This window comes from Macaca fascicularis, chromosome 15, assembly GCF_037993035.2.
Source record: "Macaca fascicularis isolate 582-1 chromosome 15, T2T-MFA8v1.1".
Classification (NCBI taxonomy): Eukaryota; Metazoa; Chordata; class Mammalia; order Primates; family Cercopithecidae; genus Macaca; species Macaca fascicularis.
This window is the reverse complement of record NC_088389.1, coordinates 43,102,056-43,246,234: the sequence shown is the minus strand read 5'-3', so window position 1 is coordinate 43,246,234 and position 144,179 is coordinate 43,102,056. Positions and strand designations below refer to the sequence as shown.

The following is a 144,179-nucleotide window of genomic DNA, read 5'->3' as shown; positions in this document are numbered from 1 at the left end:
TGGGTAAGAGATAGGGGTGACTGCCAGCTAATCAGGGGGAAGAGGGGCAGGGCTCTCTGAGTGAGAACCATATCCTGAACAAAGGTTCAGAGGAAGTAGATGCCTGGTCCCTTCAGGAAAATACCAATTGCTCAGTCAGACCAGAAAACAGATTGGAATGGAGGAGGGGGGGTAGCAGAGGTGGGGAGGTGATAACTATCCTAGATCTGCCACTCACTAGCCTTGAATAAACTGGGATTAATGTTTCCCAGCTTCAGATTTTCTTAAATCTTAAAGTAGGGACAATAATAATAGACCCTGATGCATGCATTGTTGTGAGGATTAAATGAGATAAACTTGTAGACCACCCAGCACCATGCTTGGTATATAGTAAGAGCTGAGTAAAGGGTAGATTTGATTATCATGCATCACTTTTGAATCGTTAATGTGCTGGTTAGTAACCTAACCACTGTTTGCAGCTGGAGGCTTTGGAAATTCTTCTCTGAATTTTCCCAGAGTCCTTACTGGAGAGATCCTTGGCTGGACACAGTGCCTGGCACATAATTGACAGTCAAAGGATAGATGCAGAAGGGCAAGGGAGGTTATTCTTTGGGTTCTGACCACAGGGATGAACCTCAAGAGAAACAGACGGGAAGAATCTGCAGATGTTTGGTCCTTATTGGGAGATGCTTCTCCCTCTTGATTGAGAAATTTCAGACATTTCTTCTCGCAGCCCACTTTCATTTCTTGTTCCAATTTTAATCTCCCCACTCCCCCCGACCTTCTCGCCCGTCAAAGTAAAAATGTGTATTTGTGTAAGGAGGGAGGGTAAGGAAGGAGTGTTGTGCAACAGTTCTTCATTCAATGCAATACTGCTCTGCCAAAAATTCTACTTGTGGTTTTTTTCTTTTCAGCTGAGTGGCTGACACTGGGGTGTGTACAATGTTTAACAAGAGAGAAAGTTTTATGCCTTTAACCTTTACAAGAAAGAAGGAACCCCTGGGGACAACTGGCCCATCCAGTTCCTACTGAAATTCAGACCTCTTAGGCTTCCTGGCTCTTTTGTGGAAGTCATTGTGGCCATCAGCTCAGGGCAGAGGGGCCAGTCTACTATATTTAGAACGATCAGGGTCACCCTATCATCAAATATGAATGGGGTGGCAAGAACTCTGCATGGCTTCCTTACTTCTTTTTTTGCAAATTAAGAAAAATGCCAAACCAGATCTTGACCAAACCAGCTTTCTTTAGCTATTCCCTTAAAGTCACCCCATGTCCTGGCCATGTCAATTAACATGTGCCTGTACTTTCAAGTCGTCTTGCTTTTGTCCAAGCTGGGCCCTCTGCCTGGACTGCCCTCTGCTACCTGCTCTTCTCCACCAGTCTGGCTCCTACACTGGCTGTTCCTTGTAATAGGCTCAGGCTGGGCTGTTCTCTGTGGTCTTCCCCATATGCTCACCTTTTTCCTCCCAGCAGTTGACTTTCTTTGATTCTGCCTGCCTCTATTGTCCTGAGTTCTCAGATTTGCACTAACCTGGGAGCTCACTGGGACAGAAATCCCACTGGAATTGTGTCTGTAATCCAGTCACTATGGTTGTGTAGAGATTGGAAGAATAAATAAATGAATTAGTGAATAAAATAACGGAGAGTAGGCTGAGAAGGCCCACTAGAATAATTTTTTTTAGTTTCTTAGACTACTTTAGAGAAAATTTTCTTGATAGATTTTCAGTCTTCATAATAGGGTAATAAAATTGCATTAAAAAGTTTATTGTTTAAACAATCACGTCAAAAGTAATTCATGTTTATTGTAGATACTTTAGAATTTACAGATAAGTAAGGAGCAAAGTACAACCTCCTGTAAATTTGCACCTAGAGACAACCTACACTGAATATTTTGACATATTTGCTTACATTTCATCAAACAAATATGAATATATGCAATTTCAAATACTGTACAAACTATTTTATAACCTCCCTTAATCACCTATTATATCATGAAAATCTTTCCTGTCATTAAATATTTTTGTTTTCATAGCTGCATGATATTCTACTAAAGATAAAACATATTCTATTTAATGATTTCCCTGGATATAGGGTTTTTAGATGGCTTCCAATTTTTTTCCTTTTGTTGGTATGAGTAATGCCATAAGGAGCATCTTTGCAGCTAATATTTGTGCAAATTTATGTTTTTCTTCTGCTTTTTAGGATGTATTCCTAGAAATAAAATAGTGAGGTCAAAGGACATACATATAGTTTTCATGACTTTTGATACAAATGGCCTCTTTGCCATTAAGGAAGTATACCATTTACGCTCCCATTGAAGTGACTCCTTGTTGGCACCTGGCATTGCCATTATTTTTAATATTTGGCAATTATTAGATGAGTAGAAAATGGTATCTAACTTTAAGATGCAGTTCTTTAATGATTGATGACATTGAACATCCTAGCTGCTGTTTGATCATTTGCTTTTCTTCTATTGTGAATTACCTATTAATCATCTTTGTTCGTGTTCCAATTGGTGGTTTTTTTTTTTTCCTAGTAGCAATGATAATACTAATACTGGGGCCCATTGTTTGCTAAATCCTGTTATCTTATCCTTATAGTAACTGTGTGAAAAAGTAGGAGGGGTCTTACTTCCTCCTGACACTATGTATGTGGTGTCTTTTCCAACACCACTTCTACTCTCTGACACCACCTGGGAGTCCTATGATCCTATTTAATTCTGACACTAACTCCCGGAAGTTAGTGTCAGACTCTAAGGTTTAAGAGCTCAGTCCCATAAGACTGCCTCCATTTTAGATGGCAGTTGCAAGTACTGGGCCATCTGTACTTCTGACCAATGGCTATAAACTGGGGTTCCCATGACCCCTCTCCTCAGGTTTGGTTATCTGCTAGAATGACTCACAGAACTCAGGAAAGCACTTTATTATTTTAAAACTTTTTTTTTCTCTCCTATACTTTTGTAACAGTGTATTGTAGTTTTTTTTCCTTCTATATTCCCCCTAAGAAAACACATTATTTACTGTTACTGGTTTATTTAATTTTAATTTTTTTTGAGACAGAGTCTCACTTTGTCACCCAGGCTGGAGTGCAGTGACAGGATCATGGCTCACTGTAGCCTCAGCTTCCTGGGCTCAAGGAGGATCAAGCGATCCTCCCATTTCAGTTCCCCAGGTAGCTGGGACTATAGGTGCACACCACCATGCACAGCTAATTTTTTGTGGAGGGCTTTGCCATGTTGCCCAGGCTGGTCTCCAACTCCTGAGCTCAAGCGATCCACATGCCTTGGCCTCCCAAAGTGCTAGGATTACAGGCATGAGCCACCATGCCTGGCCTGTTACTCATTTATTTTAAGGACACAATTCAGCAGCCAAACCTTCATAGAATGAGGTTTGGAAGGGTCCAGATGGCAGGAGCCTCTGTCCACGTGAGTTGTGGGGTGCCACTTCCCTGAAATGTGGATGTGTTCACCAACTTGGAAGCTCTCAGAACCCCACTGTTTATGAGTTTTTACGGAGGTTTTTATTATGTACTCATGATTGATTAAATCATTATGTATTGGCCGTTGATTCAATCCCCGGCTCCTCTCCCCTCCCTGGAGGCTGGGTTGAAAATTCCAATCTTTTAATCAAGGGTGAGTCTCCCTGGTGAACATCCCCCATCCCAAAGCTATCTAGGAGCCCACCAAGGGTCACCTTATAGAACAGAAACTGCTCCAACCACCTTCATCACTAAAGAAATTCCCAGGATTCTAAGGATCTCTGTGCCAGCAACTGGGACAAAGACCAGTTATTTTTCTTATTATACCATGGAGGACATTTCCCTCATTTTGCAGAGAAGGAAGGAGGCAAGGAAAGAACATGGCCCAAGTCATACAGTTGGCAAGAAGGAGCACTGGGGCTGACTTGATTTGTCTGTCTGCCAAGACCATTTCTGAACACAAGGTTACATGGCATTGTTAATATTTATTAGCTCCTCACATATTAAATGTAGTAACCTATGTCTATGATAGATGTTGCATTTTCCTTTTTACTCTATTATTTGTCTTTTATTGTTTTGACTATGGAAGTTTACATTTTTCACATGATTATTTCATTTGAAAATAATTTCAAATTTAAAAAATTGTGGATTTGAAATCCATAGTCACAAAAGCAGTACGAAAAGGTGCATAATGACAAGTTGATCACCTCCTCACTTCTGACCCCCAGTCTTCAGTTTTTCACTCCAGAAGTTTAATTTTTTTTTATAGCTGAATCCATTCATTTTTTTTTCCTGTATGGCTTCTACCTTTAGTGCCATATTTAGAAGTTACAACACTACTATAAGGTGTTATGAATACTCATTTATACTTTTCTTACTGCTTTTGTGGCTTATTTTTTAACCCTAAATTTTTAATCTCATAGGATTTATATTGACTTATGACACAAGGTAAGATCCTTTTTTTTTTTTTCTCAGTAGTTAGCTAACACATGAATTTTAAATTTGGCAGTAAGAAAGAGAATATTTCATGTCAAGTTGCAGAATCCAAGAGGAGTAATTATGCAGTAATGACAACAGAAAAGATGCTTCATCTGGCGAGAATGCTGAGGATGACACAAGAAAAAGTTTCTTCTGGGAGGAGAAAATGAATGTGCTCATGATCTCACCAGTGGAATCCACAGCTTTTAACAAATTGGTGTGAACAAATAACTTATACAATGAAAGAAGAAACCCTGAGGGCCACTTCTACTGGACACTCCCAGCTGGATTTCTGTCACCTCGTTCTGCTGCAACAATCAGGGAAGAACACAGCAGGAGATTCTCTTGAGGACCTGCTCAATTTTCTTGGGTGGAGGTCCGTTTTCTCTTCAGTGTCTTTGAGGCAAGTCGCCAATCTTGGGACCCATGGGGAAATATCATGACTGCAAATTTTTGTAGCTCAGCTGGTGCCAAATGGAAACTAGGACCTCTGGAGCAACTAACTTGGAGGAAAGTAGGGTGGGGAGTTTGTGGAGACCGGTCTGGGGAAGTCCAAAATCTGCTCAAGTTTCCATTTTTTCATTGTTTCCTTTTGTAAACTTGAATATACTCCAACTCTATACTATCCCCCAGATTCTTTCCAACCCAAAGTCTATAATCCTTCTAGGCATTGTCATCCTTTTAGGCCTCAGCCATTCATTCTTTAATTGATTCATTAATTCAACAAATACTTATTAAGTAGTCCTGCATAGGTAGAAATTTTTCTCACAACTAGTCCACATGCTCCGCATCACTAATCACTAGAGAAACGCAAACCAAAACCACAATGAGATACTACTTGAAACCAGTCAGAATGGCTATTATTAAAAAGTCAAAAAATAGCAGATGCTGGCAAGGTTGCAGAGAAAAGGAAACACTTATACATTGCTGGTAGGAAGGTAAATTAGTTCAGGGAAGCAGTTTGGAGATCTCTCAAAGAACTTAAAACAAAACTACCATTTGATACAGCAAACCCATTACTGAGTATATACCCAAAGGAATATAAATAGTTCTACTAAAAAGACATGTGCACCCATATGTTCATTGCAGCACTTTTCACAATAACAAAGACATGGACTCACTCTAGATGCCTATCAGTGGCAGACTGGACAAAGAAAACGTAGTACATATATATCATGAAATACTATACAGCCATAAAAAAACAAAATCATGATTTTTGCAACAACATGGATGCAGCTGGAGGCTATTATCCATTAACACAGAACCAGTAAACGAAATACTGCATGTTGCCATTTATAAGTGGGAGCTAAGCATTGAATATACGTGGACACAAAGAAGGTAACAATAGACACTGGGGCCTACTTGAGGGGAGATACTACCTGTCAGGTACTATGCTCACCACCTGGGTGATGAAATCATTTGTACACGAAACCCCATCAACATGCAATTTACCCATGTAACAAACCTATATGTGTATTCCCTGATCCTAAAATAATAAGAAAAGAAACTAAGAATCCAAATTTAAAAGTAGCTTAAATAATAAGACTTAAAAAAATCCTTATATAACAAGGTATCCCAAGACAGGGAGATTCCAGAATAGGTTAATTCAACTAGTGAATCATATAAAATACCAGATTCTTTCTACTTTTCTTTTCTGTAGTTTTCAGCAGTTGGGTATCCTCATGTTCTCAATAGAGCTGCAGCAGCTCCAGGCCTTGCACCCTCATGCATCAATATCTAGGGTCAAATAAAGTGGGTATTGCAATACCTAGAGTTCTTCTTATAAAACCTAAGAACTGTTCCTCAAACCTTCTTTATCTTTCTCCAGGGAGGCTTTCTCTTACATATCTTAGCCAGAATTGGAACATATCCCCTTTCCCAAGTCAATCACTGATAAGAAGAATGGAATCACCAATTTTGGTTCAGACTAATCAAGATTCTTCCCTACTGGGCTGGGGCTAGGCTGGCGCCTAGAAAAACAAAGCAAACTAAAAAAGCCTGGATAACCAAATTTAGGGCTTTGTTGGCAAGGAAGGATACTGATGGATAGGCAACTGACATTGTCTGCCTCACCAATCTTTATATATTTTTTGCCAATCTTACAGGCAAAAGTGAGATCTTATATTTTTAATTTTTTGCTTTATAATTCAGCTGGGCATTTTTTCCCATGTTGCTTGGCCATTTCTAGTTCTTCTTTTGTGAGTTGGCAGCTCGTGTCCATGGCTGATTTGTCAATTGGTATGCTTATTTTTCTTGTTGGTTTGCAAGAGCCCTTATTATTTTTCTAGTGGGATTGTTTTTTCTTTCTTCATTCCTTTACTCTGAATAAGGTAATCCTGGGTTCTTTATTTTTCTCACACCTACTTTCCGAATTTACCTTCTTGGACATGTCTGAAAAACTTTCTCTAAAAACACACACAGCCTTGGTCCAACACAGAATAGTTACTCACTGACTAAATAGTCATCCTCCAATCTTCTGGATTATTCTTTTAAAATAAATGTCTCATTCTTTTTTCTTATCTCCATTGCAAATGCCCCCATCACTTCGCCCTTTGGACTGTTGCCATGGCCTCCTCCTCACTGATTTTCTTACCTTAGTGCCTTCCTTTTCATTCTTCCTGCAGACCCTAGGTGACGTTAATGTTACCAAAACACCAAACTGTGGATGACACAGTTTTGTACCCATTGTTGCTCAGGCTGCCCTCTTGCTTGCTAAATCAAGTCTGAACTTCTTATCCTATCATGTAAGCCCATTTCATTCATTTCCAAACAACTCTTTTCACTGTTGCCTTTTATTCTCATTATATCAAATGACCATGCCCAATCCTGCTTTCTGCTAGTTCTATTTTCCTTCCTCCCAAGTCCCCTTGGTGAAATCCCACCCATTTTTCAATGGTCAGTTCAAAAACTACCATGTTGGCAAAGTCTTCCTAGATGCCTCAAGTCAGAATGACCTTCTTTTTTCCCTCTGTCAACCTTTTTTCCTGTTTGTGTTTGTGTATTTGAGACATCTTGCCTGTATCACTATTCCATATATGTGGAGCTCTCTGTCATGCCCTGAGGACAGGACTTTTGTTTATGCTTGCATCCTCCTCCCTCCTGGGGTTCATATGTAGTGAATGTTCAGTGTGTGCTTGTTGAATCTATTAGTACTCAGTAAATGTTTAACATTAACAATTCCTCCTGGTGTACAATTAACCCAGGGGGCAACTTAAATTTAATTGCCATTTAGCAGTTTCTAGAGCAAGCCTGATTGCCACTATATGCACAAAAGCTTTGGGGGAAAGAAGTGTTCTCCATCGTCTGTTTGCAGTATGGATTTTCAAGCCTTAGTTTTGATTTGTCAGAAGACAACTCTGTAATGATACCTCAATTAATCGGTCCTTTTGTGGGAGGACTATTTTAAATGAATTCAGCCTTAAAATTACTACTACAAACAAGTCTGTATAAATCATACTAAATTATGGGGAATGAAGTCAAACATAGAAATTTACTTTTTTAGTTGCTTTTAAGAAACTTTAAAAGACATATAATATAATAACCAAGACAATTTGCTCTGTGTCAGGTACTATTCTAAACACTTTATATGCATTTATTTAATCCTCATAACACCTCTAAGAGATAGGAACAATGATCATTTTCTACCATCATGTGTCACTAGTAGTCTCTTTGCTAGAATACCTGCTGATCTGAAAGGCACAGCCAAAGATCCAGAAAAATGATAAGATACAAATTAGAAGGAGCATTACAGAGTCTAAGGTTTTGTGCTGCTACTATAAATATTCTGTTTCATGAAGATAAATGATTTGTGAATTTTAGCATCCATGATGTCATTTCATGAGGATATACATTCTAATTTCTCTGCCGTAACATTCTAACATCCAAGGATTTATCCTAGTCTGATAAACCCTTATATATCTCTTTCAAAGCAGAAAACCAAAGACTTTGATTAATTTTACCTACCCCATCTAGAACTTGTATTCTGAAATGTGTAGAACAACAGTTCTCAAAGTGTGTCTGTGCATCCCTGGGGATCCCTAAGACCCATTTAGGGAGTCCATGTGGCCAAGACTACTTTCATAATAACCCAAAGATTTTGTCTGGCTTTTTCACTCTCATTCTTTCACAAGTATACAGTGGAGTTTCCCAGAGGCCACCTAAAGTATAATACAGTTAACATGTTAAATGCTGCAGCAGATCTGAGAATCCAGCTGACTTCTATGAAGCCAAACATTAAAGAGGTTTGCAAAAATGTAAAATAGTGCCAGTTTTCTTACTAAATTATTTTGTTTTGGAAAGAGAGTTATTCTTCGTAAAAGTACATTGTTTGCATTACCCATTAACATATGATGAGTTTACTATAGTTATTTAAAATTGGAATTTTCAATTCTTAATATAGTCAATATTGATAGACATAACCCTCATAAACAAAGTTCTTTAAGATACTCAATAATTTGCAAGAATGTGAAGGAGCCAAAAAGTTTGAGAACTGCACGTCAGAGAAACTAGGACAAATCCAAGTCATGAGTTGTATCTAGATTAGTTTCTGAAATCATAATTTCAATTCTGTATATGTGCTGAAATATTTATAGCTTGAAATGTAGTTTACCTAGTTAGTTCATATAGCTTGACATTTTATTCATGTACTTGATGGATATTTGTTAAGCACTTGTGCACCAGATGCTGGACTAAGCATTGGAATTACCATGGGAAGAAAGTCCGCTCTCATGGAGCTTGGCTGTGACATTCACTCCTGCAGCTCTCCCTTCAGTGGTTGTATTGCCCCAAGGAGTTCTGAATCTAGGGAGGCAAGACACTGGTGTGGAATCTTTAAACAAATCAGAAGAATGAATATAGCTCAGATATTACTGTGCACAGCTCTCAGGATGAAGGAGTTCAGAGGATGGAGAAGTCAGCATAGGCCAGTATGAGAAGGGTTTCTGGGACTGGAATTAAACTCAGAAGGACAGACAAGTTTAAGAGAGTTGAGTTGAGTAGAAGAGGCCAGGCTAGGTGTGGGAAGAGATGAGAAAGCTGGTAGAAATGAGATCTTTGCTCACTGTGTAGGGATCTAGGGGCCTGCCTGTATAGAGAAGGAGGATTCTGGTGAGGAACTTGTAGTCTAAGGCTGAGTTTTCTTCTGTAACTGATGAAACATTCATTACGTCTTCTAAGCTACCGGAAAGCAGCTCTCTTGGGTGTGCTTAGAAGTCTATGCTATCACCCAGTGTTTTCCGAACTTGCCAGATCCTCAACTTTCCCAAATAACAAGAATTATCTGGAAGTACTTCTTAGAGACACAGATTCCAGGGCCCCAGATTCCAGAAACAGTGATCAGGGGAGAGGCCTGGGTTTCTGTATATTTATCAAGCACTCTAGGTAATTTTCTTTTTTAAAAATTACAGGCAAGTTGGGAAATACTATTGCAACCCATTACCCGCCCTGAGGCTGCACTCTGGGAAACTTTAAAAAATACCATTGCTTAGGCTCTACCCACAGTGACCTAATTTAACAACAACAGAATGATAGAAATGAAGATAAACTCTCAATAATCAAAATTAAATTATAAAAGTTTTTGATCTATAATTGTTCCTTTAGTGGCCCTATGTTCTCCATACCCCCAGAATCATTACTTAGCTAGGAAAATCACATCTGGCCTTATTAATGGTGTTTTTCTAGTTTTTAGATACCAAGAATACAACACTGTGAACTAGGGCTGTGATTACTAGCGGTGGGGGAAGCAGCAGAGTGACTACTTGCTTTGGAAATAAAACAGGAAACATTCATAGTTGCTTTGGGCTGTAAACGTGTGTCCAGGTCACAGCAAAGGCTAAGAATAGCCCACAAAGGACACGTGGGAAATAGCCCTCATGGATCCACTGAACTGGAAACTTGGAGAGGAAGCAGAGAAACAAAATCACACCAGGGCTTTCATTGTTCCGGATAACTTTCTGAGTAAATGCAAAGTATGTACTGTTTGATCCCACAGGAAAACCAACTAAATTCTTTTCTTTTTTGAGATGGAGTTTCACTCTCGTTGCCCAGGCTGGGGTGCAATGGCACAATCTCGGCTCACCACAACCTCCACCTCCCTGGTTCAAGTGATTCTCTTGCCTCAGCCTCTCCAGTAGCTGGGATTACAGGCATGCGCCACCACGCCCGGCTAATTTTGTACTTTTAATAGAGATGAAGTTTCTCCCTGTTGGTCAGGCTGGTCTCAAACTCCCGACCTCAGGTGATCCTCCTGCCTTGGCCTCCCAAAGTGTTGGGATTACAGGCGTGAGCCACTGCGCCCGGCCATCAACTAAATTTTCACTGAAGAAAGTGTTTGTATTTTTCAATTTATGAAATCTTGGACTCCAACTTTGGGGGAGGTGACAGAGCCAGAAGACAATTGAGAGGTCAGTTGGCTCTACTGCCTGCTTTCTCTGTCTCTTTCTCTTTATTCTTCCTGATGCAATCTGGACAAGACACTAGGAGACATGAAATTTGGGCTGCCTCTGTCACTGGCTGGCTCTGTGCCATGCACAAGTCACCTGCTCTCTCTGGGACTCAGCTTCCTTATCTGCTTAAAGAAAGGCATGCTTTAGTCTGTTGAGCCCTTTCCACCTAGATCATTGCAAAAATACAAGACTCTGTCATAACATTGTTCTGGCATCTTCCTAAACAGAGGACACCTAGCGTATAAGGGTGAATGGTTGAACTCCAGCTTAAAAAACAAAAAAAAGAACAAACTATACTTACTATGTGGCCAAACTGAACAGGATCTGCTTAGGGACTTAGAAAACAGCCCTTAGCATTCAGGAAACCATAACTGATATACTGAAAAAGAGGAAGGGTCTGAAGCTTGACCATTGTTTATTTATTTGCCTGTTTAAGTGTTTACTTTTTAAAATTTAAAATATTTTTTCCCAACTTTATTGAGGTACGATTGACAAATGTGTTTTATATGATCTTTCTTTTCTTTTCTTTTCTCTTTTCTTTTCTTTTCTTTTCCTTTTCTTTTCTTTTCTTTCGAGATGGAGTCTCCCTCTGTCACCCAGTCTGTAGGACATTGGCTTGATCTCGGCTCACTGCAACCTTTGCCTCCTGGGTTCAAGCAATTTTCCTGCCTCAGCCTCCCAAGTAGCTGGGATTACAGGCATCTGCCACAGTGCCTGGCTACTTTTTTTGTGTTTTTAGTAGAGATGGGTTTTCGCCATGTTGGCCAGGCTGGTCTTGAACTCCTGGTCTCAGGTGATCCACCTGGCTCAGCCTCCCAAAGTGCTGGGATTACATGCATAAGCCACCACACCCGGCTGATGTTTTGATATATGAATACATTGTGAAATGATTACCATAATCAAGCCAATTAACATACATCACCTCACATGGTTACCATTTTATTTTTGGTATGGTGAGAACACTTAAGATCTGATCTCTTAGCAAATTTCAAGTATACAATACAGTATTATAACTATAGTTGCTGTGCTGTACATTAGGTCTCCAGAACTTATTCATCTTAAAACTGAAAGTTTGTATACTTTGACCAGTATTTCCCTTTTTCTCCCATCTCCCAGGTCCTGGCAATCACCCTTTTACTCTTTGTTACTATGAGTTTGCTGGTTTTTTTTTTTTTTAGATTTCACATATAAGTAAGGTCATGAAGCATTTGTCTTTCTGTGTCTGGCTTACTTCACTTTTGATATCCTCAAGGTACATCCATGTTGTGGCAAATGGCAGGATTTCTTTCTTTTTTAGGTTAAAAATATTCCGTTATGTGAATATATATTCCTTCATTGATGGACGCTTACTTTTTGTTTTTGTTTTTTTTGAGACAAGTTTCGCTCTTGTTGCCCAGGTTGGAGTGCAATGGCGTGATCTCAGCTCACTGCAGCCTCCACCTCTTGGGTTCCAGTGATTCTCCCACCTCAGCCTCCCGAGTAGCTGGGATTACAGGCATGTGCCACCATGCCCACCTACTTTTTGTATTTTTAGTAGTGATGAGGTTTCTCTGTGTTGGTCAGGCTGGTCTCGGACTCCTGATCTCAGGTGATCCACCCGCCTCGGCCTCCCAAAGTGCTGGGATTACAGGCGTGAGCCACCGTGCCCAGCCAGTTGTTTTTGTATCTTGACTATTGTGAGTAATGCTGCAGTGAACGTGGGAATGCCTGATTCAGCTCCTTGCTGGGTGGTATGGTCTTGGGTTCATGAAATATTCCCTAAGATCATTTTCTTTATCTAGGTCTCTGGATGAGGGATTACACTCCCCCACCCCCCAGTGCTATGCTTTATGATCTACATTTCCTGAACAAGAACATTTTGTGCAAACCCTTGGCCTCAATCATTCAGGTTCAAGAACATTTGGGCTCTCTCTGAGGCAAGTTTCCCAGAGAAGACAACAGCTGGGCCTTTTCTTCCCTCTTCCTCCATCTTCCCAGTCCCAGTCCCTTGGAATTGAGCAGTGACAGTGAGGAGTCCAGAGCTGCCACATAGCTACCATATGTCAGGCCTGGGAGTCAGGGCTTGGGGTCTGGTGCTTGTTCTTCAGCCTCTTATTCTCCCTAGGTCCTTGAGCGGGTCACTTGCCTCATCAAACCCAGACCTTTGAGTCAACAGGTTAGAATGGATGTGTAGTTCCATACATTAGGACTTCTTAAGGGTATTTTATTAAAAATATACAGGTCCAGACCTCACTGTCAGAGATTCTAGGTCAGATAAATCCAAAATGAGTTGTGAATCACTGTTCTTGACCTGAGGCAACTGCGCAGATAATTCTAGATGTCTTCCATGTGTGCTGTGTGGCACCATTCACCCACCTATTGGAGCGTGAGAGGATTTAAGCAAGTTTCTTCTTGCACAGAATTGTTGTCCAGGCCCACGGTTCTGCCTATAGGTCTCCAGTGGGCCATGAAGATCTGCCTGAAGGCTTCAGATGGAACCAAAAGTGAGCTCTTTCTGCACTGTTAGGAGGTTAATGACATCCATTTCCATCAATTGGTATATTTGCATGTGATTAAGAGCTGCTTGCTAATATCTACTATCTGAATTTAGGGTCCCCTGGAAACAAAGCCTAAGGCAAGACTTAGATGAGATGTTTCCTTAAGAGGTAACCCAGGGAGTAGAAGAGGGGGAAGGGAAAAAGCCAATAAAGGATGTCTTACTCCGTTTTGCATTGCTATAAAGGAATACCTTAGGCTGGGAAACTTATAAAGAAAAGAAGTTTATTTGGCTCATGGTTCTGCAGGCTGTACAAGAAGCATGGCTCCAGCATCCCCTTCTGGTGAGGACCTCAGGAAGCTGCCATTCGTGGCAGAAGGGAAAGTACAGCCAGCATTATATAGCCAGAGAGGAAGGGAAGGGAAGAGAGGGAAGGGAGGGGAGGGGAGGAGAGGGTGAGGGGAGGGGAGGGAAGGGAAGGGAAGGGAGGGGAGGGAAGGGAAGGGAAGGGAAGGGAAAGGACTTTTTAATGATCGACCTCATGGGAATGCATCATGAGAACTCCCTCATTTCTGTGGAAATGGCACCAGGCACCATACTGTTCATGAAGAATCTGCCCCCATGACTCAAACAAACACCACTCACCAGGCCCTACCTCCAATATTAAGAGTGTGTCACTGAATTGACCACTATTATGAGAAGCTGGAGCTCAATCCCTTTGGGGACCCTCTGTCAATCTGTATTGTTCAGTGGCTCTTAAGTGGGAGTGGTTTTTCTTTCCTGATGGCATTGACAATGCGTGGGGGGCATTTTGGGTTGTCATAACTGGGAGATGCTACAGCATCCAGGGATACTGCTAAACATCCTATGATGCACAGGACAGCCCCCACCCCTACAACAACAACAAAAATCCAGCTCCAAATATCAATGTTGCCAAGGTTGAGAAAACTGTAGCCCATGCCTCAGAATTGTCTCTCTGAAGAACGATGAGCCTGGAGCATTTATCCATCAACTGCCATCCATCTCTGGGTCAGGTTTGACTCTGGAAATGTCACTATTTTCAAACTTCCAGGCTACACTTGCATTAGGGCTGAGCAGACTTCCATGGTTTTGGAGAAATCCTTGAGGCAGAAAAGCAGAGGCACCATGACACACATAAGTAAGAACCTGTCCACATGTGTGAAATAGCCTAATGTGTGCTGAAATCAGGGCAATGCCCAGGGGCTGTGGCAAGGTATAATTTTCCCAGCTGAGTAATGATTCTAGGGCTGTAGAGAATATGGTGTAACTGCAAAAAAATATGGACACAAAGAGTCATAATTCAGTTCTAGACAGAGACAAAGGCTGGAAATCCAGGATGGTACAAAGTGGCTCTATGGTGAAATTGTTAAGAACATGATCTCTGGTACAAACCAAAAACCAACATTTGTTGTATTTGTGACTTTGGGCAAGTTAACTAACTTTTCTGTCTCTCAGCTTCCTCACCTAGACAATAAATTGGGGTTGATAATGGTTCCCACTTCATAAAGTTGTTGTGAGGACTAAATTGTGTGTGTGTGTGTGTGTGTGTGCATGTGATTATATACATTTGATGTCACACTAACAGTGTCTGACATTTGGTGAACACTGGTTGACGGTTTACATCATCCCAGGGCTGAGATTCTGGGCTTGGGAGTTACAACATCAGCCTATCTTGGCCTTTTGCCATTGGTAGTACACATAGGAGCTTAGTTAAATGGAAAAATTCATTGAGCTCCTATTGGAAGCCAGCCACTGTGCTAGGCTCTTGGCCAAGCCCTCAGTAATAAGAATAGGACTCTCTCTTTTTCCTCTTCTGCTCTTTACCTATGAACTGCTTTCCTTCCTTTGATTTTATGAAGTGGAGGTGAAGAGGAAGGAGCATAGGACTGGGAGAAATGAATTGCAATTCCTGACTATACTTTATCAATCACTGGTTGTGATTTGGGAAACCACTTTGCTTTAGAATTCTCACATTTATAAAGTGAATATAATCTAATCTTGCTTCACTGTGTTGCTATGAGAATTAAATGAGATGACATAAGCAAAATATTATAAAAATTGATACATATGCCAAAAATTTTGTTTTACTGTTAGGCTGGTACAAAAGTAATTGTGGTTTTACCATTACTTTCAGTGGCAAAAACCACAATTAATTTTTCACCAACTTAATAGAATGTCAGTGTTCTCAATTCATCTGGGCCTGTAGAGTTTTAAAACATACAATTTTTGCATTTTAATCCCAAGATTGTTGAGTGTACTTGGAAGGGGACCAAAAGGAACCATAATTAAAAAAAAATTCTAGTCAATTTTTATGATCAGCCAGATTTGAGAACCATTGAACTATTATGTGCTATGAAACAGGGATTATGCCTTATGCCTTATTCAACTTTGTATTCTCACTGGTTAACATAGTTTAGTATCTAGTATAATCCAGTAATGGGATGGCTGGGTCAAATTGTATTTCTAGTTCTAGATCCTTGAGGAATCGCCACACTGTCTTCCACAATCGTTGAACTAGTTTACAGTCCCACCAACAGTGTAAAAGTGTTCCTATTTCTCTACATCCTCTCCAGCACCTGTTGTTTCCTGACTTTTTAATAATCACCATTCTAACTGGTGTGAGATGGTATCTATTGTGGTTTTGATTTGCATTTCTCTGATGGCTAGTGATGATGAGCATTTTTTCATGTATCTGTTGGCTGCATAAATGTCTTCTTTTGAGAAGTGTCTGTTCATATCTTTTGCGTACTGGGTATATACCCAAAGGATTATAAATCATGCTGCTATAAAGACACATGCACATGTATGTTTACTGCGGCACTATTCACAATAGCAAAGACTCGGAACCAACCCAAATGTCCATCAATGACAGACTGGATTAAGAAAATGTGGCACATATACACCATGGAATATTATGCAGCCATAAAAAAGGATAAGTTCATGTCCTTTGTAGGGACATGGATGCGTCTGGAACCATCATTCTCAGCAAACTATTGCAAGAACAGAAAACGAAACACCACATGTTCTCGCTCATAGGTGGGAATTGAACAATGAGAACACTTGGACACAGGAAGGGGAACATCACACACTGGGGCCTGTTGTGGGGTGCAGGGAGTGGGGAGGGAGAGCATTAGGAGATATACCTAATGTAAATGAGTTAATGGGTGCAGCACACCAACATGGCACATGTATACATATGTAACAAACCTGCACTTCGAGCCCATGTACCCTAGAACTTAAAGTATAATAAAAAAGAAAAAATTTTAAAAAAGCATATAGTATAATCAATGAAAGCTTTTTTATTTTAAAATAAAAGGCCAAATTTTGTTACTTAGAAAAACAGAAGAAAGTACAGCACTCCAGGGGTTGCTCCACTCTCCCAAACTGCATATTTGTCCTGAACCACCTTCCTTACATTGAATTGTTGGTTTGTCCCTTAACTACCTGAGCTAATTTATACCTATGACTGTAATACTTGAGCAGATTACACTACCTTATGCTCAGAATCAGGATGAATGACAATCTTTGCCCTTTCTACTTCAAAGGTGGCTGCAAAAATCAAGGAGACAATAGATAAGAAAGTGATTTTCAGGCTACAGAATGCTATAAATATATAGGGAATTGATGTTATTAAAAAGGAATATACACTAAGTAAACATGTAGTTCTCTAAGACTCAATTATATTGTGACTGTTGAAGAGAGAAAATTCTTTTTTTTTTTTAAGATGGAGTCTTGCTGTTGTCAGCCCAGGCTGAAGTGCCATGGCATGATCTTGGCTCACTGCAAGTGACTCCCAGATTCCAGCAATTCTCCTGCCTCAGCATCTCAAGTAGCTGGGATTACAGGCGCATGCCACCACACCTGGATAATTTTAGTATTTTTAGTACAGACAGGGTTTCACCATGTTGGCCAGGCTGTTCTTGAACTGCTGACCTCAGGTGATCTGCTTGCCTTGGCCTCCTACAGGTGTGAGCCACAGTGCCCTTCTGAGAGAATATTCTTTAGTCAGATTCTTTATACTCACAGATTCAAAACTGAGTTCAGTAAAGTGATTCAGAGACATGAAATTCTTTAAAATAAAGAAACATGGGAAGTTGAAATTATAAGATGGGGCAGAGGCATACGGGCTAAGACAACCCAAGAGAGAATATAGAAAGATCACAGTATTAATATCAGGAAAGTAAAATTCAAGGCAAATGTGTTGAATAGGTCAAAAAGAAATGCTGTATAGTGATAGAGCTTGTGACTCATAATGGAATATAACTGTCACGAATAGTTATGCACCAATGAATATAGCACAAAAATATTAGAAGTAAAATCTTCAGAAAATATAAGAAAAATTTGACAGAATCAATATTGTAGTGGAAACATTTATTACAGCTTTTTGGAACTTTGGCAAATCCAGTGGATACCAAGATAAAGAGAAAGTGAATATATAATTTAGAAGATATTTTTATAGAAATAAATTGAACCCTAAAAACAGAGAATAAACTTTTGATAATTTTGGTGATTTCTGCATTTCCAAATGAGGTACCCAGTTCATCTCACTGGGACTGGTTGGACAGTGGGTGCAGCCCATGGAGGGCAAGCTGAAGCAGGGTGGGGTGTCGCTTCACCGGGGAAGTGCAAGAGGCTGGGGAATTCTCTCCTTTACCCAAGGGAAGCCATGAGGGACTGAGCCTGGGGAACCGTGCACTCTGGCCCAGGTACTGTGATTTCCCCATGGTCTTTGCAACCCACAGACCGGGGGATTCCTTCCAGTGCCTATACCACCTGGGCCCTGGGTTTCAAGCACAAAACTGGGCAACCGTTTGGGCAGACACTGAACTAGCTGCAGAAGTTTTTTTTTTTTTTCCCCATACCTCAGTGGCGCCTGGAACGGCAGCAAGACAACCATTCACTCCCCTGCAAAGGGGGCTGAAGCCAGGGAGCCAAGTGGTCTGGCTCGGTGGGTCCCACCCTCATGGAGCCCAGCAAACTAAGATCCACTGGCTTGAAATTCTTGCTGCCAGCACAGCAGCAGTCTGAGATTGACCTGGGACTCTCGAGCTTGGCTGGGGGAGCGGCATCCACCATTGCTGAGGTTTGAGTAGGTGGTTTTACCCTCACAGTGTAAACAAAGCCTCCAGGAAGTTTGAACTGGGTGGAACCCACTGCAGCTCACCAAGGCCACTGTGGCCAGACTGCCTCTCTAGATTTCTCCTCTCTGGGCAGGGCATCTCTGAAAAAAGGCAACAGCCCCAGTGGGACTTATAGATAAAACCCCCATCTCCCTGGGACAGAGCCCCTGGGGGAAGGGGCAGTTGTGGGTGCAGCTTCAGCAGACTTAAACGTCTCTTCCTGATGGCTCTGAAGAGAGCAGCAGACCTCCCAGTACAGTGTTTGAGCTCTGCTAAGGATCAGGCTGCCTCCTCAAGTGAGTCTTTGACCCCCATGTATCCTGACTGGGAGACACCTCCCAGTAGGGGCCAACAGGCACCTCATACAGGAGAGCTCTGGCTGGCATCTGGCAAGTGCCCCTCTGGGATGAAGCTTCTAGAGGAAAGAACAGGCAGCAATCTTTGCTGTTCTGCAGCCTCCGCTAGTGATACCCAGGCAAACAGGGTCTGGAGTGAGCCTCCAGCAAACTCTAGCAGACCTGCAACAGAGGGGCCTGACAGAAGAAAAACTAGCAAACAGAAAGGAAAAGCACATCCGCTCAGAGACCCCATCCGAAGGTCACCAACATCAAAGACCAAAGGTAGATAAATTTATGACACTGGGGAGAAACCATCACAAAAAGGCTGAAAATTCCAAAAACCAGAATGCGTCTTCTTCTCCAAAGGATCACAACTTCTTGCCAGCAAGGGAACAAAACTGGACAGAGAATGAATCTGACAAATTGACAGAAGTAGAATTCAGAAGGTGGGTAATAACAAACTCCTCCGAGCTAAAGGAGCATGTTCTAACCCAATGCAAAGAAGCTAAGAACCTGGAAAAATGGTTAGACGAATTGCTAACTAGAATAACCAGTTTAGAGAAGAACATAAATGACCTGATGGAGCTGAAAAACACGGTGCAAGAACTTTGTGAACCATACACAAGTATCAATAGCCAAATCGATCAAGAGGAAGAAAGGATATCAGAGATTGAAGATCAACTTAATGAAATAAAGCGAGAAGACAAGATTAGAGAAAAAAGAATGAAAGGAATGAACAAAGCCTCAAAGACATATGGGATTATGTGAAAAGACCAAATCGACATTTCATTGGTGTACTTGAAAGTGATGGGGAGAAGGGAACCAAGTTGTAAAACATTCTTCAGGATATTATTCAGGAGAACTTCCCCAACCTAGTGAGATAGGCAACATTCAAACTCAGAAAATACAGAGAACACCACAAAGATACTCCTTGAGAAGAGCAACCCCAAGACACATAATCATCAGATTCACCAAGGTTGAAATGAAGGAAAAAAATGTTAAGGGCAGACAGAGAGAAAGGTCAGGTTACCCACAAAGGGAAGCCCATCAGACTAACAGCAGATCTCTTGGTAGAAACTCTACAAGCCAGAAGAGAGTGGGGGCCAATATTCAACATTCTTAAAGAAAAGAATTTTCAACCCGGAATTTCATATCCAGACAAATTAAGCTTCATAAGTGAAGGAGAAATAAAATCCTTTACAGGCAAGCAAATGCTGAGAGATTTTGTCACCACCAGGCCTGCCTTACAAGAGCCCCTGAAGGAAGCACTAAACATGAAAAGGAACAACTGGTACCAGCCACTGCAAAAAGATACCAAATTGTAAAGACCATCAACACTATGAAGAAACTGCGTCAACTAATGGGCAAAATAACCAGCTAGCATCATAATGACAGGATCAAATTTACACATAACAATATTAACCTTAAATGTAAATGGGCTAAATGCCGCAATTAAAAGACACAGGCTGGCAAATGGGATAAAGAGTCAAGACGCATCCGTGTGCTGTATTCAGGAGATCCTCACATGCAAAGACACACATAGGCTCAAAATAAAGGGATGGAGGAATATTTACCAAGAAAATAGAAAGCAAAAAAAGCAGGAGTTGCAATCCTAATTTCTGATAAAACAGACTTTAAACCAACAAAGATCAAAAGAGACAAAGAAGGGCATTACATAATGGTAAAGGGATCAATGCAACAAGAAGAGCTAACTATCCTAAATATATATGTACCCAATACAGGAGCACCCAGATTCATAAAGCAAGTTCTTAGAGACCTGCAAAGAGACTTAGACTCCCACACATTAATAGTGGGAGACTTTAACACCCCACTGTCAATATTAGATCAACGAGACAGAAAATTAACAAGGATATTCAGGTCTTGAAGTCAGCTGTGGACCAAGCAGACATAATAGACATCTACAGAACTCTCCACCTCAAATCAACAGAATATACATTCTTCTCAGCACCTCATTGCACTTATTCTAAAATTGACCACATAGTTGGAAGTAAAACACTCCTCAGCAAATGCAAAAGAATGAAAATCATAACAGTCTCTCAGACCACAGTGCAATGAAATTAGAGCTGAGGATTAAGAAACTCACTCAAAACTGCACAACTGCATGGACACTGAACAACCTGCTCCTGAATGACTACTTAGTAAATTACGAAATGAAGGCAGAAATATAGATGTTCTTTGAAACCAATGAGAACAAAGACACAATGTACCAGAATTTCTGGGACACATTTAAAGCAGTGTGTAGAGGGAAAGTTGTAGCACTAACTGCCCACAAGAGAAAGCAGGAAAGATCTAAAATTGATACCTGAACATCAAAATTAAAAGAACTGGAGAACAAGAGCAAACAAAATCAAAAGCTAGCAGAAGACAAGACATAATGAAGATCAGAGCAGAACTGAAGGAGATAGAGACACAAAAAACCCTTCAAAAAATCAATGAATCCAGGAGCTATTTTTTTGAAAATATAACAAAATAGATCACTAACCAGACTAATAAAGAAGAAAGGAGAGAAGAATAAAATAGATGCAATAAAAAATGATAAAGGGGATATCACCGTTGATCCCACAGAAATACAAACTACCATCAGAGAATACTATAAGCACCTTTATACGAATTAACTGGAAAATCTAGAAGAAATTGATAAATTCCTGCACACATACACCTTCCCAAGTCTAAACCAGGAAGAAGTCGAATCCCTGAATAGACTAATAAGTTCTGAAATTGAGACAGTAATTAACAGCCTACCAACCAAAATAAGTCCAGGACCAGATGGATTCACAGCCGAATTATACCAGAGGTACAAAGAGGAGCTGGTACCATTCCTTCTGAGACTACTCTAAACAATAGAAAAGGAGGGAATCCTCCCTAACTCATTTTGTGAGGCCAGCATCATCCTGATACCAAAACCTGGCAGACACACACACACACACACACACACACACACACACACACACACACAAAGAAAATTTCAGGCCAATATCCCTGATGAACATTGATGCAAAAATCCTCAATAAAATACTGGCAAACTGAATCCAGCAGCACATCAAAAAGCTTATACCACAATCAAGTCAGCTTCATCCCTGGGAAGCAAGGCTGGTTCAACATAGGCAAATCAATAAACATAATCCATTACATAAACAGAACCGATGACAAAAACCACACAATTATCTCAATAGATGCAGAAAATGCCTTCGACAAAATTCAACACCCTTCATGCTAAAAACTCTCAATAAACTAGGTATTGATGGAACGTATCCCAAAATAATAGAACTATTTATGACAAACCCACAGCCAACATCATACTGAATGGGCAAAAACTGGAAGCATTCCTTTTGAAAACCGGCACAAGGATGCCCTCTCTTACCACTCCTATTCAACATAGTATTGGAAGTTCTGGCCAGGGCAATCGGGCAAGATAAAGAAATAAAGGGTATTTAAATAGGAAAAGAGGATGTTAAATGGTCTCTGTTTGCAGATGACATGACGGTATATTTAGAAAACCCCACCATCTTAGCCCCAAATCTCCTTAAGCTGATAAGCAACTTCAGCAAAGTCTCAGGATACAAAATCAATGTGCAAAAATCACAAGCATTCCTATACACAAATAACAGAGAAACAGAGAACCAAATCATGAGTGAACTCCCATTCACAACTGCTACAAAGAGAATAAAATACCTAGGAATACAACTTACAAGGGGTGTGAAGGACCTTTTCAAGGAGAACTACAAATCACTGCTCAAGGAAATAAGGGAGGACACAAACAAATGGAAAAACATTCCATGCTCATGGATAGGAAGAATCGATATTGTGAAAATGGACATACTGCCCAAAGTAATTTACAAATTCAATGCTATCCCCATCAAGCTACCTTCGACTTTCTTCACAGAATTGGAAAAAGCAACTTTAAACTTCATATGGAACCAAAAAGAGCCCACACAGTCAAGACAGTCCTAAGCAAAAAGAACAAAGCTGGAAGCATCATGCTACCTAACTTCAAACTATACTATAAGGCTATAGTAACCAAAACAGCATTGTACTGGTACCAAAACAGATACATAGACCAATGGAGCCGGAGGCCTCAGAAATAATACCACACATCTACAACCATCTGATCTTTGACAAACTTGACACAAGCAAGCAATGGGGAAAGGATTCCCTATTTAATAAATGGTGTTGGGGGCTGGGCGAGGTGGCTCATGCCTGTAATCCCAGCACTGTGGGAGGCCAAGATGGGCGGATCACCTGAGGTTGGGAGTTCAAGACCAGCCTGACCAACACAGAGAAACTCCATCTCTACTAAAAATTCAAAATTAGCTGGGCATGGTGGCACATGCCTGTAATCCTAGCTACTCGGGAAGCTGAGGCAGGAGAATAGTTTGAACCTGGAAGGCGGAGGTTGCGGTGAGCCGAGATTGAGCCATTGCACTCCAGCCTGGGCAACAAAAGCGAAATTCCATCTGAAAATAAATAAATAAATAAATAAATAAATAAATAAATAAATAGATAGATAAATAATAAAATAAATGGTGTTGGGAAAAGTGGCTAACCATATGCAGAAAACTGAAACTGGACCCCTTCCTTACACCTTATACAAAAATTAACTCAAGATGGATTAAAGACTTAAACATAAGACCTAAAACCATAAAAATCCTAGAAGAAAACACAGGCAATACCACTCAGGACATAGGCATGGGCAAAAACTTCATGTCTAAACACCAAAAGCTATGGCAACAAAAGCCAAAATTGACAAATGGGATCTAATTAAACAAAAGGGCTTTTGCACAGCAAAAGAAACTATCATCAGAGTGAACAGGCAACCTACAGAATGGGAGAAAATTTTTGCAATCTATCCACTGACAAACAGTTAATACCAAAATCTACAAAGAACTTAAACAAATTTACAAGGAAAAAAAGAAAAGCATCAAAAAGTGGGCAAAGTATATGAACAGACCCTTCTCAAAAGAAGACATTTATGGCCAGGCGCAGTGGCTCACGCCGGTAATCTCAGCACTTTGGGAGGCCAAGGTGGGCGGATGACGAGGTCAGGAGGTTGAGACCATCCTGGCTAACATGGTGAAACCCCGTCTCTGCTAAAAATATAAAAAATTAGCCGGGCGTGTAGGCGGGCGCCTGTAGTCCCAGCTACTCAGGAGGCTGAGGCAGGAGAATGGCGTGAACCCGGGAGGCGGAGCTTGCAGTGAGTCGAGATCTCGCCACTGCACTCCAGCCTGGGCGACAGAGCGAGACTCTATCCCCTCCCCCCACCAAGAAAAAGAAGACATTTATGCAGCCAACAGATATGAAAAAAAGCTCATCATCACTGGTCGTTAGAGAAATGCAAATCAAAACCACAATGAGATACCATCTCACACCAGTTAGAATGGCTATCATTAAAACGTCAGGGAACAACAGATGCTGGAGAGGATGTGGAGAAATAGGAAAGCTTTTACACTGTTAGTGGGATTGTAAATTCTGTCAACAATTATGGAAGACAGTGTGGCAATTCCTCAAGGATCTAGAACTAGAAATATCATTTGACCCCAGCAATCCTATTACTGGGTATATACCCGAAGGATTATAAATCATTCTACTATAAAGACTCATGCACATGTGTGTTTATTGCAGCACTATTCACAATGGCAAAGACTTGGAACCAACCCAAATGTCCATCAATAAATGATAGATTGGATAAAGAAAATGTGGCACATATACACCATGGAATACTATGTAGCCATAAAAAAGGATGAGTTCATGTCATTTGCAGGGACATGGATGAAACTGGAAACCATCATTCTCAACAAAATAACACAAGAACAGAAAAACACTGCATGTTCTCACTCATAAGTGGGAGTTGAATAAGGAGAACACATGGACATAGGGAGGGGAACATCACACACCAGGGCCTGTGGGGGTGTGGGGGGCAAGGAGAGGGATAGCATTAGGAGAAATACCTAATATAGGTGACAGGTAGATGGTTGCAGCAAACCACCATGGCACATGTATACCTATGTAACAAAACTTCATGTTCTGCACATGTACCCCAGAACTTAAAGTATAATAATAATAATAAAAAAAAACTTGGTACAGAAAAAGTAAAATATCTCATTAATATTTTAATGTTCAAATGACATTTTGGCATGTTAGATTGTATAAAAATATGACATTTGATTTTGTCTGTTTCTTTTGCTTTTTAAGTGTGACTACTAGAATATTTAATATTATATGTGTGGCTCACATTTGTGGCTTACATTATATTTCTATTGGATAACATTTTAAAGGGTCATATTTCTTTTCTACAATGTAATAAAGCATAAGGTATAATAGCAAAATCTCAAGTCTCTTAGAAATTAAAAAACAAAAATGTGAATTATAAACTCTTATTTAAAAATCTTTTTGTGTCATCCGGGTGCAGTGGCTCACGCCTGTAATCCCAGCACTTTGGGAGGCCAAGGCGAGTGGATCACCTGAGGTCAGGAGTTTGAGACCAGCCTGACCAACATGGAGAAACCCTGTCGCTACTAAAAATACAAAGATTAGCTGGGCATGGTGGCACATGCCTGTAATCCCAGCTACTTGGGAGGCTGAGGCAGGAGAATCACTTGAACCTGGGAGGCAGAGGTTGCAGTGAGCCGAGAGCTGAGATAGTGCCATTCCACTGCAGCCTGGGCATCAAGAACAAAACTCCGTCTCAAACAAAACAAAACAAAACAAAATCTTTCTGTGTCAAAGAGGATGCAAAGCAAAACTGGCAATGTCATAATATCTGGGAAGTAAATATGGTTGAAATAATAAATAGTTATGCATTGCTTAACAACAAGGATATGTTCTGAGAAATGTGTGCTTATGTGATTTTGTCATTGTGTAAACATCAAAGAGTGCACTTACACAAACCCAGATGGTGTAGCCTACTATTCACCTAGGCTATGTAGTATAGCCTCTTGCTCTAGGCTACAAACCTGTGCAGCATGTTACTGTGCTGAATACAGTAGACCTTGTAATACAATGGTAAATATTTGTATCTAAACATACCTAAGTGTAAAAAGTACAGTAAAAACATGGTGCTAAGGACATGAACAGACAATTCTGAAAAGAAGCTACATAAATGGTCAACAAACATATAAAAAAAATGCTCAACATCACTAATGATCAGGGAAATGCAAATCAAAACCACAGTGCTATACCACCTTACCCCTGCAAGAATGGCCATAACAGGGAAAGAGCAGAGCAAGATGGCCGAATAGGAACAGCTCCAGTCTCCAACTCCCAGCGCGAGCGACACAGAAGACCGGTGATTTCTGCATTTTCAACTGAGGCAAACAGGGTCTGGAGTGGACCTCAAGCAATCTCCAACAGACCTACAGCTGAGGGTCCTGACTGTTAGAAGGAAAACTATCAAACAGGAAGGACACCTACACCAAAACCCCATCAGTACATCACCATCATCAAAGACCAGAGGCAGATAAAACCACAAAGATGGGGAAAAAGCAGGGCAGAAAAGCTGGAAATTCAAAAAATAAGAGCGCATCTCCCCCGGCAAAGGAGCGCAGCTCATCGCCAGCAACGGATCAAAGCTGGACGGAGAATGACTTTGACGAGATGAGAGAAGAAGGCTTCAGTCCATCAAACTTCTCAGAGCTAAAGGAGGAATTACGTACCCAGCGCAAAGAAACTAAAAATCTTGAAAAAAAAGTGGAAGAATTGATGTCTAGAGTAATTAATGCAGAGAAGGTCATAAACGAAATGAAAGAGATGAAAACCATGACACGAGAAATACATGACAAATGCACAAGCTTCAGTAACCGACTCGATCAACTGGAAGAAAGAGTATCAGCGATTGAGGATCAAATGAATGAAATGAAGTGAGAAGAGAAACCAAAAGAAAAAAGAAGAAAAAGAAATGAACAAAGCCTGCAAGAAATATGGGACTATGTAAAAAGACCAAATCTACGTCTGATTGGGGTGCCTGAAAGTGAGGGGGAAGATGGAACCAAGTTGGAAAACACTCTTCAGGATATCATCCAGGAGAACTTCCCCAACCTAGTAGGGCAGGCCAACATTCAAATGCAGGAAATACAGAGAATGCCACAAAGATACTCCTCGAGAAGAGCAACTCCAAGACACATAATTGCCAGATTCACCAAAGTTGAAATGAAGGAAAAAATCTTAAGGGCAGCCAGAGAGAAAGGTCGGGTTACCCACAAAGGGAAGCCCATCAGACTGACAGCAGATCTCTCGGCAGAAACTCTACAAGCCAGAAGAGAGTGGGGGCCAATATTCAACATTCTTAAAGAAAAGAATTTTAAACCCAGAATTTCATATCCAGCCAAACTAAGTTTCATAAGTGAAGGAGAAATAAAATCCTTTACAGATAAGCAAATGCTTAGAGATTTTTGTCACCACCAGGCCTGCCTTACAAGAGACCCTGAAGGAAGCACTAAACATGGAAAGGAACAACTGGTACCAGCCATGGCAAAAACATGCCAAAATGTAAAGACCATCGAGGCTAGGAAGAAACTGCATCAACTAATGAGCAAAATAACCAGTTAATATCATAATGGCAGGATCAAGTTCACACATAACAATATTAACCTTAAATGTAAATGGACTAAATGCTCCAATTAAAAGACATAGACTGGCAAACTGGATAAAAAGTCAAGACCCATCAGTCTGCTGTATTCAGGAGACCCATCTCACACGCAGAGACATACATAGGCTCAAAATAAAGGGATGGAGGAAGATTTACCAAGCGAATGGAGAACAAAAAAAAGCAGGGGTTGCAATACTAGTCTCTGATAAAACAGACTTTAAACCATCAAAGATCAAAAGAGACAAAGAAGGGCATTACATAATGGTAAAGGGATCAATTCAACAGGAAGAGCTAACTATCCTAAATATATATGCACCCAATACAGGAGCACCCAGATTCATAAAGCAAGTCCTTAGAGACCTACAAAGAGACTTAGACTCCCATACAATAATAATGGGAGACTTCAACACTCCACTGTCAACATTAGACAGATCAACGAGACAGAAAGTTAACAAGGATATCCAGGAATTGAACTCATCTCTGCAGCAAGCAGACCTAATAGACATCTATAGAACTCTCCACCCCAAATCAACAGAATATACATTCTTCTCAGCACCACATTGTACTTACTCCAAAATTGACCACGTAATTGGAAGTAAAGCACTCCTCAGCAAATGTACAAGAACAGAAATTATAACAAACTGTCTCTCAGACCACAGTGCAATCAAACTAGAACTCAGGACTAAGAAACTCAATCCAAACCGCTCAACTACATGGAAACTGAACAACCTGCTCCTGAATGACTACTGGGTACATAACGAAATGAAGGCAGAAATAAAGATGTTCTTTGAAACCAATGAGAACAAAGATACAACATACCAGAATCTCTGGGACACATTTAAAGCAGTGTGTAGAGGGAAATTTATAGCACTAAAGGCACACAAGAGAAAGCAGGAAAGATCTAAAATTGACACTCTAACATCGCAATTAAAAGAACTAGAGAAGCAAGAGCAAACACATTCGAAAGCTAGCAGAAGGCTAGAAATAACTAAGATCAGAGCAGAACTGGAGGAGATAGAGACACAAAAAACCCTCCAAAAAATCAATGAATCCAGGAGTTGGTTTTTTGAAAAGATCAACAAAATTGACAGACCACTAGCAAGACTAATAAAGAAGAAAAGAGAGAAGAATCAAATTGACGCAATTAAAAATGATAAAGGGGATATCACCACTGACCCCACAGAAATACAAACTACCATCAGAGAATACTATAAACACCTCTACGCAAATAAACTGGAAAATCTAGAAGAAATGGGTAATTTCCTGGACACTTACACTCTTCCAAGACTAAACCAGGAAGAAGTTGAATCCCTGAATAGACCAATAGCAGGCTCTGAAATTGAGGCAATAATTAATAGCCTACCAACCAAAAAAAGTCCAGGACCAGATGGATTCACAGCTGAATTCTACCAGAGGTACAAGGAGGAGTTGGTACCATTCCTTCTGAAACTATTCCAATCAATAGAAAAAGAGGGAATCCTCTCAAACTCATTTTATGAGGCCAACATCATCCTGATACCAAAGCCTGGCAGAGACACAACAAAAAAAGAGAATTTTAGACCAATATCCCTGATGAACATCGACGCAAAAATCCTCAATAAAATACTGGCAAACCAGATTCAGCAACACATCAAAAAGCTTATCCACCATGATCAAGTGGGCTTCATCCCTGGGATGCAAGGCTGGTTCAACATTTGCAAATCAATAAACATAATTCAGCATATAAACAGAACCAAAGACAAGAACCACATGATTATCTCAATAGATGCAGAAAAGGCTTTTGACAAAATTCAACAGCCCTTCATGCTAAAAACGCTCAATAAATTCGGTATTGATGGAACATACCTCAAAATAGAGCTATTTATGACAAACCCACAGCCAATATCATACTGAATGGGCAAAAACTGGAAACATTCCCTTTGAAAACTGGCACAAGACAGGGATGCCCTCTCTCACCACTCCTATTCAACATAGTGTTGGAAGTTCTGGCTAGGGCAATCAGGCAAGAGAAAGAAATCAAGGGTATTCAGTTAGGAAAAGAAGAAGTCAAATTGTCCCTGTTTGCAGATGACATGATTGTATATTTAGAAAACCCCATTGTCTCAGCCCAAAATCTCCTTAAGCTGATAAGCAACTTCAGCAAAGTCTCAGGATACAAAATTAATGTGCAAAAATCACAAGCATTCTTATACACCAGTAACAGACAAACAGAGAGCCAAATCATGAATGAACTTCCATTCACAATTGCTTCAAAGAGAATAAAATACCTAGGAATCCAACTTACAAGGGATGTAAAGGACCTCTTCAAGGAGAACTACAAACCACTGCTCAGTGAAATCAAAGAGGACACAAACAAATGGAAGAATATACCATGCTCATGGATAGGAAGAATCAATATCGTGAAAATGGCCATACTGCCCAAGGTAATTTATAGATTCAATGCCATCCCCATCAAGCTACCAATGAGTTTCTTCACAGAATTGGAAAAAACTGCTTTAAAGTTCATATGGAACCAAAAAAGAGCCCGCATCTCCAAGACAATCCTAAGTCAAAAGAACAAAGCTGGAGGCATCACGCTACCTGACTTCAAACTATACTACAAGGCTACAGTAACCAAAACAGCATGGTACTGGTACCAAAACAGAGATATAGAGCAATGGAACAGAACAGAGTCCTCAGAAATAATACCACACATCTACAGCCATGTGATCTTTGACAAACCTGAGAGAAACAAGAAATGGGGAAAGGATTCCCTATTTAATAAATGGTGCTGGGAAAATTGGCTAGCCATAAGTAGAAAGCTGAAACTGGATCCTTTCCTTACTCCTTATATGAAAATTAATTCAAGATGGATTAGAGACTTAAATGTTAGACCTAATACCATAAAAATCCTAGAGGAAAACCTAGGTAGTACTATTCAGGACATAGGCATGGGAAAAGACTTCATGTCTAAAACACCAAAAGCAACGGCAACAAAAGCCAAAATTGACAAATGGGATCTAATTAAACTAAAGAGCTTCTGCACAGCAAAAGAAACTACCATCAGAGTGAACAGGCAACCTACAGAATGGGAGAAAATTTTTGCAATCTACTCATCTGACAAAGGGCTAATATCCAGAACCTACAAAGAACTCAAACAAATTTACAAGGAAAAAACAAACAACCCCATCAAAAAGTGGGCAAAGGATATGAACAGACAGTTCTCAAAAGAAGACATTCATACAGCCAACAGACACATGAAAAAATGCTCATCATCACTGGCCATCAGAGAAATGCAAATCAAAACCACAATGAGATACCATCTCACACCAGTTAGAATGGTGATCATTAAAAAGTCAGGAAACAACAGGTGCTGGAGAGGATGTGGAGAAATAGGAACACTTTTACACTGTTGGTGGGATTGTAAACTAGTTCAACCATTATGGAAAACAGTATGGCGATTCCTCAAGGATCTAGAACTAGATGTACCATATGACCCAGCCATCCCATTACTGGGTATATACCCAAAGGATTATAAATTATGCTGCTATAAAGACACATGCACACGTATGTTTATTGCGGCACTATTCACAATAGCAAAGACTTGGAATCAACCCAAATGTCCATCAGTGACAGATTGGATTAAGAAAATGTGGCACATATACACCATGGAATACTATGCAGCCATCAAAAAGGATGAGTTTGTGTCCTTTGTAGGGACATGGATGCAGCTGGAAACCATCATTCTTAGCAAACTATCACAAGAACAGAAAACCAAACACCGCATGCTTTCACTCATAGGTGGGAACTGAACAATGAGATCACTTGGACTCGGGAAGGGGAACATCACACACCGGGGCCTATCATGGGGAGGGGGGAGCGGGGAGGGATTGCATTGGGAGTTATACCTGATGTAAATGACGAGTTGATGGGTGCTGACGAGTTGATGGGTGCAGCACACCAACATGGCACAAGTATACATATGTAACAAACCTGCACGTTATGCACATGTACCCTAGAACTTAAAGTATAATAATAATAAATAAATTAAAAAAAAAAAGAATGGCCATAACAAAAAAATTAAAAAAAAATAGATGTTGGCATGGATGCGGTGAAAAGGAACACTTCTATACTGCTGGTGGGAATGTAAACTAGTACAACCATTATGGAAAACAGTGTGGAGACTCTTTAAATAACTAAAAGTAGAACTACCATTTGATCCAGCAATCCCACTACTGGGTATCTACCCAGAGGAAAAGAAGTCATTATACAAAAAAAGATAGTTGCACACGCATATTTACAACAGCAGAATTCACAATTGCAGCAATATGGGACCAGCCCAAATGCCCATCAATAAATGAGTGGATAAAGAACATGTGGGGTGTGTGTGTATATATATATTAGAATACTACATATATATAAAATATGTATGTGTATATATAAATTATAATACTATATATATTATAATATATATACATTAGAATACTGTGTGTGTGTGTGTGTGTATATATATATTAGAATACTACTCAGCCATTAAAAGGAATTAATTAGTGGCATTTGCAGCAACTTGGATGGAATTGGAGAGTATCATTCTAAGTGAAGAAACTCGGGAATGGAAAACCAGACTTCTTATATGCTCACTCATAAGTGGGAGCTAAGCTATGGGATGCAAAGCCATAAAAATGATACAATGGACTTTGGGAACTTGGGGGGAAAATCTGGGAGGGGGGGTTAGGTATAAAAGACTACACATTGGTTTCAGTGTATACTGCTTGGTTGATGGGTGAATGAAAATCTCACAAATCCCACTGAAGGACTTACTCATGTAACCAAATACCACCTGTTCCCCAAAAACCTATGGAAATAAAAACATTTTTAAAAAATTGTGTACCTGTCTAGGGCACTTACCATGAATGGCATTTGCAAGACTGGGAATTGCTCTGGGTGTCTCAGTGACAGAGTGGTAAGTGAATGTGGAGGCCTAGGATATTACTGTGCACTGCTATACACTTTATAAACATTGTGCACTTTGGCTACGTTAATTTTATAAAAAATGTTTTTTCTTTCTTCAATAACAAATTAATCTTAGCTTATTGCAACTTTTAAAATTTATACACTTTTTAATTTTTTAAAACTTTTTTACTCTTTTGTAATAACACTTAGCTTAAAATACACGTTGTATAGCTGTTCAAAAATATTTCCTTTCTTTATATCCTTATTCTATAAGCTTTTTTTCTGTTTTTTTTTTTTTTAACTTTTAAAACTTTTTTGTTAGAAACCAAAACACAAATATACACAGTCTAAGCCTTCACAGAGTCAGGATAATCAACAGCCCTGTCTTCCACCTCCACATCTTGTCCCACTGGTAGGTCTGCATGGGGCAATGATACGCATAGAACTGCCTTGACTTGTGATAACAATGCCTTCTTCTGGAATACCTCCTGAAGGATCTTCCTAACACTGTTTTACAGTTAACTTTTTTTTTTTTTTAAATAAATAGAAGGAGCACACTCTGAAATAATGATAAGAGTATAGTATAGTAAATACATCAATCAGTAACTTAGTTGTTTATTATAATTATCAAGTATTATGTACTTTATATCATTGTGTGTGCTATACTTTTATACGACTGGCAGCACAGTAGGTTTGCTTATGCCAGCATCACCACAAACAAGTGAGTAATATGTTGAGTTTTATAACAGGTACAATGTCACTAGGCAATATGAAATTTTCAGCTCCACTATAATCTTATGGGACCACCATTGTATATGCGGTTCATCATTGAGCAAAATGTCATTATGTGATGCATGACTGTATATCAAAATATATGGCATTTACCCAAAAGAAAATTAAGAGCTCTAATTACTTTCATTACTAAACTTTTAAAAACAGAAATAAATGTACGAAACCTGGATAAACTAAAGTCTACTCAAGAAATCAGAAAAACAAAAAGTATATTATTCTCAGAGGTCTTATAGTCAAGTTTAGGGAAGTAGTCTCCAGTATACAATGGATTCCCAACTGTCTCAGTACCAAGCGTCTGCTGTCAGCCAAGCAGCAGGATTACCCGTATTATGATTAATCCTTCCAAATAAAATTCAAAGTCGCACATTATTGCCTACTTACTCCCATTTTACAGATGAGAAAATGGACACAGCAAGGTTAAGTGACTTGTTCAAGACCTTAAAACAAAATAAAAGATGTGTGATTAGAATTTTAGCTCTCATGCTCATGGGGTTTCCGATTCATCACACTGGTGCTGAAATATTCAGCTATAGGACTGAGAGTCCATGGGTTATAGAATAGGAATGAAAGAATGGAAAAGCCTAAACAATTACATTTAACTTGATTTGATTGGCATCACTTGGTTTAGTTTTAGGAATGCTAGTCCCCTCCTGTATAAGACAAGGGAACAACAATAGGTGATTGTTTAAGACCGTTTTTGGAAAGTAGCATTGAGAGGTGCTTTGGACAGGTTAGTTTTCCTGGTGTATGACAGTTGTTACTTGTTTCTGGTAGAAAAGGCCTCCTTCCATCATGGTACTGTTGCACTAACGTGCATAGGGTACTCTGGACACATGCCCCATTAAGACATCTCTGGAGCTTGGGTTGTTTATCCAAGCAATACGCTGTATTAGTCCATTCTCATGCGGCTAGAAAGAACTACCCAAGACTGGGTAATTTATAAAGGAAAGAGGTTTAATTGACTCATAGTTCTGCAGGACTGGGGAGGTCTCAGAAAACTTACAATCATGGTGGAAGGGGAAGCAAACATGTCCTTCTTCACATGGCAGCAGGATAGAAAAGTGAGTGTCCAGCAAAGAGGGAAGCCCCTTATAAAACTGTTAGCTCTTGTGAGAACTCACTCACTATCATGAGATCATGAGAACAGAATGGGGGAAACCACCTCAATGATTCAATTATTTCTACCTGGTCCCTCCCATGACACATGGGGATGATGGGAACTATAATTCAAGATGAGATTTGGTTGGGGACACAGACAAACTATATCATTCTACCTCTGACTTCTCCCAAATTCCATGTCCTCACAATTAAAAACACAATCATGCTCTTCCAACAGTCCCCCAAAGTCTTAACTCATTCTGGCATTAACTCAAAAGTCCAAGTCCAAAGTCTCATCTGAGACAATGCAAGTCCCTTCCACCTATGAGCCTGTAAAATCAAAAGCGAGACAGTTACTTCCCAGATACGATGGGTGTACAGGCATTGAGTAAATACACCCATTCCAAATGGGAGAAATTGGCCAAAAAATGGAGGCATGGGCCCTATACAAGTCCAAAATCCAATAGGGAAGTCACTAAATCTTAAAGTTCCAAAATGATCTCCTTTGACTTCATGTCTCACATCAAGGTTATGCTGATGCAAGAGGTAGGCTCCTCTGGTCTTGGGCAGCTCCACCCCTGTGTCTTTGCAGTGTACAACCCCCTCCCAGCTGCTTTCATGGGCTAGCATTGAGTGTCTGTGACTTTTCCAGGTGCATGTTCCAAGCTATCAGTGGATCTACCATTCTGGGGTCTGGAGGATGGTGGCCCTCTTCTTATAACTCCACCAGGCAGTGCCCCAGTGGGGACTCTGTGAGGGATCTCTGACCACATATTTCCCTTTTACACTGCCCTAGCAGAGGTTCTCCATGAGGGCTCTGCCCCTGCATCAAACTTCTGTCTGGACATCCAAGTACTTCCATACATCCTCTGAAATCTGGGTGGAGGTTCCCAAATCTCAGTTCTTGACTTCTGTGCACCTACAGGCTCAACACCACATAGAAGCTGCCGAGGCTCGGGGCTTGCACCTTATGAAGCCATGGTCTGAGCTGTACCATGGCCCCGTTTGATTATGGCTGCAGTGGCTAGGACACAGGGCACCAAGTCCCTAGGCTGCACACAGCAGTAGGGCCCTGGGCCTGGCCCACAGAACCATTTTTACCTCCTAGACCTCTGGACCTGTGATGGGAGGGGTTGCTGTGAAGGTCTCTGACATGGCCAGGAGACATTTTCCCCATTGTCTTGGTGACTAACATTTGGCTCCTCGTTGCTTATGCAAATTTCTGCAGCAGGCTTGAATTTATCCCCAGAAAATGGGGTTTTCTTTTCTATTGCATTGCCAGGCTGCAAATTTTCCAAACTTTTATGCTCTGCTTCCTCTTGAATGCTTTGCTGCTTAAAACTTTCTTCTGTGAGATACCTGAAATCATTTATCTCAAGTTCAAAGTTTTACAGATTTCTGGGGTAGTGGCAAAATGTTGCCAGTCTCTTTGCATAGCAAGAGTGACATTTACTCCAGTTCCTAACAAGTTCCTCATCTCTCTATGAGACCACCTCAGCCTGGACTTCATTGTCTATATCATTATCAGCATTTAGGTTAAAGCCATTCAACAAGTCTCTAGGAAGTCCCAAACTTTCCTTTATCTTCCTGTCTTCTGAGCCCTCCAAGTCTCCAGGAAGTTCCAAACTTTCTCACATTTTCCTGTCTTCTTTTGAGCCCTCCAAACTGTTCCACCCTCTGCCTGTTACCCAGTTCCAAGGTCACTTCCACATTTTTGGGTATCTTTACAGCAATGCCCCATTACCCAGTACCAATTTACTGTATTAGTTCATTCTCCTGCTTCTATAAAGAGCTGCCTGAGACTGGGTAATTTATAAAGGAAAGAGATTTAATTGACTCACAGTTCTAAGAGGCTATAGGGAGACCTCAGGAAACTTATAATCATGGTGGAAGGGGAAGCAAACAAGTCCTTCCTCACATGGCAGCAGGAGAGAAAAGTGAGTGCCCAGCGAAGGGTGAAGCCCCTTATAAAACCATCAGATCTTGTGAGAACTAACTATCATGAGAACCGGATGAGGAAAACTGCCCCCATGATTCAATTATCTCCAACTGGTCTCTCCCATGACACATGGGGATGATGGGAAATACAATTCAAGATGATATTTGGGTGAGGACACAGCCAAACCATATCAGACTCTAATACTGTCTTCACACTTGGACACATTGCAGCTAAATCTTCATTAGCCATGAAATGGACTTCACTAGAATTGATCCTCTTTTTCTGCTAAAAGAAAGGAGAAGGCCATAAAAAGTCCAGAAAATTTTCAATTCACTGGAGAGTTCTGATTTGTTGAATTCATTTCAACACACATTTTTCAGGTTCTTAGTGTGTGCCAGCACCAGATACAGAGTTATGATGAGCAAGACAGAATACCAGCCCTGAGAGGGATGACAGACTCTTAATATGTCATTTTTTCCAGTTGTAAGAACAGAGACCCTCCCAGTCAACTCAGGAGATAATCAACATTAGAGTATTGTTTGGGTAGACAACTGATATACCAAGGAACTCAGAAGATCCTTCAGCCTTCTGTAAAGATAAACAAAGGAATAAGGAGGAATAGAATCTCAAACAACTATACCTCAAAAGACTGGATCATATGGGGGCACTGGAAGCTTCAAGGCCTTTCCAGAACACTACATGACTACTGCAACTGTGTCAGCTACCAGCAACAATTTCTCTTAAGGCTCAGACATTATGTCAAACACTTTTCAACTCTAATAATTTTCTCTATTTTTCATATTTTCTACTCCTCCTTGGCTGTTATTTTAGCTTTCTTTACTCATGTGCATTGGTTTCTGGCTCTTACTGATTTCTTAGCCCTTTGTGTCCGGATTTTAAATGATCATAGGATACCCTAATTTGTCCACTTCATTGATTCATTTAACTAATATTTAAAGTCCTCCTCTTAAGTGTCAATGTTGAGCTAGGTTCTGGGGATTCCACATATAGTGAGAGAATTGTCGGTCCTAGAGTATGTAAGAGATAACAGAGAAGAGAAAAAAGAGAAGAGAACGAGAGAGAGAGAGAGAGAGAGAGAGAGAGAGAGAGACCAACCAATAAACCAACGTAATTCAGTTTTTTGTTTTAAGAAGATTCTTCTTGGTGTATGAAAAATACACCAGGAGTCAGACAGGAGGCAGCAAGAAAGAGATGAGAACAGGTAGGAAACTATTCCAGCAGTGCAGGTGAGAATGGTGGTGTGGATTACAGTGCCAGCAGTAGAGATGATGAAGAGAGGAAAAATGAGAGAGCACATTAGGAGGTAGTACAAGTCACTTACTGGTTGCTTAGATGCTGGATATTAGTAAAAGGGAGATTTCTGGTTTGATCAACTGAATCGATGGTGATAAAAGTTACTGCAGAAACCCAGAGGAAGCGAGGTAAGTGGGAGAAGATGTTAAAATAATGAGTTTTGGGTATTTAAAATTGGCAATATCAGAAAGAAAATGTTAAGTAGTTTTTTTGTTTTTTGTTTTTGGTTTTGTTTTTGACAGAGTCTCGCTCTGTCGCCCAGGCTGGAGTGCAGCGGTGCAAACTTGGCTGACTGCAACATCTGCCTCCTGCGTTCAAGCAATCCTCATGACTTCGCCTCCTGAGTAGCTGGGACCACAGGTGCACACCAACATACCTGGCAAATTTTTGTATTTTTAGTAGAGACAGGGTTTCACTATGTTGGCTAGGCTGGTCTCAAACTCCTCACCTCAAGTGATCCTCCCACCTCAGCCTCCCAAAGTGCTGGGATTACAGGCATAAGCCACTGTGCCCCACCAGAAAATGTTAAATAGTTGAATTAGGCAGATTGGAGCTCAGAGTAGTTATCTGGACTGGAGATGTAAGTTTGGCAGTTGATATGGCTAGGCTTTGTGTCCCTTCCCAAATCTCATCTTGAATTGTAGTTCCCATAGTCCCTACATGTCATGGGAGGGACCTGGTGGGAGCTAATTGAATCATGGGGGAGTTTACCCCCACACTGCTGTTCTCATGATAGAGTGTGAGTTTTCACTAGACTTGGTGGTTTTATAAGGCTCTTTTCCCCCTTTTGCTCATTCTTCTCTTCCTGCCACCATGTGAAGAAAGATATGTTTGCTTACCCTTCCACCATGGTTGTGTTTCCTGAGGCCTCCCCAGCCATGCTGAACTGTGAGTCAATCAAATGTCTGTCCTTTATAAATTACCCAGTTGTGGATATGTCTTTATTAGCAGTGTTATAATGGACTAATGCAGCAGTTATAACAGGTAGATGGCACTGGAAGCCATGATCATAGAAGAGACAATGGAAGGAAAAATCCTCCGAAGAACACTAAGTTCAGGCAGATGAAGAGGAAATGGCCAAGTGACTGAGAAAGGTGTCCCAGTGAGGTGGTATATGGAAGCCCAGAGAAAAGCATGTGCTAGGCACTGTGACAGACACTGGGATGCTGAGTAAAACAAAGACCAAGTGATGTCCATTGGATTTGAAAACATGAGGTTTGTTGATGGATAATTGTAACAAGAGCAGTTTCCATTGGGTGTGGAGGTGGAAGGCAGAGCAGAGAGCATCACCAAGAATGAAAGGATGATGTCGAAGTTCTCTTCTGTGTCATGCTTCTAGTTTTATTCTGCTGTGCCTATCATAGTGGCAACCTCTGTTGAGCATTTTGTGTGTCTTTTTAAAATTTATCAAAAAATACACAGATAAATACCCAATTCCTTCTGTATTTTTAAATTTTCTAGAATAACATAGTAAGCCAAAGAGGAATAAGGTGAAGTGAGAATTTACCTATATTATGTAGATACATCTCTTGGTAAGTTTGGCTGTGAGTAAGGGATAGAGAAATGATACAGAAACTGGAGGGGTGAAGATTTGCCTTTTCAAAGAGTTAGGCAGTAGAGCATGTTTGCTTGCTGATGGGAGTGGTTTAGTAGGGAGAAAGGAAGGACTGACTCTATTCCAGGAGAGAACATAACTAAGGAGGTACAGTCTTTTAGAAGGCAGGGTTGAATTCATGGGATGGAATTCAGAGCCCAAGAGGAGAGTTGGCCTTCATTAGGCCTGGGGACACTTCCTCCATCACAACAGGTTAAAAAGAAGAGAAGGTGAGTACAGATATTGTAAGCATGAGCATGGGTGGTGAGAAGCTCAGAATTTGCTTCTGGTGACTTCTGTTTCTTCTCAAGTATGAGGAAAGAAATGATATATGTAGGAGGAGGTGTGGGAGAGAGAAGTTACTCACCTTGGGGAGTGGGAAGGTGAGCCTGTCAGAGAAAGATGATCAGCTCTTGGGCAGATCCCTACTAATTCTTGGGATCACCACATTAACATGAAACCCATCATCTCAGTTGTGCAGTTGTGTCCTCTAGCAACCTACAGCTGCTTGAGGACAGCCTCAAGGAGGAAGATGTCTGGTGTTTGCAGGAAAGTATGATGGAGGAGGATATAAGTGAATGAGTTGGCAGGATTTGCCAGGAAGTAACTGAAATGATTATTCATGAAATCTAGGATGGACAAGAGGAAAGGGAAGTCAGGAGAGCCATGAGAAAAATGTGGGGATGGGAGGATGACGTCAAAGACTTGTGGTGGGAGTGGTGGGGCTGTTCTGGAGCATGTGATCTGGACTGACGGAAGGTGGTGGTCAGGGAGTGGGGTGTTTAAGCTGACATTTCACAGATGATATTGTTTCTGTTGATGAGAAAATTCAAGGTGTGACTGTGGGAGTGGGCAGATGCGATAGAGTGGAGGAAAAGGTGAAGTGGCAGTGGCAACACCAGGGTGCTGGATGTTGAGACTAGTGATGATGATGACAGGAGTTGGGGTGGACAGAAAACTGAGCCAAGAGTTCAGGTTGTCAGGATTAGGGGTTGTGGTCAGGAGGTCAGTAGTTTATAGAAACAAGGAGAGGCTGTGAGTTTGTAAGAGCTTGTGTGTTTTATAAGAGCAAGGGGGAGAGATAGCATGGAAGAAGAAATGGAGAGCACAGACAGCGACTCCATCTCAAGACTATGAGGTTGTGTTATGAGAGAACAAACCACCTTCCTTTTGAAAGGGCTGTAGGAGAAATGCTGTCTCAGAGAACAGCCAGATTTCAACTAAGGCAAAATATGTAAAAATAACTTATTAAGAAAAGGTTGGAAATTTAGGGTGTTTGCCGACCCCAGAGCAGGCATCCAGAGGGTTACAGTGGAAGGATTTGTGGGGGAGGAATTGGGTTAGGTTAGAATTAGGTCAGAGGATGTTACAAAGCAGCATGAAGATATGAGTCCACTTACTCATTGTTTTCACTGTGGAACCAAGCTTACAAACTAGACTAACTCATGGGCAACTGGCCATTCTGTAAGATTGGTTAGGAGTAATCTGTCTCTGGTCAAATTCTCTAAAAGTCAGGCAGTAATGATGTGAATATAGAGTGTGGCTTTCTAAACTTTGGAAGTTGCCCAGAACTATTTCCCTCAGCAAGGGTTGTGGACAGGGCAGGTACTCCTAGGGCAAATGAATTCCTGTGCAAAATGTAACCAGTTCCAACCCCTTTTCAAAGCAGAAGTTTTCTCTATAGCATGGTCAGTATCTTGTGTTTAAACATATTTAATTAATGTGACATTATTAGTAGAGTGTAGTTCATATTAGCATTGGCAATTTCCAGCATAAATATATTATTACGTTATCTTTAAAAGGCCAAATAAAATGTCAATGGAACACCATTTCTCCCTTTAGATTAGAAAAGTAATAAAGATTGGTAGCATCCATTGCTGATAAAGGTGTGGGAAATGGATTCCACTATATACTACTGGATTTGTAGTGAATTGTTTCAAAGTCGTGGAAGATAATTTGTGACATCTGTTACAATTTTAAAGGCCCATATCCATTGACACTGAATTCCACTTTCAGAAATCTAATCTACAAAAAAATTCTTATTGTATTTTAGGTGCATAAAGCTATATTTTGGGGAATGTTGCTTATAGTACTGTTGAAATAGCGAAAAATTGAGAATAGCCTGCGTGTCTATCAATGGAGGAATGGTTTTAGAATTATGTCTTTACCGAGAAATGCTAGATAGACAAGAATTTGATGCACGACAATTATGGTAAAAGAACATTTGCTTGGTCTACAGAAGATCATTAATGTTTTGTGACCATATAAGTTGTAACAGTGGATTGTTTTTATGTTTAGGTATTATTGTTAAATACAGGGACTGTTTCCAGGTCCAGAATATGAATCATAAGTTTGGATGGGCCAGGTGTGGTGGCTCGCTCCTGTAATCCCACCACTTTGGGAGGCTGAGGTGGGTGTATCACAAGGTCAGGAGATTGAGACCATCCTGGCTAACATGGTGAAACCTCATCTCTATTAAAAATACAAAAAAATTAGCCAGGCATGGTGGCGGGCACCTGTAGTCCCAGCTACTCGGGAGGCTGAGGTAGGAGAATGGCACAAACCTGGGAGACAGAGCTTTCAGTGAGCCGAGATGGCACCACTGCACTCTAGCCTGGGTGACAGAGCAAGATTCCATCTCAAAAAAAAAAAAAAAAAAAGTTAGGATGGACGTTAGATGTGATCATGATGAAGGTCTGTGGTCCTAGATCTACAGATGCATGGTAAGAAATTAGAACAAACTGGAGATGGGCCATGGACTCTGCCTAGGCGTGTTAGGAAAATACTTTGACTCCAAGCCTTAAAATACTCACATGGAGTAGGTGCTCACCTCATTCACACAATCACAGCTCCCTGGACACTGAACCTCTAAAGGGAAAAGGTCTACCTTGGAGCAGGAGTACCAAGGTTTGCTTGGGAGCATGAGGGTCGAGCTCGGGGCTAGGCCTGGGCCAGGCCCCAGCAGCAGTGCTACTTGGGAGGAGCCACTTCACCTTTGTATTCGTTATTAAAAACAGAATTTGGACCGGGCGCTGTGGCTCACACGCATAATCCCAGCACTTTTGGGAGTCCGAGGCAGGTGGATCACTTGAGGTCAGGTGTTTGAGACCACCCTGGCCAATATGGTAAAACCCTATCTCTACTAAAAATACAACAAAATTAGCCAGGCATGGTGGCAGGTGCCTGTAATCCCAGCTACCTGGGGGGCTGAGGCAGGAGAATCGCTTGAACCCGGGAGGCAGAGGTTGCAGTGAGCCCAGATCGCGCCACTGCACTCCAGCCTGGGCAACAAGATGAGACTCCATCTCAGGAAACAACAACAACAACATAGAATTTGGATCCTTTGGTCAGGTTCTCTGAAATTCTTTTGAGGTGTCTATGGTCAACTGCTTCAGCTTTGTTTTGGTAACCCCCTGTCCGAAGTTACATATAGGCTGTTCTTCACCTTGTTTCCAAAGCTGAGGAACAGAAAGTAGCCTCTCTTTTGAGGAGGTGGAAGTTATGTATATATTTATTTTTTACTGTGACTTGTTCAGGACCACATTTTCCAAAATGCCTTGTTTCCTTTATTGTTTCTGCAAAGGAAAGTTCTATTAATATTGTTTTACTTTGAATATATATAGAATATATATGGAATAGTCTTTTAAATTAGGGCTGATTTTGAAAAATTCTGAGTTTAATTGACATGTATGCCAACACCTTCCAAAATAAGATAATATTCAGAGACAGTTGTTCTGCTCAGATGACTTACAAAAATTTCTGGAATATTCACATTCGAAGATTCCTTATTAATGAATGTCTTTGACTTAAATCTAACCAAGAACTGCAACATTATTCTTTGTACATTTTCGTTTATATAGTGTTAACAAGCTTAGTTGCAAACAAATAGAATACTTAAGCTATTTGCTTACCTTGCCTTCTTAAAAAAAATAACGAAAAGAAATGCTAGACAGCCATTTGAAAGAATGAGAAACAAAGACAGATCTGTACATATTGACATGAAAGGATGTCTTTGCTATATAACTGAGCAAATAAAATCACAGACTAATATATATAACATGATTGAATTTTTATTGAAGAAAATACATATGTATATTATTATATGTGTATATATAAATCTGTATATTATATATCTATATCAAGGTCCATATCTGTATCTATATATAAAGAGATACCATACTTCATCAATTCTAGGACATACTTTTGTCATATGTTCATGTCTCTGAAATCTGAAAGTATCTTACAATGTGTGATGTGTAATAGTTTAATTGATAATAGTTTTTTTCTTTATTTCTTGATGGTACAGAAATTTATGGTGTATTTTAGGATTGAAAGAGGCTTAGGTGTGTTGAAATATGGTAGGTAAATAGATGAATAGAGACAAAGAAAAAAGTATTAAAATGTATGAGCATAGGAACAAGGATACCCATTAAATAGTTACTAGAAGTTGTCTTTGGGGTTAAGATCGAAATTACAGTGAGTGCTCTTTTTGCCTTCTTTAAAATATTCTAAAATTTAATTTAGTGTTTTAATTGAGGTAAAAATATCAAAATATTGAGTGAAGAGCTAGATTAATTTTTATGGTTACATATAAAATTCAATGAAAATCAGTTTTATGGATGTAAATGCCCTTGGTATCTGTGGGGGATTGGTTCCAGCTCTTCACCTCCTGCCCCCAGCCGATACCAAAACCCATGGATGCTCAAGTACCTTATGTAAAATAGTGTAGTATTTGCATATAACCCATGTACATCCTCCTGTATAGTTTAAATTATCTTTAGATTACTTATAATACCTAGTACAGTGTAAATGCTATGCAAATAGTTATTGTTCTCTACTGTTTAGGAGGTAATGACAAGAAAAACATCTGTATATGTTCAGTACAGATACAACCATTCATTTTTTTCTGAATATTTTTGATTTGTGGTTCGTTGCGGAACCCATAGATATGAAGGGCCAACTGTACTTGTATAACCACCACCCCGAACAAATTTAAGACATTTCCATCACCCGAAAGTTTCCTTCATATCCCTTTCCAGTCAATATTCATCTCCCCAATATAAATTTTATTCTGACTTTTATCAACACAGATTAGTTTGCCTGTTTTAAACATTATATAATCATACATTAATTCCTTTTATCAAATGGAATGTATTTTTTTTCTGGCTTCTTTCACTTAACACAATGTTTTTGAGATTCATTTATATTATTGTGTGTAAAAGTAGCTTTTTTCCCTTTGTTGCTACCTAATATTATATTGTATGAATATACCACTATTTCTTTATTCATTTTTCTGTTGATAGTCATTAGGGTTGTTTTAATTTTGGGAGTATTATGAATAAAGAAGCTACAAATATTCTTCTACCCACGTTTTTTGTTGACATATGACCTCACTTCTTCTACAAATATGCCTAGGAGTAGCATGGTTGGATCATAAGGCAAGCATATGTTTAGCTTTAGTAGGTATTGCCAAACAGGTTTCCAAAATGACTGTACCACTTTCACTTCCTCCAGCAATATATGAGGTTTCCAGTTGCTTCACTTCCTCACCAACACTTGATATTGTCGGTTATCTCAATTTTAGCAATTTGGTGGGTGTGTAGTAGTTTTAATTTGGTGGTTATATGGCTTTAATTTGCATTTCCCTGATGACTAATGATACTATCAGGGAATCATTAGCTACTGGACATACGGATAGTGTCTTTTTTGAAGACCTCTTCAATTGTTTTGCTCATTTTAAAATTAGGTTGATTTGTCTTTTTAATTGATTTATAGGAATTTTTATACATAGTATTGTGAATATGACTCCTTTGTCACAGAACAAAGATTTTTCCAATCTGTGGCTTTTCTACTCACTTTCATAATGGTGTCTTTTGATGAGCAGAAGGTCTTAATTGTAGTAAATAGCAATTCATTACTTTTATGGTTTGTGTCTTTCATATTCTGTATATTGTATCTATTTCAATATTATGAAAACACTTTCCTATACTTTATCTCAGAAGCTTTATTGTCATGCTGTTTGTATTTATGTCTATAATCTATCTCAAATAAATTTTTATGTATGGTGTAAGGTGGGGGAGTCAAAGTTGATTTTTTTTTTACAGATACAATTATTCTAGCATCATTTATTTAAAAGGGCATTGTTTCTACACTGAGACTTTTGTCACAATTCAGATGATAATACTTGTGTTGATTTATTCCATTGACTATATTTTCTATTCTTATGTTAACAGTCACAGTACTTTGATTATCTTTGCTGTATAGTTAAGTTGACATCTGATAGTAATGTTACTGGCAGTGAACCCATGTGGGTCTATAGCATCCTCAATTCTTGCCTCTTCAAAAGAAAGAATTCAACTGAGGAGCATAAAGCAGGAAAGCAAGTTTTAGAGCAAGAGTACAAGTTTATTAAGAAACTTTAGAGCAGGAATGAAACGAAGGAAAAAAGTACACTTGGAAGAGGACTAAGCTGGCAACTTGAAAGACAAGCGCATGGTTTGACCTTTTGAAGTTGTTTTGCTTTGGCATACTTTGGTTTTATGTTTAACTTTGGCTTTATATGTTGGCATACTTCCAGGGTCTTGCATCACTTCTCCTTTGATTCTTCCGTTGGGTTGGGCTCTCTGCATGCACATGCCTGAGTACACCTTCCCGACTCCAGGAAGCTGCTGATCACTAGTTTCAGGTGTTTTCTATGTATCAGGAGATGGCCTTTCCCTGGCACCGGCTGTGACCAATTATTATTTCAGAGAGACAATTAATAACAACCTGACCATTATTGACCATTACCCGATTGTCACCTGACATTCCTGATGTGTGTGGCAGGGGATGGGGGGTAGTGTGAAGTTGGGGAGAGCCCTCTTCTACCCTGCTCATGCCCGATGAGCTACCTACTATAACAGTAAGACTTGCAATTTGCTCATTTTCTTCAAACCTATTTTGGCTATCCTAGGTTCTTTTTATTTCCAAATAGACTTTAAAAACGTTTTGTCAATTTCCATACAAAAAAACCTGTAGTGATTTTAACCGTGATAACATTGATTCCATGGATCAATTTGGGGAGGGTTTACATTATTTTTTATTTAATCTCCCAATTCACGTGTGTGCCATCTCTCTCCACTAGGTCTCTACTTTCTCTCAGCAATATTGTATAAATTTTAGTGTAGAGCGTTTTACATTTTTCATTAGATTTATTCCTAGGTATGTGATATTTTTGAATGCTATTGTAAATAGTTTATTTTTCTAAGTTTTATTTTCTAGTTCTTTGTTGATAGTATAAGAAATAGAATTAAGCAAATAATGCAGGAGCAGAAAACCAAATACTACAAGTTTTCATTTATAAGTGGGAGCTAAACACTGAGTCCACATTGACACAATAAAGGAAACAATGGGCATTGGAGCCTACTTGAGCGTGGAGGGTGGAAGGAGGGTAAGGATCTAAAAGCTACCTTTGCCTATTACCTGGGTGATAAAACCATCTGTGCATCAAACCCTCATGACATGCAATTTACCTACATAAAAAACCTGCACATGTACCTCTGAAATGAAAATAAAAGTGAAAAAAGAAATAGAATTGATTTTTGTATATTTACTTTGTACCTAGCAACTTTGCTAAATTCATTTGTTTATAAATCTTTTGTATTATAATTTTTTAACTATAATATTTGTATCATCTGTTAATATAAAAGTGTTAATTCTTTTGTCTTTATATAATTTATTTCTTTTTCTTACTTTATTTCTCTGGCTAGGACCTCCAGTTCAATGTTGAATAGGATTGATGCTAACGGACATTTTTGTCTTATTCCTAACCAGAGGGAAAGTGTACTATATTTCACCCCTGAGTGTGATTTTAGTGTAAGTTTTTAATAAATATGGTTCTTTTGTTTCTTAGTATAAAATATTTAAAGAGGGATGACCGTTGATGAGAAACACTTCTTCTGTTTTCTAGCAGTTTCTTTCACATGAAGGAAGCTCAGTTCGTTTAACTCTATGTCTTTCTTTGCTTTTGTTCACTCTGTCACAGGGATGGTGGAATAACTTATCTGTTTCAAGAATCTGGGAGGAAAAAAGGAGGCATGTTCCTTTCAACTGCTCTCTTTATCTTCCTCTTAGGAATCCCCTGTACTTGCCCAGGATCTGAGATTCAGCTAGCAAAGCTGGTCTTGCTGGCTATGAAGCTAAGCTGCATCCTCCAACTTAATCTTTCATAGTCATGAAGTTGATATTTTAATTTCCTATCTGCCTTAATATTTGTTTTACTCTTCAGTTCGTTCAAGAGCCTGAATGCAGAAAGAGTTAACTTTCACCACTTCTGAAATTTTAATAGTGGTATTAAGAGATACTTTTACCCTTTTTAGTTGCATTATATTCAGTATTTTAAAATAAAACAAATATTAAATAAAACAAACTAGTCACAAAGAATTTTTAACATCTGTCAAGGAAATATATTTTTAAAGTATGATCTTCATGGGCCATCTAAGCCTCCTTCCTCTTCTGCTTATCCAGCTCTCTTTCCATTACCCTTTCCTTCTCCATGTTCTTCCTGCTGTACCTTAGCCAAGCTTCATCCTTGACAGAAAGCTGTGCAGTACTCTTCCCTCTTTGAAGTCCTAGACTTTTTTCTCAGCACCATCAGGTGGGCATGGCTAATTTCTCCTATAGATCTTTCTTCCCTGGCTGACCACAGGTGAAGCCCTCCAAAGCCAAACCCCACAGGATTGCTCCTTGGACTTACCACAGGAGTTCTACCACTTACACATTCCCATTACATTCCTTGAATTAAATTAGCCCCTCAGGTCCTCTTTACCTTATCTTTGCATTGGGAATAATAATAGGATCAATCTCATAGAATACCTGTGAATGTTGAGAGAGTTATTTGAACGTAAAAGCACTTAGACCAGTGCCATATACCAGTAAACTCCTACTACATGTTAGCTATTCTTATTAGCTCATATTATTGCATTTATTGGGCTTTTAAATATGTTATTTTATACTTTAATCAGGATGTTTTGTGATAAAACATGACTTATTTTCTAACTTAGTTTTTAAGCTTCATTAAAAATACACCTGGGTCTTGCGCTTTTGTTGCATTTCCTTTGTGCTAGTTGAATTTGCTATGGGCAATACCACAGCAAAACAATAATACTGAAATTTCAGTGTTTTCTTTAACCTGTGTTTCTGAAATACTACTAGTCTGATGCTTTTTGAAGTGCTGATATTCTAGATATAATAGATCTATCTTTATCCTACAGAGATTTTACTTGAGTATTTGGAGAAAGATAAAGAAAGCTTCCCTCGAAAAAATAGAATGTAACTAATTTGGTCTCTGAAAATCTGGGTTAGTGTCCTGGTTACTGCAGTTATTTATCAGGTAGGTGATTTTCATCTCTGATTCTGTTTCCCTACATCAATGAAATGGAAACAATAATGTCTCATTTTTAATGCAGCATTTAGTTTTCTCCTGCATTTCAATATTCAGATTCAAATACCAAAACAATTGTATTTACTTAATAAAAATACTATTTAAAAATAGACCACTGTTACACTATACATTGACTTTGTAATTACTGGTGTGTATGTGCTTGTATATGTGTGTGTATATGACATTGTTGAGTTAGTAACTGCACAAAACAGTGTGGACCAAAAGAAGGTTCTCTATAGATAGTAATAGATGCTGCTGGGTGGAATAGGGGTTATCAATAGACAGAAACTTGCAAAACTGGTCAATATGTACAGAGTGATAATCAGTTGCATCACATGGGACACAAGTTGCATTTTTACGGACAAGGATTATTTGCATTACTATCAATTTTCTGCAACTTTCTGGGCTGTAAAACAAATCCCAGAGCCAATGAAAGCATAAAATAACCAAAATTTATGAGCTAGTCAGTACTCTCACTAAATTTCAAAGTCTCAAATTTTTCCCTATACTACATGTTTTCTCAGCTAGAACACTATTCTTGTTAATCCTTTATTTAAAAGAGGGCTTGAGTTACTTAAAAATGTATAACTACATAGAGCATTTAAAGAGTATTTGGGTACAATATTTTTGCTTGGAAAAGAGCTTGAACCAAGAGGACAAAATTTCAGACAGAATTTTTTTTAAAGGTAATTGCTGCTTCTATTCAAATCAAGGGAGGTGGAACAAGATGGCAGAATAGGAGGCTCCACTGGTTGTCCTCCCCACAAGGACACCAATTTAACAACTATCTACACACCAAAAAATACCTTCGTTAGAGCCAAAAATCAGGTGAGCGCTCACAGTACCTGGTTCTAACTTCAAATTGCTGAAAGAGGCACTGAGGAGATAGAAAAAACAGCTCTGAATTGCTGATGCCACCCCTCCCCCACCCTCCAGCAGCGATGGTGTGGAGAGTGTCACTGGGTGCTGGGGTAGGGAGAGCACAGCAATTGTGAGGCAATTGAACTCAGCACTGTCTTCTTAGAGCAGAAAGGAAAACTGGACAAAACTCAGCTGATGCCCACCCACCGAGGAAGCATTTAAACCAGCCCTAGCCAGAGTGGAATCACGAATCCCAGAATTCCAAACTTGAGTTCCTGCAAACCTCACCATTGAGGGCTACAGTGCTCTGTGTCTCCAAATAAACTTGAAAGGCAGTCTAGGCCATAAGGGCCACAACTCTTAGGTGAGTCCTAGTGCCGAACTGGGGCCAGGGACAGTGGACTGGGTGGCATGTGACATACTGAGACATCAGCTGCATCAGCCAAGAGACTGCTGGCATCACCCTTCCCCTAGACCCAGGCTGCACAGCTCCTGGCTCCAGAAGAGACCCCTTCCTTCTGCTTGAGGAGAGGAGAGGAAAGAATAAGGAGGACTTTGTCTTGCATATTGGATAGCAGCTCAGTCACAGCAGGAGAGGGCACCAGACAGAGTTGTGAGGTCCTTGTCCCACGCCCTAGCTCTCAGATGACATTTAGAGGCATACCCTGGGCCAGAAGGGAACCCAGTGCCTTGAAGGAAAGGACACAGTCCTGGCAGCATTCATCATCTGCTAACTGAAGAGCTCTTGGGCCCTGAATAACCACCAGTGATGTCCAGGTACTACTTTGAGGGCCTTGGGTAAGCCTCTGGGACTTGCTGGCTTCAGGTGAGCCTCAGCACATTACCAGCTGAGGTGGATATGGGGCAAAACTCCTTCTGCTTGAGAAAAGCAGAGGGAAAAGTAAAGGGGACTTTGTCTTGCACCTTAGATACCAGCAGTTGGGTAGAACACCAAGTGGGCTCCTGGGGTCCCTGATTCCAGGAGTTGATTCTTGGATGGTGTTTATGGACCTGCCCTGGGTCAGAGGAGAGCCCACTGCCCTGATGAGTGAGTCCCAGGCCAGGCAGCATGCACCACAAGCTGACTTAAGAAACACTTCGGCAGTAGTCTGGCAGTACTCCTCGTGGCCTGGGGTGCGGCTCTCCTATCTTTGGAAAGGGATTTCTGTCCATCCACAGATGAATGGATAAAGAAAATGTGGTATACATATTCAGCAATAAAAAGGAATGAGATTTTGTCATTTGTAACAACATGGATGGAACTGAAGATCATTATGTTAAATGAAATAAGCCAGGCACAGAAAGACAAACATCACATGTTATCACTTATTTGTGGGGTCTAAAAATCAAGACAATTGAACTCACAGACATAGAGAGTATAAGGATGGTTACCAGCAGCTGGGAAGGGTAGTGAGGGGTTGAAAGGGAGGTGGGGAATAGTTAATGAGTAAAAAAAAGAAAAAATAGAAAGAATGAATAAGAACTACTATTCGATAGTACAACAGGGTGACTTTAGTCAATAATAACTTACCTGTACATTTAAAAATAAACAGTATAATTGAATTGTTTGTAACTCAAAGGCTATATGCTTGAGGGGCTGGATACCCCATTTCCCATAAGATTATTTCACCTGCATGCCTGTGTCAAAACTTCTCATGTACTTTATAAATACATACACCTATGTACATACACTATGTACCCACAACAACTAAAAATTTTAAAAAGAGAAAACAAATATATAAACAAAATCTGTTAAAAAGTAAATATTTCATAAGTATCCACCATGTTAGATGAATAATAATGATACCTTGCCTTATCGGGCATATCCCATACTTATCCACTCACAGTGTTGTATAAGTTATAGTGTTGTGGTTTGGCCCTATGTCTGAGCAGGGACCAAACTCATAGGATACCTGTGAATATTAAAATTATGTCTGATAGTATATTTTCAGAAGTCTGGGTAATTCAGTCTGGAGAATAGCCATATATGAGGTTCTGTGATTCATTAGAATCCACTTAAGTTCCCTTTTTTCATATCCTTCTTTTTCTTCTTATTATTTTTTATTTTAGATGGAGTTTCGCTCTTGTTTTCTGGGCTGGAGTGCAATGGCACAATCTTGGCTTGCTTCACTGCAACCTCCACCTCCTGGGTTCAAGTGATTCTCCTGCCTCAGCCTCCCAAGTAGCTGGGATTACAGGCGTGTGCCACCATGCTCTGCTAATTTTGTATTTTTTTTTTTTTTTTTTAGTAGAGATGGGGTTTCACCATGTTGGTCAGGCTGGTCTCAAACTCCTGACCTCAAGTGATCCACCTGCCTCGGCCTCCTAAAGTGCTGGGATTACAGATGGGAGCCACAGTGCCTGGCCTCATATCCTTCTAAGGCACTGTCTGATCTCTTCTAAACTCCGTTGAGTGGTTGATTGAAGAAAAGCATCTAAGAACAAATAATTTTCCTAGAACAGTACATTCTAAATCTATATTTTAGAAAGAGACATTTTGATTAAAATTATTTTCATTATTATGAAGACATTCAAATCCTCAAATGTCTCTGGTTTACTGGTTGTAAAGAAAAAAATCCTCACATCTCTAACCTCCTTATTTTAAAACATGATCTTTTTGGAAGCTATTCCTTTCTCATTGCTTTTGGTGGACTTGCCTCTGAGTCCTTTTCTTTTTTAAGTTTACTACTTCTTCATATTGTTAGGATAGATGTTATTAATTCCATGATCAAAAATCATGCATTAGCCCATGGAATCTCTTAGCACTCAGAGGCAGGTTCTATACATGATTCCAACAAAGTTTGTACTCCCCTCTCACAGCTGACAATATTGAAAAGTTCAGATAGAGACAGTAATCATATGGTTCTTTTTGTGGGAGAATTTATGATGTATGTGTGTGTGAGTGTGTGTTGTAAGTGTGTATGTCTAAACATACCTGGAGTCACCAGCAATATATAGTAGGTCCATCAGACATTTTATGTAAACAGCTCCTGGATTCTGGGGCAGTTACTCAACTCTGCCATTATAGCATAAAACCAGCCATAGACTGTACATAAATGAACGAATGTGGCTGTGTTCCAATAAAACTCTATTTAAAAAGTATGTAGAGTCCTCTGAGGTTGTAGTTTAGTGATCTCAGAATATAGTGTAGTTCTAGACAAGAAATCAGAATAGCAGGGGCTCCCGCTGTCAGTTCTGCTTCTTCCCAGTTGAGTGTACAGCTTAGTTCTCTCTCGTACTATTTGAAAGAATAGTGGTGTAAACTTTAAAGCACTATGCAGACGTCTAAGATGGTATTCATTTAACTTTTCATTTAATCAAGAAATATATACCAAACGCCTGCTGTGTCAAAAACTTTCCTGGAACAACAAAGTGATTGTAGATGAGAATGAGTCACCTAAACTTTGGAAAAGGTACCAATACTGGGCTGTTGCATGATTGTCAGGTTGGGGTCATAGGGTAAGATGACAGCCTGAAAGGTGGGAGTGGGGTTTTCCCCTGAAGGGAATTGATGTTCACACAGTCACACATTTTGGGAAGTGATTAATTCTGGGAAGGAAATGAGTTGGCACTTTGAGTAGCGGGTGGTCAGACTTCTCTCTCTGGGGCCAGGAAGTGTTGGGCCACAATTTCAAATCATGGACAGGTCCAGATGATTCTGTTTGTTTCCTGGCTATGTCGGTTTAGACCCAGAGTGACTGGTACCATCAAGTTCATGACTTTCCACTTAGCAGTGACAGTGACCCAGGGTAGAAGCAGTTCGTGTCTGCAGCAACCAGCATCAAGGTTCAGGGTTGTAGAGTCTCAAGGCAGCAGTGTCCCTTCCCAGAGGCCAGGGTAGAGTGTGAATGGTGGAGGATCATGCCACAATAATCTGGAAGAAAGAATAACTTTACTTTTTAGATACCGGCAGGAGAGATGTAACACATTTTGACATTGTTCTTACTCAGAAGCCCACAGTCTAGCAGGGAGGCAAACATACAATCGTGCCATCATAGTCAGTGTAATAGGTTTTTAGACAGAAGGAGAATATCAAGGTCCAGGGTGGATGTCTAATTCAGTCTGGGAGTGGTTCTTGAGCAATAATGTCCGAGTTGAGATTTTATGAATGAGGTCAAATTAACAAGCTGTGAATGAAGGCCAAGGACCTTTTGAACAAAGGAATCAGCAGGGACCGTGTGAAGTAGCCTCAGGGTAGTGCAGTGTAGTGTGGTTAGAAATATAGCTCTGGAGCCAGACTGTAGTGGTTACATCTTAGCTCTTCAGCTCATGAGCTGCTGAAACTTAGAGATACTTAAGCATTTCTTCCAGCCTCTGTTTCCTCATCTGCAACATGGGAATGTTCATCTCTATCTCATAAGGGTCAGGATGAAGTAGACTACAGTATTTGAAAACTTCCATGTGGCGCCTGAAACCTGGTGAGCCAGCATTCAGTAAGTGTTAGTAATTATATCTATTTACGTAATATAAAGCGGTTTAAGTAAACACATCATGAGGAGAATGAAAAGACCAGATGCAATTGAGGACTGTGTGAGTGTATGAATGTAATGTTGGTGGTGGAAATGAAACCTCCTTCAGTGTTTTCTTGCTGTTTACTCATCCCATTGTATTGATCCTGTGATGGATTGTAGCCTTTCTTCCCTTGAGTACTGTGGCGTATGCTGACTGCATCCGGCCAGCTGGTAAAATGAGACTCATTGTGAGAATGGAAGGCATAGTCAGAATGTCAAGGAGATTAGGTCATCTGCGTTGCTAGCAATGGAAATGAAATGATGAAATACTTCAGCTGGTTTTTGCTTGGAGTCTCCTGGTTGTGAAGGAGGATCAGCCTTGAAATCAGCATGTTCTCGACACACACAGTTCTTCACTGTGTGTGTAGGACACTGATCTGGGTGCTGGGATTTGGAGATGGATTCTTCTTGTCTTCTAAGTGCTCATTTCTAAGTGGGAAAAGTGTTCATTGTCAGAGCAATCAGTGCTGCTTCTAGAGAGGCACAGGGAGAGGACCCCGATACTGCATCTCCCAAACAGTCAGTTGGTTATCTAGTCCAGTTTTCCCTGCAGGATGAAACTATCCTTTGAGAGTTGGCCTCATAGAGACCTTTGTTGATCCAATGACTGGCTTTTCTGAATGCAGTTGGGCATAGGCTTCAATGAATTTGAGGAAGTTTCACTTTTCTCAAACTTGCATTGACTCATTTTTTCCTACTCCTCTCTCCAAGGTCTAACTCCTTCACAGATACTGAATATGATAAAATACCACAAGAGTTAAACACTTTCCAAGCTTATTCTATGTGTTTGTTCTCCCAACAGTTTTGGGAAGAATTATGCATCCCATTGTACAGCTGAGAAAATTTAAGTTTAGAAAGTCCCTGTGACTTGCCAAGGTCATAGAGTTAGTAATTGCTTGAGCTCAGATTCAAATTGGTTTCCAACTGCCAAGGCCACTGTTCTTTCCCATCTGCCACCCTCAGACTTGCTTTTTCCTCTTTCCTTGGCTATAGGGAAAGTACAGCCCCCATAGAAGTTTCTAAACTGCATCCAAAGCTTTCAACATATTGTCCAGAATCTTCCTAGTGCTTGCCCAATATTCCCAAGGGAGAGAGCTGAACCACAAGCAGTTGTTAAAAATTCACTGGTGATCATTACAAATGAATACCATCATGTTGACTTGACGGTTTTGTGGTGTTTAGACCCTCACGTTTGCATAAGCTGCAGACAAGGAAGACAAGGTCAATTCGTGAAAGTCCACTTGGGGAAACAGAGAAACATACCAGATTATCAGCAATCTTCTCCACTTACCAGAAAAAGTCATCCAACTAGTGTTCTTCAGATTGTAAGGTGCACCTGAATCTCTTGGATCATATTAAAATGCAGATTCTGTTCCAGTTTTTAGGTATGTATGAGATGCCTGCATTTTTAACAAGCTCTCTGGTGATACCAGGCACCAGGACATAACTTAGACAGCAAAGATTTAAACCACTGACTCTTATACTTGGCTTAAGTTTGGGAGCTCAAAATAATCCTGATACCTGGGTTCTAAATCCAGAGATTCTAATTTAATTGCTCTAGGAAGTGGCCTGGGATTTCAGGATTCTCAGGTATACCGAGGTTTGTTTTAAACTTTCTGGTGTATTTCAAAATATCTAGAAGAGAGGATTTTGAATGTTCTCACCTCAAAGAAATAACTGTTTAAAGTAAGGGATATGTTCAATAAAGTAAGGGATATATTCACTATTGCACAATGTATACATGAATTGAAATATCATATTGTGCTACCTAAATATGTACACTATTTTTGTGTCAATCAAAAATAAAATAAAACTTAAAAAACGTTCTAAGGTTAATCTCACTATTTCTAACCACAAAATGACTAGAATAGCATATAGATATCTCAGAGGTAGGAAGGGAAATGGATTCTACAGCAAATATACCACAGTTTGCTCAGAAAATTTTTTTTCCTTCCGTGTTCTCAGATGGCGCAGGTAGATTCTGCTTTCTAAAAATTTCACCTTTCTCTAATAGGCATTCTAATCTCCTGAGTGTTGAAAATTCTTTCTTTCTTTTTCTTCTTTCCTTCCTTCCCTCCCTCCCTCCCTCCCTCCCTCCCTCCCTCCCTCCCTCCCTCCCTCCCTCCCTCCCTCCCTCCCTCCCTTCCTTCCTTCCTTCCTTCCTTCCTTCCTTCCTTCCTTCCTTCCTTCCTTCCTTCCTCTCTCTCTCTCTTTCTTTCTTTCTTTCTTTCTCTTTCTTTCTTTCTTTCTCTCTTTCTTTCTTTTTCTCTCTCTCTTTCTCTCTTTCTTTCTTTTTTTTTTGAGATGGAGTTTTTCACTCTTGTTGCCCAGATTGGAGTTGCAGTGATGCAATCTCGGCTCACTGCGGCCTCCTCCTCCTGGGTTCAAGCAAGTCTCCTGTCTCAGTCTCCCAAGTAGCTGGGATTAGAGGCATGTGCCACCATGCCTGGCTAATTTTGTATTTTTAGTAGAGACGGGATTTCTCCATGTTGGTCAGGCTGGTCTTGAACTCCTGACCTCAAGTGATCCACCTGCCTCGGCCTCCCAAAGTGCTAGGATTACAGGCATGAGCCACCATCCCCAGCCTGAAAATTATTTCTAAGAAAAATAGGAGCTTTCAATGAACATTTCCATATTTTGAAAATATCTGTTTTTTCTTTTTTCTTTTGGTATGGCTTATTTGATATCTTTTCCTTAAAATGGACTTATGTTGAAAGTGGTTTTCTTTGATAATTCATTTAAGAAATATTTATTGAATGGCCATCTACTATGTCCTAGGAATTGGGCTGGGCTGTGTGTACCCAGTGCTGAATAAGATTGATAGGGTACCTGCCTTCTGGGAATTTGAATGTTGGAGAGGAATGATAGAAAGAACCAGGGGTGAAGGGCAAAGTGTCATGCAATTAAGGATGGGGAAATATGGAAGGAGACAGTAAAGCATTAGGTGAAGCTGGCAGAGTCAGGAAGACTTCTCTGACGAGGTGACATTGAAATGGAAATCAGAACAATGATAGGAGTTAATCAGACAGTATCCTAGGAAGAAGAAAAATTATCTGCAAGCTTCTGGTGGCCAGGCAGAGCATGGAAGATTGGAGGAACTGGAAGGAGTGCAATGTGATTTGATAATAGAGCACAAGGAGGTGGGGCTGAGCACAAAACTAGAGAGACATTCAGGAGATAGATAGGGAGAGGCATGGCAGAAAGAGCTTAGAGTTTAGGAAGGCTATGTTCATAGTGACTGGAGCATGGGGTGTGGAGTTAGGCAAACTCGGTCTTAAATCCTAACTCTACCATCCACTGGCTGTGGGACATTGGCCATGCTCCTCAATGTCTCAGACTCTCAATGTCCTTATATGAAGAATGGGGATAATGATGCCTATTTCTTTTTTTCTTTTTCTTTTTCTTTTGAGATGGAGTCTTGTTCTGTTGCCTAGGCTGGAGGGCAGTGACGTGATCTCGGCTCACTGCAACCTCCGCCTCCTGGGTTCATGCGATTCTCCTGCCTCAGCCTCCCGAGTAGCTGGGATTACAGGCACATACCACCACGCTCAGCTAATTTTTTGTATTTTTAGTAGAGATGGGGTTTCACTATTTTGGCCAGACTCGTCTTAAACTCCTGACCTCATGATCCGCCCGCCACTGCCTCCCAAAGTGCTGGAATTACAGGTGTGAGCCACTGCGCCCGGCTCAATGATGCCTATTTCATTGGGTTGCTTTGAAGATTAAATAAGTGAGTGCAGGAAAAGTCATAACATGTAAAAGCTTGATAAATGGTCATTATCACTATCAATTCCAAGAACAATGGGGAGATACTATTGCTGTCTGGAGATGGGATTTTTAAGGAGTAAGACTGGAGGCAATGCTGTGGCTTAGGAGGTATCCAGAGTGGTGGCTGGAACTAGGAAACTGGAGGAATTAGTTGGATGTTAATTAAGTAGGACATGAGAAGAAGGATCTTCACAGACTGAGATAGTCCTTGATATTTGGAATGTAGCAATAGTGTTAAGTTCAGGATGAGTATGGTGGGGTTGGTTTGTACATAATGGTGAGGTCAGTTTGTACATGTTGTTATTGTATTCATGAGGAATCAGTTGCAGAGAAGAGACTTCACTTTAGCTTATTTGGCAGGAAGGGGTTTATCACAGGATATTAAATGGCTTGTAGAATTGTCAGGAGGTCTGAGGAAACAGAATCGAGATTGAGCTTTTAGGAGCAACCTATAATGTGACACCTAGGAACTGGGCTGCTATAGTAGCTGCTGTCTCTTCAATAATCTTGCAATCAGGAAGTTTGCCCCTCTACAACCACAAAACTGCTGCCGCCAACAGGAAACCACTACAATCAGGAAGCTGCTACTGTTGCCGGCTCCAGAACCAGTGCACATCTGCAACAGACTACATTAGCAGAATGGATGCTTCTCCCCCACCACCTAGGCTCACCCCAACTACTAAGCTCGTATTTGAACATTAAAACCTCTGCAAATGAAGCTGCAGAAAAACCAATCACCTTCACAGATGTGCTTGCTGGCTGGATGGACAAACATTCCAAAATTCTGTCCATTTCAGACTAAATAGTACTAGAGCCTGAGCTGCAAAAGAATAAGGAAAGTATATTTTTAGCATTCCAACATGTGGAGCAGGAGAAGGCACACTAGAACAGTGTTTTGGAAACTGAGGGTTGTAACTTAAGAGAGCATCATAAAATCAATTTAGATGGTTACAGTAAGTTTTTTCTTTTCTTTTTTTTCCTTAGTCCTTGTTGGCAACATGACATTTCTTCTGGGTCATGGTAGAAAAAAAACCTGGGAAGTCATTATACTAGACATTGAGTGACAATCTTCCATTGCAGAGTTTCAGGAGAGAACTGTGAGAGGAGCCCATGAGGAATATGGACATTTGATCTTGGGGGAGAAATCTTCTGGAGCTGTGCTTGTCCTTCATGCTTTCTGGTGTTTGTTTACTCTCCAGGAAGAGAGCTAGATCCAGGGAAGCCCCAGAGTGCACTGAAAGGCATATTTCAAACCCATGCTAATGAGGGCTGATTTTTCAGTGGCTTGGCAGAGCTGTAGCACACACCACGTTGGGTTGTAAACTGACCTGGCACTCACTGGCACTTGGGACATGTGTGTTGAATGAATGTACAGAGCAGAGAAGTACTTAGAAAGGATGGAAGGAGCCATTCAGACTCCAGAGACTAAGCTCCAGGTCATGAGCTCTGATCATAGAGGGGTCTAAACCGTCACGAGCCATGGTTAACTCAGTGTCTTTGTGACACCATTTATAATTTTCCAAGAATATTTTTGCTGTATAGAAAAATGGCAGCCAGGGGTGGGAGGTGTGCAAGAAGAAGATGTGCTTATTGTAGCTTTGTGTGTAACAGCAAAAACCTAAAAGCAAATTAAATGTTCTAGCATAGAAGAATGGACAAACTATGGTATATTCAAACAATTAAATATATAGCAGTTACTCTACCATAACTCTACTATCTAATTCCTTCTCAGAATCCCCAGTCACATAAAGGATGGCTCAGAGACTAGCCTAGTGCCCTAAGAGGTTTCGATGTGAACAAGTACTAAAGGAGGAAGTGCTGAGGGAAGGTGGCAGAATCTGCTGAACAAGGGAGCCTCCCACAATCCCAGGAATACCACTTACTCTGGGATGGAAGGGACAAACCCCTTAAATTAAAAGGATGGAGAAGTCAGCCTGTATCATCTCTAGAACACTCCTGAGAGATCTGCCAGACTTGATGGAAGTCCCATTGGATGGAAGCCCAGCAGGGAGCAGACACTTGTGAAGTCCTCGAGTGTGGTTAGTGAGAGAGCTGGTATTTGAGCCCAGTCTCCTATGCCAATCTCCATTATTTCCCACCAGCCTTGATAGGGCCTCCTGTAGCCTTTCTGCAAAACCTCAGGTCACGTCTTCCCAGCCTTACATTGGACAGTCCCCCACATTCAGAGGTTTCCTCTGCTTTTCCCTGGTCTCACCCTGGTGACTCCAGGATGGTGATTTGAGTGTGAGACACAGGTGGTCTCTATCCTCTATAGACTCAGTACATGGTCAATATATGATTCAGAAAAGGGTTAGAGGCCAGGTGTGGTAGCTCACGTCTGTAATCCCAGCACTTTGAAAGGCCAGGGTGGGCAGATTGCTTGAGGTCAGGAGTTCGAGATCAGCCTGACCAACATGGTGAAAACCTGTCTCTACTAAAAATGCAAAAATCAGCTGGGCGTGGTGGTGTGTGCCTGTAGTCCCAGCTACTCAGGAGGCTGCGGTAGGAGGATCACTTGAACCCAAGAAGAGGAGGCTGCAGAGAGCCGAGATCGCACCACTGCACTCCAGTTTGGATGAATCTACTTTGACTTGTTATTTTTTTATCAGCTCACTCACCATCTTCCTCTACAAGTTCTGCAAGTACACTGAGTGTCTGTGTGTGGTGAGGAGGTGGGGTTCAGAGGGTAGGAGGAAGGGAAGGAGCTCAAGTTGAGTTTTTACCAAAGAGGCATATGTGTTAGGTAGCTTGGGTTCCCAGTTAAATAAATTATTTATTTTACTTGCATAGATATCATTTTACTCGCAGAGTATCATTTGCTCATAACATTCCCAGGGGCTGGTTAACCCTCAAGAGTAACAGAATCTAGTTTTAAACTTCCTGGGTTGCCCACTTCCTACATATCTATCAGTTGATTTATGAATGATTATTCTCTTTTTTTTTGTTTGTTTGGTTACATTATTCATTTAAATGATGTACCCCTTGTGTCTTTAGGTGTTGGCTTTCTAAGCATTGCTTGACAGAGACTGCGATTAGAAACTGCTCACAGTGCAAAAGTCAGAGACCTCTGCTTAGAGAACAGTTGGTGAAAAATGAAAATGCAATCTTTCTCGAGTTAGAATGTGAGATGGCAGAAAATTTGCTTCGTTAACACACAGTTGGGTTGCATATACCTTTTCAAGAATGCATGAGTTGTTTAAGCAAGATTCACTTGTCCTACGCAGTTAGTGTGTAACTCAAATGCCAGCCGTTTCCCTGTTTTTCTTAGCTTTGAGTCTCAATGTCTGTTTTTTACCACAGACCACTTGGCTTGCTGAATTCAACACCTCTTCCAATGCCTGCTTCTCCCAAAGAATCTACTCACAGAAAGAGTTAAAGAGAAATGTAGACTTTACTGAATATTTCAAAGAGGAGACCTAGGAGGAGGTTGACATAGCACACTGCTCAGCAGATGACTTAAATTTTTCCCTTAGCCATTTTTGTTCTCTCAAGTCCCTCTCATCCATAACACCGCTGCTGATTTGTTCTTTCTTTCTTTCTTGTAAATCTTTTCTAGCTTTTCTTCTGACAAACTTTGCTGGAGTCCTACTCCTTTTCTCTCCTTCTTGAGAAAAATGCGAATTTTGCTCCATGTTTTAGTATAGCAGGGAAGCTTCCATCTTTTTTTTACTGAAGCATAACCTCAGGGCCTACATTCCATCTCAAACGGCTTGTCAAGGTCCTTCCATGAATAAGATGTTCCTCCAAAGATGATGTACAGATGCCAAGTTGGATATAGCTGGAGAAATCTCATGGCTACCCCAATCAGGAGAGAGGTTGCTGTTTCTCAGAAGTCCTCCTCCCCAATTCCAGGGTCATCATTATCTGTCAACAACTTTGTGGGGATTTAAAAACCCTCACGGAACTGGTTTTCTGAGAGGTGTTTGAAGCAGGAATATAATCTGCAGGAGATGCAGCAGCCATTCCCCGGCTGTTGCACACTGATTGTTTGCTAAAGGCACAACGCTATCCTGACCAGAAATGAAAAATGCCTGCTGCTCAATTATTGTCAGCCTAACTGGAATAGAGTCAGGCCTCGTCAGATGGTTTCCCAAACACCCAGATGGTCTCTTAGATTCTGGATGGTCAGCATGGTAGTTCTTTCCATTACATCCTTGAGATCCTGCTGTTGACACCATTCAGCAGGGCACCCTGAACTTTGTTCCCATATTCTGGCTTTGCTGAGATGAGATGCAGTCAGGTGCTACTAGTGTCTTCAATTGTATACTGGGGTAGGGTGGCCTTATCTTGGTTGAAGAGCTTCCAAAATTGTGTCAGAATCTCAGTTCCCAGGGGCTGCTCTTCTGAGATGGAAGAGGTTTTGAAGCAATTCAAACCCATTCCTTTCATTTTCTAGACTTGGATCCTGAGTTCCAGGGAGGGGAAGGTATAGTGAATTCTTATAATTTTTGTTGCCTTGGCAACCATTTTGTATACAAGTTTAATTTTCTCATACCAGAAGCTGGGCTTAGTCACCCTTGATATGGGTTTCCAGTTCTATACCAGACCTCTAGCCAAGACAAGAACTAGAGGCATCTCTCCTCCCTAGCAGACTGGATTCCCCACTTTTCTGTTACTTCCTTCAGACCATTCAGGCATTTGCCAGTGAATTGAGAGTGACCACACCCTATTTATTTACCTACATTGGTAACTCCCTTGCTCTCTCTCTCTGACTTCTCATTCCTGTCTCATGTAACCCAGAGAAGGAGGACTGCCCTTCAGACTCATTATGCCCTTTCTGTCCAGGATCTGTAAGTAAAAGTCTTCAAACTTGTTTTCCATTGTGATGGTGTATTAAATTTGTGCTTTCCATCTCAGGAATGGGGGGCTGTCCCAGGCCTGGTTTTCCCTGGGGGTTCCTAGGGGCAGGGTCATGTGGAGCACAAGGTCAGCTTCCCAGTCCCAAAGTGATAGTCAGATAGGCATAAACTGGGCATGGTTCAGTCACAAGGGTATCTGCCAGTATAGGGAAGTTTCCTGTGTGAAAGAGTCCTTGATCGCAACGTGGACAACTAAGCATTAGGCCATCTGCAGATAAAAGAAGTATCCCATGAAGGGCACAGTGTAAACACTCACACCCAGCTCCCCTTCATTTCCCATTAGGGCAGAGTTGCTAGCTGCTCTGATACTGGAGCCCCATTTTATCTGGAGGCTCTCAAAACAGAAGAAATAGATCAAGACCATACAGTGAATTAGTGGTTGGGCTGGGACATCCATTCATCCCTTCTGATTCCCATGTGGGGCTCTGCCCACCACACTACATTGCTTCCCTGCCTGCTATCTGAAAGATACTTCACTCAGAACTCTCTTTTTAACCCTGGAGCTATATCTTTCCAAGAGACAGAAGGCAAGGTATACTATTTAATACCCTGTGCAGTTTGTCTTGGTCTAAAGTTTTCTTTTTGCCCAAGTGTTTGGAGGGATGAAATACTGTATGGTAGAGAGGCGCTTTCTTCCTGAAGGCCAAGAGAAACTGTTCAGTCTGAATTACTGTATAAGAACACGGACAACACATTCTCAAGAGGAAAAGTGCTTGTATCTATGTACTGGAATGTATCCACATTGACTGATACGGTGGTGTTGACCTGCAGGTAATCCAGCAAGAATTGAGAGAGATTCTGGTACACGTGTTTGGTTTGCATTCCAGACTCACACACTGTCACCAGGGCCTGTTTTTTGATATGCTTGTTGATGAGAAGCTCCAACTTCAGATCGACAGAATTATTTGGGCATTGTACGAGAAACTGCAGTTGGCAAATGATGAAGTACAAACCAGGGAACTGGATCACCAGATTCCCATCCTGATATCTGACTCCATGGAGAATGCCATCTTTGTTCCAAGACAATTTGGTTTTGTTTAGATGCTTTGCCACTAGAAAGAGAAGTACAGAAAACAGAATTATTGAGAAGATTGTAGGTATGCATTGCAAAACTCTAAGTCTTTATTCAAAGTTTCCCATTCAAGACCCATGTTTTCTGTAATGTTCCAATCATCTGAATATCTTCCATGTTACTCCCTCTAGAGTCTACTTACTACTCAAGGCACAGGTATAAAACCACCCCACTTCCTTTTCTTCAACACTCAAAGCTGGAGGGTCAGAACACACATGATACTTTACTTCTACCTCCTATAGAATGGTTTTCCATGGAATCATTATCATATTATACTATTCTATGATGATGATGATGATCTTTCCCTTTTCAGAATATAAGCTCCTGGACTCTGTTCTCCACAAAGTCGGAACTATCCTGTTCATTTATCATGAATGGGCATTGCAGAAGGTATCAGAGATAGGAAATTCAATAATATTGAGTTTGATAGGCATTGTAGAAAGTGCAAGGTAAGACATTCAATAATATGATTCAGTTAATAACTAATTTAGGTATGAAGATTTCCAGGAGAATCGCCATGAATTTTCACATTAAGATGTATCCTCTAATGGTTCATTGTCTGAATTTTTGAATGCCTTCTTTCCTTCAAAGAGCAGCCAAAAATAATCGTGTAGGTCCCCCATGTGCCTATTAAGGGGCTCTTGCCATCTGGGATTTATTGAAAAGCAGAGAATTAGCAGACCCTCTAAACTGACAAGTTTGTGTTGGAGGGTGAGTCTCCAAGTCCTAACACATGAAAATTAGCACTGACTGGTAAGGGTGACTTTCAGGGCCGGGAAGCTGGCATGCTAGTTTTAATTGCTTCCATGCTTTCCCTTTAAACCTTGTTGCAATTCAACCGAAGAGTGAGAACTAATCTAACTACAAAATTGAATTTTTAAAATGAGCAGGATGGCTATTCAGAGAATCTTGGCCATCTCTCTCTCATCTTGCAGTCTAAAGTGCCTCTTATTGCTTCATTTGTAAGGGATCTCTTACCTGAAGCACACTGCAATATGCAAATTGTCCCTGTGCTGACATGTTCATTAAGTTGTCAATCTGTGGACAAGGCAATTTTATGGTTCCCTTGTGAATAACTTCATAGAGGCAGAGATTAAGTGCCTGTCTCCCTTGCATTAGGAAAAGGACTGTGTACTCTGCTGAAACTGGTAGGTAGCTGAATAAGAAGGGGTGAGGGGTGAGGGGTGGGGCTGGTGGTGGCAGTGATGGTGGGGACCATGAATGCCCACAGAGGCCAGGTAGGCAACATAAAGGAGTGAATGGGGCGAGGAAAGAGAAGACTTGTAGCTTTGGAGAATAACACTCTCCCCGCTAAGACATTCAAATTCAAATTACAAAAAAATATCCTGCAGACTAAACAGTACACATCTGCAGGTCACATTTGACCATGGGACTCTAATTGTGACTTCTGTTGCTGAAAAGCCACAGAAGCGGTTTTCATATGTTTAGGTTTCCCGGGTTTGGTTACTGACCTTGGAGGTAGGCCCATGACTTCTTGAATGGAGCCCTTTTCAGGATACATAAGAGGTCTTCTGAGCAATTTCCTAAAAATAAGGAGATGATATATTAAAATGTCTTTTGCTGTTCTGGGATCTGGAGATACCAGATCTTTTTCTATGACCCTTTGATGGAGACAATTACCATTCTGTTTTCCATTTTGAGAATACGGAGAAATGCTCTTTATTTCTCATTTTGCCATCAGGTATTTTAGGATTTTAATTTTTTAAATTCTTTTTTATTGATTGCTACCACTTGGGCTTTTATGGAAGACTGTGGACATCGGGGAAGGAAACAAATATGACATCCATTCCTACAATGTGTCAGGTGCCATTTTTTGCCACTATACGTATTTCATCTCCTTAATCTTTGCAGCAACTCTATGACAGGGGTATTATTAAGTCCCTTTTACAGATGGGAAAAAAATCTGGGGACCAGGCAGGTGAAATACATTGTTTCATGGCGCCTTGCCAGGCAGTGGCAGTGAGAATGATAATACTGATAGTAAATACTGTCAACTTACCCACCACACGCCAGAAACTAGTCTGGGTACTTTTACAGCTGGGTAATGTATCAGCTAATCTAGTTCTCAGACTAATCCTACAGGGTTAACTTTGATGCCTAGAGATGGTCAATACCATCACTTAAGTTCAGGCAAGTTTGTGTAAATGCTGGAATTGCCCATGGCTAATTCCAGAGGCCAGGTTTCCTGTTCTAGGCTATTTTGCTAGACAACAAAGATAAAAACATCTTGGTGTTCAATTTTAAGAGGACACAGGGTTAAATAAATCTTAGCAGAAGTCCTACTATTTGGAGCTTCCTTGGCAGAGGCAAATATAATATTATGTTATTATTTATTATTGTATTTAAGAAATAAAAATATTTTTCGTATATTCACTAGTGATGGTGGCTTAGCTTTTTAAAAATCATAGTAACTACTTAATATTTTGTATTCCAAGATTCAAATTATACATTTCCTGCAATGACTCTTGAATTCAACTTATTCAGAGTGAATCTCTTCTTTGATCCTTGGTTTCCCCAAGTGTAAAACTGGGCAATCTTTGACCTGACATGGACATCTTTTCAAAGATGTCATCAGAGATGACCATTCAGTCCATCCATTAGAGACTAGGCAACCAAAGGCCCATTCAACGGAGCAGCCACACCCTGGGATGTTTGCTCACTACATTGCCAAGTAGTACCTGCTGGGCTCACAACCTCTCCCATTGCAATCTCTGCCCAGCCCTGAGAAAGTCCCTCCTGGCCACCTTCATAGCTTCATGGGGGCTTTGGAGTGGTTCAAAGTTAAATGAAGAGTTCCCTCTGCTGTCTGAACAAGCTCACTGCGAGAGGCATCCCCGGCAGAAGCAGGGGCAGTTTTCCTCCTTATCTGCTGCATCCACATAGAGCTTCTGGTCCAAAGCTCTCTTTGTGGTGAGGGCCAGTGGGTCAGCTGTCATTCTCTTGGTTTCATCCTCATGCATCCTCTGATCAGTGCTCTGGTCCTGCCTGTTGCAGCCCACAGCCCATGCTCTTGGGGTGTGTAGTCAGAACCCCAACACTGATGGCTGCTTATGCTCCTAATGGATTGTGACTACGGTTAGAGAGTCCTCCTGGCCTAACCTCCTACTCTAAGCTGCAGAACATTAAGTCAGGGAGACAGATCTGGCTGAGTCTGTTTGCATGGAAGCCCATTCTGACTCTTTTTGCCTGCAGGATCAGGCCCAAATTCCTCAGCATGGCTTTCATGGTCCCTCACTCTGAACCTACTACACTCTCTGGTCTCACCCCTCACCTTCCCTCCTCCCCTTTCCCTTTATGTTCCAATAGTAATAATAATGAGGAGGAGCAGTGATAATAATATGAATGATCATAACTAATGCATGTTGAGTGACAGCCATTTTCCAGGTACTCTGCTAAGCATGCGTTATTTCATTTAATTCTCACAACCACACCATGAGAGAGATACCATAATTAATTCTATCGTGTACATAAGGAAATGGACTCTTTTAAAGGTTAAGTGACTTGTTCACATTCACACAGGTAGTCAGGGGTGGAGTAGAGATCCAAACTCAGGCTGCCTGACCACTGCCTGAGTGGATTCCTGACCGCTGTCCTGGAGTTTGGGGCTTTGCAGTCCCCCTAAACATACCATTTAGGAATGTTGATTTATCATTACACCTTGGCACCTGCTGGGCTCTCTACCTGGACTGCCTCCTTCACCAGACAAGTTATTCCTCGTTTGAAACACAGCCTAGCAGTCAACTCCTCTAGGATACTTCCCTTTGCCTATTTGCCTCTTCTATTAGAAAGTGAACCCTCAGGGCAGAGACTTCTGTTTATAAACCCCCACTGCCCAGCCTAGCAGATGCTCTGTAAATGTTTGTTGAATTGAATCACCTAGTTCATCTTTCTTGTTTCCCTCTGTGGATACTGAGTAAGTACTTAGGGCAACAGGCAGGTGAACCAGGATGCTTGACTTGCCTTTTGCCTGAGGGCTAGAATAACACGGGGCCTCATTCTCCCACTGGCTTTGCAGGTCAGGCTAGATTAGATGGGAAGATAAGACTCATGCCTTGGGCTGAGGCCAGCACATAACATCAAGAACAGGCTCTGTTCATTGGCCGAAGGCCCCCTCACACTGTGCCCCTTACTCCTTATGGCAGGTGAGCTGTAAACAGGTGGCTGGAGAAGTGCAAACCCAGGCTTGCCTCTCACACATTCTGGTTCTTTTGTTGTTTTTTTCCCCTTTGGTCTTCAAATGTTTAGTGGGGTGACCTCAGTTGTAATTCTGAGAAACCCGAGGATGGAAAAAAAAAAAAAAGAAAAAAAAGCACCTTATTTTGAAACATTTGCATTTCCTGAAGTCAAATGGCATGGTATATTTTAGTTTTTCTTTAAAAATCATTTAGATGGTTTCTAGCTAAAGGGAAAAACACAGGCAGCCCCTTTTAGGAATGATGTTGCCAGAGCTGGTTCAGAAAGGAGCTAAAAGCAGGAAGCTAGAGGAGCTATTGAGGGAATGGGCTGTTAAATTTGGAGAAGACCCCAGAAGACGGCACAACCTCTGTCCTTTAATGCTTGAAGAAGTTGTCAGCACGCCGCGGGGCCCAAGCACTAAACCTCCAAGTGGAAGAGGAAGGAGATGAAGCCCTCAGCTAACAGCTAACACTGCTAATCCCCATTTCTCAGATGCAGCAATGGAAAGACCTACACCAAAAACACCTATGTCACACTGTGAGTCACAGTGCCAGCAGCTCACAGAGTTGACCAGTCAGTGCTACTCAAAAAAGAGGTAGGCTGCTTTGGAGGTCATGAGGCTCTTGTCAAGAGCTAGATGAACATTTCACGGGTCATCAGCCATGTGGTCTGAGTCTTCTCATCACCCTGTGAGTCTATGATGTAACTTTCTTTTCTGGTTATGAAGACTGAAAAACGTGACTTATAAATGGTGGCATTACATGCAGCTGAAATCCTGCAATGTCCCTGGAATTCTGAAGACTGGGAGCAGAGGGAGCAAAAAGTGATGTCTGGAGAGGTTTAGTTTGAAGAACAGAGCATCAGAGTGGGGGAAATGAGAACTGTCTGCAAGTCACAGCTGAGCTGATGACCTAGGAGTTAGAATTCTGGGATTTCTCCTCTCTGGGCTCTAGTGTCCCTATTAGGTTTGTGCAAAAGTAATAGTGGTTTTGGTATTAAAAGTAATAACAAAAACGGCAATTACTTCTGCACCAATCTAATAGATGAAGGGCAGTGTGGATTTGACGATCTATCTAAAAGGGCCTACCTAGCTTATTTCAGCAGGCTGTACAGACTCAGCCATCCTCTGCCAGATCTGCTGGTGGTGGGGGTGGGAAGGTTTGGGATGGGGAGTCAGTCCCAGCTGCACCTGTCTATCTTTGTGGGCATGTTGCATTACTCAAGGTAGGAAACTATGTCTTCACACATTCAGGTTTTCAGACACCTGCAGTACTAGAACAGAACATTTTAGCTCTGAGGACAATCTAAGTTATGAATAGTCTGGTTCTGTAAGGACTTGCATAGTTTGGAGAAATGAAAGTTCCCTGAGATCTCCTGGTTCAGGCTTGGTAAACACATAACTCATGTGCTCCTCAGTGTTGCCCCTATGGCAGGCTGGCCCTAGGTCATCCAGAGAGTTAGTGAGAGAGAGGACCAGAGACCAGGACTCCTTACTCCTTCTGTAGGGCAGTCTATCTTTCAGACAACCCTAGCACTGCGTGAACTTCCCTGAGGACCAAAGCCTTCATATGCATCGGCTTTGTAAATCATCTTTCCAAGCTTTAGCCTCTTCTAGGAAGATCATGGGACTTTCTGTGGTTTTGTTTGAGAGGGTGAAGAGAAAGATGTGCCAACAAAACCCTCCTGGCCAGTTTCACACAGAGGAAAGAGAGAGAAAGAGAGGTTGCTCGAGGCGGTTGAAAGGACCATATTCTAGAAGGTCAAGATTATGGCAACCTTAAGACTAGCTTTCACCTTGAGATTTCACAGCGTTGGATAGAAAGGGTCATTAAATGCCATGCTAACAGAGATCTTAGTTTTAGGAGTGGTGAGACTGAACCCAGAGAGACTAGAGTCTGGCCCAAGACCCCACAGTAAGTAAATGGTGGAGCTGGCTTCAGAACACAGGGCTTCTGACTCCTAATCCAGAACTCTTCTCTGACTTTCAGTCTTCCTGTGGAATAGGAAGGGCTAAATGCAGGAAGAAGTGGGTTTGCAGCCACTACAGACACTGGAGCTGAAAACTGACAAGACAGCTGGAGGTGCTGAGAAAACAAGTACTAATGAGCTCCTGGGTTCCATCTTGTGGCAGAATGCCAGCAGATAACTTCAGGTCCATGTACTGAACACTGCCAAGTTACAACATGGGCATGTAAAGAAGCAAGTATGCTCAAGGCGGCTCTACCATAGCAAAACAAACCAAGCCAACCATCCTGGCCAGATGGTATGTGGTTTGAGTGCCAGGTACCTTCCAGATGTACAGCACCTTAGATATAAGAACAAGGAAGACACGATGCATCGCAAAAAGAGTACCTGAGTTCTGGTCAGAGCTTTTAGCTCTGGGTCTGTCATTTCCCCTTACTGAGCCTCAGTTGCCATATCCATTAAGTGAGAATTAAAACAATCAACCTAAATGTATGGATGTCATGAAGATGCAATGAGACTGTGGATATCAAGTGATCAGTGTGGCCTGTGGCTAGAAGAGACACTCAGTAAAGTAGATTCTTTCTGCCTTACTCCTCTTTTCTTTGTTGTTATAGTGGCACAGTTTAGCAATGCCACTTAGCAGAGTGAATTGGCAGATGAAATGTTCATTAAAATGACGCTCATGACATTATCTGATGGATGCGAGCTTCTCAATTAAGTACCTAAGTGTTTAAGTCTATCTGATGCTTCCAGGAATGTGTGCTGAATCCTCTTTACATTTGTTGAAAAATGTTTTAATCCTTCCAAGAAGGAAAGGGATTATCCTAATGACTCTGCATCTGCCATGCCCTGGCTTCTTTGTTTGTGGCTTCAGGGAGAATATCTAGGAGAGTCCCAACAGTGACATCTAGAGGACAGTCTCTCCTCTCTGGATAAAATTTGGATTCAAAGTGAGTCCTTAACCTGAGCAAGGGTAATTTCAACTATTAGGTTGGTACAAAAGTAATTGAGGCTTTTGACCATTTCCTTGATATCACTAAGCCAACTGGTAATGGAGAGATAAACTGCAGGACGGACCTTTTGTTAAACAAAGGATGACTAGGTGATCCTGATTTCCAAAAGGATTTGAGGAATGCCTATATAAGCAGGCTTAGTGCTGACTGAGCACATAGGAAGTGATCAGTAAATAAAATTAAGATCAAGTTGGAATTAATTTAAATAATTTAAATCCTGCCTTCCCCCTTCCACCTCCACCCCACCTAGTTTCCTTGGGATGTTAAGGTCTTTTCAGTCCTGACTTGTTTCAGTGTATCTGCAACAGTCAGTAAACCTATCTGACTCTATGGGCATTTCCTTGGAATTCATTTATACTAAACACAGGTTGAATTGACATTACGGTGGGTAAGTAAGAAGCACCTTTAAAGTCTATAATTTAAAGGGAAAGCTGAATCTGGAGACATAGGATAAAATCCACTAACATTTTAATAATCTTAAAAAAAAAAACACTCCCTAGTTGTTCAAAATGCAAAAGTATGGCAGCAATTTTAGAAAGTTAGTTTTGGGTTCAAATCAAGTTTACAAAGTTAGACAGACTTGGCCGGGCGCAGTGGCTCACACCTGTAATCCCAGCACTTTGGGAGGCCAAGGCAGGTGGATCACGAGGTCAGGAGATTGAGACCATCCTGGCTAACACGGTGAAACCCCATCTCTACTAAAAATACAAAAAAAAAAAAAAAAAAAAAAAATTAGCTAGGCGTGGTGGTGGATGCCTGTAGTCCCAGCTACTTGGTAGGCTGAGGCAGGAGAATGGCATGAACCCGGAAGCCAGAGCTTGCAGTGAGCCGAGATCGCACCACTGCACTCCAGCCTGGGCGACAGAGCAAGACTCCATCTCAAAAAAAAAAAAAAAAAAAGTTAGACAGACTTGGGTTCAAACTCCACCTCTGCCATTACTAGCTGTGTGGCTTTGCAAAATCCATGCAGCCTCTTTGAACTGTCCTTTTTTCTTCCTAAAAGTGAGAATAATAAAATAACTATCATGGAGAGTTGTTGGGAGGATTAAATGAGATAATGCATAAAAATGAGCCTGGTGTCTACCACCCAAAGTATACCAAACAATGGTTGAGTCCTATGCCCTAGTCCATGGTTTGTGCTGCTTGAAATGTAGAAACTTAAGCCAACACATGTTGTGTCTAGATAGTTTGAATGAAATGCATAACAAAAAAATTTCAAGGAATGGGCCTGCTTTCTTTCCCTTCCCTTTCTCCCTCTCTCTCTCCCTCCCTTCCTCCCTCCCTCTCTCCTTCCTTCAATTCCTTTCCTTTCTTTCCTCCCTCCCTCCCTTCCTTTACTCCCTCCCTCCTTCTTTTCTTCCTTTTCTCCCTCCTTCTCCAAAGTGTTATCTGAATTGTGAGGAACTCTGAAATTTCCTCTGGATTCAAAGACTTGTGATTTATATGTGCTAAATTCAAGTATAAATTTTCACATGTAACTCAGTGATTTCTTTTTTTCCTTTTCTTTATTCTTGCTCTCTCCCCTCCCCTGCACCTCCTCTCTTCTTCTCTCTCTTCTCTTCTCTTGGTCGCAGGGATGTGGGGATTAGGGGCAGATGGCTTTAGAACTCTGAAGGCTTCTCCAGGATCCCATTCCACTTTATTTTGAGTGGCTCATTGTCTAGTTCCTTCCTTCCTTCCTTCCTTCCTTCCTTCCTTCCTTCCTTCCTTCCTTCCTTCCTTCCTTCCCTCCTTCCTTCCTTCCTTCTTTCCTCCCTCCCTTCCTTCACTCCTTCCTTCTCTTTTCTTTTCGTGAGAGATTTCTGATTCCTGTTAGCTCTGCTTTAAGAAAAAGTGAGTTTAAGAGTAGATTTTGAGTGAGTGTAAAGTAAATGGAGAAGCAAATAGGCTTTTGAAACCTGTGACTTATCTGAAAAGTAGTTTTCCCTCTGCGCAGGAGCACTCTCTCTTGCTGTGAAGAGAGAGAGAGAGAGAGAGAGAGAGAGAAAGAGAGAGAGAGAGATATGAACTGGGCATTCTAGATCCAGAAATGTTTCTGCTTGCTAGTTTTTGTCTTTCTAGGGGAAGGAGCTGTGAGGAAGAGACAGAGTCTCACTCTGTTGCCAGGCTGGAGTGCAGCGGCGTGATCTCGGCTCACGTCAACCTCCGATTCCAGGGTTCAAGCGATTCTCCTGCCTCAGCCTCCTGAGTAGCTGGGACTACAGGCGTGTGCCACCATGCCCAGCTAATTTTTGTATTTTTGTGAAAGATGGGGTTTCACCATATTGGCCAGAATGGTCTCGATCTCTTGACTTCGTGATCCACCTGCCTTGGCCTCCCAAAGTGCATGTTGCCTCTTGACTGCTTCCAGTGTGGTGTTCCGCTAGGGCTGCTGTTGTCTGCATTGTGACCATGGGACATGAGGGATAGTTGGGTCTTGGTGAGGACCTAGTCTTGGTTTAGTGTCACCGCCTTCAAGGCACAGCTTTTATTGTTTCTTTGGGGTGGGTTCATTTGGTAAAATTAGAGAACCAACCTCACTTCATCTTCTTTAATGCCATTTTCTTTTTAGCAAGGGGAGGGGGAAGGAGGGTAGCCTGCTACACCTTATAAAATTGCAAATGTTAGAATGTTAAGGTAGTCAAAGTATCCTAAGATATTTGTTTGATTCATGGAACGCTATAATCAAAGCAAAATCCATCTCAGGGTTAGGACATCTGGCTTGTTTCCCTCACTTCTGATATTTTACAAAACAGGAAACCCAAGGCCCTGAGAGGGAAAGTGAATTGCTTCAAGTCCCAAGACTCGAATGTCAGCATTCCAAATTCCTGGCCGGTCCTCTGCATTTGGTACCCCAACTTTGGCTGGAGACTGAATTCAGGTGAGGGTGGAGTTGTTAGGACCCACACAAGGTCTATCCACTGTTCCAACTTCCTCCGGGAACCTCTGGGTATTGGAGGCTACATTACATTTGTAGGAAAGGCAGATCTGTTTTAACTGGTAGGCAGTGGGGAAGGAACTGTCCCAAGGCACATGACCCTTCAGCTGCAAAGCCAGAGCTGAAATTCAGCCTCTAGAACCCTCGCCATGGGCCATGTTTCCCCTCAGCACTTCACCTCATTCAAACCCATGCGTGTGGCCCCCCCACAAGTGGCCCTCTGTGACCCTGAGCTTGGTAACAGAGAGTACACTTCTGAGATATGAAAGCCAAGAGCTGGGGGCAGCAGGTGCTGAGGAAGTGATAGAGCTGAAAGAGCCCTGGAAGGGTCCCTAGACTGGACCACCAGGTAGGGGCACTGCAAGGATGCTCATTAGTGAGTTTTCTCAGATGGTCTACAATACAATTCCAGCTAAGCGTAAGGGCTGCAAGGTGGATACGCTGGATTTGAGGTCTTGCCCCTCCTTACCAGCTCTGAAATTTTAGGCAAGGCAACAAGCCTCTCTGTGCTCCAGTTTCCTTACCTATAAAATAGGGCTAATTATGATTCCTGGGGGCTTATTGTGAGAACTGCATGAGTGAATTATTAAGTACTCAGCCAATTCTTGGCACATAGTGATACCTGTCAATGTTCGTTATTCTCACTCTGCCATGGCCTTATATGGATGCAACGAGGGAGTATAAGAAAGAACACTGCCCACATAATTCTTCTAGTGCAGGTAAGAGCTATCATTTGGTGGGATGATTTATTATAAAAAGGACCAGGGTATGTTGAGAAGGCCCAGAGGTGAGACCAAAGGACCAGAATCATTCTGCAAATTAAAGTCAGTACAATTTGAATTTCTGCAGAGTTTGTGAGGGAAGTGGAAAGCGGAGGGGAAATGGGAGAAGGACATTAAAACAGATAGGAAGGAGAGTGAGTCAGCTCAGGTGTCGGAGGGCTGAATCCCAGGGAGGAGAGCTGGGCCTTGAGAAATTCCCAGTGACAGTAATAGCTGAGGCCTTGCAAGAACAGAGGGACCTAATATTCAATTCTGCGTCATCTGCTGGGCTGCACTGGGATGTGCTACACTGCCCTACCAGCTTCTCTGCATACCCCAAATCCTTCTGTAGATGTCGCTATTCATAAATGTGGGTTACTATTCAAACTTGTGAAATCAAGGCAAAAGTGGCTGTCTTCTCTGATTTGGGCAAATAAGCCACAAACCATGTGCAGACATGAGATTCAAAATTTGGTGGAAGCAGAAAAGTGAAACAAGGAGTGATGAGGAGAAAGATGAGCTTCACTCTCTTTACACCATTCTCCTTGGTTCCATGCCATTTGTGAAATGAGATGGGAACATTTTATCTACATATGAAAGAATAGAGTAGATCCTATGCCCAAAGGACATAGGTTCAACTAGGTATCAGATGAGGGTCACATTTGCTGTTCCATTTCATCCTCATGGTGGCTTCATGCAAGAGTCATTATTAACTCTGTCTTCTGGGTGAGAAAACTAAAACCCAGAAAGGAGAGGGTGTGGGGAAAGGTTCTCCTCCCAGGCGCTTTTCCTGGTTTACTGCCTGTGAGGTGGTAGTTGGCTGGGGGCTATCCTGGCCAGGAATGGGAAGCTTGTGATAGGACTTAGAAATCCTTTCATTACCAAAAAGGACTTGGTTTTCAGTGGTTCCTCTGTAGAGAAGTGTATCTTGTGTTTCTCTTTAGCGTGGGCACATAGCTCTACATCCCAGGCTCTGAGCCACTGCTGATTTTCTGCTGACGGTGGAAGATTTTTGGCTCCCTAGAAGGTGTCTGGCTTCTGCCCTTTTCCTGTCTAGTGACAAACCACATGCTGTCCCTGAAGCTTCCTCCCAAGAGTACCTGGAAGATGCTTCCCCTCTGCCTGGAATGTCTTGCAATGGCTTTTTTCAAAAGGGACAATTTACTGCTTCTGTGCCTGTTTAAGCTGGGTTCGTTGGGGAAGGAAGCTGTGGCTTCAGATTTCCTTGAGATTTTTGTTAGGCTTTTTTTCTTCTATTTTTACATATTGGACAAGGAACATCACACACCGGGGCCTATCATGGGGAGGGGGGAGGGGGGAGGGATTGCACTGGGAGTTATACCTGATGTAAATGACGAGTTGATGGGTGCTGACGAGTTGATGGGTGCAGCACACCAACATGGCACAAGTATACATATGTAACAAACCTGCGCGTTATGCACATGTACCCTAGAACTTAAAGTATAATAATAAATAAATAAATAAATAAATAAATAAATAAATAAATAAAAGAGAATTATAGTCTCATAAAGCGTTAAAGCTGGAAAGACTCCTCCAGGGCATTTAGTACGTTGCTGTTATATTACAGATGAGACTCAGAGAGGAGAAAAGACTTGTTGGTGTGGAGTTCTGGAGCCCAGGAATATTTTTTTCTACCTCACCCTACTGCAGTGTCTGCAGATTGCTGAGTTAAAGGGATGTCGACTTGCATTAAAAGCAAGAGAAAGTCAGGTACCACCTCCAGCAGGTCACTGGCATCTCATGGTGGAAGCCCGTCATGCAGGGAGAAGAGGGAGGAGCCCTGGATTCTCACTTGGCCATTCCCTCCTTGTATAACCTAGGGCAAATCACCTGGCTTCTTTGGGCCTCAGCTCCTCATCTGCAAAATGGGAAGACTCTTCCCCACATTGCTGTGGCTTGCTCACAGGGTTGAGGTGAGAATGAATCCAAAGGAGGTGAGGGAAGGTCTTTAACAAAAGTTTCACGGTCCCAGTGGGGATTATTGAGTTGGTGCAACATTATCATAGTTTTTGCCATTGAACATAATGGCAAAAGCTGCAATGTCTTTTGCACCAACCTAATATTATTAGCATTTAAAAAAATCTGGTTGTGGAAACATTGAATTGTAAACTGAGGTTGGTTTTGATTACTTTGTGTTCTGATATTCCCATTCACGGTCCAGATAAGAAGAAATCTGATAAGTAATTTAGTCCATGGTTCTCAAAAGTTTGGACTTTATAGATCCAGGAAATTTGTCCCCAAAGTGAAAATTCAGAGGCCAATATGGAGTGGACAGCTTTTTATTTTGCCTATTGTGATCATTCAAACAAAATAAAATAACTCTGGCAAAAAGCAAGCCAACTTAACTCCTGTCTATATCAACTTCATGTTGTAAAAGAAAGGACATTTTGACACAGAAAACTGAAGGACCATCTCAGAGGAAGAGTGCCTCTAACATTAGATATAGTTGGCCCTGTGAAAAGGAGGCTACTGTGTCCTTATTTTTTGTACTCCATTTTGGACTGATGAAAACTTTATCAACTTTATTATGGGACCAGAATATTAGTTAGAGCCCCTGCACTTGGCAACTTTGCATTGAAGTGCTCTTTAGGCGAGGAAACTGAGATCCAGAATGGCTAAGGTCCTATTACCTAACCAAAACTATCCAAGTCACTGAGACCGTGTTTGTGTTAAAAATCCCTTCTCCCTGTCAAAAAACGAAAAGTTTCCATCTTTCTTGGAAAGTCTGGGTGGAGGTGGTGGTGGAACAGTGGGAGTGGGGAGGGGCAAGTTTATGTTCACTCAGAGTCTTTTGGTTTTTCCAAAGCTCCGTGTGAACATGCATTACGTGTTTAACTGAAACATCTGACTCCAAAGCCTGCAGTGACTCCTCCAATTCATAAGCCAAATCCAGCCCACCACCTCATTTGATAAATACGGTTTTATGGAAATGCAGCTGTGGCTACTTATTTGCATGTACTCAGGCGGGCTCAGCACTACAACAGCAGAGCTGACAAATTGCAACAGAGACATAGTGGCCCCCAAAGCCTAAACGTTTACTATCTGGCCCTTTGTAGAAAAAGTCTGCCTACCCCTGCATTCTACCATGCTCCTTTTAATCTTAATGTGACTGTCTGCATAGACATGATTGGAATTGAGGTCACATGCTAAGTCATTCCAGCCAAAATGAGAGATTGTTGACAAGGCTGTGATTATTAGTCTGCCTTGAAAGATCCAGAATTCTTGTATTTTGGGGACTTTTGCCCCTACTTTTGAAGTCTCTGGGTGATAAACCACAGGAAAGGCATGGCCAAGGGAAACTTGAAGGATGCTCCAAGTGTGATGCTGTGAGTGTGAGGAGCTGTGTCCACTCATCTGTTTCCTCTGGACTCAAAGACACTCTTGTGCCCTTACCCTGGTGTCTACATCAACTCACTTCCTTACTTTTTGCTCTGAGCTTTCTGGTTATCCAGCTGTGTTTGCCATCTAGGTTCTAAAGGTTATAGGACTGAGATGGGGGTTGGTGTTCTTGGGTGGAAAAGACACTGTATTAGAGATGAGGACATCTGGGTTCTAGGCTTGGTTTTGTATGACCTTGGACAAGATGCTTCACTTTCCCTCTCTGGGTCTTCCTTTTCCTTCTCTGAGCAATAAAAACATTAATCAGGTCATCTGAAAATTTCTCATCATTGATGTTAACTGAACTCAGCATATCATCCCTCTGAGGCTAGTAGAGACGACGTGTTAATTAGTGACTTCAATGACTGGAAATATAGGAGTGAGGAGGAAGTCTGTTTTCACAAGTCCTTGACTTCATTATACATTTTAGTTATTATTAGTTATTTAATGATTACTATGTGCTGGTTGCCATGGCAAGCAATTTACAGATGAGATCTGAATGGCTTCTCCAATACCTTGATGAGGTGAGTATTATTATTCCCATTAAATAGATGAGGAGTTGAGGCTCCCAGGTGGGAAGTCAAGCCAAGATTCATTACCCCAGTTATCTGATTTCAGGTTTCAAGCTTTTAACAAAACACTGCCTTGCAGTCCTGCCTATGTCAGAGGTAGAATTTTCATTAGTGGGAGTGTCAAGGGCTGGTAGGAGACTTGTGGGGATGAGTTCAGGAGCTACTAAGATGAATTCAGGTGCATCACCTCAGTCCTGAGCTGCCCTTGCCTCCATCCCTACACACTTTACTGTTGGGCCATGTCATAGAGTTGTTTCTGGTTGATAATCAGGTTTCACACTTTATGGCATTCATTTAGATGACTTACTACTCATTTACACCGAATTCCAAGATCTTACCTCCTCTGAGGGGGATGTTGTCAGGTGAGTTGGGAATGGAGTCCTGGAAGAGAAGAAAGAAAAAAGCAACATGAGGTGTGCCATTCAGTTGAAACAATTTTTTTTTCTTTTTCATTTTGTTGTCCTTAGAGTACTGTGCAATTTACCATTTACCCTCTGCCTGCCTCTTAAATTTTAAAAATTAATTCACTGATGTGGTTTCCAATGGGCTTTCTGTTCACTTGTTTGACAGTCTGACTACTAGAAATGCAAGATGCAATACTGTCCTTGTTTCACAGGCAAGAGACATGGGGTTGAGTGAGATGAAATGACTTGCCCAGGGCCACAAAGTTAATTTATAGAAGATCAGGGACCAGAGCTGGGACTCTATTTTTTTTTTTTTTTGAGACAGAGTTTTACTCTGTCACCCATGCTGGAGTGCAGTGGCATGAACATGGGTCACTGCAGCTTCATCCTCCTGAGCTCAAGCGATCCTCTGGCCTCAGCTTCCTGAGTAGCTGGGAGTACAGGTGCACACCACTACATTCAGCGGAGTCTTATAAAAGGAGTCTTGCTCTGTTGCCAGACTGGAGTGCAGTGGCACTATCTTGGCTCACTGCAACTGCCACCTCCCAGTTTCAGGTGATTTTCCTGCCTCAGTCTCCAGAGTAGCTGGGACTACAGGCATCCGCCATCACGCCCAGCTAAGTTTTGTATTTTTAGCAGACATAGGGTTTCGCCATATTGGTGAGGCTGGTCTCAAACTCCTGACCTTGTGATCCACCTGCCTCGGCCTCCCAAAGTGCTGGGATTTCAGGTGTGAGCTATCACTTGGCTAGAGCTGGGACTCAACTCCCAATCTGGTGCTTTTCCCCTCTCCACACGTTTGGGGTTTTTTTTTTTTCTTTTTCTTTTTCCTTTTGGTCAACATGAGAATAATCAAGTATATTATAAAAGTATATGTGGTTTTTTTTTTCCATGTTCGATTCATCTGTGAACGTATGTTGTAAACATACTTGGGAAGGTACATCTCTATCTGTCCTGTGGTTGGAAATTCTGAATTAGTTGTGTGTTTATACGCTAAGCATTGCGAGGACACCATAATTAAATTGGGTCCCCACCCTTATGGATTTATTCCAAGTTTATATTTAAATATACAAATATGTATATACATGTAATATACATACATACAAATGCATATTATACATTTAAACATTTACATTAGATTATGTATTATTTATTCTGCAACAAACAAATATATATGTAAATATTTACACAAATAAGAGGTTGAGAGAAACAGATTGTCTTTCGAAGGAGGGAATCTTGGGCTGGGGATTGAAGGTGATTTAAGGGAGGTTCTAGTTCAAGGGCTCTCAACAAGGAGTTAAGAGAAGCAGAGAGGCACAGTTCTTTCCCCCTAATAAATTCTTCAGAGACTGACTTGCACCCTGATTCTCCCTCCCCTTTCTCCCCAGCCATGAAGACATCCATACAACATTCTGCCGAGAAGGAATAAAGTATCTTATTCATCTTTTGACCTGCCCAGGTTGGAATCTCCTGTATTGCATTGAATTAAAATATTAATAAAGACCTAGAGAGGTGTGAGCATGTGTATGCGAAAAAACCAACTTCCTAACCTCTACCAAAGCAAGAAATTAGCAGCTGCCCACAGCTTATTTTCTTAGTGTTCTGTATGAACATCTGGAGTTCCCCTACTATTGTAACATTTCCCTGGGAGCTCTGTCCTTTGCCTTCCGCTGAAAGCTTGTTTTCTTATGCATGGATCTCTTCTCTAGTGCAAGAGGATGGTAGTGAGTCAAGGACGTCTCCTGAAGGCAAAGCCCTGGCACAGCACCAATCTGGAGATGGGGGAAGTCAGTTTAAACATTTGGGCCCCAGCTTCTCAAGGGAAGGGAGGCAAACTTGTCCTGCAAGGCCCTTCCTACTGTAATAGTCTATGACTTTGTTGCCTTAGTTGAAAGCTTTTAACCTAACAAAGCTGTAAGTTTTTGTAGTCTTTCAGTTATGCATGCAGTTTGCAGGAAAACTTGATATCACAAAATTCCCCTTTATGTTGCTCTTGTGAGACAACACACAACATTTTAAAATTTAATAAACAACTTACTGCCAAGCGTGACCATTGATTAGTGTGATGTGCAAATGCACTAAGAAAAATATATGCACTGAAATGTCTTACCACAACCATCAAATTCATCAGCTGCCCAGGGACATATACAGGGACAGTGAGAAAGGTTAGAATAGCAAACCTGGTAGAGCCATCATTGCAGAGGCTGCTAGCAGTTCGGGAAGTCCTAGAGAATCATTCATGCAGCACACCTTGGATGAGCACCTGGTCTGTGGTAGGAACTATGTTAGTCATTAAAAGACATCCTATGGATTTTATGCTTTAGTCATTAAGGCAGCCTTTTAAAAAATATAAATAAATGTGTAATTAGAATTGCAGGTTGTGGCAAGAGCTATGGAGGAAAAGAATCATGGTGCTTTAAGGTAATGCTGTTGGAACTTCAATGTGCATACGAATCACCTGGGAGTCTCGTTAAAATGCAAATTCTGATTCTGCAGATTTGGGGAGGGTTTGACATTCTGTATTTCTTTCTTTTTGAGATGTCACCCAGGCTGGAGTGCAGTGGCGCAATCTCTGCTCACTGTAGCCTCCATCTCCTGGGTTCAAGCAATTCCCCTGGCTCAGCCTCCCCAGTAGCTGGGACTAAAGGGGCCTACCACCACCCCCGGCTAATTTTTGTATTTTTAGTAGAGACAGGGTTTCGCTATGTTGACCAGACTGGTCTTGAACTCAGGTGATCTCCCCCACTGGGCCTCCCAAACTACTGGGATTATAAGCGTGAGCCACTGCACCCGGCCAACATTCTGTATTTCTGGCAGCTTTCGAGTAATACTGATACTCGTGGCCCACAGAACACACTTTGAATAGCACAGCTAGAGAAGTAATATCAGAGAGGAGGACCTAATTTATATGGGGGTCAAGGAAGGCCTCTTTTCTCTCTAACACTTGAATGCTTTCTGGTTTCCTAATTTCAGACAGCAGATGTCAAAAGCAGAGCACTTCAAACAGGAAAGAAGCCTGTGGCTTAAACCTTCACCAAGGGCCCAGGAAATCCACGACAGAAGCGTGACTATTCCTATTTTGAAGAGCTCTTGGGACAGGGTCTTTACAGCTTTTCCTAGCTACCATGGTAGTCAAGATTAGACAATCAAAGCCAGAGGGAGACTGAGACATCTTTCAGTCCATCAGGCTAATTTTATGGAGGAGGAAACCAAGGCACTCATGAGTCAGAGGCAGATCTTGGACTGAAATTCTCTGGTGTCCTTTCCACTGACCCAGGAAAGATGCTGTTTCCAGAAACCAAGGATAGAAGAGCTCATTCCTACCTCCTCCTCTCTCCTATAAGCAGTCCTTGTATTTGGAGGTGGAGAAGCAGGGTCTAAGGAGATGATGACTGTTGAAATTCAATCAAGACTGTTCATAAACAGGTATTATACTAAGTGTTGTTCACCAACTCCTCTTTGGCAAGATGTCCCCCAGTTCTAGAATTCTCTCCCTAATCTTGTCTGGGGATCTGGGTCCTAGCTCTGGAAATGTGAACTCTCTTGCTCGATGACTTGGCTTTGAGTAAGGTAGTGCCTAGGCTGAATGCAGGCACAAACAAATGGACTCTCCCAGGTTTTCATTCTCAGCTCCACTGAGTAGCTCAGGAAACTGTCTCTGTGATTATCAACCAGTTACACTTCTTAAGTGTACTTCCTCTTTTTTTGGCCCCTGTAGATGTCTGATGAGTATTCCCAACAATAATAAAGTTCTTTTCATGTATGGAGGAGGGGAATGGTCATGTCTAACCTATTTGTCTCCAGGTAAAATGAACCCCATCCCAATAATCTTCCCTGCCTAGGAGTGTTTTCCTCTCCTTTAATCAGTGATTAGATTGGTAATAATCCATCTTTCCACTGGGTTATTGTGGACATCATAAGATATTATAAAGTATTAGCAAGTACTTGAAAAGCATAGCTATTTTGAGCACTGCCTTGATGTTAACGATGTGCTTAATTTGCCTCAATACCTTGAAAGACTTGTTTGTTTTCACAGAGGAATGATCAGCAGATGCAATCAGCTCCCGAATTTGCTTTGGACACAAAATGCCCTCTTGGACCAAAAATGATTAAAGGCAACTCTGTTTGGAAAATGACAGGGGGAAGTCCACATTCCTTTCCTTGCTGCCCTCACGTAGTCTTGTAAGGTGGGATCTGGCTCATGGCCCACAGAGACTTTTGCCAAGAATACCTCTTATTTTCAAGCTAACTCATTGAGCACTTAATGAGGGTTACTCTATATGCATTATTTCATTTGGCCTTTAACTTGACCCCAAGAGTTAGGGATTCATCAAGACTTAGAGAAGTGATTTCATAATGTGATAATGTTTACAGAAGGTCCCACAGGTGGTGAATAGCACAGAAGGGATTCAAACTTAGGTGAGTCTGACTTTGAAGGCACTGCTCTTCAATGTCCTGCTACATTGCCTCTCTAGATGAGGGCAGGATAAAGCTGAGCAGCAAAATCTCCTGAAGTTTCATGGAAAAGTGAATAGAAGTCATGGAAAATCCTCAGGGGAAGACTATTTTTACTGGGAGCACATGGTCTGCCAAAGTGAGAATTGGACCACAGTTGCTTAAAGCAGTGCTTCTCCCACTTTAAAAGACTGACCAGCATCTGGTGATTTTGGTAAAAGCAGATTCTGACTCAATAGGGAGGGCCCGTTAGGTTTTTCATTTTTGATGAGCTTCCAGGTGATGCCAATGTTGCCAGGCCATGGACCACACCTTGAGTAACAAGGTCTTAAATACACTACTCAGTAGGCAATCAGAACACGTGAGGTCTTGAGAGATGGCTGTAGGAGGTTGAGTGTAGATTTGGGCTCAGATATGGGCTTAGGAAATCTTCCTAGTTTGAACATGGCAGTGGCATCCTGTCCTCTCAGTCTTTTCTATCAAATCTCTTTGTCACCTAGTTCCATTTCTTCTCCTCTGTACAATCTGGACTGACTTCTGGCCCTACCACTCCTCTCCTCACACCTGGGCTTTCCTTCCTATGGGCTGTGCCACTGCTTTCTTTTTTCGCCTCACCTGGAATATCCTGCTCCTCCTCCTCCTCCTGCTACCATCTTTCCAATGGTGAGCTCTTCTCTACAGAAGAATAACAATAACAGCTAATAAATTTGGAAGAAGTGACAGACTTAGGCATTCCCTTTCTTTAACCCTCAGTGCATTAGCTGATTCAGACAAGGATCATTCAGAAATGGCAAAACCACCAAATGAAGGGTATTTATGTCTTCAGAGTATTATCCCATACATAGATTTCCTTCCTTCTTTCCTTTCTTCCTTCCTTTCTTTCCTCCTTCCTTCCTTCCTTCCTTCCTTCCTTCCTTCCTTCCTTCCTTCCTTCCTTTCTTTCTGTTTTTGTTTTTTTTTTTTTAGATGAAATGTCACTCTGTCACTCAGGCTGGGATACAGTGGTGCCATCTCTGTTCACTGCAACCTTGGTCTCCCGGGTTCAAGCGATTATCCTGCCTCAGCCTCCCCAGTAGCTGGGACTACAGGTGTGTGCCACCACATCCTGCTAATTTTAGTCTTTTTTGTAGAGACAGGATTTTGCCATGTTGGCCAGGCTGGTCTTAAACTCCTGGCCTCAAGTGATCCACTCACCTTTGCCTTCCAAAGTGTTGGGGTTACAGGCATGAGCCACTGCTCCTGGCCAGGTTACTTATTAATGAGAAAGAAAAATGTTTTACAAAGGCGATAGTTGGTGGTCACCACCTTAATCAAGTGATCAAACCTATAGTCATCAAAAATGGGACAACCTGACATATGCCTCTAGCTGTGCTACAATAAGAAGTGTATAGAATTACCTATATACTATTCTTATCAAAAATGTTTCATCTAAGTATAACCACAAGTCAATACCAATACAAATCCAGGCTATGAATGGATTTCTACAACAGAACTGGTCTGGACCCTTAAAAAAAGGTCAATGTTATTTAAAACAAACACCAAAGGGCAAAGGAGATTTTAGCTCAGTGCTTCTCAAACTTTAATGTGCATACAGATCACCTGGGGAGCTTGTTAAAATGCAGATTCTGATTCAGAAGATCTGGGGTGAGCCCTGAGATTTTGAATTTCTTTCTTTCTTTCTTTTTTTTTTTTTTTTTTGAGACGGAGTCTCGCTCTGTTGCCCAGGCTGGAGTGCAGTGGCAGGATCTCAGCTCACTGCAAGCTCTGCCTCCCGGGTTCACGCCATTCTCCTGCCTCAGCCTCCCAAGTAGCTGGGACTACAGGCGCCCGCCACCTCGACCCGCTAGTTTTTTTTGTTTTTTTTTTTTTGTATTTTTTAGTAGAGACGGGGTTTCACCGTGTCAGCCAGGATGGTCTCGATCTCCTGACCTCGTGATCTGCCCGTCTCGGCCTCCCAAAGTGCTGGATTACAGGCTTGTGCCACCGCGCCGGGCCGAGATTTTGAATTTCTAACAAGACCCAGGACCACACTTGAAAGAGCAAAGTTCTAGATTAAAACAGATATTATCATAACACAGTATGTGACCTTAGATTTGTTCAAACAAACGAAAACACAACAGCCATACATATAAGACATTTTTGAACAAGTAAAGAAATTAAAATATGGACCATATATTGTTATTATTTGATGATATTAATGAATTAGTATCAACTCTCTTGGCTATGATAGTGGCATTGCAGTTAGTTAAGAGATGAGTACTGAAGTTCATGTGAGTGAAAGGTCATGCTGCCTACAGCTTACTTTCATATCCTTATCTAGAGAGAGCAAAAATACAGCAAGATACTGACACACCAATCTAGGTGCAAGGTTATATGAGCATTTGCCATTCTACTTTTCTGTAGGTTTGAACATTTTCAGAATAAGACTTTGGGAATAAGCCATGACTGTTGTAATTCTTGGAAGCCTGACTTTTGTTCTAGCTCTTCCGCAAACCCCTCCTTCATCCCAAGCAGAAATGACTTCTCCTTTGCTCTGTGGCATTCTGTGCCATTCTGCCCAGAATCCAAGAACTTGGTGTTTGGGCTTCATCTGCTCAATTTAACAGAGTTCCCAGAAGACAGGGTCTTGCCCAGTCCACTTGGGACTCTCCACATAACCTCACACAGGGCTCGCTCCTGGGAAGATTTACAGTGGATTTTTCTGGATTGCTAAATGGGATGAATATCAGGTGGAGGGAGTACCTTGGGTAGAGAGAAGTGTCATGGGGCATTCCAAATAACTTCTTCTTGTTCCGAACTCCCATTAGCCTCAACAGGGAAGGCACCATGTTCAAGAGGCTAAAGAAGAGGTGTAGAGTCAGCAAACAAGACATGGGGGTTTTACTGGGGGCTTACATAGAGGGGAGGAGTCCAGTGGCAGCGAGCTGAACAGGAAGACTGCTTTATGGACAGAAATGATCTCATGGCAGCAGGGTGGACGACATATTCACCTTATATACAGTCCAGTGGTAGTGAGCTGGGCAGGAAAACCACAACCACTTTTCATATAGCATGCAGTTTCTACAGCATGCTCACTTAACGGCCTCCCCTTAATGGCCTCAATCTCAATCTCTTGTACGGCCCAAGTTCCACAGCCAATCTCTCGTACTCAGGCCTCAATCTCTTGTACAACCCAAGTTCCACGGGATGGGCTGGGGACTCAGATGTTCCTCATAGACAAGGAATGAGTCTCCAGGTTGACCACTCCTGGATTCTCTCGTTTGGAACACCCATTCAGACGTGTCTGCCATACATGGTTATTCTAAGGGTATGCTTCAGTTATTGCTATATCAGGTGTGTTTACCCTACACTTCTATTTTGTATCTGAGCTTAAAAACAAAAGCAAAATACCACACAACCACCAATAATCACTACCCTTAAACAGGTGCTCAGCTCCACTGTTGGTGTGTGGAAATAATTTAAAAAGAGTATTATTAGTATTATTATTATTATTTTTAAAGAATTTTCTTTGCTTATAAAGGGAAAAGAGGCAGCTGCTTTCTTGAAAGCCTACCAATCATGAACCCTTTACGCTAACCTTTCGGAATGTAACCCTTTACATTCTCCCCTGGGGCTAGTGAAGCCCAGTCTCCTGGTTTACAAAACAAAGCTGTCTCTAAGGTTAAGGGCCTCAGAGCCTTTTTGAAATGCGAACACCTACCTCTGGTGTTAACGTAGTAGTCTATCTCCTTATGTATTCTCCTGTCCTTTGAGAGATAAGAGAAGTTTTATTTTTTGTTCTTTTGCTTTGCTAGATGAATTGTGTGAAATTTCATCCTGACTTTGTAGTCTGTTGCAGGCTGCCTATTTGCATGTACTCTTGTGCTTACTCAACAGTAAATCATTTTTTTCTTTCCATATTGATGTAAAGAGGAGTCTGTTGGTAGGACTTTTACTTCCTCAGGGGTATACTAGTACAATCTCTTTGGAGACAGACTGACATTTATTGAAATGAAAATGCACATTGCTCCTGGCTAACACGGTGAAACCCCATCTCTACTAAAAATACAAAAAAATTAGCTGGGCGTGGTGGTGGGCACCTGTAGTCACAGCTACTAGGGAGGCTGGGGCAGGAGAATGGAGTGAACCTGGGAGGCGGAGCTTGCAGTGAGCAGAGATCATGCCACTGCACTCCAGCCTGGGTGACAGAGTGAGACTCCGTCTCAAAAAAAAAAAGAAAGAAAGAAAACGCGCATTCCATTTCTATCACTAAAAATTTATTCCCCAGATATACTTGCAGACATGCACAGAGGGCAGAAATTCTAGAGAAAACATTGATGTCTCTCACCAGACACTGATAAATTATGAAGCATTTACACTTCATACTATGCGACTCTTCAAAAGAATGAAATGAACTTCTATGTACTGAGATGGAAGGATCTCTAAGATATACAGTGTGTTGTCAAGTGAATAAAGCAAGATGCAAAATTATGGGTTTATTATAATGATGTGTGTACTGTGTATTTGTAGATGCACAGATTTTTGGAAGGACACACAAGAATCTGTCAATGGTGGTTATCTAGGTGAAGAGAGATTAGTGGGTGGGTGGGGAAAGTGTGAAGATTTTTACTTCCTTTTCTCTTATTTGCTAGTTACTTTTCTTAAACCATGTGAGTATAGTATTTTATAATGTATTATAAAATATATGAATATATTATATTATAAAATATTAAATAGCATATAATAAATATTATTTTATAATATATTTATAATATAAAATGTTTATTTTATAATATCATATTTATCATATAAAATGTTTATAATATCATATTTATCATATATTATATGATATATAATATTATATATGATATGATTATATAAATCATATAATAGTATATATGATAATATTTATCATATAAAATGTTTATTTTATATTTTATATAATATATATTATATCATATTATATATTTTATATTTTATATCATATGATATTTATCATATAAAATGTTTATTTTATAATATAATATTTATAATATAAAGTGTTTATTTTATAATATAAAATAGTATTTATTTTATAATATAAAGTAATATTATTATATAATATAAAATAATATTTATTTTACAAATATGCTGGCTTAAATGTAAATAAAACAAAATACAACCACCACTGAGACTTTAAAAATATCACTGGAAAGTACGTTCCATAGTAACTCAAAGACAGGGATTTTGTTGGTTTTTTTTTCAAGGCTTTGGAACAATGTCCTGCACACAGTAGATATTTAATAAATACGTGAGACAGAAACCTAAGTTCCTCCTTTGTCTTTCCCAAGGAGTTTAAGCTTGGAGTTATCTGATCTTCAAGTCAAACCTCAAGGCAAGCTTTGTCGATTTCCGTACACTCTCTATATCTTCTCTCCTCTGTCTCTTTGCTCATGCTGTTCCATTGGCTAGGAGTGCCTCTCCTCTGCTTTCCCTTCCCTGCCTGTTTGAAATAGTTCACATTTCTCAAGCCAACCTGAAACTCTAGTCCCCAGGAAAGTTTTTCTTAAACCTGTCTGGAAAAATACACTCTCTCCTTAACTTGTGCTCTCATGGTATCCCTTTCATCACTTATTATATATGATGACTTAGTTGTTTTAAATTTTGTCCATACATGTGTCTTGGGATAAGAATTGTGTGACTTCTTATGCCAGTAAAACCATTCTATGGTTCTCCACCTCTGTTCCCATCACATACAGAGTGCTAACTGACCATTAACTCATTACATTTTTAATAATGGGGATGTGAATCTAAGCTCCCTGGCTTTCTTCTATTGATTTATTTCCTTGAGTTTCTTTTACAGTCTCTTCACTTGTCTAAGTTATTCCTGTTTTCAAGTCAGTCTACATTCCATCTTCCTATAGGAAACCCTTCCTGATAACTCAAGTTAATGGGAATGATGCTTTTTTTTTCTTGTTAGATCTTACAACAGTTAACGTCTGAGGAATTTATTGAAAATGATATGTGCAATGCATTTGACACTTAATATATCACAGCTGCTATTAACATGGCAGGCCTCAGTTTTAAGGAAGCAACTGATATTTCCTGGGCTAAGAAATCACAGCACACCAAACTGTACAATCAGATTTTGCAGTGAATCTTTTCATATCCAAACATGAGGGGTAAGTCAAGGAAATGGATGCACGAGAAGATAAAGCTCCCAAGAGAAGAGTGGGTGCAATGTTTCTTAGTGCTTCTGTGGCTGTCTGTGTTGGCAAAGGGGATGCTGCTGGCATCAAACAATCAAGCAGTATTGGCTCTACCACTTTCTCACGGTGACGTAGTTCAAGCCCTGTTCCCTCTCTGCACCTCATTTTCCACATTTACAAAAACGAGGCAGAAAGATCTGCTCTGGTTCTTTTATAGAAGAAATCAATTCAACTAAAAGTTGGATAGGAATGAGCTCTGAAGCTCTCTCTAGCTTTATATATCACCATCACCAACCATTTTTCCACCATCTCTCTCTCAGCAGTTTTAGTTGGATCCTTTAACTAAGGAACTTCTTAAAGGACACTTCAATTTCTTTTCTTTGGCCATTGCTATAAAATGACACACCCTTGGTTTACTCCAAATTCAAATTACCGAAATTGCAGAGCCCCTACAGAAGAAAAGATGCCCTAAAGTGTTTTCAAGATTATTATACTTAGTAGATGTAGATAAACCCATTAAATTATGAGTTTTAAGAATTCCACTATCTAAATCAAATATTTGTGACTCCTTCTTTTCACTTCTGTAGAGACATGAGCTTCAAAGCTTCCATTTAATTTCAAAGCTTGATGACCCTTGAGAAATAGATATCAAAGCCTTTTAAAGCCTAGTTCTTTCCAGCAATTGATAAGCTGTAGAGTATTTGGCCTAAGAAAACTGAAGAAAAACCAGAATAAATTCTGCAGGATTATAGTACCATGAAAAGTAGGAGCTATGAAGTAAGAAACAGAAATATTCTCACTTTGGCAGGTCATGTGGGTGGGTGCAGTTCTTAAATTACCCAAATTAACAACTTTACTTCATCAAAAAAAATTCACGAGCAATATATGCTATTACTACAGCATTTTCTACATAATACATACTGGTGGATTCTCTGTAAACACCAATTTCCTAAAATATGAAGAAGCTTCCTCTTTCTCCTCCTCTTCTGTTTTCAGAAACAAATCTTACCATTTACTTCAAAGTAAAACTCCCAAGACAGTCTGACCCTGTACAGCGTGCACCCAACAATTGCTTAGTATTGTGAGGAACCTCAGAGAGAACAGGTGCTAAAAACCTTTCAACTTTCTGCTTTTATGTGCTGTTTTTTTGTGACGCCCTAACTTCTTCAAAGTTGTGGCTTAAGAAGAAGCTTTCGATTTGTCTTGCTGGCTGTAACACCAAAATGTCCAAAGCTCTAAGAAGCCGTGGTCTTCTCTTTTGCCTCCTTCCCTTCTAGACCCTGGCCTCTGAAACTTAGCTACCTATATAAAACAAAAGCAAAACCAAAAACTCTTGGCAACGGGTGAGGCCTCAGAAACCTCCAGGACACTCGGACTTAGGATACGGAACTTCAGAATCCAGTCTGAAGTCCTTGAAGACACGATAGCAACTTGTGCAAATGTGTTATCAGGTTTCTTTATTGCTTCCTTCCTTGATATGGGTCCCTGGCTCATTAAGATTTAAATCTTAACTTTGAAAGGCCAATAGCTTCCCTCCACAGTTTTGCTCAGACAGGTCTGCAAAGTTTTAAGATGATGATGGTCTAACAACATTTCTCTCAACAAGCCAAATTATTTTAGAGAGTTAAGTTCCTCTTTCGTTTCTCCCTTTCTCATACACACACACTGTATAACATATATATAATGTAACATAAATATATTGTGCTATACAGTATATACTATAGTATACATATATATATAGAGAGAGTTTATTTATTTAATCTTTTTTTTTTTTGCTCTTAACCAACAAACGAATATCGTTTGTTCCCAGGGCTCTTTCTCTAGGGAAAACAACAAGAAAAGGAAAGGGAGGAAGAGGAGTCCACTTACCGTCCTCTGAACTACCAACACCATAATGGTGGCCACCGTGAAGACGAGGCACAGAGCCAGCGTGGCTGTGGTGAAATAGAAATAGCTGCGGCTGGTGGTCTCCAGGTGGCTGGCCACGGAGCCCGCCGGCACATGGGTGGCTGTGTCTCCAGGAGGGGCCATTCCGTTGAGTGCTTGCTGCAGCCCTGGGTCCATTCTTTATATAGTCTTCCCCACATCACACCTTATCTCTCTTCATCTGATTCGGTCCTGGGCCCATCTCTGTTCCAAGAAGGATTCTCCCCCTGAATCCTGAATCATGTGACTTGGAAAAAAACCTTCACCTGCTGCCTGGCGGAGAAACTCTTCTCTGGGGGCGTGAGTCGAGAGGCGGCAGCAAGGGTGGGGGAGAGGTTCATTTTTCATTGCCAGGGATTAAGTTGTGTGCAGAGAAACTAGCTACAGAGAAGGTGGCTGATGTCAGAGGGCGCGTAGGAAAATGACGGTTCCCCTACTCTGTGTGTGTGTGTGTGTGTGTGTGCGCGCACACACACACAAAGCAACTTCTGTTTAGTTTAGACTCGGCCACAAAACGCCTTCCTGTTCAAGAATCTGCACCTTCTTTCAGCGAGGTGCACCTTCTTTCAGCGAGGCCTGCGCCTCAGAAGCTCTCCCCAGATAATGAGTCCTTGCTGGGTCTCAGGGAGGCCGGATCCCTCGGACTGCAGTGGAATAACTCCAAAGGGTTCGGTTTGATCATATTGGCTCCTGCTGAAAAAGGGACCTGCTGCAGGCTACCTGGGGGAAAAGGGGCGCACAAATGGAGACATTTCTCCAAAGGGGGACTGGCTCATGGCAGTATGAAATTTGTGGTTCAAAGATACTGTCAGAGAGCAGGAATCTGGAAACATCGATCTTTTGAACAAACACTCCTGCAGAATGTTTTGGGATCTGTTAAACCGGCAGATGAACCTGGGCCTGTGATAAAACTCATGAAGAGGGGAAGGAATTGGCAGTGAGGTGGTGTGGTGTGGAAATGTGGGGGCTGTGTGTGTTCTGCGTGGTGTACTATGTGGTGTGTGTGTATTTGTGGTATGGGGTATGTGTATGTGTTGTGTGTTCTGTATGGTATATGTATGCAGTGTGTGTGTGGTGTACGTTTGTGATCTGCGATGCATGCCATGTGTGGTGTGTATGTATGTGTTGTGTGTGGTGGGTTGTGTATGTATGTGTTGTGTGTGGTGGGTTGTGTGTTGTGTGTGTATGTGTTGTGTGTGTATATGACTACTATAATTGAACCTCTACCGTCTCAGGAACAGCGTTAGGAGTTACATGTGGCTTCACTCCACTTCTACCTCCACCCTCCGAGGCAGGCAATATTTATTTTTTACAGATGGGAAAACTGAGGCTCAGGGAGGATGAAAACTATCTCAACCCAAGTCTCAAGTGTTGACCACTGAAAGAACCTGGGTGCATTTTGCAGCCTGCCTGGCTGAAAGCTCGTGCTAAGTCATTCTATCTTCACTGCAACTGAAAGCTAAAAACCTGAAGTGTGGTCTCAGCCCTTTCCCTTCTTAGCCTTGGGCCGTCATCCAAGTCTTTATAGTTCTCTCTGTTCCCTATCTGCATTACAGTCGTCAGGAAGACCAAGCGAGATGATGTCAGAGTACTCCATGAATAAAAATAGATTTGGGGATGGTGTTGGACAATTCCTGTTAAACATACCAAGTGGTCTACTGGGCCAGGTCTGGAATTTAGATACAACAGACAGATTATCTGGGGGACGGAGTTAGGTCACATCTGTGGTTACTAATGATCTCCATTTCAAAACACCATTTAAAATGTTAATCACCACATAGCTGCTGCCTCCAGATGGGGGTCTTTGATAGCTCCATTTGGTATCACCCTGGAAGAAGCTCATTCTGCGTAGCACCTCCTTTCCTTTCTGCTCACTTTTTGGCTGCAGTGCATCACTTTGAGCCAGCAGAGATCCCAGATGCCCTAAGGAAATATCCTGTGTCTAAAGCCGAACTTAGATTATTACCACTGCTGTTCTTGCATAGAACCAAAACTTCTGAGCATCTCCCAAATTAGGTCAGTCTTTAGGAGGTGGTCTGGACATTTCTTCCCAGTGAGTCTGTAAAAGCATGGATCCTGGAGACGAAAGATACATCAAGAGATAAATTGTTTTCCTGGGCTAAATAGAGTAGGGGAGATATACCCATTTTACAGTCAAGGAAACCGAGACCCCCGTGATCCCAAGTTGAGTTTAGTTTTGAAAACAGCATGTTCACATTCATTTGGTCTTGTAATTAAGGTGGGAAAGAGGCAAGCCAGTGTTTTCTGGGGCATGTACCTGGCTGATTTCAGGAGAAGGCTGTGTCCTCTGGTGGGCATGGACAGTGAGTGGGTAGCAAGGGCTGTGTGGTCTGCCCAGAGCTGCTGAGAACCAGTTGCTCCCTTGGCCCTCTTGTTCAGCCCCTTTGATCAAAGCGGAAAACTTCTGATTGTTGAATGGAAGCTGTGGGTGTTGAAAAATAAAAAGGCTTTGCTTGAAGTTCAGGTCTTCCTGAAGGCCTGTGGGGCTGAGAAGGGCAGTGGAAAAAAATGTCTGTCTTACAGTTACCCGTTTTGCATACAGTACAATGTCCTGGGAGGGAAGGCTGACAAGGGGGAAAAATCACCCTTTGTTTTTACTCAACTTTCTGAGCAGTTGAGATTTTCAGATCAGTTCCTAGTACAGTAGTTTGTGGGCTCAATTCATTTCTGTTGCTGTGGCACTCCTTTACTCACAAACCTTCAATGGCTCCCTATTTCCCACCCCCATTGCTCTAAGCCCCTCTCTGCTTTCCAGCTGTTCTATATCCTAGCCTGGCCAACATAGAAATCCATGACCTGTGCTAACTGGCTTCTTTCTGTCTTCTAGTCAAGCCATACGATGTGCAGATGGAAGGAGCCTTTGCAGAATTTCTTGTTGAGTAAGTTTTAAACCCTTTCGGAAGCAAAGCTGTACAAGGAGTATAAAAACATAAGAAAACAGGGTTGCTTTGGCTGAAGCACAGGTGGGACAGAGAGAAGGGCTAAGCTTCACCTGCTCATTCGCCCTTTTCTGGCATGGGGGTCTCTCCAAGGTGAACAAAATTTAGAAACTTCAGAAAATTTGGCTTGAATCCCTCAGTCCACAAAAGGAGGAAACTGGGACACAGAAATGGGAACAACTAAAGGAAGTACACACCAGCAGGGAGAGAGACAGGTGTAAGAGTCCCCTCTGCTCATTCTCTCTCTCCTTTCTCTTTTCTTTTTTCTTTTGACTGAGTCTCGCCCTGTCGCCCAGGCTGCAGTGCAGTGGCGCAATCTTGACTCACTGTAACATCTGCCTCCTAGGTTCAAGTGATTTTCCTGGCTCAGCCTCCTGAGTAGCTGGGATTACAGGCACACACATCCACACCTGGCTAATTCTTTCTTTCTTTTTTTTTTTTTTTTTGTATCTTTAGTAGAGATGGGGTTTCACTATGTTGGCCAGGCTGGTCTTGAACTCCTGACCTCGCGATCCCCCTGTCTCAGCCTCCCAAAGTGCTGGGATTACAGACATGAGCCACCATGCCCGGCCCCCTCTGCTCATTCTCATGCCAGCTCTGCTAATATTCCAGGTGCATCCAGGCTTCCTCTCACGTTTTGCTTGGCTTTCCACTGCTCCCGTTCTTCCTCTCCCTTCTAGCCTTTGCCAACCTGCCTCACTGTCTCCAGGAATGCTTGCCCAGATCTCTCAAGTCCACCAACACGGTCTCTCTGGAACATCTCTATTTTCATGCCACATAACCTAATTGTCTAATTTTCTACTTCTTTCCATGTGGAACCCAAGTGTGTAAACCCATGTAAATGTTGCCTGGCTCATGAGATGAGAGTCCCCGAGGGCCGTCTGCACTTTCCTAGTCTTCTAAGTCTTTGCATGTCAACTTGCATTTCTTGCTGCTGGGCATATATGTAGGGTTGACCTTCAATCTATGCTTCGTGTTTATGGAAAGAGAAAGTTCTGGAAGGATGGCTTATGTAAAGAAATTGTGTGGTGGCGTTCTTGCCTCTCTCTTCTCAACTGTACTCCTTGTCTCTATCCTTCTCCAGAGAATGGCACCATGAGAGTGATCACCCCAGCCTCATTTCAGCCTGGAATTTGCTTCTGAGGTGTGGCTGCAGTGCCTAAGACTCAGTGGAAAAATAGAACTAACCTCTCATCCCTTCAAGAAGGAACCCCATTTTGAAAAATAAAGAGAAGCCAGCAGTAGCCATTCCTCCAACATTGCTTTCCTGTATAAGGGACTGGGAGATCTCTGTCGTAGAGACTAGAGGCCCTCAGGTGTAAGCCCACACCAGCAGTGGCAGCAATAGCACCTGGGAACTTGGTGGCACTTTAAGACCCTCTAGACCTACTCTAATGCAGAAACTCAGGCTGGGGTCTGGTAGTCTGTTTTAACAAAGCACTCCAGGGCATGCAGATGCCTGAGACCATTTGAAAAACACTGATTTAGGGAAACAATCTCCAAGAGATCATTGGTCCAAAATTTAGCCTTTGGGCAGGTAAACTACCACCTCCATTGTGTAGGTAGGGAAACTGAGGCATAATAAAGTTATTGTCTGGCATCATATAGCTGGGTCATGTTGGTTTACAGACTGGTTTTTCTGCTCCCTTGATTGAACTCTCTTTCTAACCTTGACTATGTCTGCAGGCTCTAGAAATATTTTCAGAACCTTTCTGGAATGCAGATATATTTGGAGTAGAATGGAGATATTTTATTGCATTTAAAATCATTAGGTTGGTGCAAAAGTGACTGCAGTTTTTGCCATTAAAAGTAACTTAATACTTTTATTCATTTAAGGTTCTCTTTTGGTGATCACTGTACATGGTAGAAATATATATATATTTTTAACTATGGGTATATGTGAGACAAGGACAGACTCTCCCAGGGTATATTCAAGCAATAACACACGTAACTAAATGGCCTTTTGAGGTGGGAGTGTCCTGTCCCTTTAACTTCAGAGCTCTTTGTCTTACTGGGGCTAACTTGAAGAGATTGGACGCTGGAGTTGAGCCACAGTGACACTTCACTGAGAGGGCCCGGTGAGGACAGGGACAGTGGGAGGAAGATTTGGAACAGGGCTAGCAAACTGAACCACAGGCCAAATCTGGCAGGCACCTATTTTTGTAATTGAAGTTCTATTGAGATGTAATCATGTCCATCTGTGTGTACATCTATGGCTTCAATTCCACTACAACAGCAAATCTGAGTGGTTTCAACAGACCTCATAGCTGGTGAAGTCTGAAATATTTGCTATTTAGACCTTTACAGAGAAAGCTTGTTGACCCTTGGTTTAGAGTATTAAAATAGACCCAAGGCAGGATAACCGAAAGAGATTTGGGAAAAAGAACAGAAATTTATTTCCTAATACACTTTCATGCGGAGAAAAGGGAACTCATTCCCTATTGGTGGGAATGTAAACCAGTACAGCCACCATGAAAAACAGTACGAAGAGTCTTCATAAAGCTGAAAATAGAACTACCATTTGATCCAGCAATCCCTCTACTGGGTCTCTACCCAAAGGAAAACAATCAGTATATCAAAGAGATACCTGCACTCATATGTTTACTGCAGCACTATTCACAATAGCAAAGATGTGGAATCAACTTAAGTTGCTCATAAGCAGATGAATGGATACAGAAAATGTGGTATATATACACAGTGAAATACTATTTGGCCATAACACAGAATAAAATCATGTCATTTGCAGCAACATGGATGAAACTGGAGATCATTATCTTAAGTGAAATAAGCAGGCACAAAAAGACAAATATCACGTGTTCTCATTTACAAGTGGCAGCTAAAAAATTGTGTCACATGGAGGTAGAGAGTAGAAAGGTGGAGAACATAAACTGCGAAGGATGAGTGCTGGGGGAGTGGGAAGACAAAGAGAAGTGGGTTAAAGGGTATGAATATACAGAGGATAGAAAAAATAAATTCACAATAGTATGACTATATTTAAACAAAAATGTACTTTACTCAGGAGATGGACACCCTAAATACCCTGATTTTATCACTATGTGATATATACATGTAACAAAATTTCACATGTGGCCCATAAATTTGCTCAAATAAAAAAAAAGACACCTCTATAAAATCTTCCCTAATGTCTAAATTGTTAACTCATGCTTCATGTGAGAAGATTCTTTTTGGAATTCACTAATTGTAGAGAAGCTATGTGTTCTGGTTGGTGGATGACAAAAATAGATTACTGAAGAAGACAGAGCTGATAGAAAGGTGGGACAGAAGCCATCTGGGAGTTAGATAGATATACTTCCAGTATTGGTGATATATATACGTGTGTGTTTAAATCATATCATATCTATCTATCTATTGATCTATCATCTATCTCTTTATCTATCTATCTATCTATCTTCCTGTCAACCTTAAAAAAGTTTTGAGACAATGTAAAATAAATGCACAGGTATATACTGTAACCATTAACACAAGGTAAAAGGTAGGAGTCAAGATATAAAAGTAGACAGTAAAGTGAATGTATTAAGAAATCCTGTCTGATAATAGTTTTGTTAGTTAAGCATAACCTGTATACTTATGAGTTTCCGGGTAACCAGGGAAAAGAAGCAGATACATTGGATTGCATAACTCTCTTTGGTCATAAAAAGCAGATGAGGTTAAAAGGAGAAATGGATACATTGCTGATTATATAAGTGCTTTGAGATATACAACATATTCCAAAATGCCAGATGAATGTAATCTATGAATTTAAAGCATGCCATTGCAATGAATTAGGATAATGGCAGATTTTACCAAGTGGAAATACTGAAATTTTTTTAATGTAATTTTACGATTTTCAGTGATGCAGAACTAATGATAAACTAATACTAGGGAAGTAGGAGATTCAAGGAAAGAAAAAATAAAAAAGAACATCACTTTTCTGGCTTCTGAGGGCTTCCAGCATAGCTGAATGGCTAGAAAACTCTTTTAGTTACATGGTCCTTAATAACTCCATTGTCTTTCAAAGAAGAGAGATGAGTCTGCATTCTTTGCAAAGCTGGGGAAAGTCCTTCCATATCGATTAATAATGGATGTGGGAAGAGACATCCACTGGGTATTTGAGAGCTTAATATGTGCTAGGCGCTGCCCATATAACAATGAGCAAGTCAAACATCTCTGCTTTCATGTAATTTACAGTAAGGTGGGTAAGACAAGAAATTAAATAAGTAATTATTACATAACGTAATTTATAGTAATAGCCAATTCATGGTGTTATGTGTACACAGTAGGGAAATCTTAAGCTGATCTGTCATTCTCTAGGGGACTTCATTGAGGTTAACTCTTCTACCTCTACACTAGCTTGATGAGTAAGACTCCACCCCAAACTCTTTCTAGGTCATTTCACCCTTCCTCTTCCAGTTTAAAATCTTTTAACATTTCCCCGTGCCCGCAAAATCCTGGTCATGTTTCCTTGGAAGGCCTCCCTGGCCTTCCCCTAAGCTTTGTTTTCAGCCTCTGATTCCATTCCCTCGACTCCAGGCACACTTCTTTATTCCAACCCCAATGCCGGACTCCATTTCTGTGCAGGCGGCATCCTCACTGCGACATCAAATGCCATTTCTTACATCTTTCATTAAAAAAGGAAAAACAAATTACTGCTCATATACTGCCTCTTTTCTGTGCTTCCTCCCTCTACTTCTAGTAAGAAATAAATCCCTCTTTCCTCTGTAGGGTTTCATATCATGCTTCTACCTGCAATCAATAATGATGAGAGTATTAATTATTATTTTATGGTTACAACAACTGCCTACCTTTAGGGAGCTCGTATTATGATCTCATGTGCTAAGCACATGATGCTCATTTCACTTAGTTTTACAATATTCCCATTAATGCTATTATTCTTATTTGGCAGATAAAGAAACTGAGACTTGGGGTTGCAAAATGGGTTTTCCAAGTTTTTACTGCTACTAATCGATGGAGTTGGCATTGTTGCACAGGTCTGCCTGATTCCAGAGAAAGTTGCTGTGACAACTATGGAATTATATGACCTGTATTCTAAGGCAGCAATGTAGGGCTCTCCCCAGATGCACTGTAGCACCTTGAGAATACAGCATGTGGTTTGTACATGTTCATGCCTAGCAGGCTCCCAATAAATGTTTAAACTATACATTTACCTAGTAATTTTAAATACAAAATATCAGGAAAAACACGATTTGTTTTAAGGTTTTTTCTTTTTTTCATTTTACAGAAATCCAAAAACGTAGGACCATCCCAGAAAAGAGATCTCAGCTCAGGCCTGGCTTTTTCTCTGGTTCCCTCTTGCTGACTTCCATCCTCCAAATATCTGTCTCTCCCCACCCTGCCTTTTGCCTCTAAGTGCATGTACTCACACATGTTTTTGAAACAGAAGTAGACAGAAAATGTTGCACATAGATGTCTCAGGGGACTGGGGACTGGTGCCTTCTTGGAATGGTTCCTGGAACATAATCGGTGTGCAAAAACTTTGGATGAACAAATGCTATTTCAAGAAAGAAAGAAAGAGAGAAAGAGAGAGATCTGAATCTGAGTACATTTTAGAAGTTCAATATCTGAAGTTTTTTGAAAAGAAGAATGGCTCATTTCTGAGTTACTGAAAATTTTCACATGTACAATCAATCAGGCATCTGTCCTCTGGTTATGCTAGATTTATGGGCTTTGCTGGTGGTGGAGGCAGGTACTGAAAGATCTAAAGCTTTGTTTTCTGATGTTAGCAAAATCAGGAAGTGACCTTTTCTCTTTAAAGTGGGCTAACATTTTCTTTTTTTTCAATTTCTATGAAATAGAAAGCTTGGTGGTGTTGGTTTTGAAGTAAAAATCAATGTATCTTTGCATGGATAGGGCAATTGAGTAAGCTATATCAGATTGAACAGGTACATTAGCTGTGCAGTGGTGCATGTATTCAGTTGTGAAAAGACAAGCAAAGGAGAAACAGGTGAACCACAGCATAGAGCACCAATTCATTTTTCAGTGATTTTTTTTCTTTTTATACTTTTAATTACTTTGCCTTCTTAACATTGAACTTTCAGCTGTGCAAAGAAAGGGAGGATTGGAAGACAGTAATTGCCCACGTGTGGGTGTTTGCTTGATGCCCATGGGCAGAGGGGCCAGAGAGGGGATAGTCAATGTGGGGGATGCAAAAGGTGTTGAAAATGACTTTGAGTGGAGCAAATTTCTCTGGGAAATTTGTATTCAGTGAAGCTATAGAAGACTGAATATTTGAAGAATAGTTCAAAGAAGTGTCTAGGAAATGCAGATCTGACTTCAACTCCCCTTCCGCCTTCTACTCCAAACCAAACATTTATGAAGCCCTGCAATAAGGTAGGTGCTTGCAGCCTTTAGGGGGGCCACTTAGTCACCCCAAGTCTCAGTTGTTCTCACTGGTAGCATGATAATAATCATTTTCACGTTTAGAGTGGTTAAAGGATGGATATTGTGTGTTTAAAACACCTGAAAACATCTCCTTGTATAATACATAGCGGGCACTTAATTTACATTTGTTGAAAGGATCTGAGCCTTTTCTGTTTGTTTTTCCTTTTCTTTTTTTTTCTGAGGCAGGGCCTTGTTCTGTTGCCCAAACTGGAGTACAGTGGCATGATCACTGCAGCCTTGACCTCCCGGGCTCAAGCCATCCTCCCATCTCAGTCCCCTAAGTAGCTAGGATTGCAGGCATGTGCCACTATGTCTGGCTAATTAAAAATACATTTTTTGTAGAGAGGAGGTCTTGCTATGTTGCCCAGTCTGGTCTTGAACTCCTGGGCTTAAGCAATCCTCCTGCCTTGGCCTCCTAAAGTGCTAGTATTACAGATGTAAGCCACCACACCTGGCCAGGTGTGAGCCTTTCTTATGTTGACTTGAAGTGTGAGACTCCAAGCTAGCCAAATAAATCACTGGGCTACATCTCCAGACAAGAACAACTCTTCCTTCTTTCTTCTCAAATCACCCAAGATAATCTTTTCACTTTTCTCCCATCTTCCACACTCTGAGTTATCCATTTGTAAGCTGTTGATTTCTTTGGGGACATTGTCCGCATGAACTTTTTGTAAAGCGTCATTGATTTCACCATTCTTCCACTCAAGCTTCACCAAAAATTTGATGTTTGTTCTTGCTTCAATTCTAGCAGAATTTACTTCATTCTGATATGGGAGCTTTTCAAACTGTATTTCCTTTTTAGTGCCTCAAACTAAATCTGTTTCAGACATGTTATAACAAGTTAGTAGGCCGGGCGCGGTGGCTCAAGCCTGTAATCCCAGCACTTTGGGAGGCCGAGACGGGCGGATCACGAGGCCAGGAGATCGAGAGACGATCCCGGCTAACACGGTGAAACCCCGTCTCTACTAAAAAATACAAAAAAAAACTAGCCGGGCGAGGTGGCGGGCGCCTGTAGTCCCAGCTACTCGGGAGGCTGAGGCAGGAGAATGGCGTAAACCCGGGAGGCGGAGCTTGCAGTGAGCTGAGATCCGGCCCCTGCACTCCAGCCTGGGTGACAGAGCAAGACTCCGTCTCAAAAAAAAAAAAAAAAAAAAAAAAGTTAGTATGAGTTTATTTTGGTGCAAAACATTTTTGAACTCCATGGAGTTTGTTCACAATATGCATTTTTCATAAAATTTTTGAAGACCTCTTGTATTTATCTCTTTTGTTTTCACATTTTATATATTTTCATTTCAAATGAAAAATGTATGATTGTATTATTTTTATAACACAATGCATTATATTGTATTATGTGTTTTTTTATAAAGAAGGTACTGGAAACAACTCTAATCCTTACCCATAGAGAAGACATAAGTAACATCTTGGGACCATACGGAATATATGTTGTACTGTTGTTTTCATTTTTAATACCTGTGGTTTCCTATTTCTCGTAGGAAAATCTAGTATTTCCTTATCTAAATACCATGTATGACTTCTCACTACCTCTTTCCAGGGAATGTGGAATATATAAAAATAAAATTAAATTTCTCCCTCTGAAGCCAGCTCACGGATTAGTTGACCCAGCCCTGTGTGCCCTTTTCTGTGTTCTCCAAAAAGTTGCTTTCCGGCATAGCCCATTCGGTTCTTCACTTCAAAAGATGTTAGTGTAGCTGATGAACAGCTGGATAGAATGGGAACTGGGAGAGAATAAAGTATCAGTCTGAAGGGCTCACTGTGCCAATTTGGCGGCACTATAGAAGAGAGTTCCTCTGCTCTCAGAGTGCTGGAACCCATGCATGGCTGGAAAAGCAGGAAGGACTCTCTTGGCCTTGAGCTTCTCCCATGAAGTCCTGCCTTTAAATTTCCCTGTGGATGTTTATTGGAGGATCCAGGCTGAGCAAAACTGGCCCAGCTCTTCTGGACTTCATGGGACCAGGGGAGCCCTGTGTTCTAGTCTACATGGATTTTCTCTTATTGTCTTTTTCTCTTTCTTTCATGTGATGGAGCTTGGTAAACATTTTTGAGGGATGGTAATAAAGCCTAAATGTTAATACACTTAAAACATTGAGGGAAATTGTTGTCTAGGCTGTGTTGGGACTGGAGGCTAATTGATTAGCCACAGTCCTGGTTCATTCACACTGCTGCCTCTCAAACTTTAACTGTACATAAGAGTCACGTGGAGACCTTGTTAAACTGTAGATTATAATTTAGAAGGTCTGTAGGGAGGAGGTTGACTGTGTTTCTCACAAGTCCTGGGAGAATGCTGATGCTGCTTCTCCAAGATGTGTACTTTGAATAGCAAGGAAAGGTAATCAAAGTCACATGACCACAGTGGTCAATTTCACTTAGAAGAGTGTTCCAGAGGAAACACAGCAGGCCAAGACGGCAGCATCAAGCATATCATCTTTTTGGTGTGAGTCTTCATGGCAGTCCAAGGGCCAGGCTCCTTCTCCCACCAACAACACAGGTGTTGTTGTTGTAAAGACTACAGGATTAAATATGGGAACCATCCTAGCTTAAAAACTCAAAGCTCCAAAGGAACCAATATCTGTTATAACAGCATCCAGTTCTTGCACTGTGGGAAGCCTCAATCTATGTCTTCCCTCCAGGTATTCATATTCATTCACAGTTTGCCCGGTGTAGAATCAGTTTATCAATCAGATGTCATTTTCCTCATTAACAATGCCATTCCACCTTTATCAGGGACTAGCTTCCAGGGAATAGTGCTGTAAGGTTACCCCATAGTCATTTTCCTACAGAGAAAGCAAAGGCATTTTATTTATTTATTTATTTATTTTTGAGACGGAGTCTCACGCTGTTGCCCAGGCTGGAGTGCAGTGGCGCGATCTCGGCTCACTGCAAGCTCCGCCTCCTGGGTTCACGCCATTCTCCTGCCTCAGCCTCCTGAGTAGCTAGGACTACAGGCGCCCGCCACCGCGCCCGGCTAATTTTTTGTATTTTTAGTAGAGACGGGGTTTCACTGTGGTCTCGATCTCCTGACCTTGTGATCCGCCCGCCTCGGCCTCCCAAAGTGCTGGGATTACAGGCTTGAGCCACCGCGCCCGGCCAAGGCATTTTATTAAAACTTGACTTATACCTATGTCTTTATAGCAAGAAAATAAAATATAATAATAATAATAACAAAACAAAACAAAAACTTTACATATACCAATTTGTTTTAAGTTCGTGAGCATACAAAGCCACCAGGAAGTCTACAGTAACCCGTCTCCCTTGCAGTTAGAGTGAGGCCATGTGGCCAGTTTGAGGCCATGGAATGTGGTTGTGAGTTAGGTATTTCTCTGAGCAATTTCTCAGCTAGCTAGATGGCTGCAGGCAGATGATCCAGTAAACTTTACTTAGTAAAGGACTCCAGGGAAGACTTTTGGGGATGATGAAGCCTCAAGGTGAAGGGAGAACAATAGAATGAGCAGAGAGGTATCTGGTAAGAATTGTGTATGATATAACTAGCTTAACCCTATAATTTATTGTTTAAGCCAGGATATATAAGAGGTAAAGAGGGGCCTCTTTTATTAATAACCACAATGAATTACACTGAGACAACAGGCATAAATGGAGATTTTCCTAGCCAAACCATGACATATAAGGTCATTCTAGCTATAATCCCTGTTGTTATCATTCACGAAATTCTTCAGTGAAAAGCAATGTGATTTATCACTGTGTTTAGAACTGTGTGTATGTGTGGGAGGAAGGGGTATAATGAAGCATCGAATCTGGCTGCTAGGTAGATATGGGCAAAATCAGAGACCGTTCATGGTGATCTATTCACATTTGATTAGTATGAATAAGAAAATTCAGGGCTACAGAGATGATGTTCCAATGTCACATCACAAGCCGATGGTTGAACCAGGCCTCAAACCCTTGATCTCTTTCTTTTTCCATTGTTCCACTCTACCCCTTTGCATTAGTCGGGAAAATACTAGGATATGCAGCAGTGACAAATAATCCATGAAATATCAGGGACTTAATAAAATAAAAATGTATTTCTCACTTGTTTGAAGTATAATAGGTGACAAGTAGCCCTGGTAACCTACAGGGTGGTAATGGAGGGGAAGACTGGAATATTGCACATGGAGTATTTTCTGGATCAGGCATGGGAATGACATATATATAAAATCTTTCTCTCTCTAGCACTGCTGTCTGCATTCTATTAATCAGGATTCGGTCATGTGACCTGCATCCAAGTACAGGTAAGGGAAATGTGGTCCTTCTTGTGTGTCCAGGAAGAGGAAATGATGTGGTGGACATAAAGCATTTTCTTTGCACACCTTTTCAGAACTATGCTTTAACAATTGTGTAAGAAACTATATAAGTAAGATTGAAGTATCCATGAGTGCAGCAAAGTGTCCCCCACCCCCACTCCCATCCACTGTAGGAGACTGCATTAGTCTTCTTGGGCTGCTATAATAAAATACCCTAGACTGGGTGCTTAAACAACAGACATTTATTTCTCACAGTTTTGGAGACTGGGAAGTCAGAGATCAGAGTGCCAGCAGGGTCAAGTTCTAATGAGGGCCCTCTTCATGGCTTGCAGATGGCTGCCTTCTTGCTGCATCCTACATGGTGGAATGAGAGGGAGCAAGCTCTCTGGTCTCTTCTTGTAAGGGAACTAATGCCAACACAAGAACCTTCCCCTTACAACCTCATGTAAATCTAATTACCCCCAAAGGTCCTACCTCCAGATATCATCACAGTGGAGGTTAGAGCTTCAACATATACATTTTGGGGGGACACAAGCATACAGTCCACAACAGATAGCTTCTTTCATTTCTTTCCTATGCCCAGGATACTCTGCAACTGGAACTATGCACATTTGGGTTGTGGCCCACCTGTGAATCTGGGAGCTGGGACTTCTGGTTATGTGTCTTCCTGATGCACCAGCCTCTTGAAATGCCTACCTTTAGAGCTCTTGAAATAAGGAGGATGAAGGAAATTTATGAAAATGGTTGTGAAATTTATGAAAAGTGATTACTGTGGCACAAAGGGAGAGTGGTTGTCTGTTCATTCATTTAACACATTTTTTGAGCACTAAATGCAAGACATTATTCTAGAACTAGAGACACAAGGGTGGACAATAACAAACATTCTTGCTGCACACATCCTCAAGGAATTTTTTCTCTTAGTTGACAACATATACATTATTTTTGTGTTTATTTGAATAATACTTAATTATGGGTTATAATTAGTGCTATGAAGAAAAGGTACTAGTCATATGAATGGGCATGATCGGGGCATCCAATCCAATTTGGGGTATGTAAAAACTTCCTGGAGCAAGTAACATTAGCTTAGAGATCTGAAAGATAATTTGGAAGTAAAGTAATAATTGATGATGTGGTTGATGATGATAATGATGATGGCATTTATTGAGACCTTACTATGTGTCAGGCTCTGTTTTATGAGCCTTGCATGTATTATCTTGATTATTTCATACAGCAGGGGTGTCCAATCTTTTGACTTCCCTGGGCCACACTGGAAGAATTGTCTTGGGACACGCATAAAATATGCTAACACTAGCGATTGCTGATGAGCTGAAAAATTGCAAAATACCTCGTAGTTTTAAGAAAGTTTACAAATTTGTGTTGGGCTGCATTCAAAACCATCCTGGGCTGCATGTGGTCTGCAGGCTATGGGTTGCACAAGTTTGCATTACAGTCATTCTACAATCTAGTTATTAATATTACTCCCTTTCTGTTTTTTTTGTTTGTTTGTTTGTTTAAAGACAAAACTAGCTGGAGAAAAGAGAGTTGCATCTCCTACCAAAAAGGAACAAGTACAAAGACCCTGTGGTTGGAGAAGACATGGCATATAACACATTTGAGGAACTGAAGGAAAGTATTTGGAATTATGCTGTGTACAATGCTAAAGGAAAAAGACTTCCTCCTTTCCCATCAAAGTGAGAATGTGTTGGGGAGGGAGGAGAGAAGGAAATGTGGAAGTTTGTGTTTGAATGTTAAATGTAACAGTCTATAAAATATACTTACCATGTAATATGAACTTATGGAAAATTTGATTTAAAGAGGTTGTGTCTGGATTCCTTGTAATGTTACTGCAAGATCTCAGAGAAATGTAGGCTTTTGGAAGATGTGTAAAACCCCAGTTTCAAGAGAATGGGACTCAGGTTTTGCTAGTACTTTCCATCTTTTGAAGCTAAAAAGTTGGGTATGGGAGCTACTGAGGATTTTTAAAGAACAGAGTTTAAGGAGAATACTCCCACTTAACCTCATTTAAATTTGCAATGTGTATTGGGGAAGATAGCAATTTTGTATAATACAGTGATAGCTTATCTAGTCTGGCTCAGCGTGTTTCACAGGAGGTTAATGGGAAAGGTTTTCTCATCTCAAAAAGTGATCAGCTCTCTTTGAAGTTAGAATTTGAGTCTCTATGCTAGGCAGCATTTTGTTTTCATTTAACTGATTTAGTTGTGAAATGTTCTGGCATTTCTTAATTCTGCAGAGGAGGTTTGTTCCTTTGAAACTGAGATGTATGTGTGCATTATTATATGTGTCGCACACATATTGACACATGTCTACATATCTGATGGATCCGTGTGTTCACTCATTTACTAGCAAGTATTTATTCAACATCTGTTATATGCTACATTCTGTGAATGCTTCAGTGAACTCACCAAATAAGGTTTCTGTCTTCATAGCCATGGAATTGACAATCTGAGGGTGCTTATATAGACATAAACAAAAAGATAAATGTAGAAGTAAAAATGTTATTGACTACTAAGAAGAAAAAAAAAATAGGTTGGTATGTATGAGGAAGAATAATCAGATTGTCTACCTAAGAATGAGTGGTGTGTTTGATAGCTTCTGTTTATCCCTGCAGCCCCTCCTCCCACCCTTCCTTGCCCTTCCTGGGAGCCTTTCTGCATGGACTGCTTTAAAGGGCTCCTCTGCTTCCAGTGGGGATTGGCCATTGAGATGGTTGGTGAAGAATGAGGCTGGGTTATTTACTTTCCTGGCTCTCTCCAAGCCATATCTCTATTTGATTGAAACTCTCCACTGAAGGCCATCAACTCTCAATTCTTTAAGGTGGCCCTTACACTCACCCTCTCTAGGTTCTGGTACATTCCCTTCCCTCCTGCATCCAGTCTCCCCAGCTGATGGTAGCCATGGGGTACTACACTATCTCTTGTTGGTGTCCCTAAACCCTGTCCATAACTTTATATATGGCTTCTTTGTGAACATTTTACCCCATTTGGAATACGACACCTGTTTCCTGCCGAGGTCCTGACTGACGTATATGCAAGAGGGTCTTTTTGAGGATGTGGCTTTTAAGTCGAAGTCTGAAATGTCAGAAGTTGTGGACCAGACGATTAATGGGAAGAAGTGGGTTTTAGAAGAAAGAAAGAATATGCATGAAGGCCCCCAGGATGGAAAGAACTTTGTATGTTCAAGGGACATGCAGAGGAGGAACCTATATTTAGGGACAAAGGACAGGTGGTGCTGGATGAGGCTGGAGAAGTGAATAAGAACAGCCACATCCCTTTGGAGATGCTGTTAGGGAGTGTAAGCAGGATAATCAATGACACTGTGTTTAGCTGAGCTGAAAATAATAGGGAAGACTTTCTGGAGTTGGTGGACTTTGAGTTGGACTTTAATGAACAGATAGAGAGAACTGTATTAGGCAGTGGTATTCAAAATAGCTGGTCTGTGTCTCAGTGAGATAAAAAACTTGTGCTTGAATGTAAATCAATACATTGCTTTCTTCACCAAGGCAGCCTTGCAGTGGGCCACCTGGCATTCGTAGGTAGGAGGTAGAGGAGAAGAGAAAGAGAAATTTGGTAAAGCAGATGCAGTCAAACCAGCTCACAGAATGGTACAAATACCAGGATAAGGAGTTGGGACTTTATGCTGTGGGCAATGGTGGTACATTGAATTTCTTTTTAAAAGAATGGCAAGATTAGAGCTATAGTTAGAAAGATAATCTAGCGTGATGTCAAGACTGGGTAGATTCAAGGGAGGAAAGTGTGGGGCAGTGATCAGAAACACTGTGGAAGTTCAGTTCTCTCTTTTGTGGTTTCATTAATTTAACAAGGTCTGTTTTATCTTTGAAATGACAGCTGTGGCCTAAAATGTGCTATTATTTACTGTCACCTTCCCATGCGAACTTTTGATGATGATGTTGATTTTTGATGAACAAAGCCAGGAGTCTTCAATAAAATAAAACAATAAAACAGAAGTCTTGAGAACAAAAGTGAATTGTGGTCTGCTAATTTTCAGTGTATTTATTTATTTTTTTTGGAAGTGAGGAGAATGTCTATTCTGTAAACATTGACTTGGGCAAAATATGAAATTTTACAAAGACCTAGCACTTTCAGAATAATGTCAAAGGATCACGCAGAGAAATCTGGTGAATTATCAGCAGGTTATTTGTAGATAAAAGACAGCAGGCTGGGTGCAGTGGCTCATGCCTGTAATCCCAGCACTTTGGGAGGCTGAGGCAGGCGGATCAAAAGATCAGGAGATCAAGATCATCCTGGCCAACATGGTGAAACCCTGTCTCTCTAAAAATCCAAAAAAATCAGCCAGGCATGGTGCCACATGCCTGTAGTCCCAGCTACTTGGGAGGCTGAGGCAAGAGAATTGCTTGAACCTGGGAGGCGGAGGCTGTAGTGAGGCGAGATTGCACCACTGCACTCCAGCCTCCTGGGTGACAGAGCAAGACTCCATCTCAAAAACAAACAAACAAACAAACAAATAAAAAAACCACAGCAATTACTTTTACTATAAAGGCTGCAAATAAGATTTATAGAAGAGAAAGGGGTGAGGTGGAGGAGGAAAAACAACTGCCGGCGGTCTAGGGAGTGAATCTCGTGTGCACATTTTCTGGGTAAACTGATTGGCTGGTATCAAGTAAATATTTCAGGGTGGACAGTATTTCTTTGAGAAGACAGGCTAGAGATGTCAAGGGCAACCATTCCCATTGTTTATGGATTCTCTGCAAAGCCTGGAGAGTCTGGCTGAGGCACACATGTGACGGACTTCTTCTCTGTTTTCTTGGATCATCGCCGTAGCACCTTCACCACTTTCTTCATCAGAACTTCTCAGTTATCAAACTGATGTTATCGAAGTGATGGGTAGTCCTGAGCATGGTGTAGGTGCTCAATAATGCTCTTTAAAACACATGCACTTATGGGCACACACAAGTTGGAATGGTGACAAGTGCCTAGTCACATGTCAAAGAAGCCTGTAGAGCAAGCATGTGCAACCCACACCTCCCAGGCTGCATATGGCCCAGGACGGCTTTGAATGTGGCCCAACACAAATTTGTAAACTTTCTTAAAATACTATGATATTTTATTGTGATTTCCTTTTTAAGCTCATCAGCTATCATAAGTTAGTGTATTTTATGTGTGGCCCAAGACAATTTTTCTTCCTCCAGGGAAGCCAAAAGATTGGACACCTCCGCTGTAGAGGATTCTGTTTGGTGACTGGCTTTAGTTAAGGGAATAGAGTTGTCTTCAGACCTCATGCGCCAGGCTCTTTCCCTCCCTGCTTTGTGTGTGATTCCTCTAGAACATACATCCATGCTTCACTCACATCTGCCATTAATAACCTGTCGATGGGATCTGTACTTGTTCTGTGATGTGTACATTTTGGACCTTTTTCATAGAATACTCTCCTATCTTAAGCCTGCATACATAATTACTATAATCTTTCTTTCTTTCTTTCTTTCTTTCTTTCTTTCTTTCTTTCTTTCTTTCTTTCTTTCTTTCTTTCTTTCTTTCTTTCTTTCTTTCTTTCTTTCTTTCTTTCTTTCTTTCTCTTTCTTTGCTTCCTTTCTTCTTTCTTTCTTTTTTTTTTTTTTTGAGGCAGAGTTTTGCTCTGTTGCCCAGGCTGGAGTGCAGTGGCATGATCTCAGCTTACTGCAACCTCCGCCTCCCGGGTTCAAGTGATTCTCCTGCCTCAGCCTCCTGAGTTGCTGGGATTGCAGGTGCCCACCACCATGCCTGGCTAATTTTTGTATTTTTAGTAGAGATGGGGTTTCACCATGTTGGCCAGACTGGTCTCGAACTCCTGATTTCAGGTGATCTGCCCGCCTTGGCCTCCCAAAGTGCTGGGATTACAGGTGTGAGCCACCACGCCTGGCCTTACTATATTTTCTATAAGGCCAGACTCCAAAATCACTCTGCAGTCACTTCTTGAAGCCATTTCTTATTCCCTCACTTCACAACAGTCTCCCTTCTCTAAATGCTTCTTAATAAATTTATCAGCACATCTATATATTTATTACTTTTGTCAATTCATTCAGCAAACATTTCTTGAAAGCCTACTCTATTGTTTAATGAATGTTTACTAAGTGCCTTTATTATTATTATTATTATTATTATTTTTGAGACAGAGTCTCGCTTTCTCGCCCAGGCTGGAGTGCAGTGGTACAGTCTCGGCTCACTGCTGACTCTGTACCCCCGGGTTCAAGCAAGTCTCCTGCAACAGCCTTCTGAGTAGCTGGGATTACAAGTGTCCGCCACCAAGCCTGGCTAATTTTTGTATTTTTAGTAGAGATGGAGTTTTGCCATGTTGACCAGACTGGTCTTGAACTCCTGATCTCAGGTGATCTCTGCCTGCCTCGGCCCCCTGAAGTGCTGGGATTACAGGCGTGAGTCACCATGCCTGGCCCTTTATTATTAGATATATTATTCCATTCATGACTTGAAGCCATTCTACAGGTAGGGCTGTTATTGCCATTTTACAGATGAAGAAGCCTGAACTTAGGAAGATTATGTGGCTTCCTAGAGGCAGGCAGCTAAGTGGGTTAGTAAGGTGACCAACCATTCTGATTTGCCCAGAACTGAGGAGTTTCGGCAATTGTGAACTTTCAGACTCTTTGGCAAGCCAGAATGGTCAGTCAACTGACCTAGATTTGAATTTTGCTCTTTGCTGACTTTGACCTTAGGCAAATTCCTTCACCTCTCTGAATCTATTATTTCATCTGCAAATTTTGGTCCTGAGAAAATTAAACAGGTCATGTGTATACAATGATTAGCACAGAGGAACATCTCAAAAAGTAGCAGCTATTATTATCCTTAAAAGGTTTTAGGCTTTTAGTTATTTGGGAATTTTGTGCCTGGGATCTGTGCTTTCAGCAAATCCAAAAGGAGAAATGTTAATATATGTGGCATCAAGTAGAGATGACAGCTTCAGAGGCTGTTATCATGTTCTTTTCCTTTGCAACTAGACGGATGTTAGAGAGAAAGGAGAAGGCATTTAACAAGTAATTATACAATTTCTTCATTAACTGACAATATTGTGAAGAAACACCGGGTTTTCTGTAAGCCTATTGAGGGAGACAGGGGTGTGACTGATCTGGGTAGTCCAGGAAGGCATCTCAGAGGAGGTGATTTTTACGAGCTCTGAAGGGCAAACAGCTGGGTGACTATGAGTATGGAGGGTTTCAGGTGCTTTCAGTCAGAGGGAATAGCATTTAGAAAAACCCTGAGGCTGGAAGGAGTCTGGCATGATTGAGGGTCTGAAAGGTGGCTCTTGTGGTTGGAATACAGAGAATGAAAGGAGAGGCTGTAGTTTCTGGCTGTGATTCTGGGCCCTCTGTGAGTCCTTGAATCAACCTGACTGTGCTAATGTCAGGGGTGTTGTTTCATCATCATTACTACAATCTGCATTATCACAGCACCTGTCCATAGAGCTCTCACTATGTATCAGGCACAGTGGTAGGCACCTTCCACGCATTATTTTATAGAAACTTCCCAACAGCCCTGGGAGAATGGCATTGTTATCTTTGTTTTACTGATAAGGATACTGAGGTTCATGGAGTCCCTTGACTTGCCCAAGTCATATAGTTAGTAAGTAGAAGAAATGAACTGGAAGCTAATTCCATTTTATTATACAACCCCAGTCTATACCACACTTGTTGCTTCTTCCACAGTCCCCCTCTTCCTCCTCAACTCCAACACTCAGCAAAGTGCAAATTGGTATTTGCTCAGTGGATTATTGCTATGATTATTATTTTGCTCAGCAGATGGCACATTTAGGACATCACCTCCCCTGAAAGTGGTACAAATAAGGAATAGGAAACACCAAAATAAGACACCCTGCATCGTGGAATAGGCATTTACACTACAGGAAGATGAAATAGAATTGAGATAAGTTGTTGGATGATGGATCCAAATGAATTACCTACAAATGAATACTTAAGGACAGAGTGAAATACTAAGGTAAGTCTGTCATCTTTGAGTGACATCACCTTGGCCACTGGCTGTCACATGAAAAGTTCCACACCCAAATCCTGGCTTATGCATTCAAATGTTTAAGAGCTGCTTCGCTAACTTATTAGTGCACACTTTCTCATATGTAATGGGATATAACGTCTCCTCCTTGGTTCGTTGGGAGGATTAAATGAAAACACTCATATGGAAATATAATGTTTGGATACATAAATGAGTTTTGCTTTATTATTTTAACTTAGCCAGTGGTTCTCAAAATGTGGTCCAGAGACCCCTAAGTATCCTTGAAACACTTTTATCGAGCTCACAAGGTCAAAACTATTTTCACAGTAATACCAGCATGTTACGGTTTGTTTTCAAACTCATTCTCTCATGTGTGTAAGTGGAGCTTTTCTGAGGTTGCATGATGTATGATATCTGCAACAGACTCAAGGAAGAAGCAGGTGTGAGAATCCAGCTGTCTCATATTAAGCCAGAGATAGAAGAGATTTACAAAACTCTAAAAAATGCTAAGAGCATTTTTTAAATGTGATTTTTTCATAAAAATATGTTAAACTATTTCTGTAAGTCTTTACCTATTAATTTATTTTAAAATAACAATAATCCATTAATCCCACTGTAATAGGATTATTGCTGTTGTTTTAAAATAAATTAATAGGTACAGATTTTTAAAGTTTCTCAGTTTTTATTTCTAATAATATTCATAGATAAAGCCACATGCACACAAGTTTTTTGGAGTCCTCAATTTTTGAAAGGCTAGGGAGTTTTAAACCAAAATGACTGAAAACTACTGACTACATTAACATTTAGGACACATTGATTCCGTGTTGCCTACTCCCAGTGCAATAAAAATAATTTGTAATTAATCCTTAGTAATTCTGATAAGAAAATGCCAACAGCAATGATGTGAAGGCATCCTGCTGCTTTTAAAGGAAGCAAGAGTTAATATGCAGAGAGTTAAGAGCTATTTCACAAGAATAATTACATCCGGGTACACTTTAACCCAAGGGCATGGATTGCAAAATGTAATTAGAACACATTTCTCAAATATTGTTTGCTACTTCTTTAATAGAGGAAAATCATATATTAATAGAACAAAATAAAAAAGGAACTCCATTTCTTGGAATTTCACTATGCCAGGCTTCTGACCAAGGGTATGTGATAGCTTCTTTCCTGCAGTCTTGAAGTGGGTCTCCTCACAAGCAAAGCAAGGCAACCTGCATTGTGATCCTGATTTTGCTATCAGCCTGGTGCTCTCCCTGGGGTCCATTTTTTTCATGTAGGTAGGGAGAGAGTATCTCTTGGGTCCTTCCTCGAGAGACTCATCTGTATTGAGACATCTGAAACAGAATTAGGAGCAGATAAAGAGGGCATTTAGGAAGCCAATGCAGTGACGGCCAAGATCAAGACTTTGGATTTACTCAAAGAGAGGCCCATAGGAGCCCAAAGAGAGATTGTAGAAAACCTTGCATCCAAAATTCCAGGAGGGATTAAGGGAAAGTAATGGGTATGTATAAGGAGCAAAGTAGGAGTTTACTTGAGAAGAAGCTGTCACATAGTTGATGAAAGCAGGCAATCCCTGAGTAGCACATGGCCACTTCTAAATCCAGCAAGGACATTGGGGAGGTCCCCTTGCTGGCTTATGTCTAAGCTTGACTTGTCATCCTAAAGGAAACACATACAGTCTGGCTCCACTTTCTGACAGTACGGTAACTTCTTTTGTTAGGTTATGGATTGGAATCTGTTTATACGCAAAAATCTTAAAAGGAAGAAACATACTCCAAATGTTGGTCTCAGTCTTGCGATGCATTCTTGTGTTTATGGCATCATCCAGTGACTCAGCATTGCTTTTTGGATAGGGTACAAATGCTTCCTGGTCTCTTTCCTGCTGTCTTTGCAAGTTTGCTCCTGAGGGCTTCTGCAGGCACACTCTCCCCTTCAGCTGACTGAAACCACTTCAGATCCTTTAAGTCCCTGTGGAGCTTGCTCTCACACTCAAGCCTTTGCACATGCTGTTCCTTCTACCTGGAGGCCCATTCCTCTAAACTGACTGACTGGCTAGCTTTCAAGTTCTCAGTTTAAATGTCATCTTCTTAGAACCATCTTCCCTGCAGACTAAAGTAAGCTTGTAGTTTATCTACCTCCATTATTCTCTCTCATGGTACCTTGTTTTGGGACTTCTTAATACCTGTCATATTTTATAATTTTTGAGATAATTTTTGGAAATGAATTGCCACTTTATCAAGTTGAAAAAACATGCTGAAGGTTTATAATGAAAACAGCAGTGCTCTGCCTGCGAATCTCTACCCCACTTGGTCCTGCTCTCCAGAGAAATCACTTGGAACTGTCTTAGCTATCTCTTCTAATACATGCCTCAGTATTTCTAGCAAATATGCTTGTATTGTTATATATTGATTTATTAATATTAGACTTCTATTGGTTTTCTGCTCTAAAAGGAAAATTTAGGTCTTCTATACATCTCTTCATTTCTCCTCTTGCTTTAATATTCATTTCACAATTTTTAGATTAATCCGAATCAGTGTTTATGTTTTTATGATCATACAAAAATTCTTTGCAGAGTCCAAGTAGTATACTAGGAACATATTTTTTCTTGTCTAACTTTATACTTCCTGAGTTAATGATTGCCTGTTTACCTCCAGTTGGCGTTGTTTGTTCTATATTTTTTCTTATCTTTTTTTCACCCATTCCATCAGATCACTAGTTTTTTCTTTTAAATCAGGCGCTGGCAAACTCTTTCTATAAAAGATCATATAGTAAATATTTTTAGACTTTTTGGTCCAGACAGCTTCTGTTGTAACTACTCAACTCAGCTGTTAAAGTCATGGGCAATATGCAACTGAACTGCAGACAGTATGTAAATGAATGGGGGCGGCTGGCCATGTTCCAAAAAGCCTTTATTTACAAAAACAGGTGATAGGCAGGATTTGGTCCATGGACTGCAGTTTGCCAACCCCTAATCAAAGTGATAAAATAGACCAGATATTATTTTTTGTAATACTTTACTTTTCCGAAGCCCTGTCCTGGAGACCTTGCCTGCGTTGCTCTGTCTGTACTGGTGGTTCTCTTTGTGTCCTGCCCTGCTGGCATCCTGGAACTTCCTCCCACTGTTTTCCTGTTTTAGACCCCTTGTTTCTTGGGCCTCCGCACTTCCTCTTTCTTGTTTCATTCCTTGGTTTAGCTGGAGGATATTCTCAAGTAACTTCCTAAAAAAGAGAGTGTAAATGGGAGGTAAATTTTCCGAATCTTTCTATGTCTGGAAATGTCTATATGTTCCTCTTATGTCTTTTGATAGCTCAGCTAAGTAATGTATTCCAGATAAAATATTTTGTCAGAATTTTGAAGGCTTTCTTCAGTTATTTTCTGACTTCTAGCATTTCTGGTAGATGACTGATTACCATTCTGATTCCTGTTTGTATATGATCTTGATCTTCTTCTCTGCTTGCCCCCAACCTTTTGTCTGAGAGGTTTTAGGAACATGTCTTTATCCCTGGAGTTCTGAAATGCATGATGATGTACCCTGGCGTGATCATTTTCAGTCTCATGTCTCACTTGTGTCCCAGTCTGGGTCTGATGTACGTGAGTCTGGAATTTCTTCAAACAATTTCTCCAGATGCTAGCTCTCCTATCTTCTGTCGGGTGGCCATCAGGCTCTGTGGGGCCAAGGGAAGGAATCTACGGGTTTAACTCTTCCTGCATTCAGATGTGCAGCCTTATATCTTGCTCCTTGCTTCTGTGGGCATCAGGTCTCCAAGAGCCACACCTTGCAGGTGTGTGTAGGGTGCGTGAGAATGATTATGTTCAACTTTCTCCTCTCCAGGTTCGTTAAGTTGAAGTTTTCTCAACTTTTCAATAAAGTTGATTATTACTCATGTATCTCTTCCCCATCTTTCAAAATTTGATTAAAATTTGTTGTTCATTTATACCTTAAAATATTTTTTGGTTCATTTTATTGGGAGAAGAAAAAATATATAAATGCTTATGACCTATCTGTTGTGTTTAACCTCACAATTTGTTTATATGTATGTGTTTTTTCTTTTTTTTTGAAATAAAGTCTCACTCTGTCACCCTGGCTGGAGTGCAGTAGTGCAATCTTGGCTCACTGCAACCTCCACTTCCCAGGTTCAAGGAGTTCTCATGCCTCAGCCTCCCAAGTAGCTGAGATTACAGGCGCCCACCACCACACCTGAATAATTTTTGTATTTTTAGTAGAAATGGGACTTTGCCATGTTGGCCAGGCTGGTCTCAAACTCCTGACCTCAAGTAATCTGGCCTGCCTGAGCCTCCCAGAATGCTGGGATTACAGGCATGAGTCACCACACCCAGCCTATGTATGTGTTTAGTGGTCTAAAACTTGTCTGCTTTCCTGCTAGGAAGAGGCTGTGTCTGTTTATTCACCCACTGTATCCATCACACCTGGCTCAAAGTGAGTATTCCACATATATTTGATAAATGAGTGACTACACATTGAGTGAAGTGGCCTGAGGAAGAGGCCTCAGGTGGGAGTCCAAGGAGATGATGGTGGGAGATACTGATCCTGGTTTATGAAGAGCCTTGAGTACTCAGGGCAAGGAGAGTGAATTTTTTCCTGGTTGGGAGCTTGTTAGTAATTTTTCAATGGTGGGAGAGGTGATGATGGTAGGGTATTTTGATCAAAGGGATTTCAGAAAGAATTTCTCTGGTTGTGGTACGAAGGCTAGTTTGAAAAGGGTATACATGTAGGGAATAAGATGCTATGAAATGACAAGAGTTTTTGAGAAAGGAAGAGTGTGATTGCAGAGAGTTTAGAGAGGAAAAATCAATAGGACTTTGGTTCTGATTTAATATAGGAGGTTAAAGGTGGTTCCCCAAAATGCTTCCATCTGGGCATGATGGCTGACACCTGTATTCCCAGCTCTTAGGGAGGCCAAAGTGGGCAGATTGTTTGAGCCCAGGAGTTAGAGACCACCCTGGGCAACATGGTGAAATCCTATCTCTACAAAAATACCAGTTAAGGACATGGTGGCACATGCCTCTAGTCCCAACTACTTGGGAGGCTGAGGTGGCAGAGTCACTTGAGCCTGGGGAGGTGGAGGCTACAGTGAGCAGTGATCACACCACTGCACTCCAGCCTGGACAGCAGAGTGAACCCAGTCTCAAAAACAAAATAGAACAAAACCTGATGGTTGTCTTAGCAGAAAGAATACGAACGATTTTGGTGGGATGGGGAAGAGTAGATAATGGTTTTCGTTTGTCATATTTGAGGCAATAAAGCAACATCCAAGTGGAAATGTTTAGCAAGCAGTTGGCTATATTAGAGGTAGGAAATGAAAACAGGTTAGAGAGTTGTTCTCACAGAGAAGTTCAAGAAGAGAATGACATGAAGAAAGATGATTACTTGCTCAAGGTCATAAAGCTGATAATTGGCAGGCCCCACACTGGAAGTCAGATCTGGCTAAACTCATGCCTCATGTTCAACCACAATAGTGTTCTGATTCTACAACTTTGTTGAGATGCAGCCAGAAGAACAGAGACTTAGTATTGGCCTTGGGGAATACTCACATTTAACAGGGCAAGTGACTTCTTAAGAATGAAGGCGCAAAATGCAATCGAAAGCTAATGAGGTATGAGGGGAGAATACTGATGCTCCAAGAATCCTCCAAAATCTGGATAGGAGGGTAGGACCTGGTACCTTGGGCCAGGCAGCTTGGCTAGGCCCATTTGGCTTTAGTGAGGGCTGAAGTCTCCCACAGGCACCTCCTGCTTTCATTCTGAGGACTTCTCCAAGACCATCAGTTGCACTTTCTTTTCATACACTTTCCATTCTGCCTACTGCTATGGTTCAAGCCAGAGAAAACTGTGGCCAAGTAGCAATTCTGAGAACATAAGCAAGGCTGACATCCTGCCTGGTTTCCTCCACTCTTGCTCAGCCCAGAGCAGCCTGAGAGAATTTTGGTGAAGTGGTGTTTGGGGATTTTCAGAAGTGCCCTTGCAGGGAAGGGCTCCTGGGCTCTTCTCTCCCCTAGACCCCCTCCCTGTTGCATGCCTTCGGGTTCATGGCATGGGCTGGGGGAGGAAGAGGAAGCAGACACCATGAGAGTAGGGGCGTGGGCATGTAGGTTGTGAAACAATATGAGAAACCTCCAGAGCCAGCAAAGAAAGTTTTATTTTTGGAATTTGGAATTCAAAGTTTTTCACACTCAACATTTCTGTGACTAGCAGGTGAGATAAAAATCTATGTCATTCCACTGGTTTTCATCTTGTTTTAAATTATCTGATTTTAAACAGAAATTATTATCAGTCTGATATTGTTTCCTTTTCTAAAATGTGGTTTAATTTCGTAAAGAGCCGAGTAGTACGGCAGAGCTGAATCATAGGAAATTTCAGCATGCAAGCTCTACACCCATGATTACAAAACCGTGTTCTGGTAGCTTTGGTGCTCTCCTTGAAAAAGCGTTCCTTAATCCCAGGGTTTTGTTTTCAACTAGGCACTTTTTCTCTTTGCTGCTTCTACCATATGATGTCTTTAATTTCATGCGAGAGAACTAATCATGGGTCCTGAGTTTGAATCCCACCTTCTCTTCTTCCTTCCTGGGTAACAGTGGGACAGTTACATAACCTCTGAGCCTTAATTGTCTCCCTATAAATGAAAATAAGAAGATGGAGGACACACACACACACACACACACACACACACACACACACACCACTGGCACTTAGTAGGTGCTGAAATCTTCTTACTTCCTATCATTGAACAAGATTGGATAATTTTTTTTTCCTATTGGCGGTCACTGACTCACCAAAGAAAAAAGAAAAAAAAATCAATTTACTGTATGTTGTTAAATCAAGAGGGACACTTGTGGGTGTTTGTGTTTTGGATCTTATTTTTAGACATTACAAAAATGTTCCATGAACTGGATTTTGAAATTAAGAATGAGGAAACATTGTTTATATCTGAATCATAAATTACAACAAACGAAAATATTATACGTGTGATTTCAGTTCTATATTATAGGTATTTAAAGGGAAGGGAGAGAGGGAAAAGGAAGGGAAGGAAAAAAGGGGAGGTAGCAAACACACAAAATTAGCAGAGATATGAAAGACACGGCAAAGGTAAGATACAGTGGATGTAGGTGCCATTGTTTGCAGATGAATATTTTTGGTTTTCCTCTAATTAACACTTGATCTATGGGTACTAGAGTTATGTATTTGCTGCTGTAACTTCTCCTTGAAACCCATCTATTCATCCATTCATTTATCTGCCCACTCTTTCATTTATTGTTTGATTTAATAAACAACCACTCAATATATCCTTTGTGTTTGGCCCTTTCCTAGGTGCTAGCAAGGCAAGAAATCAAGCCAACCTTGCTTTCCCAGAGCTCAAAGTCTTGCAGGAGAGAAAGACAAGTAAACAAATATCAGAAGAGAATAATAAGTAACTGACTTGGATTTGGGGTGGCGGAAGGGCTTCATAGAGGAAACAATTCTATGCTAAGACAGTGTGGTGGGTGGTTAAGATCATGGGAGTTACAGGCAGATAGATATGGGTTTAATCCTGATTTGCTAGTTGTGTGGCCTTGGTCAAGCTGTTTAACCTGAGTCCTCACTTCATATTTAAAAGGAGGATAAAACACAGAAACATAAACTTTAGGCGAATTGTGATAATACACATAAAAGCTTTGTACATTGCTGGGCACATGGTAGACCCTAAAATTGAAACCACGATTTTCATTTCAAGATATTGCATCTTTAGTTTATTAGAGTCTTAGAGGCACTCTGGGAAAGTTGGATGAGGTTAAGAGAATGTGTCTCTGTGGAAAAAAATGGGTTATGTACTATTCCTGACTTTTCAACCCTTCTGTTGAAACTTTTCAAAAACTTTTCTGAATCACAGTAGCTTAAGTAACAATGTCGAAACTTTTCTTTGGGGTGCATTCCCCTCTGTATTTCCTAAGGTTGGAATGAAATCAAACCAAGGGTGGGAGATTGACTATCTTTGTTGTAGATTACCTCTTGGTTAAAAAACCCTAAAGCATTAACTCCTGAGGTCAACTCTAAAGTATTAACTTCCAAAGCTCTTTGGAAGGCCATCAACAACACCTGTAGCACAAAGCTGTTGTCAAGCCTGTAAGTATGAGTAGCACCAAGGGTACCAAATTGTGAGGATATTCTAGATCTGGTTTCACTCTCTTAGCACAGACACTCATATACAGGATGTAGAGAAAGCAAGTAAAACCCTAAGACTAAAATATAAATGGAGAGTAATCATTTTTTAACAAAGACCACCCTGAAGTTAGCTGTTTCTTCCATAGGAATACCATTAATTACTATGAGATAGAAGTGTAATTCATATCAACTCATTGGCTCTCCAGTTTATAGTTTCTTCTCAGGTAATGGCCCCTGTAACGCAGTGGCCAGATTTCCTCATTATCTCCTTGTGCCCATGGCCACAGTTGATTCTAAGGCAGTTGTTCTCAAACAGGAGTGTGCATCAGAATCTCCTTGTTAAAACAGAGTTCTGGATCCCATTACCAGTGTGTCTGACCCAGCAAGTCTAGGGTGGAGCTTGAGAAGTTTCATTTCAATAAGTTCCCAGGTAATGCTGATGCTGCTTATCTAGGGAGTGGGAATTGAGAAACACTGACCTAGGAGAAGGTAACTGAGCTCTCTGTATTCTTCCAATGCATCCACCTCCTCCCATCCTCATCCCAACCCCACTTTTCACATGTTTTCCAGGTATACTTTCCACTGGTCACAAATACAATCATTTTAATAAGTACTGGAGGGGAGCTTGTCTACAGCCTGGAGAAGAAAGGAATGAAAGTGTGAGAGGGACAGCAAGGTGTTCTACAATATCAGAAGTTGTGTGTCAAAACAAGAATAGGAAGTAGATCTTTTCAACCTGCCAATTTTGCCTCCCTCAAAGGAAGACATTTTTAACAATTTTAAAATGTCTGAAAATAGGCAGGTTTTTTTTTTTTAAAGATGATATATTGAACAAATTAATTTATCCTTGCTCCCTCTTAAATAACAACACAATGCTAGCAACTAAAGTTTTGGCATAATGTGAAGCATAAACCCTCAAGGACAAAAAGAAGGGTAGAAGGGATGATAAGAATATTGAAAATAAGAAAGCAGATAGGCAACTGTTCCAATTGGCTTCCATAGACCTGAGGATTCTGAGCTGTAAGCAGCAGAAGCTGGAGAGCAAGGGGATTTGCATGCCAGAACCCCAGACAGGTTCTGGATTCTGGAACTTCTGAATGAAGTAAAATAGGGCCTAAAAAGAGGAGTGATTGAGAATCTGTATAAAAAGCAAGAGAACTTCTAGGTCCACCCTACCCACTACATCAGGTGACGTCTTCTCCTTTGCCCTGGCATGTAGCTGGAGGTTTACCCTCAGAAGGCAGTGAATCAAAAGAGCTCTGGACTGGTGGACACCAGGCAGAGTTGGAAGAAGGGGTACTTTATAGAAAATGGTTGGGCGATTAAATGAAAGTCAACATATGGAAACTTTACATTTTAGTCTTCTTCCCCTTCTTGAGCTCCCAGAATGTTGACCTCCAAGTGTGTGCCTTCCAGATTAGTAGCATAATGCTGAGATTTTAGAAGGTATAATCTTCTAACAATCTGTAGCTATTTTCACAAAAAGATTGAGGGAGAATGGAAGGGGTTTGTGGTGCAAGAGAGGCCTGCAGAGTATGTCCAAACCGAGTTTAAAGTCAGCAATATTTACTGAGCAACTACTCTGTTCCAAATAAGCTGTGAGCTCAGATGATTCCCCAGTAAGAAAGATTCAGTGTGCCCATCCCTCATTGAACTAGATGGGAAGGCTGGAGGAAGGTACAGCACATACAGACGCAGATGGTAGAGAAAAAACATGCTGAGTTTGCGGAACCACAAACAGTTCAGTATTGTTGGCGTGGAAAGTATAGATGTGTAGGGAGCATGGGAGGGAGGGAGGGAGGCCTGAAAGATGCTGCTTTGCTTATGTCACTCTCTTTCTTTGCATGTATTATGTCTCATTTTTTATTTTTTTTCATTAACGGCTTTTTTTTTTTTTTTGCCCAGGCTGGAGTGCAATGATGCATTCACTGCAACATCCGCCTCCCGGATTCAAGTGATTCTCCCACCTCGGCCTCCCCAGTAGCTGGGATTACAGGTGCCCGTCACCAGGCCCAGCTAATTTTTCAGCTAATTTTTTTTTTTGGATTTTTGGTTAAATACAAAGAGATAGGGTTTCATCATGTTGGCCAGGCTGGTCTCGAACTCCTGACCTCAGGTGATCCGCTTGCCTTGACCTCCCAAAGTGCTGGGATTACAGGCATGAGCCACCATGCCCGGCCAAGGGAAATTTTTTTTAAAGGTCCATGTATGTTGCTATGAAAGTAATCTAAGCCATTTCTTTGAACTCATGCCTGGTATTTTATGGTATTTTATGATGCAGCTTTACTGATTTTTACCTACTCATTCTTCTAGGCATGGTTATCAAAGTTATTTTCCATCCCTCCCCTGACTCCCCCACCACTCACTCCAAAAAAAGAAATACAGCAATTGACATCCCCAGGAATGTCCTCTGATAAACCTACGTGAGAATTGCTTGTGTTATATACCCTGGAGAAAGATTGCTGCTATGTGCATATGGAATGAGACTAAATATTGACGGTTTGTCCTCTAGGATGGCTGCCTTCCGGGTAGTCCATCATGGAAATGGTGGCCACGATATTCCACATTGCTGCTAATCTAGTTTTTTCACACAGTTTTAGATTTTTGGCTAGTGCAAATGTCATTTTCTCTGGGTCCAAAATATCATTTGCACTTCTCTAATTGCTAATGATTTTGAACACCTCTTCATAAACTTGTTAGCTTTTGAGGCTTTCTCATCTGTAAATTCACTGTTTATATCCTGTTATACCATATTTCTATTAATATTGGGGCAGCTATCTGTTTCTTCCTGATTTGCAAGAGTTTCTCATATATTTTAGATATTAAGCTCTTGTTGACTTTAGACCTTAAAGATGTATTTTTTCAATCACTCATCTATTTGTTAACTTTGTCTTCTTCAACTTTAATTATCTTCTTCATTAAGCAAAAATCCTTGTTACAATATAATCAAGTTTGTCAATTTTTTTATGGTTTGTGCTTTTGGAATTTTAGCTTTTCCATCCCTAGGTTACAGAGACATTTTTCCATATTTTCTCCTACCAACTATAGTTCATTTTTAGATTTTGAATTCTTTTAGAGTCCACCTTTTGCATGTGATGTTAGGTGGGGATTCACATGTATTTGTCTCCACATAGTAAGTATATCAGGCAGATCTATCCAGAAAAATGCGTGCCATTTTTAGTGTTTAAAACAAAAGAAATTTAATGCAGGTACTTCATTACATGAATGATGGTAGATCTGGTGAGTTAACCAGGAGATGCTGAGGCAACCCAGACCTTAGCAGCAGCAAGAAGCCGCTATCACTCTTAGGCTTAATAATAAAAAACAGGAGGTGGCAATGTTATTGGAACTCGGTACTACTTGGTGGAATTGGAAACCATGCAGGAGTTTTTGGAGGGAATGGGAATGAAAACAGAGATGCCGCTGCTGCCGTAAATGTCCTCAAATGCATGAAGAGTAGGAGAGAATAGCCTGGATTATTTCTTCCTCTTTCTTTGCAATCTGTTTCATTGCCTCTCCATTGGCCTCACTGGATGAAGGTCAGGTGACAGGAGAGACTGGGAATGTAGCCCGCAGCCTGTGATATAAAGCAGAGGAGGGCAAGAACTGTATTTGGGGTCAAACAGGCCCAGAGTCAGCACAGTGAGCTATTTCCCAACATCATCTGCTAGAAACTAGTCTTTCCCTTTGATTTATGGTGTCACCTTTGTTATAGATTAAGTCTTCAAATGTACACGAAGTCTATTTAGAGTCTAGTCTGTATTTAGATAAAGACTCTAAATAGACTTCGTGTACATTTGAAGAATTAATCTATAGACTCTAAATTGGAGTCTATTTCTAAACTCTATTCTGTTCGATTTGTCTATCTGTTCTGACGCCAATTCTATTTTCTTTTAATTACTATGGCTTGGTAGCATGGCATATCTAGTAGGGGAATCCCCTTTCTTTACTCCTCTTTTTTTAAGTTGACTTAAATATTCATGGACCTTTGTTCCTCTATATAAGGCTTTAGAATATTTCCATTTTTCATTTCTTCTGTATCTATTATTATTTTAAAGTTTTCCTCATGGAAGTCTTATGTATGTAGCAGCAGAAGAAAAAAGAAGTACAACTAGTATACTGTCTCAGAAGTGAAAAGGGTCACTTTCACTCACATTTCTAGTCAAAGTAAGTCACATAGTCACACTCAGTTTCAAGAAGATGAGGAAGTGCAATATTTCTGCTAGGAGAATTGGAAATCGTTAGTGGAAAACATTAATGGTGACCAAAATCTGCTATTCTGGTCAGCAAATATTTAGTTCACTGACCTTCTTACATGCAAAAGACAATCATGCCACCCCAAGACAGAGAGAAAACACAATAGTTCATACAGTCTGTGGAATCAGCTAAAAGTCCAGAGTAAACTAGGGGATGCTAGGTGGCCTCTTTACTAGATCTGGATGTGCCTTCTCTCACTCTGGTAATTTGTAAACTAAAAGGAAGGGTTTTCTGTGCTCCCCTCTTCACACACCTAATATACAGAGACCACAAAACCAAAGTAACTCTTCCCATTGGAAAGGAAAAAGAGGGGAGATACATAACTAGGTGCATTCTTAATGAAATGAAAACATATGTCCAACAAAAACAATTGTACATAAATGTCCCTAGCAGCATTTTCTATAATGGCCAAACATTATGTTAATGTTAATGTTTAACAAATGTTAAAAACATTATACTACGCTAAGTGAAAGAAGCCAGTCACAAAGGACCACATATTGTATGAATCCATTTATATGAAATGTAAGAATAAATGGGTGAATTGTATGGTATGTGAGTTATGTTTCCATAAAGCTCTTAAGAAAACAAGTAAACAAACAAAAACAAAACAAAACAAACAATTATTGGTCTACTGCAGTTTAAATGAGACATATTTGGCTGGAGCATGACTGCTTATATCAGAGCTGAAGACTGCCTTTCAATTGCAGGTCCTGCCTCAAGAGGTAGCCACCAAATCTCAGAAAAAGAAAAATGACCTTGAGACTTGAGACGGCATAACCTGGTGGTGAGTCTGTGTGTCATATATGCTCACTTATGGCCCCATGGACAACTGGGGTCATCTTGTCATTAAATCTCCTAGTGTCTGACTTCATTCACAAACTCCACCCTTAATTATTTCTTCTGCTGGGGATAATCTTCAGTTATAAGCACATGTTATTACTATTATTATATTTTATTTTATTAGACAAAAAATAAGTGTTTTACTGTTGAAAAATTGGGGCTAAATATGATGGTTCATGCCTGTAACCGCAGCACTTTGGGAGGCCAAGGTGGGAGGACTGCTTGAAGCCAGGAGTTTGAGACCAGTCTGGGCAACATAGCAAGACCCTGTCTCTAGAAAAATTAAAAAAAAAAAAAGAAAGAAAGGAAGAGAAAAATTGGAAAATACTCAAAATGACAACAAAATTATTAAAAATCACTTACAACTCTGCACCTAGAAATAACTACAGTAAATCTTTCAGGATGTATTTCAGTCTCTGAAACTGAATGGCTAAGAAAATATAAACAACCTTATGACAAACAACACTCCCCTTTTTACCCCAGTGTTCTGTATTAATCTCTCTTGTAGAATTTTCTACATTTTACTATAGTTATTTTTAAGGGATTAGTAGAACAGGTGTCAATTGACTTATGTTTTAGCTCCATCTTTGACTTGCCAAATCTCTTTTTTCCTTTTTTTTTTTTTGAGATGGAGTCTCCCTCTGTCACCAGGCTGGAGACGGCTCACTGCAACCTCCGTCTCCCAGGTTCGAGCGATTCTCCTGCCTCAGTCTCCCAAGTAGCTGGGATTACAAGTGTGCACCACCATGCCCAGTTAATTTTTGTGGTTTTAGTAGAGATGAGGTTTCACCATGTTGGCCAGGATACTTTCGATCTCTTGACCTCATGATCCACCTGCCTCAGCCTCCCAAAGTGCTGGGATTACAGGCGTGAGCCACTGCGCCCGGCCCACTTTTTTTTTTTTTGTAAAAAAATAGAGAAGAAATTGAAAATTATGCCAGTGAGTTTGGAGTTTCTCCTGTAAGTGATTGGGAGCCATTGAAGGATTACAAGTAGTTGAATAAATCAAAATAGTTTTTGAGAAGGTAGTTTACTTGGAAGCAATGATGCATGAATATAAGTGAATGAAAATAACATTTACAGGTAAGCTATCGTACTAAACTTATTATTTATGATATTTTACTTGGTCCTTTTTGTACTATAGCATAGGGGTAATCATCCTAAGGACTAGGCTCTGGTTTTTTTATCTTGCCCAAATTCCTATCTAGGGAGTCTGTGGAGTCATGCCCTACAAACCATAAATTCTCATCAGATGTTTTTCATTTAATCCTATATATCGTGACTTACTTTCCAATATGACTCTGGCATAACATTATGTGACAAAGAAGGAAGTAAACATATTTTACTTTGTTTGCCGTTTTTTGAAATGGTCCTGCAAAGCTGTCCTTTGTAGGGGAAAATGTGCATCTGTAAAGAATCTCTGTTAACATACCTAGATATTTTTCTTCCAGGCCTCCCAATCCTGAAGCAATTAAGTAAGAGTCTAGCACCTTTTAAAGGTCTGAATAAAAAGCATTTGTCATCTATTGTCTCTAAGGGCAGCTACTATATAACTTCAAAAGAACCTTGGTCTCCACAATCTTTTATCTTAACCTGAACATTTCCTTTCTATTGATCCCAGGTCTTTAGACAAGTTCATCCAATTGTCAATCAGAAAATGTTTAAATTTACCTGTAGCCTGGAAGCCCCCCATCCCCTGCCCTTTGATTTGTTCTGCCTTTCTGAACCAAACCAATGTATTTCTTAAATGTATTTGATTGATGTCTCATACTTCCCTGAGGTTTTATACCATGCTTGGTATAAAACCAAGCTGCACCCCACCCACCTTGGGCACATATTCTCAGGACCTCCTGAGGGCTGTGTCAGAGGCCATGGTCACTCATATTTGGCTCTGAATAAATCTCTTCAAGTTTTACAGAGTTTGACTGTTTTCATCCACAATCCCCAAGCTAGAGATAAGAAATTTGAAACTCGACTGAGTTAAGCAATGTGTTCAAGGACACACAGCTAATAAGTGTTAGAGTAGGAAATTAAATCTAGCATGCTCAACTAACTGATTTCTTTCTAGACACAGAGGTTGGCTCAAGAGGTATTTCAGCAGTCTGGGTGGGCTCTGTTCCTATTGCATAATGAGAAGTTATAATAGAATGTTTAGCAAGCTGCATTGTTGAAACAGCAGATGGGTTGACGGCTGTTCCCAGGGGTTTTTCCCTATTACTCATACACGGTTGGGAAATCCTGAGGAAAGCTCAGCTTTTATTTCTTGAAATTTAAGGTCCTGACACTCTGTGGTGATTGCAGACAGAGATCTGCGTCGTTGACAACAAAGAGATAAAGGAGGGACCTTGGGTAAGTCCCTTTGTCCCTGGACCTCAGTTTTCTTAACCACAAACAATTAAATGATCTCTGAAGTTTTCTTTTGTTTTAAGACTCAAGGATAATACTGAGTGCCTAATGTAACGTGAAGTTCTAGGTAGAGGCTTAATGATAGCGTTACTCATTTACAGGGATTAAACAGAATGTCCACAAAGAACTGGTTGAAAATAGGCTGCAGAAATGGCACAGAAGATATGTGTTCTTAATTACTCAACTTTTATGCATTTTATGCACTAGACTGTAAGATTCAGGTAGGGGTGGGCTGTATGCTTGTTCATCCTACATCTTAGGGGCCATCACTAGTGTCTTGTAGGTAGGGACCCAAAGAGTTTTGTTGAAAGAAAGAACAAATAATGCAGAAAGCCTGCCTGTCCCCCCGTATTTGTTCTTCACTTCTTCCTCAATAATGTACCACCTAGAATTACCTGGTTACAGTCGTGCAGAACAGACTTCATTTCCCAGACTTCCTTGCAGCTAGATGTGCTCATGCTATTGAATTCTGACCAATGGGATGTAAATAGAATTAATGTTGACTTTTTTTTTTTTTTTCCCCCAGGAAATAATCTTAAGAGTGAGAGGACATAATTTTCTCCTTCCAATTTCCCCTTCTGGCTAAGATAAAATGGATAAATGGGTAAGATATTTGGAACTTGAATCACAAAATGGAGTTACATGTTGAGAATAGCAGTGCAATGAGAAGCGTGGTGTCTAGGCTATCTGACAATAGTCAAGCCTCTATGCAGGCTTTTAACTGTGTATGTAAACATAAGCACGAGAGACAGATATGTTTCTATTTTGTTTAAAACACCTCTATTTTTGGTTTACAAATTGTTGTAGCTGAACTTAATACATGGGAACATTTTCAAAAGAGGGCTGGGCACAGTGGCTCACTTCTGTAATTCTGGCATTGGGAGACAGAGGTGGGATGATTGTTTAAGGCCAGGAGTTTGAGGCCAACTTGGGCAACATAGTGAAATCCTGTCTCTACAAAAGATTTAAAAATTAGCTGACATGGTTGTGTATGCCTGTAGACCCCGCTACTTGGGAGGCTGAAGCAGGAGGATCACTTGAGCCCAAGAGGTTGAGGCTGCAGTGAGCTGTTATTGCACTGCTGCATGCCAGCCAGGGTGACAGAATGATACAGTCTCAAAAACAAAAAAGACAAAAAAAAAAAAAAAAAAAAAAGCGTACACAACTTTCATAATTTTTCTTTCAAGAACAGCTAATAAAAATATTTTGAGCATGCCTACCATAAACTTCACAATCACATACGGTAGATTTGATTTTGGGTGATGATCAGGGAGTGCCTACCTAGTTGGCCGTTAGTTAATTTTTGTATAAATACAGGGTTTGCTTGATCAATAACTTGAATATTTTATACTAAGTGTCTAAACTAATCTTTTTATTTTCACTGAAAACTTTTATATTTCCATTTGTTTACGTGAGGTTGTTAATATAAAACCAATTTATTTTTGTGAATGGAGTGAGGATGGAATCTATTTTTTCTTGAAAAAAGGGATAGCTCATTATTCCAAACCATTTAATTTATAGCATGTATATGCATATTTTTGCTGCTGATTTAAAATATACATTTATCAAATGTTAACTACTTATATAAACATTAATATTTGAAGGACAATGGCTAGGAATTTTATGAATTTCATAAAAAATGTAAATTCACGGATCCAAGATACTCAATAAACCTCAAGCCAAAATAACACAAAGAAAGCCACACAAAAAACCCATATTAATTAAATTCCTGAAAACAAGTGATGAAGAGAAAAATCTTAAAAATAGAAAAAATATGTATAAAGAAACAAATATACAAATTTAATTTCCCCTTAGAAACTACGTATTTCAGAAGAATGGAGAAACATCTTTAAAGTACTAAAAGAAAGAAATTATAAACCTAAAATTGTATATCTGACCAAAACATTATTCAAAATTAAAGGCAAAATAAATTTTTTTTTCTAGGGGGGAAAAAAAACCACAGAAAATTTGTGGCTAGGAGACCTGCATAACAAGAAATGTTTTTTAAAAATGTCAGTCCTTAAATGGAAGGAAAAAAAGTGATGAAAACTTGGATCTACACACAAAAATAAAAAGCTTCAGACATGGTAAATATAAAATAATTTTTTATTTGTTAGATTTATATACTTCTTAAAAATAATTGATTGTTTAAAGCAAAAAATCATGCCAATATATTGAGAATTTTAGCCTATGAAAGAATAAGTTGTATAATAAAATAGCTCAAGGTTTATTAGGGAGTGAATACTGTTGCAAGGTTTTAAATTTATATGTGAAGTGATATAATGTTAATTAAAAGTAGATTGGATGAAATTAAGTTGCATGTTATGAACCCCAGTAAACAAAGAAATAAAACAAAAAAGTGTAGTTTATAAGTCAATAGTGGATTTAAAATAGAAAGATAGAAAATACACAATTAACCCAAAAAAAGGTAGGAAAGAAGAAAAAGGGGAAGAAAGAGCATATGGTACAAATTCCAAACATATAACAAAAAGATAAGTTTAAACCCAATTATGTCAATAATTATATTGAATATAAATAGTCTAAACACTCCCATCTCTGCCTTTTAGCAGAGATTTCAAACTGGATAAAACGCAAGACCAACTATATGCTGCCTATAAGGAAACTATTTATAAATATACAGATAAGTTAAAATGAAAAGTATTGAAAAAGATACAATATGCACATATCAATCATAAGAAAGGTGGACTGGATATATTAATATCAGATAATGTAGAATTCAAAGGAAGGAATATTATCGGACTAAAGAGGGATATTTTATAATGATGTGAACATCAAGAAAACGTAACCACCTAATTTGTACCCAATTAACAGAGCTTTAAAATACATGAAACAAAAATGAACACAACTCGAAGAAGAATTAGACAAATTCACAATTATTTTTGTAGTCTCCAACATTCCTTTTCAAGTAATTGACAAAAAAAGACAGAAAATCACCAAATATAGAATTGAACAATATCAACCAAATTAATCTAATTGACATTAATAATAGAACTCTCCACCCAACAACTGTGGAATTCACATTCTTTGAAGAGCTCATGAAACATTTTCTAAGGTAAGCTGTAGGTTGGACCATGAAATAATTCTCAATAAATTTAAAAGAACTAAAATCAGGCAGTGTAAGAGCATATTATGTGTCAGTGGTAGATTTAAATTAGAAATCAATAACAAAATGATAATACCCAAATAATTGGAAATTAAACGGCACACTTCTAAACAATCCATGGGTCCCAAAAGATGATACAAAGGAAACTAGAAAATATTTTGATTTGTAACTTAGAATTTTATCTATAAATGTTAACATTAGAAAAGAAAAAAATTAAAAATTAATCTAAGCTTCTACCTTTAAGCACTGTGATTGCTGCTTCTCTTAAATTTTGATATGTTGTGTTTCATTATTATTTCATTCAAAATGCGTTCTAGTTTCAATTGAATAATCGAAACGATATTACATGTTGTGAGGAGTGACAGAGATCAATGTCACCCTTAGAGACCTAAAGGACACAGGTTTGGTGGTCTCCATCATATCTACATTAATTTATCAGGTGGTTCCTTACAAAATCCAGGTGGTTTCTGGAGAATGACACACAGTACTACAAACTCAGCATAGTAGGAAACTTTATTTCAGCTGTTAAACAAGATGTTGCATGTTTAATAGAATAAATTAACAAAGTCCGATATATGGCATGTAGCCACTGGTGTGACAAACGCGTTCTTTTCCATTCCTGTTAGAAGAGGAATGAAATGCAGTTTGTATTCACTTGGAACATAAAACAGTATATGTTTAGTCTTGCCCCAGGGCTGTGTTAACTCTTTTGACCTCTGTCATAATGTAAGTCTGAGGAAATCTGAACCATCTGGACATTAGAAAAAATATTGCACTGGTGTATTTATGATGTCATGATAATTGGGCAATATAAGCAAGAACTGTTAAGTGCACTAGAGGGGCGATAAGACATGCACTGCAGGGAGTAGGACATAAATCCCATGAGGATTCACAGTCCCACTACATCAAAAAAATTCTTACAGGTCTAATTTCTTGAGTGTGCTCAGACATTCCCTCCAAAATATAGTTAGAATGATTGCATCTCATACTTACCACCACAAAGAAGAAAACATATCTGCCCTCTTTGGGTTTTGGAGGCAATATATTCCACACTGGGAATATTACTGCTGACTGCTACAAAAGGTTTCTAGGTTTGAGGGGAGCTTGCAGCTAGAAAGTGCTCTATAGCAGGTCTAGATTTTGGTGCAAGTGACCCTGATGCTTGGACCATAAACCCCAGCAAGCTTTATAGTATTAGAGACATGGCAGGAAAAGACTCTGAGTGGAGTTATTCGGCAAACTTCATAGGAGAATCATGGTGTAGCACAACTATGCCATTTGCAATGGAGAATTACACTCCTAGAAAGACAGTTCCTGTTTTTCTACTTGGAAGCCCATGTAGAGATAGTATACTTTACTGTGGGTCAAGTGACCTTGTGGCCAGCACTGTCATCATGAAATGAGGTCCTGATTTCTGTCAGACTCATCAAGTTATAAGGTTGTGTGGACCCAGTAGCAATCAATTGTAAGGCAGAAATAGTAAGTCTGGGATAATAAGTACTAAGGCCTGAGTCTACCTACACATAAGCTACACAAACATGTGACTCAGATCCCCATACATCTACCTTCATTGCAGTAGCATCTCTCCCTTAGTTTATACCTATGGATGCAGAAGGGCAGGTGGATGGTGATGAGGAAGTCTCTTATGATAAGCTCAGGAAAGAAGCAGAAATCTCGTCTTACTTTTCTGATGGGTTGGCTTGGTACACAGAAGCAAGCTAAGACAGACAACAACTGCATTATACCCTCACCCAGGAATGGCCTTAGAAAACAGCAGTGGGGGAAAAGCCTCTCACTGTGAAGAGTTTTGAAAACCTGTCATCTACTTTTTAATGGAAAGAGAAGTGACTCAAGTTTCAAATACTTATAGACTCGTGGGCAGTAGGAATAGTTGGATAGTTGGCTAGGGTCCAGGAAGGAGAAACGTTGGAAGATAAACATGGAGTGGAATCATGAGGCTGAAACTATGGGGATGGCAGGAAATAAGAAGATTTTTGTATTACATATAAAACCAAGTAGAAGAATTGACTCAGGAGGTTGGTGTCAGTAGCCTGTCACTAGCCATTTCAATGCTGGCACAATGGGTTTATGATAGAAATAACCATGGTGGCAGGGAAGGAAGTTATACACAAGTCCAGCTGCACGAGCTTCTGCTTACCAAGATAAATCGAGCTACAGCCATTGCTCAATGTTCAACCTGCTAGCAAAAGAGAACAATGCTGAGACATGGCACCATCCCTCGATGACACTAATTCTCCAACGGATGGCAATTGACTACATTGGATTTCTTTTTTTTTCTTTTCTTTTCTTTTTTTTTTTCAGAGATGGAGTCTTGCTCTGTTGCCCAGTCTGGAGTGCAGTGGTGCAATCTTGGCTCACTGCAAGCTCCGCTTCCTGGGTTCATGCCATTCTCCTGGCTCAGTCTCCTAAGTAGCTGGGACTACAGGCGCCCACCACCATGCCTGGCTAATTTTTTGTATTTTTAGTAGAAACGGGATTTCACTGTAGCCACGATGGTCTCGATCTCTTAGCCTCGTGATCCGCCTGCCTCAGCCTCCCAAAGTGCTGGGATTACAGGCGTGAGCCACTGCGCCTGGCTGACTACATTGGATTTCTTTCACCTTGAAAGGACCAGTGATTCATTTAGACAGGAATGGCACATATTTCAGTTGCAGCCTTGTTTTTCTTGCCTGTAGGACCTCAGCTGGTATCATCATCTGGGTACTTACAGCTTGTTTGGTCCATTGCCACAGGATCCCATATAACATTGTATCAGACCAAGGGACCCACTTTATAGCAGGGAAGGCATAGTAAATTTACTTGTCATATCACATTCTACCCCATACAGAAACTGCCAACATAATAGAGTCACAGAATGGCTTGTTGAAGAAATAGCTTAGGCACTATCATCTTCCAAGATGCAGTGTGTGGCCTAAATCAATTACTTTTATATGTCACGGTGTCCTCAATAGGTAGAATACATGGATTGGTAATTAAGGGAGTGGAATTGGGAGTATCTTCACTTGGAGCATTTTGCTTCCCATTCTGGTGAATCTGAATTGTGACTGTTTAGAGGTCTTGGTTTCCAGAGGGGAATGCTTTCAAATGAACATAGGGGAAGACTCATTGAATTATATATTACAACCGTTTCCAGGGCATGTTCAACTCCTTGTACCAAGGCACCATCAGGCAAGATGAGGAGTCACCATCCTGATAGTGGTAACTAATCCTGATCATAAGGTAGAGGTATGGCTGCTGTTATTCAATGGAGGTAAGAAGGAATGTTTGCTATCCAGATAATCCACTTTGGCATCCTCTTAGTGTTCCTTTGCCTTATCTTGACAGGAAAGGGACAAGTGTAGAAGTCACTATCTAAGCAGGGCCTGGTGACCATGGCCTCAGGCTTTAGGAATGAGAATCTAGGTCATGTCATCAGATTATCTACCAAGACTAGCCGCTATTCTAGCTGAGGATGAGGGAGACCTAGAATGCATAGAAAACTGGGCATGAATATCATGTAAAGCCCCACTACAAACTGTATGGTGGTAGGGTATGGTTTTCCCACAACCTTCTAGATCCTGAAGAAATGCTTCCCAAACTAATATGAAGATGTGGATCCAAGAGGCAAAAGCAGTGGACTCTGGTGGGTGCTGTGATATGCTGCCCAGCTCTCCTTTCAGAACGGAAGGACTTATTTACTCAGAAGCCAAGAATCCTGCTGAATGACAGAACTCACCAGTCAGCCATCTCCAGAGATTGCCCTCAGCAGGAAAGAACTGCCCTACCCCAGATCACACTGCCTTCCCAGGAGTAGATTGCATCCAATGACTGGTTAAGGTGGGAATCTAAAGTCATGGCCCCCTTGCTGCAATGCTGGACAACTTTCAAGGTTCATTCCAGTTTTAGAGAGCTTGAGGCCTTGGTTGAGAGTGCATGAGAGCCCAACCTATCTTTCTGCTCAATCCTGAGTCCTTACTTTCCATTGGTGCTTATCCTAAGATCACTTCCTAGTAAACTTCTTTGTGTTAACCTCTTTCTTAGAGTCTTTTTTTCTGGTGGGGAACCTAATCTTGAGCAGCAACTTTGTGAGCTCAGTCTCTGCATGAGTGAATGTGATTGAGTCCATTTAGGCTGCTTGCAATAGAGTAAACCCTCTCTGGAGGAGGATCACATCATTCAGACTCTATGTTTTTCTTTGTAGCCAATGACGCTCAACAACAACAACAAAAATTGCCAAATATCTCAAGAAACAAGACTATAAGGAAAAAAAACCGATAGAAACAGACTCACTAATGACTCTGTTGATTTGTGATACAGGTTGTGAAATAATTGTGATTAATATCTTTAAGAAAATAAAATGCAAAACAAAGGTTTTCACTTGAGAATTAGAATGTGCATTAAAAAACAGAAAGTTTAGAACCAAAATATCCAACAGAAGATTGGACAGAGCAGAAGAGAGGATTAGTGACCTGGATAAGAGTTTAGTAGAAAATACCTGGGCTGAAGTATGGAGGGCAAAAAGGATGGAAAATACTAAAAGGGAACGTAAGAGACATGCGGACACAGTGAAAAGCTCTGATATATATGCAGTTGGAATCTTCAAAGGGGAAATAAGAAAGAGTGGGTCAGAAGCAACAATTAAGGAGATCTTGGCTGAGAATTTTCAAAAATCAATCAGAGAGATGAATCCACAGATTCAAAAATTGTTATGAACTCCAGCAAAATAAAGATAAAGAAAACTATATGGTGGCATAGCGTATTAAAATTGCTGAAAGTGAAAGAAGAAACCTTGGAAGCATCTAGAATAAATATAAAAGTTTCTTGCATGTATCCCATTATATGGGATCATTTTACATGAATCATTTATATAAAATACTTTAATTAGCAAATATCATAAGGACCAAAATATGCTTTGACTTTTGTTCCTTGCTAAAGATGGAGGAAGTATTGTTACAAATAACCGTCTTGTCAATTTCAATTTTTTGGCTGACTTCTCCAGTTTGATTAGGCCCCAGTTTCTATCTTATAATGTGGCTAATAAAGAATTGGTACTTGGAATGGAAAAATGTCAATTCTGACACTGTCCTCATGTTACTTGTATTTCAAGTATTGGTAACACTTCAATCCACTGTTTTTTACAGGAATATTTTAAGCTACTTGCTTTGTGAAAGTTGGTTTAGATAAAACTAAATATTACCCTCTATAAATCACCTTAATTAGACATAATAAATGCTTTCATGCTTTAGTACACTGAAAGTGAATGAGGTGGTGGTGGCATTGGCTGTATCCCTCTCTGCTCTGTGGAGTTCTCACCTTGCTTGAGGCACCTCACATTTTCTAAGACCCCTTGCTATTCAAGGGGGTGTGAGCATCAGCAGCAGTGGCATTTCCTAGGACCTTGTTAGAATGTAGAATCCCAGGCCCCATCCCAGTACTACTGAATAATAATTTTGCATTTTAACAAGGACTCCAGGTGATTCATATCTACATTAAAGATTTGTTGTTCTAAGTAACACATGACTATCTGGAATAAGGACTCAGTGAGGATACCAATAAATTTAATACTTGTAAAGCTTAATTTCATATGTTACTAGATAAAATTAATTGTAGGTAGGAATTTTAGGTAGTCATATGGTTACCCAAATAAAACCATATTACTCAATCTCCTTGCAGGTATATGTAGCCATAAAATTCAGTATAGCTAATGGAATGGAAAATGAAAGATATACACTACTTCCAGGTTGAGCACTTTATAGGAAGAGTCATGCCCTCCCCATTTTCATTCTCTGCTAACTGGAATGCATGCTTGATGGTGGGAGCCAGAGCAGCCATCCTCGGCCACCAGATAGAAACTTTGTGTTAAAGATGACAGAACAACAAGGCAGAAGGAATCTGATTCCCTGATGATTATAGAAGCACCATACCAGCCCTAAAAAGAAAAATAAGATGCTACTTTGACGCATTGTTCATTTGGATTCATGTTTCATCAGCCAGACCTATAGCCTATTTAGTGAAATCATGAAACAGGTAATCCCATTATCATCTTAGGACATCTTGGGATTGTTTATAGGAGACCAGGCTGAGGCTAGAGCCTCTCCATTACGTGTGAAGCTCTGCCCAGAATTTCTTTTCTGTCTCTTCTGTTAAATTTCTAAGCATATGAAGTATATATGGATCAGAGCTCACCCCATGGGTTTTGGTTAGTACTTTGGTAGATATAACTCAATGTGGAGAAGGGGATGAAAAAAAAGCCACATGGATATTTTTCCCTAAAAGTTTCAGTTTGAAAATGTTTGATTTTTTTTTGCTTTTTTGAGAAAATTTGAATAAAATTCAATTTTTCTCAGCCAATAAATCCAGAATTGAGTATTTTGTGGTTGTATGACTCACTCAAATCATTTCACACCATTAGATGCCTCTTGGGAAAATCGGAGCTTTCTATTATCCCTCTAGTAGAAAGTAGAGAAATGACAAGACCATTCACAAGGAAATTCCAGGGAATACTTCTGTTTCTAAGTCCTCACCTGTCCCCATGAGGTCCCTGGTGAAAAGAGTGTCATTATTTGGTTAAATCATATAGTCAGAGTCAATTTCTTTGCCTGTAATATAGGGTACTCATACTTAGGGCAAGAATGATCTTCCCAGTCACCTGGAGGAGTTGAATGAATTTCCCAAGATCACACAGATCATATCTGACAGAGACATAGCTTGAACCCAAGTGTTTTGAGACAAAGTCCAATGCTCTGTCTCAGTTCCATTCAATGAGGCTGCTTACACCTGAAAGAAGCCAGAAGAAATGTGCTATGAAATCTCTTAATTTGAGTGTTCAGTGGAAGGTGATTGGGTGAAAGCAGACCTGACGGGATGACACGCTGCTAAGTTTAGAAGGGGCTTCTGAGCAGAGCCCCAAATGGTCCAGAGTTGTGGCTCAAGTCTGGCTGCTTGCTGCTCAGAGACCAAAGACATGAAGTGAGGTGTGGTGAAAGGAAAGCAGTTTTATTAATCAAATGCTAGCAGTTGAGGGATGGCCAGGCTCATGCCTTTAAAAGACCATTCCACCATTTTGGGCTGAGTGAAGGGGTTTAAGAAGGAAAAGGTGTGGGGAACATGAGGGAGTGGTGCACTAGGGTGCAGGTGCAGGTTTGCACGTGTTGTTCCAATGACTGTCTTCAGTAATTGCCCATCTGGAGGTCTGGTTTGAGTCACCCTGACTTTAGCCCGGTAGTGGTGGGCCAAATGTTTGTAACTCCCCTTAAGCAGGATGATTCTACAGCTGGGTCTTTCTCCCGGTTTGTTTCACAATTGGCTTGTGGAGTTTCTAAGCAAGAACAGAATTAGGTAAGTGAGTACTGTTCAGGAACATACCTGGTGGAAAAGGGAGAAACAAAGAGTTTTAAAGTATATTTCAAGGCTGAAAGCAAGATAGGAAAAAATTGGCTTTTGGGACTACTTGGGATACTTGGTTACAAAGTTACACTTAGAAAACTAAAGAATAGAATCTCCAAATAAAACCAATTAAGAACCAAAGAAGTACCTTAAAAAAATTAATGTCTATTAGGCAAGTAAATCCTCGTCTGGGGCTTAATCTGAAAGGGATCTTAATGGGTCTGAGCACATGTATTTCTGGGAATAGCCATAGCAGAATTTCTTGTGAGTTTGATGCAGTGGAAACACCTTAAATGTCTAATAGGAAATTCAAAAATAAAGTATGGCACAGTTACAAAATAAAATATTATATAGTCAATAAAAATGATGATGGGTCATTTGTTCTTAATAATTTCTGGTTCATAGACACATCCCTCCCCCGCTTTTAGAGACAGGATCTTGCTCTGTCACTCATGCTGGAAATATAGTAATGTAATCATAGCTCACTGAAACCTTGAATTCCTGGGCTCAAGCGATCTTCCCACCTCAGTTTCCCTAGTAGCTAGGACTACAGGTGTGCACCACCACGCCCAGCTAATTAAATATTTTTTTGTCATAGAGATGAGGTCTGGCTATACTTCCTAGGCCGGTTTCAAACTTCAGGCCTCAAGTGATCTTCCTGCCTCGTGCTTCCAAAGTTTTGGGATTACAGACATGAGCCACTGCAACCAGCCACATGGACTCTTTTGGGGCTTCAAGAGCCATAGAGCTTGTCCCCAGAAAAAGCTATGCACATGCACACAAATGTCAACTTACAATTTCAGAAGGTCCTTCAATTTTCCTGAAGTCAGTCCATGGGACACTATGCTAAGAATTCCTAGGTAAGATATATTTTTAATGACTCGGACAGGTGTTTGTGACAGCATAATTTTTGCACAAAAATACGGTTTACAAAATGGCATGTATGGGATGATAGAATTTGATTAAAAATGTAAATAGCTTTCTATGCAGAAAATGAATCTGGAAGAATATCAAAATGTTAATAGTGTTATCTCTAAGGGTGAGGTTTTAGATGATATTTATTTTCTTCTTAAGCTCTGTTTTTATTTTATAGGTTCTATAATAAATGTGCATTACTTTGTGCAATAATTTTAAATAGTCAATTTAAAAAATCTGAGAAACAGTTGAAAAAAGTTGGCAGTTGTGAAAGTAGGGTGCACAGGACAGCTCAGAGCTGTGAGGACTCAGGAGGAAGCCAGGTGCAGGGCAGGTGTACCCGAGGGCCCTATGTGGTACACCTGTTGAGGTAGGTCTAGTGATCTAGCTGGTCCTGATCTGAGCTACTGTCTACTGCTCCAGTAGGGGAATGCAATCTTGAACAATTACTTAAGCACAATCATGTATCTCTTTCAGGTATGGTCCTTGGGGCCCTGCAGAGCTCTCTCTGGAACATGACATTGAATCCCAGTTATCAGAGTGAGTTAGGAAATAGGAACATATTCAGGTAAAGAAGACAAGGATGGAGTCCATGCTACACAAAGACCAGTGGAAGGTACTAAGGGCTGGCCAGGGAAAAGATGACTAAAGATGGGCAAGGTCATTGTTTTTGTGTGTTTTCAGGACTATCTTGGAGAAGAGGGGATACAGTTGTTGTATAATAATCCAAACCAATATATCTTAGGCACTGCATTTTAGGTTGTGTTCTGAGAGCTGGATAAATAGGTGATGCAGTTCTTCTGCAACAGAGGATTTAAGGAAGCATTCCAATAGGATCTAATGTGGGCTATAATGAAGATTTAGAGGAGGAGCTCTAGGAAAACAAAGGGGCAAATGAACTACTCTGCCTGGGGAAGTTGCAGTACATTTTATGGTATAACAGAACTTTTCTAGGTTTAGAAAGGTGACAAAGAATTCTAGGTAGGGCAGAAAGAGCAACGTATACAAAAGTGAGAGGCATGAAAAGGAAGTTACAAAGGGCAGAAGATGAAGAGAAGACTGGAGATTTAGGTGGTCTCCAAAGTGTAAGGAGTCTTGAATTCCATGTTAAAACATTTGGACCTATGCTATGGATATATTCTATAGAAAGTATCCATCCTGTGATGGAACTAGGTCCAGTGATAGAAGATACAGAAATTGCCTTGAGAGAGAATGACTGTCCATCAAACAGAGGCTGGTAAGCCCTTTGTTGGGTATAGACTGAAGAGACAACCACATAACAGGGCATTTGTCTGGACTTTGTGATCTCACCCACCCTCTGGGAAAGGTCCCACCCAGCCTTAGCTTTTCAGGAGGTATTTTTGCATATTTCCCTCTGTGAAAGACAGAGCCTGGAGGTACTATATATTTTTGCTTTCTAAGTTAGAAAACTTTTTAATATCTTAACAGCTTATACCAGAATTCATCTATGAAGTGTATCTAAGTCTGCTTGGACTGTTATCACAGAATATAAAAACTCGTAGCTCATAAACAACATACAGTGATTTCTCACAGTTTTGGAGGCTAAGAAGCCCAGGATCAAGCTGCTGGAAGATTTGGTGTCTGGTGAGGGCCTGCTTCCTCATTCATGGACTGCTGTCTTCTCACTGCATCCTCACATGGTGGAAGTGGCAAGGGAGTTCACTGGGGTCTCTTTTATAAGGACACCACTCTCTTGCATGAGGGTTCTACCCTAATGACCTAATAATCACCTTCCAAAGGCCCTACATGCAAATACTATCACACTGGAGATTTGGGTTCAACATATGAATTTGGGGAGGGGACACAAACATCCAGCCTATAGTAGAAGGAGTCCTTCTTATTTGGAAAGATCATATGTGAAGCCTCTTTGAGTAGCAGGTAAGACCTCAAAGGGGTTGTCAGGAGTTCAAGCAAAAGAAAAGCTATGGCTAAGCTGTCCAGCCTGAGAATATAAGAGGAGTTAAGTGATATATCTCATCTCTGTATCAATGCGGAATAGGAGAGATCAGTGGTTTATAGGGGGATGAGGGAAGGAGGGACTAGAAAGATGGTCTATGGCTGAGGACTCCACAGGGTAAACATTTCAACAATATGCATGGTTGTGCAGGTTGCCTTTGCTCAACTGGCTGGCTGAGGCAGCTGGCTGGGGTTGAAATTAAACCAGTGCCCTGCTCCCTAATTCATATTTTCTGGGTCTGCATTTGAAGAAAGTGTCTCTATGGCCTAGTGGTGACCCTGAGAAAAGCATCTTATGGAATTACCTTATGATAAGGTGGTTGTTATGGATTGAATGTTTGTGTCCACCTCAAATTCACGTGTTGAAATACTAATTCCCCACGTGATGGTATTTGGTGGTGGGATCTTTGTGGGGTAAAGAAAGTTAGATGAGGTCATGATGTTGGGGCCCTTACGATGGGATGAGTGCCCTTATAAAATAGGGAGGAAACACAAGATCTCTGTCTCTCTCTGCACATGAAGACACAATCAGAAAGTAGCTGCAAACCAGGAAGAGTGTCCTCATCAGACACCAGCTTTGCTGGTTCCTTGATTTTGGACTTCCCAGCCTCCATAACTGTAAGAAAATGAATGTTTGCTGTTTATGCCATCCAGTCTATGGTAATTTGCTATGGCAGCCCAAACTAAGACAGTGGCCAAAGGAGGATTTCACAAGGGGGATGCCTAATGTCCAATTTGAAGTTGTTGTGATGTAATAATCCTTTCTCTAGCTATTAAATAAATCTTTAGGTAAATGCATTACACTGATTAGCTCTTTGTGCAAGATGAGTGTATAGATGTGTAGAAATAGAAGAAGAGTGGGGTTTCTTGTCTGGATTACAGCGACGTGGAAAAAACAGCATTTGCAGAATCAGAAACCTAGGTTTGGAGACATCAGAATACAAGTCCCCCATTCCCCCATCACCCCTTTTTCTTTCCCAGAATTTTGCGGGCTTTGGTCTTCCATGAAGCATGGAGTTGATCGTTTGAGTCAGTCTTATCTGGATTTTAAAGGGCAGGGAGGCAGCAAGTGACATCAGGATTACATTTTATTGTTTTAGTGCCTCCAGCAAGATGTCATGAATAAGTTTATTTTATGGCTGTGCATCTCTCGCTTAAGCAAGCTAATATTGCATCATGGGTAGTTTACACAAATCATTGTTGTAAGGATGCAGTTCAAAACAACAAATGTATGAGCAAACTGAAATTCTTATCTCTAAGATCCAAAGGATAATAGTTCATTTATTCATCACATCTTCTGGAATGTATTTTTATAGACTCTGTAAATTGGATAAGCTAGCTGAGTGCAATGCATGGTACGGAAGGATAAATAATAAGAAGGTTTAGGTTGAAGACCTAGCTCATGCTAAGCTGCTGTGTGAATTCAGGTAATTGTAGTCTTCTCTGATGTGTAATTATCCTGTAATATTGGAGTGTTAAATAAAAATGACCTCTAGGATCTGCATTAATTAAGACTAAATTAGTTGTATTAAAGGAAGATGGAAACGTCCTTCCTCCTCATGTAGAGGCCTAAATGTAGGCTATAGGTGTCTCTACTCCAAGAAATCCTCCAGGGTCCAGGATCCTTTATATTTTTCCTGAAAGCAGGAAAACATAAAAAGCCAAGAAAAATCTCTAATGATTAAATATATAACCTGGAAGCTGCACATAGTACTTCAACTCACATTCCCTTGGCCTGAAGTTTGTCACATGGGCTCACCCAACCTGCAGGGTAGATTAGGAAATACAGAAGTAGAGTCTATATTCTTAGCTGATATACGTTGCCAGCTAAAAACTGAGGTTCCATTATTCCGAGAGAAGAGGATAATGGGTATTGCAGAACAATTAGAAATCTCTGCCGCAGGTTCCTTCCAGACCTAACAGTTTAAGATTCTGGGTGTTGTCAACAGTTTTGATGACCAGGTATCAAGTTACTCTCCATCTTTAGGGCCCTGTCTGCTGGGTGATGGTTGAGATGCCTTGATCACAGAATTAGCAAGAATTAGTTTAGACCAGTGCTGTCCAATGGGAACATAATATAAGCCACACAGAAATAAAAAAAAAAATTTCTAGTAGCCACAGTAAATAAAGG

General features: G+C 40.7%; 1 protein-coding gene and 1 long non-coding RNA gene across 5 annotated transcripts; one reads left to right on the top strand and one right to left on the bottom strand.

The window, feature by feature from the left end:
- Nucleotides 1-52,679: 52,679 nt before the first annotated feature.
- Nucleotides 52,680-91,800, bottom strand: TNFSF8 (TNF superfamily member 8). Of its 3 annotated transcripts, XM_005580960.5 has the most exons (5): nt 91,318-91,800; nt 78,761-78,803; nt 65,071-65,142; nt 63,480-63,578; nt 52,680-53,262 (listed from the first exon to the last, which is right to left on the bottom strand). In XM_005580960.5, the coding sequence occupies exons 1-5, from the start codon at nt 91,510-91,512 to the stop codon at nt 53,177-53,179; spliced, it is 495 nt and encodes a 164-aa protein (XP_005581017.2). In that variant the 5' UTR covers nt 91,513-91,800; the 3' UTR covers nt 52,680-53,176. The 3 variants fall into 3 exon arrangements, with proteins under 3 accessions (XP_005581017.2, XP_005581016.2, XP_073874207.1); XM_005580959.5 differs by lacking the exon at nt 52,680-53,262 and having other exon boundaries at nt 60,421-63,578; XM_074018106.1 differs by lacking the exons at nt 52,680-53,262; nt 63,480-63,578; nt 65,071-65,142 and adding an exon at nt 72,155-72,724.
- A 24,357-nt stretch (nt 91,801-116,157) lies between these two features.
- On the top strand, nt 116,158-136,836 carry LOC102143705 (uncharacterized). 2 transcript variants are annotated; one of them, XR_001485543.4, is made up of 6 exons: nt 116,158-116,229; nt 126,108-126,184; nt 129,173-129,250; nt 130,591-130,733; nt 134,925-135,607; nt 135,972-136,836. It is a non-coding gene; the product is annotated as an uncharacterized lncRNA (long non-coding RNA). The 2 variants fall into 2 exon arrangements; XR_010581463.2 differs by having other exon boundaries at nt 134,925-135,659.
- The last annotated feature ends 7,343 nt before the right edge of the window (nt 136,837-144,179 follow it).

Excerpts from the sequence above, each read along its gene's own strand:
- TNFSF8 (XM_005580959.5), bottom strand. The coding sequence starts at position 91,512 with ATGGACCCAGGGCTGCAGCAAGCACTCAACGGAATGGCCCCTCCTGGA. Across the intron at positions 78,804-91,317 it reads TGTTGGTAGTTCAGAGGACG|GACTCCATTCCCAACTCACC; the intron begins GTAAGTGGACTC and ends CTTCTCTTCCAG. Across the intron at positions 65,143-78,760 it reads CAACATCCCCCTCAGAGGAG|GAAATTGCTCAGAAGACCTC; the intron begins GTAAGATCTTGG and ends CCTTATTTTTAG.